Genomic DNA, 133,702 nt, shown 5'->3' on the forward strand with positions numbered 1-133,702 from the left:
TGTTCACATGCATCCACAAACCTCTCAGCACTCAAACACCCACAGACAGGAGGCCGGCTGGACCGAGGCTCGGCGGCGTCCTCAGACCCACGAGTCGGGGAGTCGGTGAACTTGTTGGTCCGGTTTGAAGGCCTCCATGTGGTCCAGTAGAAGTCCACGTAGTCGGTGTTGGCTTTGAACCGCAGCGACTGGCCGCCATCAGGTGGACCGGCTCATCCTCGTAGGGCTCCTCCTGTAGCCTTGAGGGGACCACAGGAACATTCAGTAGCTGTTGGAGTTCTTCCTGTCAGGCTCGTGGTAGAACGGCTCTGAAGAATCTTGTACTTGTCTTATCTGGAACATTCTAACAGCCTGAACTGTTAACAGCGGTGTAAAGAAGCAAACACTCAGGCATAGATTAGGACTCAAACTAGATTTATTTTAGAAAACAAATCAGCTTAGAGTCATTTGTTCACACATGTGGCTGAATAGGAGGCCGTCCAATCAGATTCGAGGTCTTCACTCTGTAGGTTGGTTGTTCAGTGAGACTCTTGGACCTCCATCAGCTGACGTGGATGTTTGATGGTCTTCTTCTCTAGTGCCAGATGATTCATCCATGAATTCAGCAGCTACAGACTGAAATGAAGTTCATGCTGCCGTTATTGAATTCCTGTTCCAGATCAAATGTTCAGAGCTCACCTTGAATGCAGCCGTCTGCTGTCTGATAGTTTTTCTCATTGTAGTCTTCAATAAAGTCTTTTTCCTCATGTCAGGATGTGGTGAGACTCTTTCTCAGTCTCTGCAGACGTCCCTCATTGTGCATCTCCAGAGAAGAAACAGAAAAACTGATCACTGCTTCAGCATCACAAACGCTCTCCAGCATTGAGAGTGTTTTAGGAATTCATTCATTGTGTTGTGAACTTTGAAGGAGCAGAAACTTTACAGCTGCCAAAGATATGAGCTCCAATTCTGGATGTTTTAGGAAATCAAGTTCATCAAATGAACACTTGATTATTGCTGATAACTCTCATTAAATTACTGAAGAAATCCAACATAAAAACCTGTAAACTCTCAGGCAGCTTTTGTTAAAGTTTGTCTATAATTCTATCATCATGTTCTGGAACCAGGACTCTACAGAAGTTCCTTCAATCAGATACTTGTGTGTTTCTATTTAAGGCCTCAGGTTTGAACGTATAGCAGAGGATTAGAAAGAAGTGATTTTAATATTTAAATCAGTCCAGTAAATGTTTGGTGTGAAAATTATTAAAATTTTGATTCAGATAGATTTGTGTCATAAACAATATTGTAGAGTCTCACTTAAATATATCCAAATGAATTCAATGTATTTACATTTTATAGAATATTTGATTTCTTAATCTCAATACTGTAGGGTCTGACCCTAAATATTATAATAATGATGTCAATTTAAATAATATTTTAGTGCAGAGTCATAAACTTTAATCAGCTAAACTTACATAATAAATATCACTGTACAATCTTAACCTGAACATTCATATTATTGAGGTAAATTTACATAAATCATGATATTCTAGAGTCTTAACTGGAATATTTCTAACATTAATCTTTTTGTATTGTGCTGATAAACAACAATAACCCGACTTTCAGATAATATTTGTTGTCTGTGATTGTGAGACTAAATTCCTCCACATTCTGGAACTGGACTGAATTTCCCAAAACAGAAACATGGACTGAATTTAACACTCATATATCCATGGCAACACTAAAGTTTCTGCTTCTTACCAAAGTTCACAACACAAGTAAAGATTTTAATGTAAAACTTCAGGGATGACTGCTAACCATAAGTATTCTGATCAATACTTCATGATCAATATCAGGACAGATGTTACAACTCCAGCTGTTGCATTAGACTGCAGTTATTCACAGAGAAATTAAAACATCACATTCCTCATAAAAACTAGATGGGACTTTTATTAAATAAAGTGTTGGTGAATAAACAGTGTAAAAAGTGCAAAGCAGCTCCATTAAATCAGGAGATGTGAGACTTCCACAGCATGGATCACCATCTGCTGTGTTGATTCATAGCTGAATGTCAGAATGAACTGAGCTAGAAAAGCTGCTTTGAGCTGCAACATTACGGTCTGACAATCCAACACCATCACAGTTTTCATCTGGTTGTTTTGCTCCAACATGCTGTGAAGTTCAGTTTTTACCTGAATCAATACAGAGATTCTATTTCCAACCAAGACTGGAATAAAAATTAGAATGTTATGAGGTTATTAATGCAACTAAACCATTTCATATGGAAGGATTTACTTCTAAGTTCTAATTCAAGTTTCAGTTGGAGCACATTGCATTCACAAAGAAAAACAGCGAAACCTTCATAGCAACATTTAATAAACCTAAAGCTTCCCTGTTGGCACATTGGTGGAGTTTGTTACTGAGCATCTGAACCTTAAATCCAGTGAGACGACCATCTTCAGTCGAGGCCAGTCAGAGAACTTCAAGACCTTCCATCAGCTGGACCAGATGTGGCATCATCTCCCTCTGAACATCTGGATGACAGGAGAAAAGACAGAAATCAAACACAGATCACAGAAATACAATTTATTCACTTTCATCACTTTATAAAAGTAGCATGAACTTCATAAAAACTTGACATCAGTAATGAAAGTAAATGTTTTTATCTTGTGTTGAAGCTAAATTTAAAGTCAATTTTAATGACAGTTTATCCTGAGAGGAGTGAGAATGGAGCTTTTCTTTCCTTTTTAGAATATTCCCTCAAAAATATTCTGTTTATTATTGGCTTTAGAAGCATTTTTCTTTATTTATTTTTAGATACCTCAGACTGACACACTTTGCTGGTTTGCAGATAATTTCATGTACAATGACAATAAAGATCTTCTATTATAACATATTTTGCTAAAACAAGAACTGCAAACCTTCTCAACCATCTCTCAGGCTGCAAAATTCCAACTGCGACCAAGAATTATCTGATGTAGTTATTATTATAATCTTTACTGAACCAGCCCTGGAATTAATAAAAATCTTTATATGGATATGATTTTCTCTGATGGGACCACTATGGAAGCCGTAGTAACAATTAACTATCCTTTGAAGGGAAAGATTAGGTCTTCTTCAGGTGGATAAAAAAAATGCTCCCCCTTAAAAAACAACAAAAAAAAGCATACAATAAAGTAAATCTCTTCTGCACTGCACACATACTACACTTTTGTATAACTCTGGATGTCAGAGTAAAGGCAGACAGATCCACCAATCAGCCACAACATTCTGACCACTGACAGCTGAAGAGAACAACATCCATCATCTTGTTCTAATGTAACGTTCTGCTGGGAAACCTTGACATTCATGTGGATGTTTGACATGTACCACCACCTAAACACTGCAGGACAAACAACCCCCTAGTCTCCATGGCAACAGCAGTCCTTGATGCCAGCTGCCTCCCTCAGCAGGACAAACTAAAACTGCTACTACAGGAGTGGTCCGAGGAACACGACAGAGCTAAGCTGTTCACCTGGGTTCCACACTCCCCACATCCAGATCTGATGGAGCATCTGTGGGATGGTCCAGGATCAGCCTGGTCTAGGTAGGACCCACCCTGCAACCCACAGGATCCACAGAATCCACAGGACATCCCCAGAGGTTCTGATGAACCACTGGGTCAGAGGAGTTTTAGCAGCATAAAGGGACCAACACAGTATTAGTCAGGTGGTCATAATGTTATACTGTTATATTGTCATGCTGATTATGTCATCAGTAAATGTTACCATCAATTATAACGTCCACATTGATCAGGAAAAAAAAAAACTATCAGTTCATTCAGAAACTGTGGGGTTAAACCTAAAAACACAGACCTCAACAGCAGTTTGTTTCAAAGCAGAACACCAGCTGGTTTTCACTAAAGAAGCTTTCAGAGCAACAATTAAATGACAGTTTTGTTCTCATTAACTTCAGAGTCAGCCAAAATAATGTACACACATCAGGAAAAGAAAAACTTTTATAAATATTTCATTTGTATCAGTACTTCTACACATATAGATACCTCTTTCTAAGTTTGATCAAATCACGATAACTCTGTGTCCTGTTGTACGATGTTTTCCCAACAGATGGCGCTACCCTCATGAATGGAGCATCAACATGTGACGTCTACAACACAACAGAAATGTCTGGAAGCCAGTGGCCACCACTTTGAGCACCTCTTGTAATTGTAGAGGCCAAAGATAACTTTTATTAATCTCGTGATGTCTGAATAAATTTGGTATTGAAATATTTATGCAAGTTTTTCTTTTCCTGATGTGTGTAAACATTATTTTGGCTGACTCTGTATAATGGGTTTCTGACAGGTCACCAGGCAACACCTTTTTATAATAATGACAAACATACCTGCATTCTACAGGAGTGATTTTCCTCATGTGCAGGTAAAGATGTGTGAGGAGCTTAGAGATGACAGGAGCAGGAGTCATCCTCACTAATTCAGCTTCCACCTAGAAACAGAAAGACCACAAACAAACACACTGATATATTCTCAAATGTTCAACCTCACAGCCTCAAAATATCTGTTTAGGAAGCGTTGTGTTTCTAAATTCTGCTGAAAGCATTGACAGACATTCTCTTACAAGGTTGTGTAAAAAGCAGCCTGTCCTCTGAGCTACTGAGAAATTTTCCTGAACAAAGTTTCTACGTGTAAATCAGCTCAACAATAACTAAAGCCTCATTCAGAGATAGCAGGTATCACAAATTATAAAGAACTTTCTTTGTTAACTCAGACTTTCTGCTTCAACCTCACATAAAAAGGGGAGTTTAACTCATCAGGTGACTGAAAATGAACGGCTTGTGCAGTTCTAGATCCAAAAGTAGGATGTTTCAACTCATGTTTTACTACAAATACATGCAATAATGAATAAATACAATGGCTGGTTGTTAGTTTATTCACTATTAATGTCATTTTATATACTGGATTGAACTTGAGCAGTGGAAGAGAGAAGGAATTTAATGAAATTATGGAGATTCAGAGAGGTAATGTTGCGCAATGTTAAGTTAACCGCCGTTTAATTCAAACCAGCTGAATGTTAAACTTCAGTGCAGCTGAACGGGTTTCAGTTAACCTTAAAGTAAAATAACTTTTTTAAAAGCTAAAATACACAGCAGAGAAATAGAGGTTGAGAGGTCAGTCTAATAATGACGGACAGCTGCTGCAGCAACTAACACAGGTGTTCAGAGGTAAGTTAGCCACCTGTGTTAATTAGCCCGCTAGCTAACTTAGCCGCTTAGCTAGCTAACGCGTCCGGACCAACTGCTCAAACACGACAAAACACAACTTTTCAGAAGTCGCTGACTTAACGTACAACAAAACAACGCTACAGGTTAAAAGTATTTATCTTCTTACCGTGTTTTACTCCAAACAGCAGCCAGAGATGCTACCAGACGTACCGACCATAGATATAAATAGACTAGATATGCTAGCGCACTGTCTTCTATATTATCTATGGTCTGACCAATCACTGCTCTCTGGCTCCGCCCTCTGAGAATCTTGTTGTCGTTTGGCTCCACACTTGCTGATGACCACTTCCGGTCTCAGAAAATGAAAAAAACTGACTTTTTTTCCGTTTCTGTCTCTTACTGATTTTATTTTTTTGTTATTCTAAATATAAAATGAAAATCAAAGCATTTTAAAAATTTCGTACATCCCTTTTTGATCATGAAAGGAAAAACGCCTTGTATTTCAATGTTAACTTTATTTTAAAACGAAGATCAAATAACCACTCGTTTTTTGTTTTTCAATACCCCTTTCAGAACGGAATATCCAATTGCCAGATAAATACACGGACCCATCTGGAGCACATCTGAACCAAAATATCTATTTTTCAACCTTATTTCAAAATCAAAACGATTTTTGGAAATACTTTTATTAAGGAGGTTTCAGTATTTCTAAATTACACTGAATAAATTAAATGATTTAGTAGAACATGAGAGACGTTTTTATAAATAGATAACCAAAATTTAGAGCAGTATATTATTACCAAATAAAACGCAGAAACACCAGCCAGAGAACTGTTCACAACCTGGCAACCCAAAACGTATTCTCTTTAGTGTGTTTTAAGCGATTACGGATTGATTCACTCACTTTTAACTCTGGACGGATTACATCTAGTCAGAGCGGACCGAAACGCGAGGGAGAGTGGTAAGAGAAAGGGTGGGGGCCTCGCGATGTATGTGAATGAGAGATGGTGTAATGCTGGACACATTAGCGTAAAAGAGCAGCTCTGCACTTAGGATGTAGAATTACTGGCGGTCAGTCTGCGTCCGTTCTATCTGCCCCGGGAGTATTCACATGTAATAGCCATTACTGTGTACATCCCTCCCTCGGCTGATGCGGCTGCAGCCTGTGAACTCATCCACAGTGTAGTGTCCCAGCTGCAAACATCTCACCCTCAGTCTCTTATCATCATCTCAGGAGACTTTAATCATACATCGCTCTCTGCCACTCTCCCCACGTTCACCCAGTATGTGAGCTGCCATACCAGAGACAGTAAAACCCTGGACTTCAGCAGGAGGACGACACCCCAGACTGCACCGTGAACATCCAGGGTTTGGACATTGAGATGGTGGACTCATACAAATACCTGGGTGTTCACCTCAATAATAAACTGGACTGGTCACACAATACAGAGGTTCTGTACAAGAAGGGACAACGTCGTCTCCACCTGCTGAGGAGACTGAGGTCCTTTGGAGTGTGCAGGACTCTGCCCCCGACATTTTATGTGGTAGCGTCTGCTATTTTCTATGCAGTGGTCTGCTGGGGAGCAGGGAGCACTGAAAGGGACAGAAAGAGACTAAACAGACTGGTCAGGAGGGCCGGTTCTGTCCTGGACTGTTCCCTGGACTCCATAGAGGAGGTGGGTGAGAGGAGGATGTTGGCAAAGCTCACATCCATCATGGACAATCCCTCTCACCCACTGCATGACACTGTGGAGTCTTTAAGCAGCTCCTTCAGCAGCAGACTGAGACATCCACCCTGCAAGAAGGAGCGCTATCGCAAGTCCTTCATTCCATCTGCTATAAGACTTTACAACATCAGCATCACTGGCTGATGTTAACATAAACGGCTCATAACATTACCACCCCAAACCTAAAATTTGCACAGACATTATTGCACTGCTACATCTTTGCACTCTTTAAACTTATTTTTTAAGCCACTTTATACTGCATTGTCTTACAGTGTGTCAGTACTGTACTATTTCATCCTCATTTCTCATCCCTGTACATATTGTAAATATTATTACTACTGTTCTATTATTATTTTATTTCTATTACTAGTCTATTGCTACATAAGCTGCTGTAACAATGTGAATTTCCCCTGGCGTGGGGAGAAATAAAGGACTATCTTATTTAAATTGACTGAATTATAGAGATTTTTTTATTGATCAGGTTGTATGATATGATATCAGCTTTCTTGACATGAATTTGGAAGAATTTGTATAGGAAAAAAAATAAAGCTGAGAGCTACGTAATTTAATTAAAATATAATTTCATATGTTTTATACTGTAAAAGTCACTACATTGTTAGTAACGTTGAGTATTTCCTTTGTTACCACCGCGCCGCCACTACAGCCCTCCGTCCAATCACCTACAAGCAGTAAGATTTTTTTTGGCACAATATCCAATCACCTACGAGGATTTACAAGGTTTGGTTTGCAGAATTTCCCTCACAGTCAATCAGCATACAGCGGGGGCGGGGCTATCGCGATGATACTGTTAACTCGTTGCCTTTGCGTTCAACAGCCACATTTCAAACTAGAATGGCGACCGCTGTCTGCGGTCTTCAGTCCACCGGCAGTAACAGTAAACCAGCCAAGACCCACCGAGAGAGCCGGAGGAAAGCCAGGGACTCCCGACGACGGCAGGCGGCTCTGCTGTTCCTCAACAACATCTCACTTGACGGACGACCACAGGGTCAACTCTGCGATGGAAATAGCGACCAAAACGCCGCCGAGGAGCTCCGACTCAGGGACAGCGACGGCGGCACAACGGTCGCGCCCCCGCCAGCGGATAGCCAAGGGCCGGTCGCCCAGGTGACAGACCCCGCTGCGGCTCTTGGAAGCGGCTCGTCCTTCAGTTTCCCTGGGGTGGTCAGTCCTGCCCGACCTTCTTTGGTAACGTCTCCGGGACCGGCCGGGGCAAGTGCTGTAGGAGCCAACGAGGTATTTTTGGAGAGTGGCAGTGCGGCCGAGACGCTAACCCCGGACACCCCTCTGTCTCCGATCCCCGCCGGACACCAGCCCTGCTCCCGTATCAGGTCAACGCCCGCCGCTCTCAGCCCGGTCCCGGCCGGGAATTCTCTGGATTCACGGCAGAGGTGAGCATGTTAGCGGCCGGTGTGTCACCATACAACACCAGGGGCCTTTAAACGAGCTGCTGACTTCCGTATGAAATGACAGCAGAAGGTATCAGCACAGGGATTCACTTTCATTTTAACGTGTTCTAGCATTTTCTGTTTAGTCTGACTCACAGCAGCTTAAGCATATGGGAAATCTAGAAAATCAAATATGTTTACAATAGTGTTATTTCACTGTAATCCCTTCTGTTGAGTGCTGTTTCTCTGTCTCCTGTATTTTTATTGTCTTGGATATAAATCACAGTCACTTGCCTGCTTTAACATAACACATAACTCTTGTATCAGCTGTCACATTTATGTTGTGAGGTGTTATTTGCTGAAAATACCTAATAAATCTTAAATAACAAGTTTGTATTTGATCCCTTGGGTTGGCTTTACCTCCAAACCTGTGAGTGGTTTACATGGTCACAGAGTATATTATGTGTTTAGTTGATAGTGTGAAAGTATTGCTAAAAGACTCTTTCTGATCAGATTAAGGAACGTCTCCGGTTCTCCGGGACCCAAGGTGCCAAAGAAAGTCCACTTCATCAAGAGTATGAGGCAGTATGATACCAGGGGATGTAGGTGAGTCTCCAGACGTTTACAAATATATTTACATACTGATCATTGTAGAGAAATGCTAAGAAACAAAGACTGCTTTGTTTTGGATTCTGAAATATGCCGTCACTAGCAGTGTTACTATCCTCCTGCTAGTGTTGTAATAAGCTGCTTAACTCTGGCACAGAGGCTAGAGAGGAATAACAGGGGTACAGCTGCCGAGTGGCGATTGCTACAGTGAATTTAATCACCCCTGGAAGCTTAGCAAAAGCCAAAAGAGGTGCAGTGTGGAAATTTAACACCCTGTTGCGCCAACTGTAAGGTAACCTCAAAGCAAGCCGGGACTGAAATACCATACCAGTGGTTGTTTGTTAAGCTGATTGATCACACCAGCGTGGTAAAGCATTTGTTACATAAGGATATTGTGTCTGTAGACTCTGATAGAAACACATTGCAAATTTTTTATATTCTTATTTGACTCTTCATTTTTCATTTCTCCTTCACTTCACCAACATCCACCATTCACTTCATATTCATTGCCACATGCATACATGTGTTTTCTGCTGGTGTGTGCAAACCAATGATGTAGAAACCCTAAATTGTCCCACAGATTTAGGTTTTCTGTTTCTGTTTGAAGCAGTCACACATTACATGTAACTTCCAGAGCTGAAGGAAGCTGTCTAGCTTATATAACTGATGGTAATTAACACTAGTAGGTGTCTGTGTTGCAATATTGTCCCACATAAGAGATTTGATATCTCTCCCTCAAGGTCCACCCGGGTGTTTACTGAGTGTCCACGGCAGAGACTGCTGACTGTATGTTATTGATGTTTCGTAAGAAGCTGAAGCCCCCAGTGTTTTTTTTGTATTCTGTGGTTGTGGTGATGGTGCACAGTGTGTGATCAGTCGGTTTATCCACATCTCCACAGTAGAGTTCTAGTGAATGTGTACAGTGGTTACAGTGGCTTGTCCCTGGTTTTAGTGAGTTCAGCTTTACTTGGTGCCTCTTGCGTGTTACCGATACATTTGAGTCACACAGAGTTTTCTAACAGTATATCAAAAAACACGGAATGTTGTTTTATGCATTGGTATTTTCTGAATCTTTAAAGACTCTTCTGACCATATGCATGATTTTGTCTTCTGCAGAGTGTCAACATTTAGTTAATTATTCAGTTGTCAATTGACAGAAGGTTAAGCAACAACTGTTGTAGTGTTTATAATGACAAACATTCAGAGGTTCAATTTTCTGCCTTCTGAAACCAAAAAGCTATTTGAAGACATCACTTCACTTGAGACCTTTTTTACAGTTGCATCTCTTCTTCCTAACACTATGAATAGAATAGAATAGCTTTATTGTCATCAGACATGGGGGCATGACAAAAATATAAGTAGCTGCCACTGGACATTGCTTTGCAGCAAGCTAAATTAGCGACAGTAAATAATAAAATTGAATGTTTATATAAAACAAAACTGTATTAAGAATTCCAACATATGCAAAAGAGGAAAGATATATACAGTACAGTGAGGACGTAAGGAGATCAAATAAAAACCAATAAAATAGAATAAATATGGGCAGGAGAGTGCATGTAAGCAGCAGTATTAAAAATTCAGAGGTCTGATGGACCATGGGTAAAACCTGTTTCTCAGCCTGTTTGTCCTGCATTTTAAGGATCTGTAAGATAGTAGCTGGATAGAACAGATCTCTTTTCTCTCAGTTTGTTACGTGTAAACTGTATATTTAGTAAAAGTCATATAAATTCATAGCGATGAGCCTTTACAATATTTTATATAGTCAACTTTGTTTGTGTTTTACAGAACAAATGTAGACGCAATTTCTGGTTACCCAGATCAGAAGATACAGTTGCAGCTTCAGGAAAATGCCTGTTATCATGCAGCAGTTAAATACTTTATCATCCAAACAGTTAAAAAATATTTATTGCACTTCTTAAGATGTGCATTTTGTCAAAAATATGTAATTGGCAGCCTTTGCAAGATTGAGATGCTTGTTTAACAAAATGTACCTACCTATGCTTGGAGGTATATTCATGATACTCCAGTAACCATGTAACCAAATATTCTGTCTGATGCACAATAATATCTGTGCCTTCCAATACTGGTAGACAGAAAAAGTGCATGTCCTTGCTCTTCTTGTAAAACACAAGATTAATGTTAACCTCCTCCACTCTTTACCTCTTTTAAAATGGCTGTATTTTCTGAACCACTCTGACATCATGCATGATAGAAGTCTTGCCAGGAAGAAAACCCCCCTCAAGCGTCGTCTGAAAATGTCAGAAAACCTGGAGGTGATACAGAAACAGGGCAGAAAGCCTTTGAAATCTGGAAAAGCTGTATATTATTGCCCAAATAAGATTTTAAAAAATGCTTTACAGTATAAATAATTTTTGTGCTGTTTGTAATCTTCTAACTTTTCCCTTAGAACAGTCACTGCAACCCTGGACACAGTGTGTGTTTAGACTGCTTTGTGTTCTGTAAAAAAATAGTATTCATATCAGCACTTATCAGATAATATATGCAGCATTTCCAATAAGATAAGATTGAACTTAATTAATCCTGAAGGAGATTCTTTTGCCAGATATGACTCAGTAAAAATTACAATAACATAAGAAGAAACCAAGAGTAGTAAATATATAGAGTGTATGAATGGAACAGCAATAAGTACAATATAATGAGTAGAAATAAAAATGAAACTAGGTTAGAAAAATAAGAAGGTCTCCTGACAATGATATGGGAATAATTAAGTAATATTTCACTTGATAATGAAAACCGCACAGGAAACTGAAACATCTGACAGGCCAGTATCGGCAGACGACATCAGCTAACCGATATATTCATGGGGCTCTAAAGACATGTAAGAAATGAAAGAAAATCATTGGTACTGTTTACAAAGACGAGGACCTTCAGAATCCTGTGATACCAAGTATATGCCTGTTTATTGCTGTTGTGTTTGTGGGCAAACAGACAGAGGAGAAGGACAGACAACCATGAGCGTCCTTAGAGAAATTAAGGGCTTGATGTGTTATTATGTATGAAAGTGTAAAATATTGGAAAGTGGCATCAATATATAACAACATAACTGAAGTAAAATTTTACATTTTGCATTACCACACAAATAGAGCAAGGAGATATGTCATTACCGCATGATGTAGCTGAAATATTTAATCTAGATGTTTGTAAGAATCTGTCTGGATTCTGCACATACCTTCCATTATTCTGCTGATGTTGCCTTCAGATGTCTGGTTTCATCCAGCCAACAAATAGTGACATTTTTAGAAGTTAATTAAGTGAATACCTATCACTGAAGACCAAGTCAGTCAGATAGTGTTCACATTGTTCACATGCCAGTGAATTTTTGGCGTCTTCAGTGATCCAGATCTTATTATTACCTCTGTGACTTGAATGTGGCGGTAATACGCTATAACTGGGGTTCGTCCAGCTCAGATTTCCCTCTTCCTGCGTTGAGCTCTAGATTGTTGTTAGCTGTACAGCTTTTGGTAGTGATCATATAGCTGTTGAGTAGCAGTGACTGTAGTTGTTGCCTGTAGACTGACACACCGTCTGTTTTGTCTGCCTGTACTTGCTGTGTCCTGCAGGATCATGCTGATTTGTGCCAAGCGGTCGCTATATGCTGCTTTCTCAGTGCTGCCCTATGGAGAGAGTGCTCATCTCAGGTACAAAGAAAGCACCATCCCAAGCAGAGAGCACCCACCCCTCGCTTTTATGTTTTCATCATCCTCCTGTGTGGTCCATATCATTCTCAGGAAAGAGCAGTATGTGTGCAGTGTGTGATGGAAATGACAGAAATGTGTCTCTGTGTGAACAGTGACCCTAAACTGGAGGCTCAGAGACAAAGACTGTCCTCTGTGGGGGCTGCTGACCTGCTTCCTTCCCTGGAAGGTGTGGAGCTGGGCGCCTTTGGCAAGGTAAATCAGTCTGACGTACGGAAATATCTATGAACCCAGAAGTCATGTCATTTCTGACTGTCTCATTCTGCCTCTTCAGACGGTGTCCTATGCTCAGTTCCTTTATCCGACCAATGCCTTGGTGAGGCAGAAGAGTGGCGGAGCTCCGGAGAACTGCACAGCTCAGATCCCTCTGTCACGTTTCCGTGGCAACGGGCAGAGGAACTTCACCCCTGCTCGTCTAAACAACAGCGTGGCGCAGGACCCATGTATGGCATCAGTCTAAAGCCTTGTACACACGAATACAGATGTTTTTCTAGACTGATATTTTTTAAAGTCTGACTACACGACTATCACTTTATAAAATATCTACTGTACATGACAACAGAATGACTGCTGAAACTCTAGTAGGCATGCCGAGTCAGTCTACAGTCCATTTTAGTGGACTCTGAAACAAATTTGCTGTGGACCAATTTTTTTGGGCACAAGATTCAGAGGCTTTAGTGTGCTGGTGAAGCTGGAGCAGCAAAGCGGAGTGAAATTGTAAACTTGTAACTGCTATTGCTACCGAGACATTAAGACACCAGCATATATCTGGTACATGCTCGTTACACAAAGCAATGGGCATGCACCAGATACGACCTGACGTTGTTTTCTCAATACTTAAGTCTTTTTTGTCCACATGGATACATATAAAGTAGTATGGTTGGATGGAAATTAGTCACAATCTAGCTGTGGCGAGGTTTAGTTGTGCACTGTCCCTGCAAAAATAAACAATAAAATGAAATAAAAAATTTTTAAAACGACTGTTTGCGTGTGGGTGATGAGGCCCAAACGACAAGAAAAATGTTTGTTCTACAAAATGTCTTTATTAATGTGGACATGGCTTAAGCAATTAATCACTCGACTGCGTCTTCATTGTTCAGCTGTGGATGTGATTATTACCCTGCTTGTGTATTTCAGATATAGAGGAGGTGGCAGAGTACGACCCCAACCTGCTCAGTGACCCTCAGTGGCCCTGTGGGAGACACAAGAGGGTTCTTATATTTGCTTCATACGTGGTGAGTAGAGCTATTCTATCGATGAGTTTGTCCATTATTTTTTAGATTATTAGTTTGAAATTAAAGATGTCCATTGCACTGTCCAAGATTGTTCAGTTCACTATCTCATAACTAGTAGGAATAGCTGCAGATGCTCCTAAATGAGTCAGTCGAAATAAGGGAAGGTTTGGCATTTTCACTTTCAGTTTATTTAAGTAATTGACTGAGTATTCGTATAGTGGGAGATTAGAGAAGGATGATTTACACAGGTAGATTTCACCTGGAAAATACTGACTCCTTTTTGTGTATGTTAGGGATGCACAATGACATGGGCATCATCGGTGTCGGACTAAAAGTTTGCAGATCTGTTTAAAAAGACAACTATAACAAGACCATGCCATTAAATGTATATTGAAGTAGTTTTTAAAAACTACTACTACAGCTATAAGCATGCAACCTTTTCACATAATATTTGGGCTTTTATTAATATTAATTAATAATGCTAAGTGCAAACTGTCACATACTAGCTAGTAGTTCTGGTTTGACTGTTGGATTTATTTTCTAATTAAACAAAGGGAGAAACAAAGTCGTGTGACCAGAAAGGAAAATTAGGACTCAGAGCTGCAGCAGCTAAAATCCAATATGAAGACTCTTGAGAGTGGATGAGTGAGCAGACAGCAGGTGTTCTGAGTTTAACAAGAAAGATGAAGGCCAAACAAGTTGCCCAGGACAGACTCATTTTTGTTTGTTCTCCATGACTCCATGCCTTTGTGTTTCATATACAAACAAACCGCTCCAGCTTTTAGCAAAGTAACTTGAAGCGCCATTTCAAAACTGCATAGTCTATTCAAAATTCGGTATTTACCTGGCAGTGAACTGCAAATATAACATAAGGAAAGTCAAACAAAGACACACTATTTCCTCTCATTCCAGTATTAGAGTATGAGAATTGTATGGACTGCATTACATATCATGTAACGCCAAATTTATAGACAGATACTTAATAAGGCTTTTGATGTTTTGTGAAAAAAGTGGGTCTCCTGTTGACTTTGACTGCCAGCAACCTCAGAGTGAAAATATCAAAAGGTATGTGTAAGACGAATAGTTTTAGTCAAGAACAAACAGGAAAAGGATTGCTATAATCATGACATACAAACAAAGAAAAACTGCTGCGCTGAAATGAAAAGAACTGCCAACAAACCATGTGGTTAGATGCCAGCAGACAAAGCCAATATAACACACAGAGGGCACGGAATCTGACTCTTTTGAAAACACCAAATTACTTCCTATATTAAATATCTCTTTGATAAGGATGTTCTTAGTGAACAGATCACTTGCAATAAGCTCTTCATGTTCCTCTTCACAGCTGTATTGAAGTTAAAGCTGCGTGTGAAGTTTATGTTATGCACATTTGTAAGTCTTCATACACAAATGGTGTTCTTGTTAACATAAATGGTGTTTTCTTGTTTTTATTATTATTATTATTATTATTATTATTATTATTATTATTATTATTATTATTATTATTATTATTATTATTATTATTATTATTATTATTATTATTATTATTATTATTATTAATAATAATAATAATAATAATAATACCACAAAATAAAACACTAGGGAGCCTACAGGTTTTAAGCATTTTGATTGTCACTGGATTTTAACCTTAAAAAAAAGCCAATTTCCTGGGATTTTTGGGTGCCAGAAATGATTGAATTCAGACACTTTTGCACCGTGATGGAAAAACTCCAGTCTGTTTGTTCCCTCATTACTACCAATACAAACACCAAAACAAAGTCATACTGATTCAAGATCGTCTGTCACTAAATGCTGTATAAACACACAGATTTACAGTAAACCAGGTTAATCCAGCAGATGTAAACTTTCCCCTGTGTGACTTTATATTTCTATTGGTTTATTTGAGCAGTTTGGTCTTTAGCTTCACATCAACTGTTATTTTATTTGGATAATGGTCATTTTGTCGTTAACTATCATAGGATAACGTTACTTCTTTTACACTGACAAATCAAAGTAAAGATGGCTTTACCTTAGCTGACATGTTTCAACTGGAGTCTTCTTCAGAGCGTCATCTGACGTGTGCTGACGTGTCCATTTCATCAGGTGACCGGTCTGACAGATCTGTCAGAATCTGTCACACTGGCCATGCCCCCCGCCGTCCGGTGGTCTCTGGAAGATGGAATCCCAGGTATTAGAGGGTGTAGGCCCCTGTTATTTGTTTCAGACATCAGGACCGGCCTGTTTGATTTGACTTGTAAATTGTGCTCATACAGGGAAGCTGTTCTTTACTTCTGAACCAACCTCCAGTCATGGTAGAGAGTCAAATACATCCATTGTGCCCCCGTCTACGTGATTGTATTACCGAGACGCTTTACAAAAGGAACAGTAAAGCTGTACTGTAGCTATAATTCATGCTGACGTGAGGCAGTACTGTATTGACATGCTGGTTTGTTTTTCCATCCCTGCAGACGACTGTTATTGAGTATGTGAAGCCGTCTGACCTGAAGAAGGACATGAATGAGACTTTCAAGGAGAAGTTTCCTCACATTAAGCTGACGTTGAGCAAGATAAGAAGGTGCTGATATCTTGTGTTACACTTTGATTTTCCTCTGAGCCCTTTGAAGGTTGAACCTACAAACACAATGCAGTCTTTCTGAGAAAACAGAGCGGTAACTGTGACTTTTCCCCCCGCTAGTCTGAAGAGGGAGATGAGGGCCGTGAGCGAGGAGTGCGGCCTCCAGCCGGTCACCATAGCGATGGCTTTTGTTTACTTCGAGAAGCTGGTGCTGCAGGGGCGTCTCAACAAGCAGAACAGGAAACTGGTGGCGGCAGCATGCGTGCTGCTGGCTGCAAAGATCAGCAGTGATCTGCGGAAGCCAGAAGTCAAACAGCTCATAGATGTGAGTAAAGTTTCCACATGCACAGATAAAGACAAAACGGAACAGGAACCCCTCGCCTTTCTCATGCTAATGAGAGACCGAAGTGGAAAAACCAGTCACACATGTACTAACTCTGTGTTATTTATCAAACATTGTCCTTTCAAAAGTTCATGCTCTCAAACACAAAACATGTTCTTTACAGTGTTATGCAAGTAAAGGCCCTGCAAATAATATCTACCTTATTTAAACCTCTTTGTTAACAGAAAGAAGTCTTCGTATTTGAGAGCAGCAGCTCATTTATTAACAGGAGATGAGTTAGAGAATATAGAGAGTAACAACTGTGCCGACCGTGGAGAAAGTTTTTCAATTAATTTTTAACCCTTCAGACATCAGTCCTGGTTTATTTGTTGGCAGCTGTGGTTACCGTGGTGACAGCAACTGCAGTTTATTACTGCAGAGTCACATTTCAGCACAGGGAGCAGCTGGTGTTTCTGTTTGTAGTGCAGTGAAACATGTTGTTTTAAAGTCCAGCTCAAATTAAATTGTTCTTTTTTGAACATTTCTGCACCATAAACCAGCTGTCCTGTGATCTCCGTAAAGAAAAAAGCAAAAAAACACAGCTTCTGTCTTCACATTTATTAGACAGACTACTGCTACTGCCGAACAGTTCTTTGCCTCCAGCAGTAATGCTGCTGCACAGGCTGACAGGCCGAACTGCAGACTCAAAACAACAAACGGCCTTAACGCTAAAATCTCATTCCTTTTATCTAACTTACAGACATGAACACACATTCTGTCCTGCGCCAGACGTTGCTGAAGTAGCAAACAAACAAATACTCACTGGGGAAAAGTGCACTCCTAAAGTTCAAAACAAACTGAAGATTTTTATGGAGCCTGTATTATGCTTTTTGGGGTTTTCCCATTTCTTTGTCTTTGGTAAAGTTTTTTTGTGCTTGTAAAAGGTCTACAAACTCACAAAGCCCAAACTTCAAGCCCAGTACAGCTACTCTCTCCCACAGATTCACTGCTCATTACCTGCCTAAAAAGAGCCTGTCTGCAGTCCAGGCTTTTCTTCCAGTAATTTTCTCCATCACCATGGCACCAGTGTGCAACTACAACTCTTTCAAACATTTTCATTGACTGCATGGTTAATATTTAGCAAGTCTCTGTGTGTGTCTGGGTAGCTTCAGAAAACAACTTGGTTCACGCACTTGCTCTCTAAAGTTTGATTCTCTGCATTCACATCAGTCCTGCTGCACTCCGCAGCGCCACAAGTAAATTCTCAACTTGATGGAAACACTGAGATATGACTGCCAACATGGCTGCATTTCATTTATTGCCATAATTGTGGGAAAATCTTGGCTAGTAATGGAGCTTTCGCTGTCGGGATTTTCGACATTCTGTATTATAATGTTTCAAAAGTGTAATTGACATAAAATGTAACCCCTAAAATATATTATTTGCAGTGGAAAAATTTAGATGCACCACTATAGTCTCGTAGTCTGGAGCCCTGTAACATACCTGCATAGCGCCACCTAGCAGCTAGTTTGGCACTCCCCAAAAACAAAGAATGAGCAGCTTCCTCACAGTACCATTATTTCCTCACAAGAGTGTCTTCTGCCCGGGCTACATCTCTCTGTCTGTACTCAGATATTGGGGGTTACACTACATAACCAGCGTTACCTCACTTTTGTCGGACCAGCTGACCAATCAGAGCAGGTTGGGCTTTTCAGGAGGAATACCTTAAAGAGACAGAACCAAAACAAAGTGTTTCAGACAGAGGGTGAGAAGAGGTGCTGCACTGTCACAAAAATTATGTGTATTTTGAGCATTAAAGAATGTAAAAATATTCTAGTAGACCCCAAAAATAAAATTAGTACTCTGGAAGTGTGGGTAATATGGGCTCTTTAAAATCACTGCAGTAACTCATGGAAACCAATGTAAGGACGTTAAAATATGCACAATGTGTTGTCTCCTGGTCAGCAACAGGCATCTGTATTCAGACTTCTGAATCAACTGTAATCAATAGTTTGAGTTATAATTTATGGGTGGACCAGATCATGAACCTGTGCTTTATGAGGCCACAAATTTACCATGTTAAACTCAGAAAAGTCTTGATTTGTTTAAAAAAATGGATGTCCATTTTGTTCACCCTATTTCCACTGGTCACATTGCATCATCAAACAGTAGACAGAAACACCCGGACACCTAACACACATATTTAAATGAATATTTTACCGTGTACTACGTCATCCCTTTACACCTCTCCTTGGTTTTTCTCCCCATGGACGAGCAGAAGCTGGAGGAGCGTTTCCGTATAAACAGACGGGAGCTGATTCCTCTGGAGTTCCCGGTGCTGGTTGCCTTGGAGATGGGACTTTACCTCCCCGAGAGCAAGGTCATGCCGCACTACCGCAGGCTGGTGCAACAGGGTTAGACTGGAGGTAGTGAGACCGGTGGTTGGACCAGTTTATAAGCTGTGGTGTTTGAAACAAATAATTCTGGTACTATTTATTTTCACTGTAAATGAGCTAGTTTACACTCGTTGGCAGACACGTTAGACTTGTTGGCATGTGTGCATCTGTCCGAATGTCTTTTTGTACGCGTGACGTTCTGATGTCGATTCAGTCATGAGCTCTATGTTAGAGACGTTCAATGAGCACGTTAATTGTGCTTTTACTTTTGCTCCTCATGACCCATTTTTTAGTACGTCGCAGTATTCTTAACTTCTATTTAAATGAAACGTAAACTGTGATGTATGTGTTTGTGAAAAAACTCCTCACCTGCACCTTACTATACATCCTGTATAGTATTTATAGTTACAAAGAACCATACTGTTCGTACTTTTAAACCCACTGTGACACTGAAGCATTTTAGCCTTTAGACTGATACTGTAGATTATGGGTGGAAATCATGTTTAGAGAAGGAAGTGGCCTTTAATTTGTTTATGTTCATTCAATATTTATATTGTTTGTCTCACAATAATACAGCCAAATCCGTATTTATCTTGAATAGTGAGAAAATATTCGACTCTCGTGGCAGCTCTGTGGTCTGGCGTTGTTGTTGGTTGTGCTAAAATACAACCACTGTGGTGTCACATGTAAAGAGCCAGCAAAGAAAAGGAGGAGATGGAGGTATATTATTTATAGTAAATGTGTTTTTTTTATGTTTCATGTCATTACCCAGGGACATGTTTTGTAAAAAGCACTGAAGTTTATTCCTTAATAGTCCAGCCCGTTGTCACATTTTTCAGTTCTCAGGAATTTTGCTTTTACATATCTTTAAGTAAGTCATTAAATGTAACCCAAAGAAGTTACTGTAGCTATCACCTGTGCTCCATCGTAAGTCAGCAGAAGATAACTGATTGTTGTGTTGTGCTTTGTGACTGTAAAATACATGATTGGATGTATGAGTTGCCTCTGCAACTGCCAGACAGTGGTAACTCTTCAGATTTGGATGCTAACAGGTGCACAAGTATAGAAAAAAGTGCCTAAAACCTCAGTGGCAAAGAAATGGTCATATCATAAGTAATATTTAACATTGACATTTCTTCGTCTCGCTGCAGTTGATCTTGAAATGTTGTTCTTGTCTAGGTAAGATAATCAGAAATGTCTTACAGTTGTGCACATGATGGTGGTTCAGTTTGTTGTGTGTATCTGATGTGGTGACAAATATTTTAAAAGTAAACGTCCAAATAAACGATCTGTGTAACAGCAGAAAATGTATGGTTGGTGTCAAAATGGGACTTTCAGACAGAACATGACAGTTGCACCGCTGCGCTCCGAAACCTATTATTTATGCAGTTTGTCAGCCACAGTTTAATGTCAACGTTCAAATGAATAGAACTTTGACTCCTGCCCGCTGAGGTGGATATAAGGGTGGATTCTAGCCTGGTACAGGAGGGACAACGAAGGAAAAGCTAATTATGTGTGTCTGAATTCCCTAAATTTAATGGCACAAGTTTGTATTAGGCATGTTAATTATCAGTTGGTAGTTATTAATTACCATTAATAATTTAACTGATTAAAAAGATATTAACCGACCATGCAGAAAACAAGCAACATGCATGTCAAAATGTATTGTTGACTTTCTGTAGTCCCTGGTTACACCACCAGGTGGAGCCTCTTACTGTTTGCTGGGATGGAGTTACAGGTGTGTTTGCTGACCTTCTGTACGGCCCATAAAACAAGCACACCTCCCTGCTGGCTAACTGCTAAAGTTGTGTTGATAAATTCTTGTGCATGAAGTTGTTGTCCTGTTTACCTCTTTAGCTAGCTAATGCTAAGCTAGGATTTTTGAATGCTAACAAACCAGGAGCTGGTTGTCAGTCAGCAGGGAGCAACTGAACTGTTACTACATGCTTCCATCAACATCAAATTTTATTGTTAAGTTTCTACGATTTAAAAACTGTCTAATCAACATAAGAAAAACACCCATTATGTGTTATTATTTTCATTGATTAATCAGTTATTGTTGTCAACATAGCTGGTGAGATGATGATAGGTAAAAAAACTGCATCCTCAGTCCTCTGAGACAACACTGTGTAGGAGTGCAGCCAATGTTGTGTCTGAAAGCCCCCAAATTAAAAGTATATATGTGTTGTGTATTCATACTGTACTGTACAATGAATGTTTTTGAAATATATTTTAAGACACTGAACAGTAAAGAGTTTGATTTTTTTTCATTGTTTTTGCAGATGTTTTCTCTTCATGGGTACTAAATAAAATCTGTAGCAAGAAAAGTGATCAAAAGAGAGCTGGAAGAAAAACACGAGTGTTTGTCATTTTACTGTTGCCTTTTTATTAGGCTAGGTTAGTAGGTGACATGCAGGTAGAACACATGTTCTTTCAATCAGGAGAGGTTAATTCAACACAGCACTATTAGTTAGTTTTTACTATATGAGGTGTGATCAAAAGGTTCTGTACCTTTAAAAGCAAGAACTGTACCCAATTTAACCCTTGTTAAATCGCGGGTCAAAATTTACCCGGTTTAAAGTTTGAAAATGTGAAAAAAATATATTTTCTCAGTGAAACTTCTGATGTCCACATTTTCAACATTTTTGGGAAATCTTTGAACATTTTTCAGTGAAAAAAATGTTTCTTAAGAACATTCACAAAAAAATCAACCAAAATCCAGCAAAATTCACTGGATTTTGGTTGATTTTTTTGTGAATGTTCTTAAGAAAATATTACAAGTTTTACCGATATATCTGTAATCACTTTAGATATTTTTAAGGTTTCTTTGGAAGATTTTTACTCATTTCTGGAAAATATTTACAAGAATTTTCTTGCCAAATTTGTGGGACTTTTTTTTTTTTTTTTTTTTTTTTAAAATAAAACTTTCAAGGGAAACTTTTAAGGAATTATTGGGATTTCCTTCCTGAAGGTTTTGCAAATTTTCTGAAATTTGGGGAATTTTTTTGCTGAATTTTTGGATTTTTTTCAGACAAAGAAACAATATTTTTTGGTGCCTGTGAATTAGGACAGCAGGAGGGTTAAATATGGCCACCGCCTCCTTTTGAGTTGTCTTGTGCAGTGATCCACTGCTCCACATGTTCCTGCCACATTTGGTACAAGCTTTTAAAGCATGTCTAGCATCAACCTCAGTGAGCACTGAATCTTTATCAAAACCGCAACCCTTCAACTTCAATTTCATTTTGGTGAAGAGGAGGAAGTCATAGGGAGCCAAATCTGGTGAGGAGGACAAGTCAGGAAAACCGATTGTGTTTTTGTGGCGAAAATACCTTAAGAACCCGAAGGCCACTATGCCATAGCTCAGGTTGTTTGTACCGAATCATCTGGATGTTACAGTCAAACTCTTTGTTGTCAGTCTAATCCTGGGGGACTAATTCATGGCACAAAACCCCGTGAATGGCTGCATAGTGGCTTGGTGGATAGCACTTTTGACTTGCAGCTAGAAGATCCATGGTTTGCATCCGTCCTGGGATCTTTCTGCATGGAGTTTGCATGTTCTCCCTGCGCATGCGTGGGTTTTTTCAAGGTCCTCCGGCTTCCTCCCACAGTACAAAAATATGCTGAGGTTAATTGATTACTCTAAATTGCCTGTAGGTGTGAATGTGAGAGTGATTGTTTGTCTCAATATGTAGCCCTGTGACAGACTGGCGACCTGTCCAGGGTGTCCCCTGCCTTCACCCCAAGTCAGCTGGGATAGGCTCCAGCACCACCGTGACCCTAATGAGGATTAGGCTGTGTATAGATGATGGATGGATGGAAAACCCAGTGAATGTCACAGAAAGCAACGTGTATTTTTAGTGTATTCCTGACCTGCTAGATGTGCTTCTGTCATCGAGGTTCTCTGATCGGTGGGTGGTAGCTGCAGACCCTCCTCTTGTCCCCAGTGATGATCCTCATCATTAAGGTTGGCTCGTCCTCGACTCTTGACTGGAGAAGAATGTGATGTCTGCTCCTCTTTGAGGTTCATAGTGAAACGGCAGTGATCACAAAAAACACTCGTAATACACAATGCCACTACGAATCTTGGCTCCTGTTGCATTGCACGGTCAGGTGAACAGTTTCAGAACTTTTTGATCGCACCTCATAGCCTATTAACCATAATCTTTATCCTTAATGTGTGATCGTAACAAAACAGAAGTAGCTAATAAATACATTAAATAATGGTAGTTTTCTTTGAAGAGCACTTAATCCAAACTCATATCTTCATCGTCGTCCTTCTTGTCTTTGGAGTCGCCGTCCTGGTCCGACTTTGTCTCCGTCTCCATGGCTTTTGCAAAAGCCTCCACATCTACGAAGAATGTGCAGAAATTAGGGCAACTAAAGAAGATATATATGTTGTGCAGTTTTCTGATCCTTAGCATCTATAAAATATCAGTAACATACAGTTAGGATAAAGCATAAAAAGTTGCCAGAATGCAAATATGTTGCGTTGCTTTATAAACAATCCAAAACCCAAATATATTTATTTTACAGTGACATAAAACAGAAAAGTAGAAAATTATTATTGAGACACTTGGAGCTATTTCTTTATGTGAGTGAATAGTCATAACTAAGGTATGTTCCAGAAAAAAAATCCAATGTGTTATCTCTTAAGACTGTTTCACTCTGGTTAAGTTAAACTACAGGCCTAAATGTCGGGCTGTCCTTCAGTCTTTCTAAATGCAGCAAAACATCTAACACACTTTTCACTTAAAAACTTAAATTTTAAATGATTAGGTGTTTGATTTGTGACCTGCTCTATGAATCTGTGGGAGACTTATTAAGTGAAAATGATCATAGTTTACTTATAAACCTGGGGAATTAGTACTGAGTGTGTAGAAGCATTATTCATAAGTACAAGTACCTCTGAATCGTAATTACTGAGAGTACTTAAGTTTGTCAGGTTCCACCACTGATAAAAAGTGAAATCACTGTTTCAGTTTTCACGCTGCATTATTATCTCATGACAATCAGAATGCAGCAGTAAAACCTACAGCAACAGAAGAACACTGACCTCCTTTGTTAGCCGCATCGACAGCCTCTGCAGGCAAACCGAACTGGTTCATTAGAGGACCTAACTGCCCCGATGCCAGAGCGCTGCTGAACATGCTCATAGCCTGCAGAGACACAGTAAATACCACAATAAGACACAAAATACCAACAGGACTGATCTGAATCCTGCTGAACAGCACAGTATCTCACTCTTCACATGATATTTCTGTACCCAGGACAATAAAATGTCAGGTTTAGAACCAAGATGGAAAGCAAATCAGATGTACAGTCTGAACTCATCACATTTTTACAAGTTCTGTTGCTTCATATTAAAAAGTATTTTAATGTAAATGAAATGTGCAAAAACACTTGTTGAAAGTAGGTCAGTGGGCAAAAAATAATAATCTCAGAAAGTACTTGGTATATGAGTTTTAAAGTTTTACAGATACCATTTTAAATGATACAAAGTTTATGGTACAGTAGTTTCAGATAAATCAGAGACGGTCAAGTAGAAGACCCCTGATGGAAAGACTGTGAGACGTAAATGTTTGAGTGGAATTTTCTGAATTTTTACACTTGGAGACCAAAAAGCATCTCTAAAAAATGAACACAAAGCAGGTTTTAAATGGCAAATAACTGAAACTCACTTTTCTACAACTCAGAAAGAAATCATCTCAATCAGCTCCCCTCTGTTTGTAAATGATACTGAATTGTGAACTACATAGAGAGCATCCAGCGGTGAACAACCTACCTGCTGAAACTGAGGCGAGCTGAGTGTGTTGTGAAGCTCCTCGGAGCTCTGAGGCAGAGATTCTCCGGACGGCAGATATGGCATCAACCTCTGCTGCACCTCAGGGTTGGCCAGGATGGGAGCCATGATCTCAGGCGTCAGGACGCTGGCCAGGTCCACTGCAGGGAACAAACACCACCACTGACTAAAAAAAAAGCATGTTCTCCACATTTTCTCACCTACCAGTTACAAAATCATTGATTTCCACAGTGTGTATGTTTGTGTGTCCATCTGTACCGAGGCTTAATGTGATCGTTAATTTACATAATTTATATGGTTTTGTCTGTTAACTGAACAAAAATGACGAAGCAGACGTTCAGTTCTAGCAGGAAACTCCAGTGCTAGTTTTAAAAATAATAGAGTTTTTTATTAGATGTTTAATTTATATGCTCTGTGTTAAGTCATTTTTACTCTGCCAAGGAACACAGCGGCGTTGTGGGACAATCAGCGTACGTTTGTCTGCCTGTTATTCCGTCTGTGTGCAACATTACTTAAAAACGGACAAACGGATTTGGATGAAATTTTCAGGAAAGGTCAGAAATGACACAATGAGCAAGTGATGAGATTTTGGCAGTGATGCGGCTTACAGTCTGGATCCACGGATTTGTTAAAGATTTCTGTATTATTGCGAGAGAGCGGCACAGTGTCACTGTAACTATGACTACAAGAGAGCGCTACATTCTGCCTGCTGAAGATCACATGATTGCGATCCTACTACAAATCCACCGCTGCGGACTTATCAGAAATGATACGAGGAACAATTGATTAAATTGTGGGGGTGTTTCTGAGTCCCATCAATTCCCGCTGCCCGCTATAGGTCACACAGTTCGGTATCCGTACATAACGTACACATGCATAACACATGCCTGTGCCCAGCGCAACGTCATTTTGTTTGTGGATACATCTATATTAAATGGCCACATTCTAGTGTGCCGTGATTTCTGATCATCAATAACTAATAAAAAAAATAATGCTGCATTTCTGAAAATGCCATATGGGGGAATGAACAGCCTTGGTGGAGTACTGTGCTCTGAGTGCTTTTCTTGTTTCTTTTGTGATTTCAGTTTTAGGTTTCTTTATTATCTAATTTCTTTCCCATTATCAACCAATCAATTATTGCTGAAGCACTTTGACCTGCATTAGCCTGTATAAAGAGTGCCGTCAACATAAAACTAGATTAACAATTAACTAGTTAGCTGGAGAAGTTCATGCATGTAACATAATAATGTTCAGCATTGACTGCTTTAAGGTTATATTCACACACAAACACATCAACAAACAAATCAAGGCTGCGACTAGCCATGATTTTTATGACTGACAAATCTGCTGATTGTTTTCTTTGATTCATCAAAGGCATTAAGTTTATTGTCATGTTTGAAAGAAATCAGCAAATCACCAGATTCCACTAGATATTGCTATAAAAGTGACAGCTACTAATCTACAACCAGCTCACTCAGTTTGCTGTCAGCTTTTTAAGAGAAACTGCTCTCAACTCCTAACCGATGTATACGTTTCAAAACCATACTTTTTCTGTCCTTTCAGCTCGATCAGACATCTACAGACCCTCCCAGCAGCCACATAGGCTTCATCCACACTAGTACGTTTTCCAGAGCTGCAGTCTTTAGATCATCTGGTTGGTTAATGTGCTCTCATCTGATCAAACTCTCACTGGTTGGAAAATCGCTGGTGTTACTTTGACAAAGAGAGAAGTGCCACAGCTTTCCAGGATTAATTCTTCAGTGACAAGACGTAGTCGCTGTGGCAGCATTTTGTTAAAACAGATGACCAAACAGCCGAGCATCGCCCTGTTTTAACCATCAGTGTCTCCCTGTTCCTCCAGCAGTCAGTAGTGTTGAGTCTGAATGCGTCAACACTGTTTGGGTGATAGAGTGACTGGAGCAGGACAGGGAGCTGTGCCTAATGCAGTGTGGCAGCATAAAATTAAGTCAAAACGCCACACACTGCAGTATTTTTAAGTGGGGTTCCTGCTTCTGCAACAAACTGAATTTATGATGTTATAATTGCACCATATTACAGACACTGCTGTGCTCACAATGCTAATTATTTGCTGCTTAATTAGTTGAAATTACACTAATTAGGCCTAATTATACATTTTCCCTTTGGTGGTTGTTTAAGTTTTGGTCTTATCTCAGTCTACTCCTCACCTCCCTGGCTGCTAGCAGGGACGTTCATGGTGGCCAGGATGCTCTGCAGGTCTCTCAGCTGGATGGGCTGCGTGGGGTTGGCTGCTCCCGCCGCCAGAGAGGACACGGCAGGGGTGGAAGGGGTGGTGGCCGTGGGGGAGGCGACCGAGGTGGCGGAGGGAGTGATGGGGGTGGTGGGCACCTGGGAGGAGCCGAGCCGGCTGGCAGCAGAGGTGGAGGTCGGGGTGATGGCTGTAGACGGACTGACAGGAGAGAAAAACACCATCGAAGCGTTAGTGATCACCTGACAGACAAACAAACCCTCAGTCTGAGACGCTGAAGTGCAGCTGCAACCTGTGGTGGTTGAAGTGGTTTTTGTAGCTGTAGTCCTTTTTCTACAAGAAGGTCAAATAATATACAAATGCACTCCTAGATTTAACTAAGCAAATAGGTAAGATTCTTCTATTGGATAATTACTGCAGTGATGAATGTGTTTCAGCTGCAACAACTTATTTAACCTTAGCTGATGCAGTGAGGAGCTTCTCATTTCTTAAACAACCATTTTGGAAGACATATCCTGTGGTCATGGAAAGGATGTTAATCTGTCTCAGAAGGGTCAAATTATTGGCCTGCATCAAGCAAAGAAAACAACTAAGGAGATTTCTGAAGCTACTAAAATCAGGTTAAGAATCGTCCAACGCATTATTAAAACTTGAAGGATAGTGATGAACATCTTAGAGGAACAAGTGTGGTCTGATGAGTCCAGATTTACCCTGTTCCAAAGTGATGGGGGCATCAGGGTAAGAAGAGAGATGGATGAAGTGATGCACTCATCATGGCTAGTACCTATAAGTCTGTGGAGGTTTGGGTTATGATCTGGGGTTGTTCAGGTTCAGCAACGTTATGTTCCCAAAGAATGAGGTCAGCTGACTACCTGAATATACTGAATGACCAGGTCTTTCCATCAATGAAATTTTTCTTCCCTGATGGCATGGACATGTTCCAAGATGATGATGCCAGGATTCATGGGGTTCACATCATGAATGAGTGGTTCAGGGGTCATGAGATGTCATTTTCACACATGGATTGGCCTCCAGAGTCCAGACCTCTGGTAGAAAACTGTCAAGTCGAATCACTGTTGCTCATACAGCACATTTAAAGCAGCCAGTCGTTCTCTAGTAAATATAATAAGACTGGCGTTATGAACTAACCCAACAAGTTAACCTGCAGTGGTATTATAATAATATTGTTACAAATATTAAAACCATACCACAACATTATCTGACTATAATAAACATTCGCACTAAGACTCTACAGTATTATTTTTAGAGGCTCAGATAAAAGCTGTCAGTCTAAAGCATAGCTAAAATTTCCAACTTTGACTTTGTGTTCTGTATCTTCTTATCAACCTGCTCTTTTTAAGGCTGTTTATCAACACTTATTCATAAAATCTCTCTGTGTCCTACTAAAACTTCAGCTGCATCTGTTGGCCCACTTTCTGCTTTCATGGCTGCGCCTCAAATATTTCTTGGCAACGTCTCATCTTCTATGTTTGACGGTTTTCCAGCAGTAATGAGAAAAATATGCCACCCCTAATATAATATTTTGCAAAGATTTTTTGGGGGGATTGTTATCAGGAATATACATGAGGCACCTTGTGGAGGAGTTGCTGGCGGCAGGAACGCTGCTGCTGCTGCTGCTGCCCAAAAGGTTGGCCAAGCCTGGACCGGCCAGAGCCCCGAGACCACCTGATGTTCAGAGAAACACACATTATTCCAGTCCAACAAGATATTTGGTTTAGATGATTTCACGTGGACGAAAGTTAAGAAGCTTCTTACCAATCCCCCCAAGGCCGGTTGGTCCAATGAGCTGCATGAGCTGGTTGTGGCTCATGTTACCCAGAAGACTCTGCAGACCGCCTTCACCTTCACATTAAAGCAGAGAGCAGATGACACCCAGCATGAGGATATTTCAGGTTATTCACAACAACAGCGTTAAAGTAAATATGAGTGTCTGTTACCTCCCAGTGCGGACAAATCGTGTCCTCCGCTGCCGCCGCTGCCGAGAGCTCCAGGCATCGGCGGGTTGTTCAGATACTCGTTCACTTTACGGCAGTACTCCTCATCCTTGTCAGTCTTTGGCTCCTGAGAGCAGAAAAAACAACATTTTCCTCATTATTTTTTAACTGTTCAACAACACTGAGAATTAATAATGTTATTGTACAAAATGACTTTCTGCAGCGATCACTTTTCTGTTGATCTGAAGTTCAATAAATTAGAAAGATGCCATTAGAGACAATGTTAAAAGGGTTAGGCTAAAAGTTCCTTTTAAAAAATTCCATTCAGTTTTGTTAGAAAAAGTATTGTGCTGCGAGCTAGGGATGGCCTGATCAGGTTTTGTTTTTTGCCCTCCATCTGACCCAAGCCATTCAGCATTTAGAATCTACTGATACCAGATACATTAACCTAAATAATATGCACTTAAATATCACAGATAAGCTGTAATATCCAGTGGCAGCACCCAGGTGGAGAGTGTTACTGTTTAACACTGTTGTGGTCAAAAAAGGTGGGCAAGTTCGTGCTGGCAAACAGTGAGCATTGTAGGGTTTTAGCTTGTAAAGAGGCACCATGACAAAGATTTTGATGATGCTTAATGACCTCCGGCCAGCGCACATGTGTTAAATTCTGCCAGGATTGACTAGATTAGGATTCAAACATCCCAGTGGCAGTTGTATCAACCGCCTTTGCAGCCTGTATCATGTGGCCGGGAGCTAAAACAGCCTTATATGCACAGGATCAATGAGCAGTGAGCTCAGTTTAGATTATAACGATCGGTTAAAAACTGCCTTGAATGGGATTTATTTTGAGCCTGAACTGACCCAAGATCTTGTACGGAGAAATTAAACTTCCAGTCTCACTGGGATACTAAAGATGTACATGTGTTTTAAATGGATAAAAAAGTCACTGAAGCTTAAATAAATATTTTGATACATAAATTTAAAAAAATGTAAGAAAAAATACATAATAAATTAAAGTATTGATTTTATCTTTATTACTTTATCTAGCTACATTATCATACATGGTATTGTTACAATGGTTATTTATGAGTGGGGAATTTTTGTATTTCCACATTTATTTGGTACCTCAAGCACACACAAGCCTGCTATATTATTTTTCTATTAACTACACAGAGTAGCTTCAAATGAGGTTTGGAACTCTGCCTTGTTAACATTCAGTCAGAAATACTGAAATACTTAAATGTAGAGATATAGAAATAGCTTAAATAACAGTTGAGAGGACATATAGATATGAATTCAAGACTTATCAATCAAATGATGCCCCTTTTACTTGCCAAAATTTATGTTTTAAATTTATTCATGTATTTAAGTATGTATTTCTCCACTTATTTATTCATATTTAGGCCAAGTGAGACTGGGGCCGCCCACCCAATAAACATCCGACAGAATTATGTGCAGAGCAATTTTTGCTCGCTCTGATTACTGTCAAAAAATTCCTATGAAATACCAAAGCTAATAATTTGAAAAACAAACAAAACAAAATGCCACTGCAGTTGTTGTTTAAATAAACGCTGTCTACAAACAGAAGTAAACAGTACACTTGTTGGAAATTCTTGTTTTCCTCCTCTTCTTTCTTTATTTGTTCTTTATTCAGTTTATCATGTAATGTCTGCTATAAAGCCAGCATGTCTGCCAGGATGTTAGCTGAATTATATAAAAATGTCTGAAAACAGCAAACAGTGTCACAGCTGCACTTCTTTCTAAATCCTACAAGTAATTGAAGGAAAATGAAAGATTTTGCTTAATTAACAGACACAGTGTGATTCAAAAGAACTGATTAGATGACAGCTGACCTCACAATAACATATTCCTCTGTTCATACCTGCATCCAGAAGAAGAGTCTTTTGGACCCGGCCTTGAACTTCAGCACATAAACTCTCCCAGTGGTGCACTGGTTCACCCGTTTGAACTCACAGTCATCAGGGAAGATGATCAGGTCCTGAGTCAGGAGATAAAAACAGTTACAGCGATGTTAAGAAGTCACACACGGGTGGGTCACACCCAGACGATGTCACCTACATCGTCCACATTCCCAGTTGTCCGATCCTTCCAGCAGAAGTGGATGAGGGAGTCGTCGGTCTGCTGGATGTAGACTTGACCTTTACGCTTGTCGGGGGTCACCGTGCTGCCCTTCATGGTCATCTTACCGGCTCGAAACTCCACCAGGTACTTGCTGGAGGAGCCGCGGGACCCAGACACCATGCTGGGGAATAAAGCTCCAGAAGCCATGATGAGGAGGACTGACTGCTGCTGCAGAGAGGAGGAGGAGGAGGAGGAGGAGGAAGGCCTCAGTCTGATACAGGAGGTTGTAAAGTCACAATATAACAATTAAATGACTAAACAGAACAGTGGTGTTTCAACAATTTCTTCTCTGTGCGCATAATGAGTGAATTAAAACTGAATTTACTCTCAGATGTTGGGAATCAGGTGACAAAATAATACACTAAAACATTTTCAGGGGCGTCCAGATAGCTCAGCTGGCTGGGCAGGCGACCCATGAGCAGGGACTATAGTCCCAGACGCAGCGGTCACGGGTTCGAATCCAGTTCATGGCCATTTACTGCATGTCATTCTCCGACTCTTCTACCCATGTTTCCTGTCTCTCTCTCTCACTGTCATTTCTAATAAAGGCAAAAAATGCCTAAAAAAATTAAAACATCTTCAGCACAGGGCTGACTGCTTGGATTCATTCAGGATTTATTCTATGAAATATCAGACTGTTGCTCATCTCGTCACCCTTTTAATCATCTCTTCTAAGTTAGTGCTGTTCCTTTCCTGTACATCAAGCAGATGTTTGGATGTTTACTTTCTCTTCTTTCTGAGTCTAATAAACAGATCAGGTTGTGAAGTCTTCACTCCAAGTTTTCACTCCGGCCACATAGCAGGTCTCAATTAAGTTTACTGACTTTAAACAAAACCTCACACTGATCCAAAACAACAGAAAGAACACAGCTCTGCTTTCTTTGTACACTAAATTTGGATCAATCAGTCCAGGCGCTTCAATCAGAAGTGAACGTAGCACCAAGACAGGAGAACCACGTAGAATTTTGGTGCATGATTTTACTGTCAGCTGTCACCATAAAAAAAAATTACCATGAACTTGGTTTGCTACATTTTACCTTCTGACGCTCTTATGTTTCCAAGTGTTGACATTATTTTATTTGAATGTTGAAAGAATGAGAATAACATTTAAACATAAAGCCAATTTAGGAAACCACATTGCTAGCTTCTCTAGTGGTTTGACTACACATAGCATATAGAGGAAATATCAAGTGTAACAGTGAAACCAAACTTTTTCTGCCTGTGACAAATTACAACCGAACATAGAAAAGATTTTGGTTGCCAGATGATTCCCACTGTAACTCCTCGTGCGAACATTTGTATGCTAGTAACCACTGAGGCAGAACATCCTGAGACACACCTAAAGTGGATGATACTGAAGAGTACAACAAGAGTGAGTAAATCCCTGTGCAATATCCCTTACATCAGGGATGTCAAACTCATTTTAGTTCAGGGGCTACATGCAAACCGATTTGATCTCCAGTGGGCCAGACCAGCAAAATTACAGCATAATAACCTATAATTAACCACTACTCCAAATGTTTCCTTTGTTTTAAGGCAAAAAAGTACATTTGGAAAATGTTCACATTCAAGGAATTATCTTTTTACAAAACATTATGAACAAACAGAAATTTGTTGAGAAAAATAAATTCTGTTTCAACAACATTATGCCTCAGTTCATCATTTACACATTATAACTTACAGATCACAGAGGGTCTACAAAGACACAAAACATTTAGTTACAGGTATCTGGAACTGAATAATATAGTATTTTACTTTAAAAAGACAAAAAACAACAAAAACAATAGAGAATATTACAAAAATGAGACACATAATGACAAAAGCAAGAAACAAAATGACAAAAAACAAGACAAATGACATGAAACAAAACAAAAAGAGACAAAAAATAGACAAAAAAGTTACAAAGCGACAAAAAAATGGACAAACAACAAAACAAGACAAAAATGACAAAAGTGTGAAACAAAACAAATAAAATGCTACACAAAACAATAAATAAAGCAAAACACAAAATGACAAAAATAAGACAAAACACAAGCGAGACAAAAAGGAAACAGAAAATGACAAAAACAAGAAACAACACGACAAATCGTGAGACAAATGACAAAAGTCAGACAAAAAAACAACAAAAACAAGACAAAATATTTCAAAAATAAGACATGAAATGACAAAAGAACAATGAGCAATCTATTATTTTACTTTAACGTCAAAACAACTTGTCATGGTCTTCTCTGTAATTTTTACACTTTGAGGGCCGGATTGGAACCTCTGGTGGGCCGCTTTTGGCCCGCGGGCTGCATGTTTGACACCCCTGCCTCACATGTCAAATGATTTCAACCTGTATCATCTCTCTATTATTTCCAGGTTGACATGTAAAGTATTTTTGCCTTATAAACAGTCAACAGCAAATACTTTAGAACGACTTTAGTGAAAATACAGGCACCAAAAGTAAAAACTCAGTGAAACAAAAGTAAAAACATCTGTGATCACTGAAGTAAAACTGATTACCGCTTCCAATTTTCATGAGCATGGATACAAACTGACCAGTGAGCACACAAATTTTATCTGTTTTCAACCCTTAAACTTTGCTGCAGAACATGAAAAGTAGCCCGATGAAGACTGGAAGTACATTCTTTATGGTCAAGATGACGTTATTTGGCTCAGATGGAGTCGAGCATGTTTGTTGTGAACCTGTTCAGGACTACCACAGTGGATGCATGGTCCTGACAGCGAAACCCGGCAGTGGGAGTGTGATGATATGGGGCTGCATGAGTGCAAAATGTGATGGGGAAATGACATTTAGATGGCACCATCTTTAAACTTGATTTCTTTTCTGCTTTAGAAAAGTTGTTATAGTAGCTTGCAACTGACAGAAATGTTCATGATTTATTAATTTGCCAGTTCTGCTTGTACTTGATCATGTAGTCTGTAAAATACTGGAAAACTCTATTAGACACTATTATATGTAATGTTTTGTCTGACCAGCAGCCCAAAATGCTAAAAATTCCCACATATATCCTTCAAATGTTTGCTTGAAATATTGAGCTACCAATGATTAGTAGAATAATTGTTAATTAAATTTGTTTTTGATTAGCTCTGCATTGAACAGTTTTCTGTCTCACATAATATACAGGCTCTGAATGAAACATCAGCTGACGATGATGGAGAATCAGAGGCACACTGATAATAAAGACATTACATTTGACTCACTACTTCTCCAGCAGACTAATTTGTCATAAGAAATATTCATTTTTTGTTTCCACATTAAATTGTATTTTAACCTGCTCGTCTATTGAATATATTTGTATTACAACCATTCAGGTATAACAAAGCTTTCCTAACATGACACGGAAATATAAAATCCAACAGAGCTAAGAATTTAGAGCTGGATTTGAAAGAGACGATATGACTGGAACAGGGCTTATCCCAGTGTTCCCATAATAAGACAGTAACTGGAGCAGACTCCAGCCACAGACGCACCACAGATGACTCTGCATCCTGCAGCCACAAGCCTGTTTTCAGCTCCGGGAGCTCACGACTGAGCCGCAGCTTCATAATTCACACACATGGAATAAATATGAAGACTAAGTCAAGGTAAATAACTGAGAACATATGAAAAATAAGAGGTTTATACTCACATTTGTCTCTGAATTATAGCTCAGCTGCAGGACGGTCGAATCCAGCGTCGTTTATTGCGATTGGCTGAACGGTGCCGGTGCTTCGCTGTGATTGGTCGAACTGTGTGCCAATAAGGCGGGCTTTAAATCTGTTGCGCATGTTCGGTAGAGACATCACAACAGCCTGGTTATGCATGACACCTGCATGTTCGGGGCTTTTTAAAGGATGACGATCAAGTCTAACTAACTGGAGTTAGAACTAATATAACAACATTTTAAAAAAAAAAAAATTTAACTGCAAAAAAAAAAAATAAATCTGTAAATAATGTCCACATCAAAAACGTGTATTTTTGTCATTGGTAGTTTTTTTAAAATTTAAATCAGCAAAAACAACAACTAATTTTATTTAATCATCTCATTATCATGCTGCGAGGAGAAAATTGGTTGCCGTGCTCAACTGAAACTAAGAGTTTTTTTTGTGAATTTTGCACCTGAGGACCGTTGTGTGTTTAGAATATGCACCACATTTACACAATTTAACATTTCAACACAGCAGGGCTCTCTTTTCTCAAGACAGACAAGTAAAACTGGGACATAAAGGACACACTATGAACATTTAGTCCAGGGATATTTAATAGTTTCAAATCACCGTGATCCTTCTAATCGATCCTGCCAGCAAATGTCAGCTCTGTAGCCTCTTATTCCTGTTACAAAGAGCTCCAAATTAGTTTAAAGCATCAGCAACCGACACACTTACACCTGTGTACCACCATTAAAGTGAACATTCAAATTTAAGTTATTTAAATCTAACCCATGTTACCAAAAATACTCAAACCAAATCTACACCTGAAAATAATTCAACAAATTTCCTTCAGTTTGAGTAAAGTTTCATAAAAACTAGATTCCAGCTGTTTAAGAAAATTACCTGCTCTTTAAAATGAATTATACATATATGTAATCTACATCTTCCAGTCCTTCCTAGTGTCTAGTGTAACTAAATCAGTGTGATATGAGGTGTGTGTCACTTGCATGTCATTGTCTTGATGGTTGGTGATGTTCTTTTGGAAAACTTAATTCTTAACAGTTCTTATGGTTGCTACAGAGACAAAGAGAATTTCCAAAAGAACAGTAAATGCAACCAAGTTTGCATTCTTATGGGTTTCATCAACTATAACATGCATGTACAATAAGTCCATCTGTATCCTTTAAATCTTGTATCGTGCTAGATAAACTTGTGCGCCTGGGTGCAAAATCACAATCAAAATTAGATTTAGTCAAAGTAATGTAAAAATCAAAAATGGCAGTTTAAGGTTAGTACTGTACGGACTCTGTATCTGTATAAACCAGTGGTCTGTCTATGTTTTTAGAGAGAAAAATCAAAGTAATATAAATCTAATAAATTACGTTTCACACAGAAAAGGCAGTTTTGGTTCCCTTTCCTTCTTTTACGTTTCTTGAGACCCTTCAGCTTAGTTTTATGACCAACAGATTGCAACTACAACAAACACTGGTGTCAGAGAGTACCGGTTTATTTCCAATTAATGTAGCTAATGTGGCTTTAATGCTAACTTTGTAACACAGACTGTGTAAGAAAGACAGTCTACGTTTAGACAGTCTATGCTCTGTAATCTCTGACTTTGTTGAGTCACACAAAACAGCATGAGTGCAGTTTTTTAAAGTAAGATGATTTTTTACATTAATCTTGTTAAATGTTTGTTTCTGATGTTAAATACAGACATCTGCCTGAAACAGACATTTTGCTTCCTGCATTATGGATCTCCATTCTGTGACATTTTCATCTGGTCTGTTTATATGAGTGAGGTTGACTTTCTTTGTGGTCATTCTGACACTTCTGAGGAAATTCAGCAGTTAAATACGACAGATCACCCCATGAGCTATTATGAGATCGGCTGCAGTTCATTTTAGTTTGTCGGCTGTAATTTTTGGAACAAGAGTCCACAGACGAGAAGCTACATCAAACAGAAGACAAGACATGGAGGCAGAAAGACAATGGAGCATTCTGAAAAACAACATACCTCTGGAAACTGGTGGTGTTCCTGCACTCAGAGTTCTTCTGCCGACTGTGGAGGAAAGCTTTTGCTGCCAAGAGTGGAAACCTGTTGATGAGACTTGAAGACTCTCTGAGTGAAGGTTATCCAAACTGTGGAACTACCACAATGACCAAGAAAGGCTGGACCAAACACTCAGATCTCCATTCACAAAGTAAAAATGAACACACTTAGCAAAATGGCTGTTCCAGGTGACTACTCTTTGAGTTTACTTTCGATACGAATGAAACTAAATTGAAAATGATTCATCTTAAAACCTGCAGGGAGCTCATGCTAGCTGTCAGACTCATGCTTCGAGCCACAATGACCCACAGTTGTCAATTCATCTAAAACGCCGGGAGAATAATCACATTTTTTGACACAGTGACAGAATTTTGTAGTCCATAATTTATTTCTTAAATATGCTTTGTATGCATATGGTTGTGTATGGATAACAGTATGAAGAGGAAACGACAAAGAGATCAACAAAGATACAATGTAAACATTTTCAAATCACAAAGAGACAAGGGGGAAAAGGGATGAGAAGAACCATCAGAATGAACCTGCATCTCTGAGCGGCTGCAGGCGTCACAAAGTGCTTTGATTTCAGAGTAAAGATAAGAGCAGTTGGGGAAGACATGATGAGGACTAGTTCACTGTACATATATGTGCATAGGACTGTGAGCGTTCAAATGTGCAGCTTTATGCAACGTTAGTGCTCAGAAACAAAAATAAACTATACTGTCCAACAACCGCCACTGTAGTGTTATATTATCAGCACACAACATTCATTAACTGCTGCATCTGTGGCGTCTTGAGCACCAACAGGCTACGAGCTAAAGAGGAACTGAGTGTTTTTTCACATTTCAGGAGGGCAGATTGGATGGATCAGTTTGCATAGGTTTATGATGCCTACGGCGTCCTGTCGGATTGGCTCTAACTGTGCACACACAGTTCTGACTAATGGAAAAATGAGTCTCAAACTGGAAGCTGTCAAATGACTTGAGTTACTGTGAGAAGACAAACATCTATCAGGAGTCAATATGACACAGCTTTCTCCTTGAAGCAGAGGCTTTCATACTGTGGGGCGCGCCTCCCCGGAGGAACAAGGGGTGTAAGCTGCAAGTTACGCCAATTTACATAAGCCTTCTCTCAGTCAAATGTGAACACAGATATATTTTTAGATTCAGTGTGGCTTACATAATCTCAGATGCTGTCATTAAACAACCAAGAATTTCCCTAGAAATCCTAGAACAGCAGCGCTCTTTATAATGGCAAAACTTGCCTGAGAATCATCATGTTTTATTATATTAGCATCAAATTATTCAGTGACAGCTGCAAGAAAGGAGCTAAAGGCTAATTCAGCAGACTTTTAATGGCACTAATTTACTGAAACACTAACGTTTGCTGAAGTTGAAGATCAAATATAACCAAGCTAACTGCATCAATGGCACAATTGCTGCTTTTCATTTACCTCAAAAGTCAGAGCAGAGAGACACTATGGTCCTATGAGGGCATTACAAGTACAAGTCAGAAAACCAACATGTTCAGAAGAATTTTTAGACATTGCTAGCAATGCCAGTTGACAACAATGCATTCCTAGGCTTACAGCAAATACAAACACCGTAGCAGCCTGTCCACAGCGGGAAGTTGGACAGTGCTGTGTGTACGACTCATTAATGAGACACAAAGAACACAGAAGTCCTAATTAATGGTAAATTACTTCAATTTTTGCTACTGTTGTTGAAGTGGGCAGCCATCTTAGATTCTCAGGTCAAGGATGGTGAAGTTCTTTCTGTGTTGGAAATCTGACTACAGGGGTTGTTCAGGTCGAATTTTTCAAATGGAAACTCAGACTACATTCAAACTCATAGTTTTTTCACTATTAGTATAAACTGCAGCTGCTTCTTAACAGTACGTACTGTTGCATGCAGTATGCACGGTGGAACTAGCACTTTATTGTAACATTGTGCCTCAAACTTCGACCACCTTGCTCATATATCTGCGGCAGTCCCTAGTGTGAAACGAGCTTCATCTGTCAGTGTTCTCCAAGTGGTTTCAGTTGGTTCATACTCGTACAAGACATCGTTGCGCATCTTATGCTGCCAGAAAAGCATGGTGTCTGCATACTGAAAAAGGCGACGGGCTATACTAAGACAGTGTCATGTTTTTAGCATGCTGCATTTGACATGCACTGAGACATAGCAAATCTTTCTCTGGCACGCTATGTAGTATGATCATATGGGTATAGGAACACACCCAGACATTCCAACTTCCTCATTTAAATGTTTAAAAACCAGGGACTCTTAAGCTGAAATACTACTAGAAATAAAGACAGATGTTTGATTATTATGAACATTTCCTCTCGTGTTCGGTATTTTTTTACTTTACAAAGGCTCAAAATGTCCCATCACGCTGACTCTTGCACTCCGAAAGCCCTGTCACTCTCCTCTGTGTGTTTATACACAGATATGTATTGTGTGTTGACAAAACAGTCAACAATTTCACAGTGCATGGTGTGAAAAGAGGCTGGGGAGGCGGCCACAGTGTCAGACTTCGAAACTCCTGCTGCAACCAATGCTGTCTATTTCCCTTTGCTTTAAAGTTACAAGTAAATGCATTTGTACTCAGTGTAGAAAAGGTTTTTATGGCTTTAACTTGCGTAAATAATCCTCTCGGTGACCATGCATGCACCAGTTATTATACACATTATCTATGTTACAGCGGACAACATTATAAAGTACCAACAAAATCTGTTTACTGTGGCAGTAAACATGGTTATAAGCAGCTTTCATTTCTACTGTAAGTCTCTATTCACAGAAACACTTGTGACATTTTAGTGCTAACTAAAATAGATTATCTAATATCCAACTAGGGTATATAAAAGTAGCAGATAACCCCTGATATTTGAATGCAACTTGACAGAAGTGTGTGTGGTACGTCTACAGGTAAGATAATGGTTGAGTGCCTGATCTAGAACTGAAAATATATATAGTCTGTGTCCTGCAGCAGCTGGTTCACCACTCCAGAGATCACACTGGTGGTTGGTTTAAAACCTTTGAATGGTGAGTAACATACATGCTTAGGGCATATAAAGATGAGGATGTTTGATGTCAACATTTACAGTAAGTAAACTCTAAAATTCTCCTTAATATTACACATCTCCTGCAGACAATGTTCACAGTCAGTTGCTGATAATCTGATAAACTGTTCGTTATCAGCTTTCATTGATTCTAACAAACACACAGTACCACCGAGCGTCTGGCTGTCACAATGTCACATATCTTAGATGCAGAGAAATAAAGTGAATCCTATCAGATAGAAGGTTGGCACACTGAGCAGCTCCTGTGTCAATAAATGTTAGGACAGTCAGTGTAATTCCTGTCAAAGTATCCACCTGTGTACAGCCAATCCTCTGCTCCTGTATGAGGGTTGGTTCCCAGGTGGAACCACCTGAAGACACAAAACATGCAAGACCTGCTTTTAATGACAGGGCTACAACAAGTATTGCATAACATGAGCAACAAAAGACTCGTGGAGCTTCTAGTTAAACTGTGACAACTTGGCAGAGGTGCAGTTGAACTGGGAGACGCTCAGAAGCCCTTTTCAGACATGAAATACACAACATTGATGGCTTCAAACCTAATCTATTTAAAATATGTTTGGTTTTTTGTCTTTCAGACATAAACCATATTCATGTTAATGTTCCTCGTAGCTTTTAACAGACATGAAAAAACTGCTACATGAAGAAAACTGTTGCCGGTGAAATGCAGAAGAGTTGTGATGTTATGATATGCAGGAAGTTTTTTTTCTCTTTCTCTCACAAACTCGACAACTTTTCAACGTGAAATTGGACAGAGGTAACAATGTTAGTTCAGTATATATTTTTTTATTTTCAAATTATTTTGTTTAGGGTTTAATTACTGACTGTTGTGAGGGCCTAAAGAGAATACCTGACTACATTTTCTTCAGGCTGTAGGCAACCAAAGAAAATCCATCACAGTGCACTCTACCTGCCAACCATGTTAGCCTAAATCAATTTTAAACATAAAAAGCAAGTGTTTTTGCAGAATATCAAATCATTTTAATATTGCATTTTATATCAAAATGAAACAGCAGACAAGGCATGGACCATATTCATATGGTTTTTGAAAATAAAATATTATCAGCTGGAAATCCCAGCACAAGAACTACTGAGGAATAAACCAGAAACAAGTTAGCTGCTGTTTTCAGATGATCTGCCATGTTGGATGTTGAGCTGTGATATACAGAGTGCTGTTTGAAAAGTTTGCACTTCACTTTCTGGCCATCCATTTTAACAAAATGCAGCCAAACCAAAGACTTTCTTGAAATGGTTAAATAAGTTAGACCTCCATTAGGTTGCCTGAGCTGCTGTGAAAAATATGTCCAGTCATTGAGAATATCGATCAACTGCAAATTCACATACTGTACATCAGGTCTTTGCTGAAATCTAAAGTATTGTGTGCTATGAGATTGTACCATATCTTTCTTTAAGTGTCCATGTTGTTTCCCCATACTGACATAAAAGCACGTGAACACACCAAAGTTAGAACACAAATGTTAAACTTGGGAAATGGTAAAAATCTGAGGAACATGAATGCATTACTAATGTGAGTTTTCTGTCTGAACGGACAAGCTGTAGAAAATAAAATTTGTAAATTGTCTCACCTGGTTGACCATTCCTCTTCATCCTTGGAGCGTTCTCTGCGTGCTGCTCTCTGCTTCTCTTCTAATCTCTCTTTTTCTGTACTTGCTGAATCTTTAAAAACACAAGAACATCAGTGAAGATGCGTTTAAGGAATCATATGATGGTAAAAAAACAGACGTGTGCAGTTTTAGCTTTTCTTAGTGTGCATTAAAGTCTTTCTCTCATGTTTTTGTGCAGCTGATGTTACCTATGTCTCCATTTTCCATGGCCCTGATGTCGGGCCTCAGCCGGCAGTCTGTTGGTGCCAGTAATCTCTCCATGCCAGGCTCCAGCTCGTTTAGCGTCATGGCAAAGCTGGTGAAGTTATACATCTACGAAAGGGACAAACAGAGGATACAGGGAAAATATACATATTTGATTTGTTATTTGTCAGGCTGTTATATCAGCTAATTTAGCTAATCTTCATGCATTTCACTACTTTTGAGACAAAACTTTGTCAAAATAATCTAAAAAAAAAAAGCAGGGTTGTTGTTTTTTTTTAAAGACATCTGTACACGTAAAAAACTCACGAGTACCTCAGCAGCTCAGATGACTACAATAAAAGAGGAAGATAACCACTCTCATTTTACAGTTTCACCCAAATACACAACAATAAATGTCAATAGATACTATACACCTCAGGTTTAATTTTCTTTTGAGATTTCCACCTCTCAAACAAAAAAACATATAGGTGGTGAACAGATTTTTGTTTGTGCTGCTCACAGAGCAGCACACATTAAAAAAAAATCAACAACTGCAGCAGCACCTTTAAGACACAGTAACCCTGACGCTTTACATTCATAATTTAATCATTTAAATCCATAGAACATGTCACCAGCAGTTATATTTCTTTGCAAAAAGCACATTTACAATGAAAACTGTACCAGGATTGAAGGTTTATATGTAATTTTTCAAGGCAATTAAAGTGACAAAATCTCACTCATCACTAAATTGGGGCTGAAGGCAGAAACCTCAGACAGATGATTAAATCAAACCATCCGCATGAGCAGTTATCACTAGCGCTGGATTATGAATTTATTTTACTGAAAGGTGAAACTGCAACGTTGTCAGAAAATGCTTGCATTTCATCTTGCAGCACTATTTAGCAAGTCATTAAATCCAGAAGATGACCAACATTTGCCTTTTTTGAAGATCAATTGCAAACTAAGTCGAGTAATGTTGCTGCATTGTGCCCTTATGGTTGAGTACTGCTTTTATTGTTCCATGAAAACAATAACGCTTCTATAAATAGGCAATTTTTAAATTATTTTTGGATCGCAACACTTACGTGCACCTCTATTTTACCCAGATCTAATGTGCAAGATGCTGACCTGTGCTGAGTGAGGGGGCCGCGGTGTTATCCTCCACAGTAAGGCACTTCCTGGTATCACAGTCACAGTCTCTTGAACCTCTGGCATCTCATCTGCCTCCTCACCTTCAAACCCATGTTCCTACACACAGAGACAGACACACATCCTGATAAATAACACATCAGAAGGAGGCTGACGAGCTTCAGCTAACAGCACAAACAGTTCATGTGCAAACAGGTGATTCACAGAAGTACGGTTGCCACAAATTCAACACGTTTCTCAAGCAACAATGCATGTCATTGCAAGACATTATGGATTAGTGCTGGCAATGATCTAATCATACACTACACTTTGAACATAACTGGAACTAGACAACAGCAGTAGCACACTACAGATATCAAATACACTTTACCTTACCTTCTACTAAAGCCACTGCATGTTATTGTGAAAGGAAAAGATACCATTTGAGAAAAGAATTTCAGAGTGATGAGTTACATAAAGTCACATATAAAACATGTCCAAGACAAACGTGACAGCAAACTCTAAGCGGCATTAAATCTCAGTAGACAATCAGATTTCAGACAAAGCAGAATCTCCCGTGGTTTTTTCACCTGTTTCAGCTTTTTTGAGTCGCTCCCGCTCTTCTTGTCTGACTTCTTGTATGTGTCGTAAACCTTGGGGTCCACACTGTACATGCACTCTGTCCACTTTCCATAAATCACTCGCCGCTTCTTCTTACTGGTTCAAAGACACCAATGTCAGTAAAACTAATCGCAACCACATTTCACTGACAGTGACTGTGGTGCTTTTGTTCTCACCTTTTGTCTTGAATGTGACCTTCTACTTTGTGCAGCTCTTTTCCAAACATCCCACATGGTTTGAAGTTCAGCACACACTTATCTCCCGTACTGAAAAATTATAAGCAAAAGAAATGTGTCATTAACAATGCAAAAATAACAAAATTTTCAGGAAAGTGTTTGTTATTTCACCTGTGGTTGACAATCTCCACAGTTCCATATTGTTCAATCCAAAGTTTTCCCAAGATGATGTTATGCACGCAGCACATTGGATTCGTCCACGTGTACGCTTCTTTATGTCTGCAACAAAACCCACAGCATCTTAATGGAAAAGTTACACCAATATATACATGAAAAGACTTAAACCACTCTCATGTCTGTGCTTAAAGTGGAGCCTGCAATTCTGGAGAAAGGCTGTTGATATTTAGCTAGTTAGCAGACTTGGATACTTAGCATCCAAGTAGGGATTTACCGTCCCTCATACTCCCACTGCTACTTTCCTCCTTCCCATCTCCCCTCCCCAATCCTGTGCTCGAGCACAAACATGCACAGGTCTCCATGGAATAGTGTTGCCAATCCAGACCGCTTTGTTTGTTTCCCATTCATAGAGCCAAGGCTGTGTATCAACCAGAGAAGCTAAAAGGCAGAGACTCGACAATTCAAAAAACTTCGATAGAAATCCTTGGCAGAATTTTGTAGGGCCGAAGACGGTGGTTGCATGACACGTGTCCTGCTGTTTACTCCAAAAGGTCAGTTGTCTTCTTTGTAACAGCTGGACTGGGAATAATCCAGCCAATCCTAGCGTTGCACTGACAGAAGTGCAGCGCTGTGAAACTGCATGCATGGACAGTAGAAGCAAAGTGTAAAAGGAGGGAAAACCATGTCTGTGTAGATTCTCCTAAGAGAGGGGTGTCAAACTCATCAGGGGCCACATGCAGCCCAACTTGATCTCCAGCAGGCCACACCAGTAAAATCACAACAAAATAGCAAATAAATTAAAACATTTAGTCTCAGATATCTGCAACTGAAAAATGTAGTATTTTACCACTTGTCAAGATATAAAAATTATTCTAAATTCCCATTCATTTCCACATCTGTGTAGTCATCCTGACACACCACACAAACTAAAGTGGGAACTATTAAGGAAGAATGTTAACCCTGTGAAACCCCACAGTTGCAGAAATACATCAGTTTTCTTTTTTATTCTCTCTCTCTCTCTCTCTCTATATCTATCTATCTATCTATCTATCTATCTATCTATCTATCTATATCTCTCTCTCTCTCTCTCTATATATATATATATATATATATATATATATATATATATACAGTCAAAAACAAGGTTTTGCAATGGGAGATCCACTATCTGCAATAATGAGTAATTTTTTCATGGAGGACCTAGAAACGAAAGCCATCCACACAGCACCCACACACTGCAGACACACACTCTGGAAACGATACGTTGATGACATCCTGGAAATAATTCAATCTGGACACACACAAGAACTTACAGATCATCTGAATAACATGGACGACACAGGAAATATACAATTCACGCACGAAGAAGAAATAAACCGGACCATTTCATTTTTGGACTTAAACATACACCACAGAGAAAATGGCAGCATTAAGATCACAGTTTACAGGAAACCTACACATACAGACCAGAACCTCCTCTGGACATCAGAACATCCCACAGTTTACAAACTATCAGTAGTTAGAACACTTTACGAACGGACAAGTATCATAACAGACGATAAAAACAAACAGGAGGAGGATAAACACATCAAGAACGCACTCATACACTGCCAATACCCAACATGGGCCATCAACAAAGGAAAACAACAAGCTAAAAACAAAGTAAAAAAACAAAAGGAAACACAAACAAAACGCACACAACCACCGGACAATAAAAACAAAGACACCTAATCACCATCCCATATATCCGTGGGATAACAGAACCCATACAGCGCATAATGAAAAAACACAACATTAACACAGCAGTAAAACCACATACAAAACTCCGGCAGCTATTAGTCCATCCCAAAGACAAAATAGAACCGGACAATAAATGCAACATCATATACGAGATTCCGTGCAAATCTTGCGAGAAAACATACATTGGAGAAACAGGAAGATCATTCAACACAAGACGAAGAGAACACCAGACAGAATGCGAAATGGAAACAACTGGACGACTCACAAGAAGACAAAAAGAAAAAGCCGAACAAGAAAACAAAAAATCAGCCATCAAGGATCACTGCAAAAGAAATAATCATATCATGGACTGGGACAGGGGGAGGATTGTAACATCGGAGACCAAAAAGCATAAACGATGGATCAAGGAGGCCATCGAGATCAGGAAGCGGGCGAGCTGCTCCATGAACCGGGACGAAGGGCCTACACCCTCTCACATACCTGGGACTCCATCCTCCAGAGAGCACCTGACGGTGGGGGGCGTGGCCTGTCTGACAGATTCTGACAGATCTGTCAGACCGGTCACATGATAAAAAAGGACACGTCAGCACACGTCAGATGACGCTCTGAAGAAGACTGCAGTTGCAGTCGAAACATGTCAGCTAGGGTAAAACCATCTTATCTTTGATTTGTCGGTATAAAAAAAAAAATAACGTTATCCTACATCAATGATAGGGTTCAGTCAAACTCTGTCATACTGAAGCTGCTGACTCACATTATATTGCACACTGTTCAGTGTCTTTAAATATTTTCACAGCAAGGATTCTCTTTCACCTTTGTAATTTTTACACTTTGAGGGCTGGATTGGACCATCTGGTGGGCCTTATGTTTGACACCCCTGTCCTAAGAGCTTCAGTTGACGTCGACAAAACTTGTTTTTCTGTTCCAGAAGATTTTTCAACTCTCATCCAAGAAGATTTCATATTTATTCTTACCCCCAAATCACATGGTCTTTTGAACTGGGACCGCTGGCTTTATCTTCACTGCTACATCTTTCTAGCAAATTCCACTCATAAGATTCTGTTTCTTCTAATGTGACAGTTTCTGGTTTGGACAGTTGTGTGTTAATTAGAGGGCCTACTAAGGAGGAATTTTGTTACCTATAAGCATGTCAGGCTGACAGTTTAAATAGCACAGTTGTACTAATCTAAGCTGATTATCTGCTGCTTGTAGTTTCATACTGAATGAATATGAGAGTGGTATAAAAGTCCACATGTAATGCTCAGCCAGATTGCAAATAAGCAGACTTCCCAAAATGTTCAACTATACAAGTTAGAGGCACAACAACAGAAAAGTAAGTGAGCTTACAGAAACAAATACTCACTTTAGTAACTCCAGTGTCATGGTGCCTTTAGGCTCAGCCTCCACACTTTTGCCCCAGAACTTAAGTTTTGGGTAAATGGAGCCATGAAATTCGAACTCTTGCTTCAGAGACTGGGCGTGGAAGGCACTGATAGGAGGGTGGTGGCTCACCTGCTCAGAGATCAATCTGTATCCCTCTTCCTCTCTTCAAAACAAAAAAAAATAAAAATTAAACACACAACTGGATCTAAAATCATTTTAACCTCCAGGCATAGCTTCTTACTCCCTCTAATACCTTGTGAGTTCATACGTCTCCCCAAGCAACGGATTAAATGGCTTTCCAGTCCTTTCCCATTGAGATGCTACAGCTGAGACAGCAAAGGCAGCAACAACCTGTCACACAGACGTAAACAGAATCAGAGCAGAGAAGCAGCCACTGACAGAAAATTAATTATAATTATTTTTAAAGAATATCTTTAGGAACAGAATATTTTTGGTTTTTGGGGTGCAAATAAAATGAGCAATGTGATGATGCCACTTTAGATTATCTTAAATTTTATGGGAAATATTCATCATTTTAAGGACAAAATAATTAGAATATTAATCCGTATTTAAAATAATGGTGGTTTGTAGCCCTAAACAACAGATGGAATTGATTTCTAATGGAAATAAAAAATGTCACATTCATGTATTATCTCTACCTGCATGCGGTCCATGGAGTCAGATAAACTGCAGGCTTGGTGGATGAGGTGAGTGTGTTCCATGTACTCCGACATTCTCTGGAGAAAGCTCAGTGGCTCATTAAATACAACTGGCATCGCTATTTTGGACAGCTCCTGTGACACAACAAAAGAATCAATTGAATTAAGCCAGAAACATATCAATAAAAGTGACAACCTTTGTACCAGATTCAAAGAAAGACAATGCAATGTGGAACACTCTCTAAATGTGCAATACTCTCTCGATGTGCAATAAGTATTTTAATGATTGTTGTGTTTTTTTTAATCTATTTATGTTAATATCTGTATTTGATTGTAATTTATTTAAATTTTAGTGTGATTTATTTCAGGGTTCTTGTTTTTTTTTAATTGTTGCTAAATTATTCTTATTTTGATTCGGAGTAACGTACAAGAATTCCAATGTACCCGTACTGCGATGTACCTGTGCAAATGGCAATAAATTTGATTCTATTCTAAACAAACTACAGTGCTTGAACAACTCATGTTACTTAATGTTATGACACTGTTCTGCAACATAAAAACAGGTGTATTTAATTTAGAAGCTTTTATTGTTTGGCAGTTTTCAAAAAGGTGAAGAAAAGAGGCAAAATGCAAAGAAAGAAGGGACTGCTAAATCAAAGGAAAATACAATTTAAAAGAGGACCAGCACAGCTGAACACATTAGCAGCAACACCACTACTATACCTAGCATATTTAAAAGTTCCAACTAGTAATGTAAGTAGATCTTGTATGTAACAAAAAACATTGCTGTTAACTGCCAGAACGACAAAAACATGATTTTTACATTCATTTTCCACTATTCAGATGTTCATTTAAGTCATTTTCCTTCTTTCAAAAAGCTACAAAAATGCACTCCCAAAGGCAAATGTAGAAAAGACGTCACTCATGACTAATCTTTGCAGCAGAGCGATGAAAGGAAGTGTAAGTTATTCAATTATTTAACAAGAGAAAACACACTTATAACCAGCCAAGAATCTGACTGCAGCTTGCTTGGAGCAAATTTGGTGTTACAAAATTAAAGAGCAGCTGCATACAACATCAGCTTTGCATAGTAGCCTTTTATTCTCACATTTTCACACGGAGACCTGTGGTACTCACCATGCCGATGCATTTCTTCAGTATACTCCACACACTGAAATTGTTTCTGGAAATCATCTCAGCAGGCAGGGTTTTCCTGGGAAACATGTTGACTAAATGAGATTACAAGAATCTTGAATAATCAAATTAAATTCCCGACAAAGCTGAAGCCAACAAATGCTCTGCAGAAGAGATATAAAAATGTTGGTTGCACTGGCTCCACAAGCTAACAGGAGAGCGCATCATCTGAATACCGATGTGATCATGTGGGAACATGCATGCACACATATGTACAGGCATACCACACCTGTACATGATTCCTCACCTGCGCTCCCACACCCCATTCTCCTGTGTGGCGCTGCCGTGAGACACCTGCTTGCTGTCAAACACCAGGGCATCTTTAAAACTGACCTCACAGGAATCATCTGACTCCAGCCCTGAAGGAGATACAGGAGAGGCGAAAGTAAAGGCGACTTCACTCATTCATGTGGGCCCTAGAAGCAAGTATATTTAACTACTCGATTCCTTTATCAGCCCCTCTCACCTGTCTCAGCGTCGTAAAACTCCTCCTCGCTGTTCATACTGAGCAGAGAAAGTAACTATGCGTTACTCAGAAGTCATGTTTCCAGCATCGGCCTGTCCCTGCAGCCCAGCCTCTCTCCAAGCATCACAGACAGCCAGACACACTACCTGCAACACGGACAGCTCGTCACACCAAGCACGGCAGCTGCCTGTGGTGGTTAATGCCACACATTACCCACTGCATGCTGTGCCTAAATCAATAGCAGCTCGTTAAGTCGCTGTCTGCTCCTCAAAGAGCCTCAGCTATCAGTTAGCTTTCTGGCTAGCTAGTTAGCCGTTAGCATCACTGCTGCAGTCAGTTAAACCGTCAGCTGGAGCAGACATTAGCTAACGACAACAACACAGACACCGACAAACCAACACAGACACTGACATGGACAATAAAATACAACGCAATTAAATGTACCCGCAAAATAAGGTCAAATTAAAGCGCTGGAAACATAAACAATCGAAGACTGGAGTCCCTCTAAAGCTGGGCGGAAGTGGGCGGCAAGGACACCGTGATTGGCAGGTGCGTCAGCGAATCAGATCGCAGCCAGCAGCGTTCTAGAAATAGAAGGTAAAGAGCAGATGTTGAGTCCAGCAGCTATTTTCAACACAACGTGAGTTCTGGACGTGACTCCTAAAGCACGGAGCTCATAAGTATTAATTAATTTTTATATTACGACACAGGCTGTTTACGAAGCAGAACTGCTAAAAATGGTATGTTCACCAACTTTTCCCCCTCAAAGTGCCTTTTCAAAAGTCTAAAGGTTTTGAAATGAATTACATAGACAGTATAATACATTTACATACATTTTTTTCCAGAAAAATAACATTTCATGTACTTTAATTTGTACATCGAAACCTTCATTTTGTAAATACAGGTGCTAAAACATCCCAAACACGAAGATAATCAATGCATTGACCTTATAGTAATATTTCATTATTTTTAAACGATTAAATGCATTTTAAGGTCGAGCTTGTCATCTTTAAAAGTGCCTTAATATTTTAATTAAGGTTTTAAATGAATTGCATAGATTGCATAATGGTTTATTACAAAAATATCATTACATATACTTGTGTGTACCTCAAAATACCTTCCTTTTTGTAAATACAGGTACGGGTGAAAATTCACCCCAAACATAAACAATAAATTTGATTTTCTGCCACATGTTATCATATTGTTTTACAGAATAAATACATGTGAAGGGTGTTGCATGTTCTCCCTTTTTTGCAATTACATCAGGATGCTAAGTTTCATTGACTGTGACAGCTTACAAATTTTAAATAGTAATTTTGGATGTAAAAGGATCAGAACCCTCTGAAAAGATAGCAAAAATAACCTGACTTATAGCTTAATTTGTACCATTAAAGTATTTAAATTTCTGAAGATGGCATATTTTTTGCCCTAAACATGCAAGAAATAACTGAATACATTTCTTGGACTTTAGAATATTAAGATTTTTAAATAGATTATACAAACTTCAGGACTAAATGGGTAAATTTACAGAAAAACATTGTGGACTGCTTTATGGTTTATTGTCAAAATAACATTACATGTACTTGAATTTATACCTTAAAAGTACTTACATTTTTAAATGTACTGTGTGTTCAATCCACTCCAAACATGGAAATAATGCATGGATTAATACATTTACCATTTTAAGAGGTAATTCTCTTGGAGGGTAAAAAAACAAACCTGACAAATAGGTTGTCTGTTATAGTTTATATTAGTATAATATTTAAGAAAACCTCCTAAGCTGTGCAAATATTAAATTAAAAAATCTGAAATAGTTTTTAATTGATCCAATAATTAGACCAATGTGGTAAAAATACCAATCATGGCTGCATCTATAGATTATTTTTAAAAGATACATTTTTTAAGGTAAAACATTAAGGGATTTGGTTTCATGGCGTCAGGTGTGTGACATACAACCTATACCTCCACAGGCTACTGATTTTATAATGAAGCACCCATTTACAACTGCTCTATATCCTGTAATATTCTTAATTAGATGATATTAGATTAAACTTTATTGTCTTTGCACAGAGTACAATTAGTTGAAATGCAGTTTAGAATCGAACCAGAAGTGCAAAAGAACCTGCAAACCAGCAGCGTAATACAAAATACCTGAGTGGAACAGCTTTAAAGGTAATGTGAATGTTCTGAGTTTTATACAGTATGAGCAATATTAACAGGATGGACACTGCATGTAATTACTTGTTTATTCATACGAATACCCAACGTGTATTAGTAATGTATATGTGTATATAAAGTAAGATACAGTATGATAAGTATATTACCACAATAAACTGTACGTAATATAAGTGTGCAGGATCAATAACAATATAGAGATGGATAAATGTATGTATGTATATAAAAACAGAGATAATGACAGTTTGAACAGTATAGACAAAATGAACATTAGATATGATGCTGCACTGATACTGTAGGTTTGTATTGTCTAATAAGTCTACTAGTGTGTATTAATGTAAAGTTATTATTCATGAAGGCTGCAGTTACATGATGATAAATCACTACTGAACATAAGAGCTACACATGGAAGATAAATTTGTCATGAGGGACCTTTCCCCTCCAGACAACTTGTGGTTCTCATAAAGCATTAGTGAATGATTTATAAAGCATTAAGTCTTTATTTACAACCCCATTAAGTATTATACACTAATAACTCTGTCAGTTTTAAAAGAGCTACTTAATTAGACAGTGTTGACATTGCACTTTATGGAAATCACAATTTTACAGAACAAACAAGACGATTTACCCATGACTCTTCCTTTCTGAAGTCAAACTGTTCCTGCAGACACCCTCGCCCTTCAGGTGTCTGTTCTTTACTTTTTTTCTATGCGTAATGTCTTGATGGACAGCACACTGAGCAATCACACTTCCTGTGCATCTCCACACGCCTACTGCAGTGTCCAATGAGCAGGCAGAGTGTTAGGAGTTGTAACGAATCAGACTGTGTGGGATGATGGCGGTGGAGTGAAGTGATTAACAGGCTCAAATTAAATAACCAAAGTCTGTGTCAGAAGCACATCACTCGATTTAGACATTAAGGGGCTGATGTGATGTTTCCTGTAAGTGACTGTGCAGAATCTGTTTCGTAATTTGACTTTATAGCTGCATGTTGGCTCATGAATGTTGCAGCTGTGTTTTTTTTTAATCAGAAAAAAAGCCTCTTACTCATCCAGACAGTCCATGAATCATCCACAAGGTGGCAGCTTTACACGTGATCAATTAACACGATTTATTTCTAAATAAGTCTCACCTTACAAATTACATAGAGTAGAAGGGAATATTTAATTAGCATCCTGGACTTTGGGCTGTTCTAATATTCATTCATTCATTCATTCATTCATTCATTCATTCATTCAACCCAGAGCACACTGACTTATGGAGGCCTCATTTACAATTCAACTGAGTAAGAAATAAAAGACCTAGACAAACAATTAAGAAATGTATAAACACAAACAATAAATATATTATTATGAATTGAAATAATACTACATTTAAGGCAAAGTTCTTAAAATAATTAAAAACAATTATTTATTGTCAGATTTAGAAACAAATGAATCAACTAAAACAAGAGGAGCTTGAAGTAAAATAAGCTGAAATTATACCTGAATTGCTGAATTAGGGATAAAAATGAGTGAAGCTTTACATTGTTCTGCAGGTTTTTTCAGGTGATTGATGCTCAACATATAAAGAGGATGAACATCAAGCAGCCTGTTAAATCACTTGTCACATTTCCAAAAGGAGAAAGTGAGCAGAAGCATCAAGTCAACTGTATCAATTGAACAGGACCAGAAACTCTGTGCTTAAAAATAAAAGCTTTTAAACTGAGAAGAGTGATTCAAAATGTACGAAGAGGACAGAAAAAACAACAGAATTGGATTATTGTTGTAAGGATAGATAAACTGTCATATTTTACTGTTTTATACATTGAATATCAACGTAATGTGTATACAAGAAGTAAGTTTATGTGGACACATTTAGAAGTGCAACATAAATGTTAGCTAACACTTACAGAAATGACAGAATTAGATTTTTGCCAATTAATCTTGAGTCTTGAGTCCTGGGACAAATGTTATAACTTTACTCACAATGTTGCTATGATTATTATTATTTTTGCTATTTAAATTCCTGACATAAAAATAATGCCAAGTCAGCAGCAATGTTTAATTTACAGTAGCTGATAATTCTAGCTAGCTAACTAGTGCAACAACAAGCTAATACAGCATAGCGTTATTAGCTTAGCGTAGTTTGTAGCTTAGCCTTTTAATCAGCAGCAATGTTTAGCTTACAGTAGCTAATAATTCTAGCTAGCTAACTAGTGTAACAACAAACTAATACAGCATAGCGTTATTAGCTTACTTTGTAGCTTTGCCTTTTAATGAGCAACAATGTTTGGCTTACAATAGCTAAATAAATAAAATTGAATTGAAAATTGAATTGAACTGAGAGCTCTCAGCAGTTTTCTACCCATTTAAGAACAGGACAAACCGAACAAGCTGTTGTATCGATTTGTCCACGATTTCCTCTCGTGTCCATTTTAAGGAGTTTGCAGTCAACCAAGGCCGACTCAGAATCACTCCCACCGGGAAGATCTGTGAAGGAAGGTCCACCCGGCTGGTCCAGAAGCTCCGGTCCAGCAGAGCAGCGTCAGGATGGAGACGTAACCGGCTGAGTTAACTAGAGAGGCGACACATTCACATAGAAAATCCAACAATTCCTTCTGTTTTTACAGTTTGTGACTCTGGTAAATGGTGTCATTTTTCAAAGCTGGTGGGTTTTGGGCTTCACAGATTGAACCTAAATGCTTTTCTGAAACAAACTGCTGAGCTGCTGCACAGTGAAATGTTTGAGTGGAGCTCAGGATGAAAGCATCAGAGCTGTTTTACATGTTTTTATGTTCAGCTAATATCATTTCCTTTGGACAATGTTTGTGGTGTTAGAAGTGGACGTTTGTAGGGAGTTTTCAGTTGTGATACTTTAATGCATAAATATTTGCAGTGGTGGTTTCACTGCAAGCATCTACTGATGTCACCAGGGAAGTAAAAGGAAAAAGATCTTTACGCTCTTTACGCTCTTTACGCTCTTTACGCTCGCTCTTTACGCTCTTTACGCTCTTTACGCTCGCTCTTTACGCTCGCTCTTTACGCTCTTTACGCTCGCTCTTTACGCTCTTTACGCTCTTTACGCTCTTTACGCTCTTTACGCTCTTTACGCTCGCTCTTTACGCTCTTTACGCTCTTTACGCTCGCTCTTTACGCTCTTTACGCTCGCTCTTTACGCTCTTTACGCTCTTTACGCTCTTTACGCTCTTTACGCTCGCTCTTTACGCTCTTTACGCTCTTTACGCTCTTTACGCTCGCTCTTTACGCTCTTTACGCTCTTTACGCTCTTTACGCTCTTTACGCTCTTTACGCTCTTTACGCTCTTTCCAGCAACTTCCTGGTTTTGCAGGAACCACCCTTCAACTCCAATCCACCCTTCAACTCCAATCCACCGACACGCCACACCACAGACCACAACCTTTCCACTCCACTATCATCCTCCGCAAGGTTCCCAGTGGGGATTCGAACCGTGACCCTCCACATGACAGACACACAACCTATGTGTGAGCTATCTTTCACACAAGGTCCTTGGTGGACTTTGTTGTAATGATGGTTGAAAGAGGTTGTCATACAGCCAAAGTATGTATATATTGTAAATAAAGCTGCTGTAACAATGTAAATTTCCCCTGGAGTGGGGAGAAATAAAGAACTTTATCTTATCTTATCTTATCTTAAAAAGTGTCAAAAGAGCCCTGGGCTGGATTCGAACCAAAAACCTCCTGGATGAGAGGCAGATGACTTACCACTGCGCTATTCTTCCTACTACGTGTAACTGTTAGTTTTCGTAAATGATGGTACACAAAACTATTAAGGAGGTGAAGATAATAAAGGTACTAAGGTGGATTTCAACCGGGCACCTTCAACATGCCAGGCAAAAAACTTACCTCTACACCACCTGTCCTACAAGATGTTACTCTAACTTTGCTTAAATGATGCTAGCAATTAGTACTTCAGAGCATCCAAAGGACACATAAAAAGTGTGAGTGGGGATTTGAACCATGGACCTTCAACATGTGAGGCACAGAACTTACCTCTGCACCACCTGTCCTACAAGATGCTGCTCTAACTTTGCTTAAATGATGCTAGCAATTAGTACTGGAGCATCCAAAGGACACATAAAAAGTGTGAGTGGGGATTTGAACCATGGACCTTCAACATGTGAGGCACAGAACTTACCTCTGCACCACATTTCCTACAAGGTGTTGTTGTAAATTGGCTTAAATGATGGCATCAATCAGTACTGGAGCAATCAAAGGACAAATAAAAGGTGTGAGTGGAGATTTGAATCATGTGAGGTACAGAACTTACATTGTAGGTTTGTTTCTGAGACTGAATACACCCAATCTCATCTGATTTGCAAAGCTAAGCAGGGTTGGGCCTGGTTAGTATTTGGATGGGAGACTACCTGGGAATACCAGCTGCTGTAAGCTTTTTACTTCTCCTCACAACCTGAACAAGACACTGCTGGTCATTCACTAGAGACAGCTATCAACTAAAACCTCTTGGTTTCTTTATTATACGCTCTATGAGGTGGATAAGCTGCAGCTCATGCTGATTTATTGCTGGTTCTGGTTGGAGCCAAAGAACAAAGGTGTCACCTGTTGGAGCAGCTGATGTCCTGCAGCCTCTTCACCACAGAAAGCCTCTGACAGCTTCAATTCTTTACACTCTGACTGCAAGACACCAATCACATAGGAACATATACATGTGTGGAACAAAGAGCTGAACTGACACTCAACATGTGTTTGACCATTTATTGATAAAGACATTCAAACATGTCTAGAGATAGAACACCAACGCACGGTGTAAGAAAGGTCAGAACAGACTTCACCTGCTCAGGAAACTGAGGTCCTTCGGGGTGCAGGGAGCAATTCTGAGGACCTTTTATGGTTGTGTGGTGGTATCAGCCATCCTGTATGGAGTGGTCTGCTGGAGCAGCAGCATCACGGCTGCAGACAGGAAGAGACTAAAGAAACTGGTTAAGAAAGCAAGCTCTGTCCTGGGCTGGTGTTAGACAGGAGGATGATGACAAAGCTGTTGTCTATCATGGAGGACATCTCCCACCCCCTGCAGGAAACAGGACCATCACCGGCAGCTCCTTCAGGGACAGACTGCTTCACCCACGATGTTTGAAGGAGGTCCTTCCTTCCTGCAGCAGTCAGACTGTGTTCAATCAAACCTGCTCCCAGTAGTTCAGATCACCTATGAAGTAACTGCAATAAAATGTAAATAAGTCAATATGTGCAATTTCACAAGGTTTTTTTTTTTACAAGCATTTCTATTTCTTCTCTAAGGAGAAAGCATCTATTTATATCTGTGCACTGAGTGCTGCTTTTCTTTTTACTTTTTTTCCTATCTGCTACTGCCACACTGAAAATTTCCCCACTGCAGAATCTACCTATCCATCCATCTATCTATGGTCCATCTACCTCCCTACCTATCTATCCATCCATCCATCCATCCATCCATCCATCTCTCTCACGGGTGTGGGGATTGATTCACCTGTTCTCAATCACCTTAATCCACGAAGGCCCGGTTCTTCATTCTTCCGCTCTCTGCCAGACCAGAGACTTTGAAACCAGAACCTTTCTCCTACAATTAGTCTGGTTTCCCCTTTTTGTTTTCACCTTGGTTTAGTTATCCTTTCTGTGTTGGTTTTAGTTTCATTCGTTAAATAAACTCCTTGTAATCTTTGACCTGTGTCTGCAGATGTCCTGTGACACCAATGATCCCATCTGATATTTAGCATGTTTTCAATTATTGGTCCCATTTCTTAAAAAAAAAAAAAAAAAAAAAAAAAAAAGCCCCCTGAAATCTGATCAGATAAATGAATGTGAAACTACTTTGGGTCTGCTGCAGCTGCCTCTCTCTGATCTTGTTCCTGCCCACAGCACAATCTGATCAGTGAAACACTGAAGGACAACTTCAGCATGTAAAACATAAATAAGCAAAGGCTGCAACTCGTGATTATTTTAATTTTAACTTAACTTTATGTGCTGTTCAAAAACTTTATTTTTTCTGCAAATGTGTAGTGATTCCAAATCTTGGTTATTGATCTCCTTGATTACAAAAAAAATCTGTATCGACCCGGAAAAAAAACAAACATGTCAGGCACCCTATGATGTTAACTGTTTGCCTGAATGTTTTTGTTTAAAATCCTCAGTAATAACCTTTGACTGGTTGCTCTTAACCCTGTAAAACTCACTGCTGCAAAAATACAACATCAGCTTATTTTTTAATTACTATTTTCTATTATATATATCCAGGGGTGAAAGTAGATTTTTTTTTTTGCTGGTACTATAAATAAATTGAAAAATCATGATATATATATATATATATATATATATATATATATATATATATATATATATATATATATATATATATATATATATATATATATTATAATTTTAATTCATCAAATACGTTTATTGATTTAAAAAGTCTAGTCAGTTATGTAAACAGGCTTTTATTTGTAGTGCAACAATGCAACAATGTAAACGTGTGTGAGCGAGACAGACGCCCACGGAGAATGAACGCTTTGTCATGGCTTATTATCCTACGGTTGCAAGCAAAAATAATCTCGTGTTTGAAATTTACGTAGGAAATAAAGTGCTTAATGTTTTAGGCTTCATGCTTTAGCATCACTTTTTTGTGTTCACGAGTACGATTCGCACGGGTCGCGGGATCCGCGGCCGGTTCACTGTTTGAGCTGGCAGCTCATCTCCCGTGATCTCCGTACCACGCCGTTCCGGGACCTAAACTCTTACCGGAACGCCGTTCCGGACCGTACCGGCTTACTTTCACCCCTGTATATATCTGAAATAAACCCTAATCTGGGGTCTGACAGCAGCGTGAGGTCAAAGAAGCTGCCATCAGCTGCTGCACTTCTGTCCGTCCAGCAGATGGAGCCATGGAGCTGCAGTGAAGTGAAGAGCAGCACAAGGCAACCACCACTTCCATCCACTGACGCATTCAATTTGACTGACGCTAATGTTTTATTGACTTCCAACCACTAAACCAATAAAAGCTGCAAGCAGCGTTGGACGGGTCCTCGCATCCGAGCGGCCCAACTGGCCCACGCATATCCACCAGGAGGCGCTGCAACTGAGAGAGTAAAGTTTCAGGCAGATTGGAGCATGTACAGGCTACTTACACAGCACTTCTGTTTCATGGCGAGAAATCCAAAATGGCCGCCAAGTGGTGCAAAGATGTGATTAGGGCTGGACTCTGATCATACATGTAAAATTTCAGGCAGATTGGAGCATGTACAGGCTGGTTACACAGCACTTCCTGTTTCATGGCGAGAAATCCAAAATGGCCGCCAAGTGGCACAAAGATGTGATTAGGGCTGGACTCTGATCATACATGTAAAATTTCAGACAAATTGGAGCATGTACAGGCTAGTAAGACAGCACTTCCTGTTTAATGGCGAGGAATCCAAAATGGCCACCAAGTGCCACAAAGATGTGATTAGGGCCGGACTCTGATCATACATGTAAAATTTCAGACAAATTGGAGCATGTACAGGCTAGTTAGACATGACTTCCTGTTTCATGGCGAGAAATTCAAAATGGCCGCCAGGTGGTGCTATGACAGTGAGTCTATATCGACCTATGGATGTGATTAGGGCTGGACTCTGATCACACATGTAAAGTTTGAGGCAGATTGATGCATGTCCAGGCTAGTTAGACAGCACTTCCTGTTTCATGGCGAGACATCCAAAATGGCCGCATTCTGCTGGTCACCATGGCCACACCGTCAGACTGTTGCAGAGTATTTTGATAACCTTTGATCAACCATGACTGGTGTCCATCCTGACCAAATTTGAGCTCTCTCGTGGTTACGGTGTTTGAGTTAATAGCTTTTTAAAATGTCCAAAAATGACAAAATGTCCAAAATATGAATCATATTTCAAAATGGCCGCATTCCGTGGCTCGCCATTTCCACGCTTTCAGACTTTTGCGGAGCGTTTTGATAGCTTTTGATCACCCGTGATTGGAGTACATCCTGGCCAAATTTCAGCTCTCTTGGAGTTACGCTGTTTGAGTTTATAGATTTTAAAAAATGTCCAAAAATGACACAAAATTGTCCAAAACATGACTCATAATTCAAAATGGCCGACTTCCTGTTGCATTATGGGTAATGATGCAAGAGGCTTTTTTGTGCGTCTTGATGAGTTACATATGTGTGCCGAATTTCAGAAGTCTAGGTCGAACGCTGTCCGGGGGCTGAATTTTCTAGGGGGCGCTATTGAGCCATTTTGGCACGCACGCGTGCCATTCCCCTAAAATATCAAATTTTTCGCCGGTCCTGATGTGTGTGGCGATTTTCATGCGTTTTCGTGTATGTTTAGGGCGTCAAAAATGCGTTTTCCCCGTCCGTAGAAAAAAGTATAATAATAATAATTCCTAGGGTTTCAATAGGTTCCTCGCACCACTTCGTGGTGCTCGGACCCTAATAATTCTAGCTAGCTAACTAGTGCAACAACAAGCTAATACAGCGTAGCGTTATTAGCTTAGCTAGTAGCTTAGCCTTTTAATGAGCAGCAATGTTTAGCTTACAGTAGCTAATAATTCTAGCTAGCTAACTAGTGAAACAACAAACTAATACAGCATAGCATTATTAGCTTAGCTTAGCTAGTAGCTTAGCCTTTTAAGACAGATAATGATACATTTTTGCTGTTGGTTAGCTTTTCTGTTACCATATTAGACGGTAGTGTACATATTTTAGCAGAAATTTAACATTATCCTGGTTCAAGTATTTAAAATCATTTGCCCCATATCAGGGGCTGTATCTTCCCTCAACAGCCCGTCTTCTATTTTCACATATTACATAGTATTTGTCATTTTTTGTTTGAATTAATGGATAACTTCACATATGATTCTCATGTTATCAGTACAAAACAGTTTGGAAATCATATCCTTCTAAAAACATCACAGAGGGTTTTTTTTGTACTGCTAAAACGTTACATCAATATACCTAAAAACATTTTTTTCATTTCCTCAAATCAGTAAAATGATTTTAATACTATTTAGAAATGAGTAAGACCACTATCCTCCAAGGACAGAGCTTAATGAAAACTGAATAAATCTAGTGGTCAGATTACATTAGATTAGAAGTAGAAGCAGAATGGTCTAACCCACAACCCAAATAGCGTTACAGTGGTGCATTGAATGTTAGACCATTCTTGAAAATACAAAACTTTGAACTCATTTTTCTCAAAAACTACAGAAAGCGGGTTAGACCACTCCGCTTACAAAACCCTTCATTTATTACTTGCTACTTGCTACAAAATTGTGTGCAAACACATAAAGACCTTATAAAATATAAAACTTTGTTGCCAATTACACCACAGTAATTACACTCTAAAAAATAACTCAACGAACCTACACAGCTACAAGATTAAAAAAATAAATCCATTTTTAAAAACTACTTTCCCAATTTAGATAAATCATTTAATCTTTATTGTGATTAGTTCAGTTGACATTCTGATGGTAATTGCATGAACTTAATATTGTGTGTACGTTAAACTCCAATTTCTGCATTATTTGATTTAAAACTCATCTTGAACCTGATGAAACTGGCTGGTAGCTGTGTTTTCTTCACTTTGATGTCAGAATTTCAAATCAACTTCCCCACATGTTAGACAGCAATGTTTTTTTTTTAATTTGCCAACTGAAAAAGCTTGTATTCATAATTATTGTAATTACATTCACTTGAAGTATCATAGAAATACTACTTGAAATTATGTAATGATGAGTAATGAACTTAACTTGTGTCTATGCTCAGCACTGAGAGGTACATTAGTTCAGTTTAGTGTAGTTTGATGGTTAAACATAATGTCATTAAAAGTTGTCATAACTTAAAAAGATTGATGAAAATTATGTCATTTTTTTCGGTTTAACCCAAACTTTATATTTTAGAGTGTAGTTTATACAGTTGGCAGACAATTAATTTGTCATTACTCTGACAAATAGAAGTTGTTTTCCTTGCAAATATGTTCCAAAAATACTCTCTTTTTATTGCAGCCTCTTTAATGCCCCCTTTCCTTTTGATTAATTCAATATGTGAGTAGGTTGTTCATAGATTTGAGGTGTAGCAAAGGATTATGATGTAAGTTGACATTGTCCAACCATTGTATTTATTAACACTATTTTTTCAGATTCACGGGCTATTAGTTATACAGAAAAATCTTTAAAGTTGACTAAAAGAACGAGTATTTTTGTCTGCGGTCACTGACAGGGTTTTATTGTGGACACAGGGACAGGATGTCAGTATTAAGCTGCGTTCAGTGACACTCCTCCTGATTTGTGCCTCTGAGCCGCTGTGCCAGACTTTTAGTCTGCAGGATGGAGAGCAGCTGCAAGGACCTGTCCACCCTGTGAGCTGTGGATATTTCACTATAACTGTGAAAATATTATGGTCATCTGGAATTTCAAAAGCTGCGTTTCTGTTTAGAATCTAAAGAGAAAGTAGGATTTTTAGAAACAAGTGGGCATGAATAGAGACGGAGAAAAGAGCGCAAAGACTGCGCTCCGTAGCCAGAAGCAATCCAGGACGCAGCAGCAGGTTTTGGTCCAGAAGAAGAAGAAAGAATCTTTAAAGGATGCTCAAAGTGGCTCTTATTCACAGGAGACACCGTCTGGTCAGTGCGACTCTGTGAAGGAGGTGAAAACAGCGGGTTTGCAGGGCAAGCGAACCGGGAAAGTGTCGTCGAGCGTGACCGTGGAGAGCCAGAGGAACCCCGGAGCGCAAAGAAAACTGTCTGACGCCAGCAACGCCTCGGAGGACCTGAGCAAAGACTCCGGCTGCCCGTCAGGGAAACTCTCCTCCTCGGACAGCAGCTCAGAAATATCCGACTGCCCCTCGGAGGGCAACAAGCAGGACTCTCCCATCAGCGACAACGAATTAAGCTGGATAGACGGCAGAGCTTACGTGAGCCCGGGGACAGGCGACGGCAAACCGTGCGTAAAGACAGCCAGAGACACCTGCGTCCTCCAGCCTGATGCTGCTGGAGGAGGCCTCAGCTTGTTCAACTCGTCGGGGTCGTTTATGGATCTCATGATGGGGGAGACAACCGAGGACCTCGTCAGGGAAGTGGACGACTTGAGATCAGAGAACGAGTATCTGAAAGTAAGTTTAATATGCTTTAACTCAAATGACTGAATTTAATTTGCAATTGAATTCTAATTGGCATGATACCACGATCGCTGTTGATCAATTGCCACACATTTCTGCGGTGGTTTTGCTTATTTGTGGGATCTGCAAGAGCTGAGAGTCACTGTTGGAAGCGTCAGACTCTCAACAGCAGAGCCGATTTTCTGGAAATGCTCAGGTCAAGTCAGTCTTCATTAGTGGCAGCAGGGCAAGTGAGGAGAAGCTCTCATGCAAGAATCAAAAGTCACGACTGACTTCAGTTATCTGTCATCATCAGAAGCAGTACTCCTAATACCAGGATTCATCAGAGGTGGTTAAAAAGATGGACGTTTATGGAACAAACCACCTTCCTACTCAGATTTTACTGATACGGAGCGACTCATGATTGTTTCATATATGATTAGATGACTAACTACTGACCACGCTGGCCTTTTCACTGGCACATTTCAAAATTAGGAAATTACTCTGTAAATGAAAGCAGTGACTTACACATTTATGTTTACAGGAATATGTGTGGAGATTGTCTGTGCCGTTTAGTGTTTTGTTTCTGCAGTAAGAAGAGAGAATGAGGAGTTTTAAAAGTCCAAACTAACCCCATCTGAAGAGCTAGTGATACAGTTTACTTCGTTTTTTGGCATTTAAAAGGATAATTTAGTGATTCAGTGTTGCAGTTTCATAAAGGTTGTGTGGCATTCAGATGCAGTTTTTAAAAAGTAGGGTCAAAATCGAAACAACAGAGGCATCCTGACTTTTAGTCCTGAATATGGGTCAAGCTAAAAAAAAAACCCTCTGTGCATTACATTTCCCAAAATGCAACTGCACATATCAGTATGTGCTGATGACATCATATGGGATGACTGCATGGATGTATGAATACAGCGTCTAAACACTGCATTGACATACGTACACCATATCAAATACATTTTGCTCTATTTACACTACGAGTCGAAAGTTTGGACACACCTTCTCATTGAATGGAATTATATAGTAAACAAAAAAGTGTGAAATATGTCAAAATATGTTTTATATTTTAGATTCTTCAAAATAGCCACCCTTTGATTCCTGCTTTGTACACTCTTGGCATTCTCTCGATGAGCTTCATGAGGTAGTCACCTGAAATGGTTTTCCAACAGTCTTAAAGGAGTTCCCTGAGATGCTGAGCACTTGTTGGCCCTTTTGCCTTCACTCTGCGGTCCATCTTATCCTAAACCCTCTGGACTGGGTTTAGATTAGGTGACTGTGGAGACCAGGTCATCTGACACAGCATTCCATCACTCTCCTTCTTGGTCAAATAGCTCTTACACAGTCTGTAGTCTGGAGGTGTGTTTGGGGTCATTGTCCTGTTGAAAAATAAATGATGGTCCAACTAAACGCAAACCAGATGGGATGGCATGTCGCTGCAAGATGCTGTGGTAGCCATGCTGGTTCAGTGTGCCTTTAATTTTGAATAAATCCCCAACAGTGTCACCAGCAAAGCACCCCCACACCATCATACCTCCTCCTCCATGCTTCACAGTGGGAACCATGCATGTAGAGACCATCCATTCACCTTTTCTGTGTCACACAAAGACATGGTGGTTGGAACCAAAGATGTCAACTGTGTGCCAACCTAACTTCTGAACAACACAACTGATGGTCCCAATCCCATTAAGAAGGCAAGAAATTCCACACATTAACCTTGACAAGGCACACCTGTGAAGTGAAAAACATTTCCAGTGCCTGCCTCATGAAGCTCATTGAGAGAAGGCCAAGGGTTTGCAAAACTGTCATCAAAGCAAAGGGTGGCTGCTTTGAGGAATATATAGTAAATAAAATGTAATATATTTAGAGTTATTTCACAGTTGTTTGTTTGCTACATAATTCCCTATATCTTGCTTCATAGTTTTGATGTCTTCAGTATGTATCTACAGTGTAGAAAGTAGTAAAAATAAAGAAAAAACTGTGAATGAGAAGGTGTGTCCAAACTTTTGACTGGTAGTTTATGTTGAATGACCATCTCTGGTTGTCATGACACATCCACATTTGCTTGGTTAGTGAGCATCAAGTCAGATAATTGGAGCTTTTAGGAAATGTTTTGTTGCAATCCTGACTTGGAAGATGATAAGAACACTGTTTACAAGTAGCCTATTAATGACAATATGACATGAATGCAGAGAGAAAATATTGCTTAATGGCAGCAAAGGGACATTTGGGCACTGCAGGTATAAATTTTATAATAACACATGGTGTCAAAAATTAAGAACAACTTATTACATGAATAAAATTGTGAGAGAAGCGGTAGAAATGTAATTAAATAAAAGAAAACCTGTTACAAACACAACAGGTTCTGACTGATTCATGATGCAGCTTGACACCAAGCCCAAACATTCAGCCTGAGTCATGAAGAACTAACTTCAGGGTAAAATGAATTTGTACATTTAAACATCATGACATTTACAAAGTCTTTCAATCAAATGGGGAGTTTTAGTTCCTCTCAAACGCCTTAAAATTGTTTTTGAAACTAAAATGTACAATTTAACATCTGTACAGTGCCTACCTAATACCAAAAGCTGCCCAACATCACAAACAGACCAATCCCACCATGAAGCATGGTGGTGGCAGCATTATGGTTTTTTAATGAAGTGACATTACTTTGTAGAAATGTGTTTTCACTTTGACATGAAAGAGTCTTTTTCTTAAATTCTTGTCAAAAAAGCTGAATTAATTTGACCATGATTCAATGCGGAAAACCAATAAAAGAGTAATCTTTAATAAACACAGTATGTTGTGTTTGAGATACACCAGGATTTCCATAACATCTACTGAAGATGGTTTTTATTAGTCAGTGGAAACAGCACTTAGATTGAAATTTTCCAGATGACATTTGGGACTTGGTTCTCAACAAGATGGTTTCCTCTTATGTGCACCACACACTGACACAGTTCAAAGTAACACACTTTTACCAGACAAAAAAAACCAAACCATCTGGATGTAACTCTGAGGTGGGTCATGTCTTTGACAGCAGTATCACTCTATTTCTTGGTTAAATGCTGGACATTAGTCCTCCTAACCATATCTATAATCTTTCACTGCCCCACTGACTATCAGAGTGTAACTCCAGTTTTTAGAACTTCTCCTCACAAAAAATGATTGTGTCCAAATTCTGACAGACAATGTGAGTCTTCATCTCTTAGCTCAAAGCGACTTAAATGGAGAAATGCCACCCCACTCTCAATCCCCTGGGATTAAAAAAAGAAGCGTCTCCATTAAAAAGTAATTTTATCTTTTTTTTTTCTCAAAAATGTGGGGCTCATCTCCATCCTTTACTTGAGATACCTCAGATCTCTTATTTTATTTATTTAAATGTCCTATATAGCAAGAATTCTATTACTTTGATAACTACTAGTAGGCTCAAGAGTTGAATTGCTTTTTACTCCTAGTATTACTGTGAGCTGGATGACGAAGAATCTACACAGACATTTTGACAACTCTCATATACACTGAATTGGGAAACAAGGAAAAATAACACAGGGCTCCAGTGAAATATAGCTGAATCAGGTGCTTCTCAGTTCAAGCACAGCAAATTTTCAGAGGACAAACGGAGACTGAGTACAGAAAATAGAGGAGTGATGACACAGTGGTGAAACATTAGTCTGTCTGTCCTCCAGTCCCCCTCTGTCCTCAGGGAAAAATACTTTGTATATTGATTTGTACTGTTCCACACTGACATCCAGTTATTCAACTCTGAAAAAGAAAGAACGCCCTCTAATTTTTAACTTGCAAGTAAATTATGTTTTCATTTGCCCTTTGTGCATATAAAACAATGTTTGTTGCGTATCAGTTTGAAACGCATTTCTAATCGAAGCATCACCATCCTTGGTTTTTATATTTGCACTTCTGTCTTCTCTCCCAGGACGAGGTGGAGGAGCTTCGTTGTGAGATACTGGAGATGCGTGACATGTTCCAGGAGGAGGAGGTTTACCGGCTGCAGGAGCTGCGGCTGCAGCTGGAACAGGCCAACAAGACGTGTCGCATCCTGCAGTATCGCCTCCGAAAGGCCGAGCGTCGCAGCATCCGAGTGGCTCAGACTGGACAGGTGGACGGGGAGCTGGTCCGGAGCATGGAGCACGACATCAAGGTCAGACGTCGGGTGGTCTTGTTAAAGCTCAAACAAGCAGTAAAAGCTGCTTCTCTGAAAAGTTTAGACTGAGTCATTGCTGTTCCACATCAAAGTCAACATTTGCTGGAATCCCACAAAGCTGCTGCCATTCCTGCGCATTAAATAGTGATGGTCTTATTCATACAGTGAGGAGGACTGTAATCAGTCGACAGCACCCTGAGTCACGGCTGTTTGCTGCCCTGTAAAGTGCTCCCTGCTGTTCGTCCTCGCCACAACATTTTCATTAGGCTGAAATTTCTTCACCGTGCATCCTGTTTATATTTTTGTCAAACTGCAGTGTAATTATGTGGTGAGCTGTTCCTTGTGAAAGTAGAGTGATCTTTATCAGAATCATGGCAGGTCAGTCCTTGTTGCTGAATGGTGGCAGCCACACTGTGTTGCTGTGAACCAGGCCGGGGTGTGTGTCTGTGTGGTGTAGGATTCCTGACAGCCTCACCCTCGCCCCCTCCAGCCGCTCATGTGGTGAATTCCTGTCACAAGAATTTCCTTGTAAAGTCTCTCGGCTTTATCCAAACCAACTGCTGCAGAGAAAACGTTCCACTCGAGAGAAGAAAGCGGCCAAATGATTTTATTCACAGCACTTTCTCCTGCAGCTCTTCTCCTGACTGCTTTTTGCTTTGCTCACAGGTCGCAAAGAGTGTGTCCCTCCGTCTGTTCAACGAGCTGGAAGTGGTGCAGAAGAAGAATTCCCAGTTGGAGTGGGAAAACGAGGTTCTGCGTGAGAAAACGCAGGAGCTGGAAGTGGCCAAGCAGGTTTTACAGACCGAGGTGGAGAAAACCAGAGAGGTGAACATTTTAAATGAAAGCCCCTCGTCAGCCGAACATTTAAGGATTGTTTCATCACATTCAAATTTTAGCTTCACGTCACAGAGTTTGATGATAGAAAGAACATTAATCAAGTTTAACACGGGAGGATTTTGTCACAGCTGGTTCAGAGACAGTCGTGGTTCAAAATGCGACAACAATACAAACAAAATATGGAAACCTGAAACCTGCAATTCACTGATACTTGACCTGCCATTTAAATACAAGACATCTCTTGATCAACCTGATTAAAATATTTGTGTGATTAGGGATCTTTCAGTGGGGGTGTTTACCCTCTGAACTCCAAGTTTCTGGGTGTTTTTTCCTCCTGTCACATTTTTACTCACTGTGGGCTCATTTTTCACTGCAATAGAAAGAAGTGAGTTCTCTAAAGAGAGCTTTAAAAATCTTTCATGCAGGACAGTTATAATGCTATTCATTATAAAGAAGGAAAAAAGAAGTGTTACATTTTTTTGATCATTTATTAAACTGTCATGCCATTTTCCCCTAGTGCCCACAGGTGTTACCAATACAGGAGAGTAACAGTGGATCTACAAACCAGCCCAGTGCTGAATTTTGCCACATGATTATTTATTGCAGCTAAGTCATTCCTAGCCTCATGGTTGCACTGAGAAGTGTGTACACATGATTAGTTAAAAGACTAATGGAAAAAGTGTAAATCGACAATTCTTTCTGTTTTTTTAAGGTTCTGCCTTTGACAGAGTGTAATTTGGTAGTCTAAAAACAAAATATGCTTTTCAAACTTACTGGACGGTTTTGGGATTCAGAGGGTTAAAGTTCCTCAAATTACAGTAAGACTTTTGAGACCCTTTTAATGCCATTTAAATTGCAAAGTACTAGTCAAAGTATAGTAACCTCGAATTAGTTTTCTTTTGAAGATAATTTTAATAAAGTTTTCACATTTTTAACAAAGATGCAACACTAACACAAGGACACCAAAAAAACCTTGCCTCGTTCCTTTAACATTAAGTTGCTGACGTCCTTTTCTGATTGGCCTATTTCTCTGATAAAGTCCGTGACTGTATTTATATAATTTTGAACCAAAGAGAAGAAGTTTAGAATCCAGTGAAATGACTTTGGAAAGATTGTCCAGGTTGTGATCTGTACATCTTTGCAGAACATCAGTTTCTGCTCTCCCAGAAACAGTTGAACAAAGTTCGTTTGCTTCATTACACAATGTAATTGCTCAATATATTTGGTTCCTCAGGTGTAAATGTTCACAGTGTTGCACTATCAGCCTTTATCCGGGCTGTTTTCCAGGTCTATAACTATTCATCATTATTTAATGATATAATTAACTAAATTAAAGTGACCTGGAGCTAAATAATCAGGATAGAATGGATGGGTGGATCGGCCAATTAAAAATGACAAATTCAATAAAATTTGCGTAATTTTTTGCTGCAATGTTCAAGTACCCAGTACGAGTTAAGGAGGAAACTGAGTTCAGTGCTTTTTAAGACTTCTCCAGAACTAGAAGCAGGGTGTTCTATACATCTTAAACCTATTTGGAGGCGATCTTTAATAAATCAGTGTCTCGACTCACAGTCTAAACCTTGACAGAAACATAAACCTCCATCCCTCTGATCAGGCGTCCTCCTCTCCTTTACCCTCCACAGCTGCACCCATCCAGCCAGCAGCTGTCCCCCTCATCCCTCAGTCGCCCTGATGTCAGGTGACACATGACCCTGGTGCAGATCAATGATATGAGAGTTGGGCTCGGCCGGCAGCTGCCTGGTGCCTTTACTGGGCGAAGCAGCCTGGTATGCTGAAGCATGAACTCCAGGCACAGCTGATAGAGGGCAGAAAAAAAGGGTGCGAGAGATTACAAAAATAGACTCTCCCTCGGTTTCTCTCTTTCTGCTTGTATTAAGCTAGGCTAAATCTGGATCAGCGTGTATTATGGCATTCAAAAAGGCTGGTGCTGCTGTGCCGACATACTGACCTACAACCATCACTAAACGCGCCTTTATCAAACGGAGGCCACTGCTCCCTGACACCGACTGGAGTACTGGTCCACCTTTTACTCTCACAGCTCCGCCTGCCTCCTATGATAACCGCCGTGCACTCCGGTGACACGTGTTCGGTTTAATCCCGGATTCGGTGCTTTGGCATGAGCTCAGTCTGGTCCACTCATCTGAGGCAGCTGCTAGTCCCTTTGATCCCAACAGGGAAATCCACTTAGATTACCTAATCTAGGAGCACAAAACACAGTGCAGATAGATGTGAAGGAGGATGAACATTTCAGAGACTAAACTGGACTGTCTGCAGAGTTAAATGGTAACTCAATACGTCGGGTCAGAGCAGAGCTGCAGACTTGTGACAAAAAAAACAAAAGCTTTAACGCAAATGATCGCACTCATTGAGTTGAAGAAATAGTTTCCATCTTTACTTATCAGTAATATCGCATTTCAGGTCACAGTATAGAGTTTCTATAGAACCTCCAGGCCCACTGACCTTGAATTATACTGCGCTGTAACCCTCCTTATGTTTGCGTCTTCCAGCCTGACTATAAGAAGACTATTATTAACACACTGACATTCTGTCTAGTGTTTAAGAGCGAGACAATGCTGCCAGACACTGCTTACATTCCTCTCATTCTCAGCCTCACAAACAAACTTACTCATGCAGAGAAGGGAAGAAAATGTGACAAACAGCACATTTTCGGGCATTTGTGAAAAAGCAGCATTTTGAATGATATTTACATGGATTAGTTAGAAATTTGGGGAAACACTGTTCTTAGCTTTCTTGCAGAGAGTTAGATGAGGACATCGGCACTGTTTTCATGCCTGTCTGATAAATACGAAGCTACAACCAGCAGCTGCTTCTCTTATCATAACATCAAGACTGAAAACTGGGTAAACAGATAAACGGATTCTGTCTAAGAGCACCTCTAAAGCTTATTAATTAGCATGTTATCTCTCATTTGTTTAATCCACAAAAAATCCAACATTGGAAAACAAGACTCCAGGAAGTCTCATGAGTCCAGCATATAACCCCATAAAATCACAAATTGAGGTTTTACATTTACACTATAGACATTTTTAAGTATAGAGATGGCTGTAGCTTCCTACTCAGATCATGGAAATGTGGCGTAAATCTAATAATTTAACATTCAGCAAGAAATGTTGAACTATTCCTTTTCCTTTATTCGCATTTATACATTGAAATGTTGCACTGATCTTTGCACAAGATTTCAGTGAGATTCACTTTTGAAAGTAATTAAAAATATCCTGAGGGCTACAGGATGTCTTGTATGAAATCTAACATGGTCAGACCATTCTCTAGTGCTGACACAGAGACGTCTAGAATGATCTGGCTGCACTTCATTATCATTCTGCTATAGGGGGAAGAAGAAAAGCTCATGTTTGCATTTCTTTAAACTAATCACAGTTATCCTGGGCGTTGATAAGCCCAGGATGCAGTGATGATGTCCCCTCGAAATAGTGGCCGGGCAGTTTTTTGTGGATTATTTGCATGCGGGGATTTGAGCACTTTGATTAAAATGGCTAATTCACCATTCACCTGCCTTATTACAAGACCCAACTTCAGCAAAACTTTCAGTGTGATAGGGTGCTGCCTAGAGGCTATTGTTGTTCTTTCCTGTAGTAAAGAGAAGGAGAAAGCAGGTTCATACCCGCAGTCTATGTATGGTCAGTCCAACTACCTTGAATTTTACGGAAAAATAAAAAACTAAGGCAGCTAAAAGTTGCAGAGCTTTTAAGATAGTGCTTTTCATTGACTCAGCACTGTATGTAACACAAGCTTTATAAAATTCTTGTTTGTATTCCTCAGAGCTCTTCAAAGAGGAAAAGCATCCGATCAGGTAGTAAAGCTGAGAAGAGGCTCTCTCAACAGATTGAGGTTTGATATATTTGTAATTCATGTGTGATTTCTGAATGTGACAGCAACCGTGAGTTATTTCACGTGATTGTGACAATGGTCATTGTTGTTTGTTTTCCAAAAGGATGACAGCGCCGATCTCAAGTGCCAGCTTCACTTTGCCAAAGAGGAATTAGCTCTAATGTGCAAGAAGCTCACCAAGTTGGTATCAGAGAGTGAGGCAATGCGTGAGGAGCTGGCAAAGTACCGCTCAGCTTACGGCGATGTAGATGCCACCCAGTCACCAGAAGGCAAACAAACCTCTGCTCGAGCCAGAGAGGCGGAGGTGAAAGTCCATCTGAAACTGGTGGAGGAGGAGGCCACGCTTCTGAGCCGGCGCATCGTCGAACTAGAGGTGGAGAACCGTGGACTGAGAGCAGAAATGAGCGACATCAGAGAGAAATTCGGAGGAGGAGGAGGAGGAGGAGGGGAAGAGGAAGACGAAGAGAATCGGGATGTTTTGGAGGAAAGTCTTTCAGTGACTTCGTTGGTGAAAGACAAAGAAGGAAGGGAGAAAAGTTTGAACATAGGACCTATGATGTGCGAACAGGGTCAGGACGAGGAATCGCAAAAAGGAAAAGGTGATATTGAGACATCTTTACTTGGCAACCAGCCAGAGACTGCTTGCCACATTACTCGAGAAGGTCCAGTAGGTGGCGAGTGGGACCCTTCAGACAGTCATGATATTGATGACAACAAAAAACACGAGAGAGTACTTAAAGGGTTGAATGTGAAAGACTTTGAAACTCTTCTTGCTCTCAAAGATCATTCGTGCATTTTGATTTCAGCCATGCAGCTCCTGATAACACCACCCAAAAACGGCTACAAATCATCTCCATCGTGTGCTTTCGCCTCTCTGACAGACGTGGACTTGAATGGTAAAGCACCGAAGACGCTCACACCAGGATCTCTAAATGAGGCTTTGGAGCTTCTACAGGCCATGCTGCTGGCTTTCATCAGGCGGGTGGAGACGCTTCTAACAGCTGAAGATGTTGGAAAAAACAAAGAAGGACGTGTTCGGGACACTTACTCTTTTCTCTGTGCCAATCTTGACGTGGATGGTCACAATATGAAGGACTCACAGGACAATCAGGGGTGTGCAGAAGACCTCCGCACCAAAGAGGTGAGGGAAAGAGAAAAACAAGACAGACAAGCACCTTCCCTCGAGCGGGACTTCGTTGACAGCTGCAGGGACCCAAAGATGCGACTTTCATTGCAGATTCTGTGGATCCTTCATCAGTGGTGTCAAGTTAAAGGACTGGACCAGGAGAGAAAAGAGGTACTGATAAATAGTTGTGAATAAGCTGTAGAGTCTGCAGATTGCTGTAGAATATCAGTGCATATCTGGGATACGTAAACATATTTGTATTTTTTTTTTTTTTTTATTCAGGGTAAAGACAAAACCCTAACTGTGCTGCAAGATTTATTGCAAGACCTCGGTGCAGAACTTCGGGAAAAGCAAATAGAATTTGACAGTGAAGCCGAAGGCACAGCAGCTGAGGTAAGGATGGTGTTTACCCTTTAGGCATGTGTTCCCCGCTGTGTGGGAGGCTGTGCGATACAGCGGGAAGCCCTGCTGATGATCCATCTCCTTGGCCGCGTGTCCTCCTGACACTCAGTTCAACAGGCATCATGAAAAGACTCATGCCAGAGTATTGAGGCTAATCTCTTGTAGAGGCTGCAGCCAAACAGGACAGACACGTTGAGATCTGCTGCATGAAAACACTCCGCTGATTCACTGCATTGTCCAGGCCTAGTTCTTCACAATTACTCCTTCTAAATTATTGTTTCCCCCTGGTTGATCAAATGCAAATAGAAAGATGGATTTTAATGCACAGCATGACTCATGATCCGCTTGGAAAGGCTGGATTTATTTATTTACTGGATGTTATTGCGTCTTACTCCACTGACTAGACTGTAATCCCTCTTTTCCTCAGAGGAACATTTAGTTTGCCATGATAAAGAAGAGTGCCAACAGCTTTATGAGGTTGTACTTGAGCTGGAAATTCAGCTTCGTCATAACATGCGGGTGTTGCAGTCATGTTATTTCAGGTTTTTGCTATTAGGAGTTTCCAACGTTCCATCCTAATTATGACTCACAAATTTTCATGCTTTTGAAAACCTGGATATTGGCACTTTAATAACACAAAAATGCCAGGAAAATAAACAAACTTCTGGGGTTTCTTACATTACAAACCAAATTTTGCAGGGTTGGGCTTTCTGCATCATTATTCTTCTTCAGAATCGATTTCTAGTTTTAACACGTATAGCTAAATTAGTCCAAAATTACAACTTGCCATTATGTAGCACAGAGTAGTTTTACAGTGTCTGAGCAAGAGTGTAGAGTTATATATAAACCATTTCAAAGTAGGAAAGGATTATTTTCATACAAAAAATTCTAAATATGCAACTTTGATGCACAGAGGTGAACTGTACTTTAAAAGATTAGCTTGCAAAAATATGCTAACTAATAGAAAACCTCTGCTACACCTGAGGCTGAAGTAAAACTCTTTAGCACCCATTTTGATCATTAATAAAGCACTGAACATGGTGGCAATAGAGACAAAGTCAAGGGATGTCAAAATACATAAGGATTCATCCTCTGGAGATGATGAATATATGTACAAGACTTCATTGCAAATAACCCAGTAGATGTTGAGTTATTTCAGTCTGAAGTAATGGATGTACAGGCTGACAATAAAGTAACGTTCAGTTCTTAATATGTTTTTTCTTTCTTGTCTCAGCGTTCCACCAGCGATGTTTTCCTTGATGAACGACACTGCGAAGCCAACAGGTTAGTGTTTTCTATAGACATTCACACTTTACTCGTGAGTTTACTGACTTTGAAGCTCATTTGTCTCCTGATGTTTTCACAGAATCTGCAGCTCAAATGGAAAAAGATTCAGGCGGCAGTTTTCTCCACATGACTCTAAGAAGAAGAACTGGTGCTACGTGAGCCAGGAGGCTGCCCAGCTGGACCGAGAAGACCCCGTTAAGACGTGGGACCATCTAATCATGCCGCTTAGCTTCCCTGGTCTGGACTTTGAGCAGATGTCCATGGAGAGGAGCCACACTGCCCCGGAGAAGTCGACCTTTCGCATCTATTACAGCCCCCCGTCGGCCCGCAGAGTCCAGCTGGCTCAGCTGAAGCAAAGTCCAATCATAGCCAGAGAATCCGTGGACACCACCTCCCCCTGGTGCACACCACCAACCTCCTTCTCTCCACTCTGTCTGGGCTCATCATCTAACCTGAGTGACGACATGAAGGAAATGACGGCAGGTTGGAGGCAGACGGTTCAGGAGAAGAGAGGGAGATTAGAGCGCCGCTGGGTGGACGTGGCCTGTTCAGGTACTCAGACCCACATGAAGCCACAGATGGTGAGTGTTGGTCAGCAGACAGATGGGACTCAGGGGTCCATCACTGTGAGAAACAGTCCTTCCAGAGTCCTGAACTCCTCCCTGGTCTCTGCTCGCTCTCACCACATCTCCACCTCACTGGAGGGTGTAGCAGGTCGAACCGAAAGGAACAGACCCTGCACCTCTTCGCCTAAACTCTACCGGAGACACTCTGCATCTAGTCCATCCTCTCTGGCCTCATCTGCCAACATGAGCTCCTCCTCCTCTGCATCCACCTCCAGAGATCGGGCGCTGTGGAACCTGTCACACCAAAGCCCGTCTGGTCTCACCTGGACCCAACAGAACAGTCCCAGAGCAGGAGCAGGACATAACCACGGCTCCCTGAGTGGCACCAAGCCTCCGAGCAAGTCTGCCGGTGCCAACAGGTATGGCCTGGTGACAGAGTTCCTGCGCAGGGTGAGCGGCCGAGCAGACAAACCGGTGCCGGGGTCCGGCCAGAAGACGAAGAGCGGCCTGAAGAACCTGGAACGTGTTCCGACGAGGCCTCCAGCTGCTCCGCTGCACAGGACCGACAGCGTGACCAGGATCGTCAACCAGAGGTTCATGAAGCAGAGAGAGGAGGCCAATCGGACCCCGAGAGAAGAGAAGCGGAGCAGCCTGAACCAGAACGTCAGGCAGAACCAGAGTCCAGGCACAGCAGAGGCGAGTGAACAGCATCCCACTGCATCACATGGTTGACTGATATGTGTGATTATTACATAGAACCTGGAGGATTTACAGAAGTTGACGAAACAGACATAAAGACAGGCAGGCATCCAGCCCACATACTGTGACAATAGCAGATAATTCTCCATGCATACACATATGTAGAGCATCTACAGGTCAACGGTTGCTATGCTACATTGTCACAGTTTCAGGGTGCACAATTTAAAAGGCATTCTCGACAAAAGCCTCCTGAGTTTCTTATGGCATTTATTGGGAGGTTTGAGAACAACCCAAAACAGCAACAACAAGGTTTGGCTACGGTATACCAACTGTAATCAACATCGTTAAATAGCTACATTACTTTTACTTTTTTTGAGAGTCTGCTTTAAATCCCAAAGGCAGCTGTAAAGATTAAGTCATCAGGTCGGATGAAAGTGCGTGCGAGCTTTAACTGACTGAGGTCACGACTACTTCTGATGCCGCTGTCCTGCATTTCTCTTCTTTTAATTTTATGTAATATGTATAAATGTGTAATTTGGGGTTGTGATTTGCTACAGAGGGGGCTATATGTGTGCAGCACTTGAAGTGGATACATGGAGGTGAGATTTAAAACTGAATGCAAGCTGTAGTGCTGCAGCAAATAGCTGATTAATAAATCCATTAATTAGTAAATCAAGAGAACAGAATTTAAAACAGAATGCCTACCATTTGCCGGTTATGTAAATGTAAATGTAAGAACTAGTTGCTTGTTTTTGTTTGGGGTTTTGGACACCATCAAACTGACTGATTTATTGATTATTTTCTGATAATTTATAGACTAAATGATTACTTATAAAAGAATAGCTAGATTGCTTAACCATAAAAAGAGTAGCAGAATTGTAACAAACTGCTGTTTTTAATATTAACATATTTATTTATATTAAATCATTCAGAGAGTCTGAACAGATTCCCACAACCAATCTGACCGATCAGAGTCACTACTCGTGGTGGTGAATGAGGGTAGAGTGATGGGAAATTAACCTGTGATTAAGAAGAAAAAACTCATAAGGGGGAAATGCAAACAGCGGGATGATTGACGCATTTTTAAAAAGAAATAATAATGACACAGATACTGGCACCATATTGCAGCGAATAAGTAGATAATTCCAGTTTTTCTCCAGCACCATATTGCAACTTACTGAGCATCACTGTATCATGACAGTATCATACAGTGAGTAACTGATACCCCTTAACCCTCATGTTGTCCTCATTTACGGGAACCAAAAAATATTGTTTCCTTGTCTGAAAAAAAATCCAAAAATTCAGCAAAAAAATTCCCCAAATTTATGAACATTTGCAAAACCTTCAGGAAGAGAATTCCAATAATTCCTTAAAAGTTTCCCTTAAAAGTTTCATTGAAAAAAATCCCCCAAATTTAGCAAGAAAATTCTTGTAAATATTTTCAAAAAATGAATAAAAATCTTCCAAAAAAAATCCTAGAAATATCAAAAGTGATTACATATATATCAGTAAAACTTCTAATATTTTCTTTAAGAACATTCACATAAAAATCAACCAAAATCCTGCGAAATTCGCTGGATTTTGGTTGATTTTTTTGTGAATGTTCTTAAGAAACATTTTTAACATTTCTTTTTTTTCCACCAAAAAATGTTCAAAGATTTCCCCAAAATGTTGAAAATGTGGACATCAGAAGTTTCACTGTGAAAATATTATTTTTTTCCCCACATTTTCAAACTTTAAATTGGGTCAATTTTGACCCGCAGGACAACATGAGGGTTAATCAATATGCCTGACAGTAAATAGGTTTAATAATTCATTAACTAAAAAGTCAGAAAATAATTTTAAAAATGAAAAAATTTATCTCATTAACACATGCTACACATGCCTTGACTTTCTGACCAGCAGTGAAAAACCCAAAAATGATGAGTTTGTCGTTATAGAAAATTGAGAGAACTGGCAGATATTAATACATATACTTACAGAATCTGCTGCACTGTTTTTTTTTATCATTAATGATTCCAGCTTTACCTGCTGGCTGGTTCTCAGGTGCTAATAGGGTAATAATGACACTGCCATGTACAGTGAGGGTCAATAGGGACTGTAAAACTGTTTGAGGCAGATCTGTGAGCTGAATAAATAAATAAAGCGTTCCCTCATTTCATCCACCTCTTTGTAAATTAGTCTCTTCTCTTTGACTCACCAGGATGGAAACTACGACTGCAGCTCCAGCAGCACGTTGGCTTTCTGCTTCGCTCGTCCGTCTCGCACCACCCAGAGACAAACGTCAAACCAGAACAAACTCCACCGGCACAGATTCTCTCCTCCAGTGAGCGTCGACTCCAACTAAAGCTGAACAGGAGGACAAACGGCAGTTTTTGCTTTGGTACCACAGTCGGAGGCAAATCTAACTTGTGATGTGTATAAATGTCAGCTTTACGTGCGATGTTTAGGAGAGCTGTGAGTAAACTGATGAATAGGTTTCTTTTGGTGCAATTAAAAACACTCATCTCCTTTTACAGATGGGCTTAATCCTTATTTCAGTTACTTCCAATTAATTTTATACTATCTGTACTGTATTTTGTAGAGAACAACCTCATGTTTTATTCAATAAACGTCTAACATGCCTGCACTTTTTTGGTCATATCTTTATCTAGCATGTTTCTTTGCTTCACAGTCACGCAACCTGGTTTTATTTAAGCTTCAGAAACGTGTTTACCCTGCACTGATCAGCTGCTTCAGGTCAGTGTTACGTCACAAGCTCAGAAAAGAAAAAGTAACAGCTAAGTAGTTAATGAGATTTCCTCACCTGGTTGGAGGATGATCCATCTCCCTTCCCCCTCATTTAGGTGTTTACCTCTTGGCCTCCACTGTGATGTAAAAACTACAACCAGTTCATCATGTGTAACTCTGTAATATACATACAAATGGATATAAAAATGTTGATTTGGCATAAATTTTCTTAAATTTTACTACTTATAAGCACAAACAACTCAGCTTTGCCTCAGCGGTTACATACAGGCCTTATTTAAAGGTTGTTTTCTTAGATTCAGCATCACTAAATCAATCAGTAATAAACAATGAGGTCAACAATGGGAGTAAGAATGTTTTATCTTTTAAAGCAAGGAACAGTCAAAGGAATAGTTCTTTGCTCATATCAACACACCAAGATAAGGTTAGCTTAGCTTAGCATAAAGTATGTAAACAGAAGGAAATATCCAAAATGGCAAGCAAAATCTACCAACTGTCACCACTAAAGTATATTAATCAAATGTTCTACTTTTTACTAAGTCCTGACAAAAACTGAAGGTAAAAACATCACTTGATGAAGTCACTGTCCCAGAAGAGGGGCAGGAGGCTAGCAGCGAAGGCTAGCAGCGGCCTGTCTTTATGCTAAGCTAAGCTAACTAGCTTCTGGCTCCACCAACATATAAAGTATACGGGGGTAAAACAGTTAGGCTGGCTCTGTCCAAAGGAAACAGACAAACAAACTCCCCAGTTTAAATGAGGCAGTAAATGTTGAGGGACTTATCCTTAAAGATTTGAAATAAATATATAACCAAGCAGAGAGTCTGTTTTCTATGGAGGACTAAAAGTGCCAAAATTAAATAAATAAATACATCATTAAATAATTAATTAAATATGTCATTAATTAATTAAAATTGGAATTAAATATTTCATTAATTAATTAAAATTGGAATTAAATATGTCATTAATTAATTAAAATTGGAATTAAATACTTAAATGTGTTATTAAATAAATATATCATTAAATAATTAAATATGTCATTAATTAGTTAAAATTGGAATTAAATATGTCATTAATTAATTAAAATTGGAATTAAATACATAAATGTGTTATTAAATATGTCATTAATTTATTAAAATAACAATTATTTTAAGTAAAAAACATATTTCATTATTTCACGATTTAATTAATTATTTCATGGTCCTTGTGTTGCAGTGGATCATGAATTAATTTTATCTGTCAACCTCGCCCGTCAAAGTCCGTGGGCGGGACTAACGTGAATCTAGTCTAATCCACTGCTTTTGTCTGCCTTGAAACCGGAAGTAGAAGTCTTTCTAAACATGGAGGCTGTGTTGAGGGAGAGTCGCTGTGAACTTTCTAGAGAGTTCGTGAGAGATATTTTAGACCTTGCAGAGTATGTGGAAGCAGGACCTGCTGACCGCGAGCATGTAGCGTGTAAAGCAGAGGAATTTATTGAAGTTGTTGAAGTTATTTCCGCACTTTCCGACCAAGATGTTGACCGTAGAGTGACTGCAAATTTAGAGGAAGTACTCCGCCGGTTTTCTGGTACCAGGGTGCAACAGGAGCACACACAGGGACCAGGGCGTTTGGCATACCGAGGGAAGTTCTGGAACATCACGTTCTTTGTGGATTACCAGCCTGTCAAATTGCAGCGATGCTCGGAGTGTCGAGCGCTTTTCCTTTAGGACCTACTCGGCGCGGCACGGCTCCGCTCGTCTTTGTTTAGCCGCGATTCCACAAGCATCTACTCGGCACGGTACGGCTCGTCTCATCTTTGCGAGCGTTTCCATACGGACTAATTTTCAGCACTTTCTCGGCTGAGGTTCCCAGCGAGCTGAGATGAGCCGATAATGTGGCGTTTACATAGTGCAGGCCACTGATTGGACAGGGAGTGACGACACAGAGCAACTTCAGCACGAAAACAAAATCCTGCATTAAAAAATGACTGTAAACAGCGACGGTGTGCATTGCTCTTCACGAAACTCTCTGTTCTTCATAATTTTAATGTGACAGCCAGACCTGTACCGTGGGTGAATGAAGAGGTCGAGACTTTGTCTTTGGTGGCGGACCAAAGAATACAGAGAGAGCTGGACGGAGAAAGTTTATCAGGAGGTCTCTGAGCGGATGGCCGCTCACATATACAGTAGACTGTATATAAAGAGGACAGAAGCAGTGTAGGGAGAAGCTGAAAAAGCTCAAAAGTGACTATCGGTCCACCCAGGACCACAACGGCCGGCGTGGGTCAACCAGGAGGTGTTGGAAGAGGTTTAATGGAAGCTATTTACTGGCACCGCACCGGCGAGCAACAGGAGGGAGACTCAGCCGCTGCATGTTGGAGACGTTCGAGGACGGTGAGTGTTTTGTGACTTCAAGAAACTTATACATCATTTATTCCATTGGTGGCAAGCTTCTTTTAAGCAAACAAGTATTTTTAGAAAGTGACGTCGTTGTCTCCTGTAGCAGACAATAAGATAGCTAGTTAGCCATCAGCGCTAGCTAGTTAGCCATCAGCGCTAACTCCGTGCTCTGCTTGTATTTCGTGCTGCTATTTCTAACGTTTCGCTCTCAGAAGCTAATACTTCAGTCAGCATACCGTGTTTTTCTTGTACTTAGAGTGAGTGTTTATTTCTGTTCAAGAATCCCTTTCCACATGCGAAGCCTACTCCACCTCCGTCGCGGAGCCCCCAGCTCCCCTGCCTCCTCTCCACCACCAGCAGCAGCTCCTCTCCAGCACCAGCTTCGACACCGACCCTGTCAACATCAACCTCCAGCACGTCACAGCAACTTCTTATCACCGGTAAGACACGGTAAACAGAGACCATGGCTGATTTTCGCATTATTATTATTGCAGGTGTAAATGCCTGCAAGCATGATCAGAACAGTGAGACCAACGACCAAGAATTGAGGCAGGTGTAAATGCAAACTGTGCAGCAGCCAGCTCAGGAACGCCTGATGAAAGCTACATGTAGCTGCAGTGACACATAAACAGAACACATGCAGCTGCATTTATTTTCCATTGACTTAACAAGTAAGTCACTCTAATTAATTTACGTTCTGGTGCAGTGTAGTATTGCAACCATTCTTCTTATAGTCACTAGGTAGCTGTGAAACTGAATGAAAATATACATAAAAATGAGAAAACACAGCTGTTCTTACCAACTCCAAAATGTGCACAAGACAAAATGAAGTTCACACCACGTCGTTTTTGTTTGTGGTGGAGGAGTTACTGCTTGTGCTTTGGTTAAAGCGAAGAGTGCCAGAAGTTTATTAAAGTATCAAAGACATGATCATGATTGAAAATGGATGGACGGGTGGCTAAACACATCACATCATAGCTGTGGAGTCCTTCCAGCTCCTGGGGACTACAATCTCTCAGGACCTCCTGAAAAAGGCTCAGCAGAGGATGTATTTCCTACAACAGCTGAGGAGACATGGCCTGCCACAGGAGCTGTTGATCCAGTTCTACACTGCAGTCATCCGATCTGTCCTGTGCACCTCTGGATCAACCACACAGCAGGACAGAAACAGACTACAGCCTATAGTACGGACTGCAGAAAACATCATCAGAGACCCCACTCACCCTGGACATTTGGACTACAGAGCCCTGTACACAAAAATCACCACTACTGTGTTTATAGCAATTACCATTTTGCTAATGTGTTCATACATTCCAGTCTAGCTGTACATTTCTGTTTATATTGTGTTCTATTTTACTATTTCTTTTTCCTCCCTGTTCCTCTTTCTATTGTTTATTTTTTATTATTCTCTTCCATATTCCTAGGATGACACCAACAGCCGAAACCAAATTCCGTGTATATTGTGTACTTACTTGGCCATTAAAGCTGACTCTGATCACTTTTCTGTCTTTGGTCTAGGCAAGAGGAAAGGGGGCCACAGAAAATTGGACCTTCCTAGCGTACTTGTGGAGATGCAGGCTGAGGAGGAGTGGAGTCATGCCCAGCATGATGAGAACATCTGGTTGCTCCTCAGCGAGGCAAGAGAGAATGAAGCGGCCTTGCAGCGGGAGGAGATGGCCCAGAATACTGCCTTCAACCAGTCATTCCTGGGTGTGCTGGGGTAGCTGGGTAGGCAGTGGGCAGCCGGCGAGTGTGAGCGAGTCCACCTCCAAAAGACTTGAGATTTACAGGTGCTGGTCATATAATTAGAATATCATGAAGAAGCTCATCTTTTGGACAACTGTCAGGTCAGCAGTCTTCCCCATGATTGTGTAGCCTACAGAACTAGGCTGAGAGACCATATAAAGGCCTTTGCAGGAGTTTTGAGTTAATTAGCTGATTAGAGGTGTCTTCAATATTGAACCTTTCTACAATATTCTAATTTTCAGAGATACCAAATTTGAGATTTTTGTTAGTATTCAGGTATAATCATCAAAGTTAAGAGAAATAAACATTTGAAATATATCAGTCTGTGTAATGAATGAGTATAATATACAAGTTTCACTTTTTGAATGGAATTACTGAAATAATGAACAACTTTTTTCATGATATTCTAATTATATGACCAGCACCTGTAGTTGTATATAGTTTTACTTTTAGTCCTCCACTGTAGGAGAGGCCCACCACAGTTTGTACTTTGCACATTGTAAATAGTTTTGATTTTGCTGCTGACTAATAAACTATTTTGTGACTTATGTGATTGCATCATAACTTCTCATTTTGTCTGTTAAGACACTGGTAGAAAAAGAGTCAACAGTCTGAACCAAACAATTCTATATTCCCTAATAATGTATTTGTGTTTAATGGGATTTAACATGTTTTAACACAAACTCCTTTATGGTTCATAATTCTGGTGACTGAATTACACCAAAGCAATACTGATTTATCAAACTGGAATTTTCTTAAAACAGCTGTTTTAATGTTTTGGCGTTTAATTTTTTATTTAATCTTGCTAACCTTCACAAACAAACAATAGTATAGACACATCTACAAAAGTTTATTGTCAGAATTGCATTAAAGAAAACAATAGCGGTCCGGGGACCGAAAAACAGAAGTATAACAAGAAGAATAACTTTGCATGACACGTAGTGCATCAGTGCATCCTGTACATCTCTGTCCTCCTCCTCTACACCTTGTGCCACTGCAGGCTCATGTGCTGCTGCTTCAGGTAAATCCCATGAAGTCTCATCAGAGAGCATCTGAAACACATACACAGCATACATATTTTAATATCTAATAGCGACAAACTGCAGCCATTACAGGGTCGTTCACAGGACTGATACACGATAGCTAGCGAACTAGCATTAGCTTACCCTCATATGTCGTCTCGTTCATATCCTCTTGTCTTCGGCTTGATACTGCTTTATCGCCTCCCAAACTCTCCTGTGTGTCTCCTCAGTGTTTCGACTCGTCGCTCTCAGCTTTCTCCGACTCTTCTATTACTCTGAATCTGACAGAAAGCCACAGACCGAGCAGCAGGTGTACTATCGCCTCCATGTACATTGTTGCATTGCGTTTGTGTCGCACAGAAATGACGGTAAGGGACTTTCGGACCGCCGTGCTATGACGACTCCACCCACGATGAGGTGGTTCTCAATGTAATGGAAAAACAACTAAACCGAGACGAGCCGTGGCGCGCCGAGTAGATGCTAAAGGAAATGCTAAAGGAAAATTTGTCTTGCACCGCATGTATCAACATTTGGGAAAGAGGACCGAGTCTTTAGCGGTTGCTAATAAAGTTTTGTTTTATTGAGTATCCAAACCAACGTAGAGGTGAATAGCGCCACCCAGTGTATCGGAATGTGTTCACAAGCTCTGCGTCAATCCATTATCTGGAATCGATTTGCCTTGACTTGATGTGCAGGGTAACCAATCAGGTGTTAGGATCCGCCCACCGACTTTGACGGGCGAGGTTGACAGATAAAATTAATTCATGATCCACTGCAACACAAGGACCATGAAATAATTAATTAAATCGTGAAATAATGAAATATGTTTTTTACTTAAAATAATTGTTATTTTAATAAATTAATGACATATTTAATAACACATTTATGTATTTAATTCCAATTTTAATTAATTAATGACATATTTAATTCCAATTTTAACTAATTAATGACATATTTAATTATTTAATGATATATTTATTTAATAACACATTTAAGTATTTAATTCCAATTTTAATTAATTAATGACATATTTAATTCCAATTTTAATTAATTAATGAAATATTTAATTCCAATTTTAATTAATTAATGACATATTTAATTAATTATTTAATGATGTATTTATTTATTTAATTTTGGCACTTTTAGTCCTCCATAGTTTTCATACCGTGGTTTTATTAGAGTAAAAGGTGAATTTCTCCGTCCGTGGGTAGCTGTAATACTATATGTGACCTACGGGGGCGCTGAAGCGGAGGCTCTGCTGTTTGTCTCCGCTGAGGACCTTCTTTGTTTTAACTTGTTGATGCCAAACACAAACAAAGCCGGAAGTTCTGCTGTTTCAGAGCAGTTGAGGATGAAAAATCTGAGTTGATATGGAGCCTGTCTTTTCGCGGTTTGACTCTTATAACTTCGAGGCTGATCAGCGGTTTGTGGACGGTCTGAAATCTTTAAACAAGTCCGAAGAAACCGACCTGCAGGACCTCAAACTGTTCTTCTACAACAGGTAGAGACTTACATACTTACATTATTTACATACATACAACTTCACATGTATATCCGGATCTAAATGTAAATGAACTTGGACACATATTTGTATACTGCTAAATGTTTCCCCCTTTATTCCAATGCTATTGTGTATTTCTTCTCTTTCATTTTATGTTTTGTTACCTAAAACAAACTTGAAAATCAATAAGTAATATTGAACAAGCTTTTGAGATTGACTCCAGTGTTTCCATTTTCTGCTTTACTGCAATTCATAACAAACTGTCAGATCGAACACGACTATATACAGAGAGGTCATATCTGGTGTAGATTATTGAGAGTCTTGATCTGCAAAACTTCAGGTCTGTGAGAAGCGAGATTTCATTGCTTTGGCCTGAAGACCACATTCAACCAGGTTCAAAACAAAAAAAAAGCATTGTATATAAACTGCACTAAATTGTCCCAGAGAGGTACAAGAACACAGACTGTGGTTTATGACATTTTTATTCTCTCTGTAAAATGAGAAAAAGGGATTTTACTGCTTTGTTGTCATCCATGTTTGACCCCAGTCAGATCTAATGCTACTGCATATAGACTCTGTAATAAAGATTATCAGGACGTGTTGTTCTGATTACTGTGAGCATGTAAATAGACTGTTAACAGATAAAACAAAAATGCTCCTGGAATGACTTTAATTACAGTAGTTGAATCAGTGCAGTTCTATTTGCAATCTAGTACTTCCATCTACATTATAGTATGGACCATAGCAGCACCAGGATCTGTCACTTTTTTCACCAGCGATTGTATAGAAGCACATTTGAAGGTAATTTATAAGATGTATGTATTTCAATTCTTAAATAATAGGAAACTAACTCTTGTTTGCTATTCAGTTTTTTAATCTTTTGTCTCCTGTCTGTCACCTCCAGGTTCATTGAGCCCATAGACCGAACCAGCTACAAACAGTGGAGCTCTTCATCTCCTCGTGTCTCCTCATCCTCAGGCTTCGCTGTTGATCAGCTGGACCAGAAGACGCCTCCACATTCAGACTTTGATGTCAGTAAAAACCAAACAGAAGCATCTGCGCATGCAGAGACACAGCAGCTTTCCTTTGCGGAGGTGATGCGACTCATTCAGGAGGGAAAGGAAGTGCCTGGAGTGAAAAAACTGGACATACAGCCAAGCAACCAGAGTCCTACACCTTCTCAGATGGTGCGGATACTGAAACCTTGGGAAACAGCATCGTCTTCCAAGTGACTTTTCACTCTTTACAGCACCGTGCAGATAAAAGTGTGTAAATAAAGAACATGATGAAGTTTAACCAAATGTCGCTTTAGATTGTTTCTCTTTGTTTAGATGGACATGCCAGCTTTGTGAAAATGGTGGTGTCATGTTGATGGAGAACGGTGACCTTGGACAGCCAGAAAATATTTAGCATTCGACTTGGAAATAGCTACTAAGCACAATCTCTCTGTTATGCCTACAGTACATTTGTATTTTCTGTTTAAAGCATTTCATTTGAACCTTAGGAGAATATGTGTCAGCTGGACAGAAGAATCAAACTCAAGCAACAAGCTGTGTTTTGCTGTGACATACAGTATACAACAGAGGTGAGTACACACCCTGCAATATCACCTTACTGTAACTGCATTACTTCTAAGATTACCAGTCGGGTATTTGTCCCTTTTCAAAAGTAAAAACTAAAAGTTCAAATTTACTATATTAAAAATACAGGTCCCACATTAGAAATTCAATGCAACAAAAGTCAGTACATCTGTCATTGCTAAGATTCATCCATCCATCCATTATCTATACACCGCTTAATCCTCACTAGGGTCGCGGGGGGGGCTGGAGTCTATCCCAGCTGACTCGGGCGAAGGCAGGGGACACCCTAGACAGGTCGCCAGTCTGTCGCAGGGCTACATATATAGACAAACAATCACTCTCACATTCACACCTACGGGCAATTTAGAATAATCAATTAACCTCAGCATATTTTTGGACTGTGGGAGGAAGCCGGAGTACCCGGAGAAAACCCACGCATGCACAGGGAGAACATGCAAACTCCATGCAGAAAGATCCCGGGAAAGCCGGGACGCGAACCAGGGATCTTCTTGCTGCAAGGCGAAAGTGCTAACCACTACGCCACTGTGCAGCCCTGCTAAGATTCAAATCTTTATTTTTTTTTTTTTTTATGATGGACTCAGCCATCCTCAGCATGGAGGTTATCAGAGTTGCAAAAATTTCTGGAGAGATTAATTTGTTCTAATCTGAAAGGGCTGTGCTGCTCTAATGTTTTCTCTAAAATACTCCAAGGTGGTCACCCAACGGGTTAAGTGGGTGACCCATGTACAGGGGCTGGTCCCCGACGCAGCGGCCTGGGTTTGATTCCCGCTCATGGCCCTTTACTGCATGTCTTCCCCCCACTCTTCTCCCTCCTTTCCTGTCTGTCTATACTGTACCTATCCAATAAAGGCAAAAAAGGCCAAAAAAATAAAATATAAAATACTCAAGGTTGTTTTATTGGATTCAAGTCCGGCTACATACTTTGTCTTGTCATAGTTTTTATATTTTCACCTTTAGATACTCTTGCGGTGAGGCTGCTCTGTCATCGGAGGTTTCCAAAGCTATCCCAACCATCCCACCCTCCCAGAGACGGATCTACAGCATAAAATGTTTTACATCAGCACCTCTGACCTTCAGTTTTCTGTAGCACAATTTCCCAGTTATCACTAACAAGTATGCAGACAAATGGGTGCTCGAACCACTCTGCCCTGATGTCTGTAATTAGTCATGTGTAAGCAGTAAAGTTGATGAAATGGTCTTTTTTCAGTTAATTTTCAGGAATTTAATCCAGACCTAATGGACATTAAAAAACAGCACACAAAAAAGAAATAATTAGCCCTTTCAACAGCCAGAGCACAAATCTCACACATACTTTAATTCATTGTGTCTCAACATTTGTTGTTCTCACCAAGATACTTGACTGTCACACTAACATTGCTCTACATTACTTTGTCATATGATAAAAACACACAGTTGAACAATCAACACACTGCAAAACAAAAACCTACAAGAAAAGTTCACTTTCAGCTGGTTCCAGTTAAAATCACAGGTAACATGTAATGTAAAAAGACTAAAAAAAACTATACATGCAAAGTTAGCCCGGTACGGCAGCACCATCAAAGCAACAGTGAGGTAAAAGTGTCACATTAGAACATTTTGCTGTAGGCCTGTTGACAACGTACAGTGAAATGTTTATGCATGATCAAGCAAAGGACACTCATAGCTAAGGCAGCTCTGATATCTTAACTTTCAGTAAACATGATTAACCTGAACAAAAATAACACAAGCGTACATAAAATCACAACCTAGGGACGCCTGAACAGTACTGTTGATGTTAGAGTACAGAAGTTGTCTTTTTTTTTTTTTTTTTTTTAAATCGCACCATTTCTAGTCTCATTGAGCTTTAAAGGACTGCATCAGTGGTTGTGTCAGTACAAACAGTAAATCTAGACAATTCATCTGCCCATTTTTTCATAATTGACGTTTATCTGGCCAGTAAAATGATTAAAAACACAACTTCTTGGACCACAGATGTCTTGTTTTATCTCACCAACAGTCAATCAAGATCTAAAAATACTATATATGTCAAAAGGAATTGCGATATTATTCTAGCCTCAAAATTACAGAACAATAAAAAAATGTAAATATTCTGATATTCAGAAAACATAAGCAGCAAACCCTGTCATTTCAGAAGCTTTAAACTAAGAATACGTCACCTACTTTGATTATTCAGCTATAGCTTCCAGCCAGGAAAAGTTGTATGAAAACCAACAAACCAGAGAAAAGTAATCCAACACAGAACGTGTTTCAGGTCAGAATTTGGTGTTGTCGGGACTTTTCATCACAATATTTTCATGTCAGTCAAAACAAGCCGCTGTTTCGCTTTTGTCTGACTGTTCAGGCAACATTTATATCTCATAGTTCTGTATAAAAATGTAATTGTAAAATCATATGGAGTCTGGAGAAAATACACACAATAATAAAAATAGCAGGAAACAAATAAAGGTGACTTGTTAGAAGAATGAAATAAAATGTAAGGGGCTTTAAAAGTTTTTTTTTTTTTTTTTTAATTTCATGGTTATATTCAATATTTGGTCTAATGTTGCTATCATGAGTTTATATAGTTCTTCACATTTTTGTTTGCCTTCAAGTGCTTCAAACATAAAACAAAGCCGTGTTCGGGTACAAACATGCTTCAGTCTCTTGTTCTTATTGTCTTTACCTGCGTGTTGTTGTTTGCCCCTGAGAAAGATACATGTTGCTCTTGTTTTTTGTAAAAGGGATCAATGACATTAAAGGCTTTTCAGCTTCTGTGCTTTCACAAAACCTTATTCAGTACAGAAATATAGTTGACTTTTTTGTTTTAAAGCAAACGCATGCAAAACCACTGTCACAGTCCTCAAAGGTACATGACTCCCACTTCAGAAGACGCTGCATATAATGTTTTTAAAGTGAGACCTCAGCAGTGTATTAGAGCACTCCAGTTAAATATTGTTAACAGCCACAGTTTTAAAAGTCCTCAGAGAGTAGATTCAAAATATTTTTGGTCTTGTATAAATAACAGTCCTTAAAATACATAAAATGTGAGCACCGACGCAAAACCAGTGAGGTGATTTTGGACAAAATCACTGGCGCACCACAGTGGAATCAATAGAATTTGGTTAAAAATGTAATAAAATACAGATGAAAAAATAACCAGTCAGTTGAATCAGTTATCAGGTAAAAGTAAAAGAAACAAAATTCATCACATTTGATGATCTAATCAGGAAGAGCATGATCAGATCAGACTTAAAAGTCCCTGGTTACAATGTACAGTAGGACGATATAAAATACAGGACGTAGAAAGAAAGCAAAGTTCACAAGTTTCAAAGTGATAAATTAACAAAGATCAAAAAAGTGTAACTGCAGATTTTAAACAAATCAGTGTTGAGGTAGAGAGCTGGGGCCTGTATCACGAAGTGGCTCTTTGGGTTACCTGGCACCAAACCAAACAGGAACATTTTGGAGCATTTTTTCCTATGATGTGAGAAGGTACATTTAAGAACAGTTGAGGTAAAACTGAAGAATAAATATCTGTAAACACAAGACTGACATATTTATGTAAGCTATTTACACATCCAGCAGTGATGGAGCAACATCAGCATCAATCAGAGATTCGTTCTAGCCACCTGATGACTTGAGACCAGTAGTCACTGTGCTTAATCTGTGCTGTTGGCCTCCTGGTCCTGAGGTCTGGCTTCTAAATGCTTCACTAAACTCATGAACTCACTGCTGTCATCAGCTGTTTGGTGCTGCTGCTGCTAAAAACACTGGTGTGAGATGTTAACACTCAACCAGAACAGTAAACTAAAATCAAAACAAAAGTAAATAGTAAAAACATTATTAATTGTAACCATGTTAAGGTCTATCTGACACCTGAGAGTGTGGTAAAGGCTCTGTTTTAATCTCAGGCTAGACACACAGTCGTGCAAGTGTTTCCTATCGCTCCAATGTAGTCATCAGAGTGTACAGAGTGACTGATCCATAAAAGTGTCTCTGTTGCACTTCACTATAAATGCTGATAACTCCCTTTCTCACTACACTTGGGTGATGGAGGTGTTGGCTGTTTATGATCCAATCCTCTGAAGTGAACCTGCTCCCATTACCATGGTGATCTACTACGTTAAAGGTGAGCCACCTTTGTGATACAGAAAAATGTGAGTAACCGTCTCATCTCACTTCGTGACACAGGCCCGTAGGCTGAGTAACTTTACTGTTTGAGCACCATTGTTTCAAAGTAAACCTGTAAATAAACCAAAGTGAACAGTGTCTGTGCCTGCTGGTGATACAAGATCATTGATGACTGATAATTCACAGGATTAAAAGGGGCTCATGAGAAAATCATTTCTAAATGTTAAAATAGTGAAAACTAAATTAGGCCTTTCAGAGAAAGACTGGAGAGTTTGAGCAACCCGGTAACACAGGGCAGGATAAGGCATTGGGTTTACCGCTGCTGCTCTTATGTGAAGATTCACGTCACCGTTGTTATTGACATTCAAAGTAATCCTTCAGTGGGGCGAAGAGGTGACGAATTACAGGGACACTCCAGGAGCGACCCAGGACTTTCTGCCTTTGCATCCGGCCCATGTTGTTCACATCTGTGTAATGCTTGGGGAAGCCGAAGATCCTAAAAAGACGACCACATGGGGAAAGTTGGAGTTACTAAAAAACTACCTAACTTAATATGTGTCTGTAATGAAATATCACTCACACACTGGGCCAAACTGTTTGTGAAATAAGGCGTCATAATGTTGGACTTACCTAATTTGAAGCCGAGACATTTTATCTTCACGGACTGTTTTTTTTGTGAGTAGAGTTTTCTATAACAACAAACCCTCATGCAACCATGAGAACGTTTTTGTCATTTTCCTTGTTGGGCTTTTTCATCATTTTGTCTGTGTTAATGCATTTAGTATTACATCTGGTGAAGGTATGTATTTAGAAATTTTAACCTCAGCTTCCATAATGCATCAGTAACACACTGAGAAGTTACACTGAGGATCCTAAAGACAAAAATGGTCCCACTGAAACCCATTAAAACTGTATTTTAAAAAAACCAAACAAAAACAACTATTACTACCACTACTACTATTATTAGTCCTGCTTTAATTACAGTAGTTAACAGTGTTGCCTCACAGCAAGAAGGCTTTAGGTACAAACCACAAGACATGCTCTTCATGTGCCTGTATGATTTTTGTTTTGGGTGTTCTCCTCACAATCCCAAAGAAAATTTATAGAACAGAATATTGTCTGTAGCAGCAGCAAGTCACTATATAAATGCAATAAAATCCCTCTGAAACAGTGAACTAATTTACATGCCGATCTGCCACAACATTATGACCACTGACAGGTGAAGTGAATAACATCGATCATCTTGTTATAATGCAACGTTCTGCTGGGAAACCTTGAGTCCTGACATTCATGTGGATGTTTGACATGTACCACCCACCTAAACATTGCAGGTCAAACAACCCCCCATAGCAACAGCAGTCCTTGATGCCAGTTTCCACCCTCAGCAGGACAATGCATCTCAACACACCACAAAAACTGCTCAGGAGTGGCCTAGGGAACACGACAGAGCTAAGCTGTTCACCCGGGTTCCTCACTCCCCAGATCCAAATCTTATTGACCATCTGCAGGATGTGTCAAGATAATCCTGATCTAGGTAGGTCCCACCCTGCAACTCACAGGACCCACAGAATTCCATCCCACAGGACATCCCCAGAGGTCCTGAGTCCATGCCCCACTGGGTCAGAGGAGTTTTAGCAGCATAAAGGGGACCAACACAATATTAAGCAGGTGGTCATAATGTTATGCCTGATCGGTGTATGTTGCACTTACTGTTCCAATTCAGTGCACCACAGGTAGTCCTCCTCGCCATTCATGGTGACAGGTAGTGACCCGGTTTTCCCCTGCCTTATGGAGTTGGACTTTGTTGTGATAGTGCGGACTTTGTCAAACTGCAGGAAGAGTTGACAAATTTGAACACAATACAACAGAGTTATGTCAAGTCTCCTGATTACACAGTTGCTTCTCAGAAAACCAGCATTAATCAAGCTCTGATATTTTAGATCACCATTATGTTGCAAACTAAATATTTTATGAAAACATGAACAAAATATACTATAATAATGCTTCTACCTTTGCCTGACGTCCATTTTCCAAACAATCCTGAAGAGACACTTTGTCATCTTGAGATGCAGCGAGAGCTCTAAAAGAAAACACAGACAGGAATGTAAACTGAAGTCAGCTTTCCAAAGATAAAATTATTTTCTTTTAGAACGATAACATGCATTAGGGAAGGAATATGAATGTATTAGTATGTACCTGTTCATGCCAGGTAGGTTTCCCCAAAAGTAACGTGCTCTGTGAGCAGGACTGACTTTCACTGCATCAATAAGAATCGGATTACACTGGAAAAAAATGTCAGGAAACAAATATTTACACTTAATTCCGTCTGTTCTTTGACAACGTTCTTTCAGTGATGATCAAATATGATTACCTCAAGGAATCTGCAAATATCTGATTTGTCATGGGCACTCATGAAAACCACGTTCTCAAACAACCAGAAAAACGGACGGTTGTCATCTTCCTTTGGCTTCAGCAAGGTCAGTATGCGGTAAAACTCAAAAAAGAGCCTCCCAGTGCCCTCTGCAGGACAAACACAGAGTGGCAAAAAGAAATAAAGGTTCTGTAAACAAGAGTTTGTGTTAAGGACACTGAAATGTATAGTGGCATTATTTTCACCTGTTATTATTCAGTATCTAAAGATTAAAAAAATGCCTTTAACAGAAGTTAAGAAGCTGCATACCAAATAATCCTTTTCGAAGAGGGTTGACCATGGACAGGTCGTTACATGGACTGCCTCCAATCAGAAGATCAAATGGACCCCATTCAGCCAGCTTCAACGCACAAATAGAGCTTCACTTTAGTTCATGTTTTGCAGAGTTCATATTACAGGTTCATCATTATATTTTGGAGGTCTGCTAGAATATGTTTACATGCTTTAATGTTACTTTTGCAACACTATACATTTCATTACTATACACCTCGTCTTCCTCTGTCTGAAATGTTCTGTTTGAACTTCTGTCTCTTTAAGGTTCCCTCTTGAAAAGCATAGTCTGATGAGTCATTTCAGGTAGATTAGGTGCAGTCATTTCTGTGGGAGAGATCAACTTCCTTTGCTATATAAGACAGTGAAGGGAAGACTCCCACAAGTATAGTAAGGGCTGTTTAATATTGTTTTTAGGCCTTTTAGTGTAATAAAATTACCCTAAACACAGATGTATTTTCAGACTGTCAGAGTAGTGCTTCTCCAGTGTACTCACATGTTTTCTTGTAATGGTGCGAACATCGTTGACATACTCAATCTTGCCCTCATGTTTGACCATCCCCACAGCAATCGAATCGTCACAAATCTCTGCAGCAATGTAGCGCTCGATCTTGAAGCCCAGGTCTTTGAGCACCAGGTATCCTGTTAATAATGAAAATTCATACATTTAATGTTAACTCCATTACTGTCTCTCACTACATCTGTATTTTTGATTCAGGTAACTCCCCAACTCCACCTTCCAAAGCGCTTTATTAGTGTTTATGTAGAAACAGAATATCATAGACGCCCCGCTGACTTTGTATTAAAAACATATTAGAGTTTGCATGACTGTCAGATAATGTGTTAAACTCACCTGTTGCAATGCCATCAAAAAGTGAGAGCACCTTGATTGGTCTGCGTTGATCAGCAGGGATAGAGGGGTAAACTCTGTGAGGCTCCTGTGATTAAAAAAAAAAAAAAAAAAAATCTAAATAAAATCCAAGTAAACATTTAGGATGAGAAATAGATAAAATCTTTGTTTTTTTTTTCCTTAAATTGCTGTAGAAATAAACATTGGTCCCCTGCAAGAGTTTTTGGTACAAACTGTGAGTGGTTTCAGCCTCAGACAGCAGATGATCCAGGCCATTACCATCGTAAGAAAACTTCTCTTATTAAAATCTGAATATTATGACTCTGTAATTCAATGGTAATGGAGCCGCATTCTTCAGGTTATTAGAAACCCTTAAAGCACAAGTCCTCCAAACTGCTCCCAGCAGTAATTAAAGGTGAAAGTACACTCGTTATTAATAAAAAATTACACAGCTGAAGCTTTTACTAATCACCTCATTTCATTTCTGACATGTTTGATAACCTGCTGGTAAACACAGCCCAAGGCAACTGTCCAACATCAAAAAACTGCTCCTCTTCCAGCCCTCACATCATACACACAGTAATAGCACAGTTTCACTCAGACCTGTCACACACTCAGAGGTATGCATATAAGAAAGTCTCTAGGTGAGGATAATTTTGACCCCTGGATCCTAACCAGTTATTCTCGAATCACTTGTAGAAATGTAGAACTTAACTTTAGCTTCAGGTAAAATCCCCCAAGGTGGTGAAAATTCTAATCCAACCTAAAAATCCCACAATCACTGGTCAAATCTGACCTATGTGGCATCCAAGTGAATAATAATGTCCTTCAGCCAGATCAGTTAGCTTTTAACTCAAGCTTAAGTAACTAAATATAAAGCATATATACTGTATATGCACATCACTTAGTTACTTTGAATTCAAGGGAACTGTGATTGACATTTTATAGGGTTTCTCTATCATTAATGAATAAAATTATTTTTAGCTGCAGCCCTAATAATTTTTCCTTGCCTAATCGGGGAGAATCTTAAAGGCCACCTCTACTGAAAATCAAGTTTTCAACCTTGTCTAGATGTTGTTTTCTATATGCGAAAAACACATCATGAGAGAGTTAGTCAACGGCATGCTGAGCATTTCAATCTTGAGCAGTGTGCCAGTGACAGATTCAGAAACACAGATTCAGACTTCTAGGTTTTCATACGTAACAAACATAAGGAAGGGAGGGGTGGTCATTTTACAGTCGTGGGTGGGCTGGTGTGCTCCAGCTTCAGGGGGCGGGAAGGGGTGGGTGGAAAAGAGGCTGGGGCTTCACAGATCTTCACATATGAGATTAAGCATTTAAGATTGGATTTAAGCCATATTTATGTCCCAGGGGATTATTTTACTGAAAAAAAAAAACATTTAATATATAGCATTGATACACAGAGATTAATTTTTAGGGGATAAATCAATGACCAGAGAGGGACCTTCATTTAAATCTTCTAACATCTGTCATAACCAGACAGGATAAATTCACTAATCGAACATTGCATTACTTAAAAACATACATTTCATTTAAAACAAAGATGGGGATTAGTTTGTATCTCTATTCACCTACATGCTCAACTAAAACCGTAAGTGAGTATATAACAAGGCAAAACAGGCAGTTTACATCAATGAACAGCTCTTCTCTCATCATCTGAACAAATGAATGTTACACATTTTGAAATAAGTGTGGTACATACAAACTCCATGGCGCTGTTGTTGGCAAAGAAGTCTTGAACTCTAACGCTCCAGTCTGGTCTTAGTTTGAGGTTTCCATCACATTGTGACGGTTTGCACATGTAGCAGCTCCATGGATCAACAACTTTAAGCTTGTCAAAAGTTCCCGACCCGACCAGGATGTCCAGACAGTCCTTACAGAAACATCTAGGAAAGACACGAGAACAAACCTGAGTGATTAGCTGCCATCGACCGTCTCTGCTGTTTATGATTTCTCCATATTTTGTCATTTAGAAAGCTGAAATCCAGGCTGAGCTGATGGGGTGTCTGGAGGATGTGACATGAGGCAAAGATAAGTGTGTGACTGAATGGGACTTCAGTTAGTAACTGGAGTTTGAAAAACATTACATTTTTTAGCCTTTATTATATAGGAGAGTGGAGAGACAGACAGTAAACGTGGGGAGAAGAGTCGGGGAGCAGTAAGACCTGGAGCAAATGGCCGTGGGCTGGATTCGAACCCATGACCACCACATCAGGGACTATAGCCCCTGTTTATGGGTCGCCTGCTCAACCAACTGAGCTACCAGGGTGCTGAAAAATGTTCATTTGAGGCGGTCAGAGTCAAGAATTGGTGTAACAGCAATGACTGACATGAATGTTCTGTAGCTATTGTGGTTGATGGACATGTTTGAACACATTCAGATTACAGATCATAGACCGCATACAATATATCAATAGCCTATTGTATATTAACATTGGAGTGATTTAATTCTTGAAGTATTTAATAACATCAAAACTTCTGGTAAGTGTGGTGAGAGAATTTTCAAAATAAGATCTCTACAGATATTTCAGCCCTGACAGTCTAAATATCTGACAGATGAGCAATGAAAACTGTTGTTTTATTTCTTTCTACTGTATTTGTCTGTACTGTTTTCTTAACCTTTTCAATTTATTTATGAAGTCTGAGAGAAACACATCTGCGTAGCTAGTTTATATACAGCAGCAATGTGAACATGACAATTCATGCAAAATGGGGGCTGAATCATCGCCTGTACAGCATTCTTTGCAAATCACTGATCTCGCTGATGACCATCACATAGCTGATATGAATTGGTAGCTGAATTTGATGAATCATGTATCAAAATAAAAGACCTAAGCAGAGTTTACCTGCAGCAGCTGGCATTGCCACACAGGATGACCTCCAAACCTGCACAGCACACAGTGCAATACGACTGGTAGCCGTCATCATCGTAGCGATACAGTGTCTCTGAGAAGTTCTCCTGCAAACAGTGACAGGGTGGTTTTGCAGCATTTTGGATGTTAATGGCAGCTGTGTTTCAGATGGAGGTTAAACATTTAGACAGTTGACTGGGATGGAGGAAAGCAGACCACACAAAGCAGACAGAGATAGATCAATGTTTCATTAGATTACCTTGCATTTTAGACAGAGACCACCTTCAAATAACGGATGCTGCACTGCAATCTCAGATGATCCACAAGACAAACAGAAATCTGAAATAAAACATTACCTTAAAATGAAGAATTCTGTTTTAATTAGATATTTCAAGTCACAAATTTATTCCATATACTCACAATTAACTTACCTTCAATTGTGTTGCCTTTCACTTTGAGCTTTCCTATTACTGATTCTGTAAAGAAAAGCCACAAATCACAAATAGGAAGAAAAATGCCAAGTCTATACCCACACCAGGGAGTTCATCCAATGTTTATATTTACAAGTCTGGATTCCATGAAATAAAAAATACATACCTCTGATATCGATGATGCCGGGTGCATTTGATTTATGTTTAATAAGAGATTTTCGTTTTGCTGGGGGCTGGTAGTCAGACAGGGCCGAGTCAGATGAATCAATGTGCGCAGAAGAATCTTGAAGAGCAGGAAAATATAGAAATTTTGAAGATTTTGCAAGACAAAACATGACAAAAAACATTTTATTTCTAAAACCTTAACACATTTAGCAGAACTGTCTGAACCACTCTACTTTGTGAGGCTCTTGACAAGCCAAACCATGAACAAATCTGCCATAATGTTCTGTACGTGTTTATAAACCTGCCCTCCCCAATGACGGAACACAGTAAAAAGGGATTTTGGAGAGGTGAAGCTATTTTTGAAGGACTTGTAAATGTGTACATACCAGCAGGTAAAAATCCCTCAGGCCCTGTAGGCAGAAATCCCTCAAACGCCCAGTCCAGCATCAGCTTCAGCTCTTTTTCTTTATCACCTTTTGCCTCGACAAAAGACTTTCTACACCGCTCACCTGCCAACTGCAGATTACAGAAGTGATCAAAATCTAAAGCCATGGTACATGTGTGTGAAACATATTGTGGTACAGATTCGCTGAGTGACTCTGAGTGACCTCTATGATACAAAAACCTCTTGGCCTAATAACCTTTTGCTGACAGATGAGCAGAATTATTATCATTTTTATTTTTGAAATTAACCCTCTAACACTCACTGACCCAAATACAAATTCTGCAGTGGTATTTTTATTGACATCCCAATCACATTTAACTATCTATACATCACTTGACAGCACAAAAACTCACTATGCAAACAGTGTAAACCATTTTATACTAACATCAGCAGCAGCAACAGTTCCTTACTTTGTTATGATAACAGATACAACATTATGGTTTACTTTATCTGCCATCTATGAGGGCACAAACTTCGTGAATCATTGTGCTACATGCTGTTTTCACTGTAACAGTCCAACAAACAACATACTTTAGTGCTTTTAATCTTTATTTGTAAAAAGGGAAAATGGTGAATGTTAAAAACAAACATTAAATATTAGCAATGAAATAGATTTGCTATAGCGGCTTAACTGTTTGCTGACAGTGATAAAGCCCCATCAGTTTTTAAATACTGCATTTAGAAATGTGGGACTACACTGCAGCATAATGGTGTTACACTGGTGGGCAAAGAAAATGTTGCTAAGAGGAAGATTAAGGGAAATTTCAGATCAACCATAGCAGACATGGAAATCAGGATGTAAATCTTTTACTTTACATGTTGGTTGTCAATGCACAAAACAAGGGTGTGGTACAAAATGTTCTGATTACCTCAATGATTTGGTAGATGGCTTCCTTGTAGGTAGGCAAGCTGGCAAAGGAGTTTTTGCAGAAGCACTTAGTAAAGGCACTAAATGGCAGAAGACCCTCAGTATAGGCCTGCAATAGACACCAACAATAATGTAAGAATCTGTGAATGTCTCTTTATCCCAAACTAATGAACATCAAAACTGCCAGCAAAGCACTGTTCTTCTAACCTCTGAGAACATCCCATCTCCAAACCATTCCACCCTTCGCATACCCGGAGGAGCACACTTGGTTTTCCAAGGCATCACCATCCCAGGCCACCATGAAAACCCCTGCACTTTACCCCATACCAGCTCTCCTGCCAGAAATCCTTTACCATCCTGCAGAAAACGAGAAGAAAAGGAGATTATCCACATTTATGTCTGTGTCAGACATGGAAAAATCTGAAACAGATTTTTTTTGACACAATGTTTGCTTTGCAGACTCTGAGAGAAACTCTACTATGGATTTTTTCCAGCAGCAAGAGCTAATGACCTGGTAGGCAGGCTTCCGTCGTCCTCTGGTCGGTGTGGGTTTACTTGATGGTGACGTTTCATCCAACTAAAAATCAACGACATTTAGAACAAATATTTTAAGAAGTGAAAAGATATTGCCAAAGTTATAAAAAATATGTTTATTTCTTATAGAACATTCATTAATATAATTATAGTTTGTGGTGCATTTGGGAAAATGTGCTGTTGAATTTACCAGTAATCACTCGGGGTTAATCATTGTTGTTGATATTAAATTTCAGCTGACATGGTAGAGAGAATTTGATATCAACAAAAAGCAGGGGAGTTTGTCACAGTGTGAAGATTCATGCATTAGTTTTACTACATAGAATAATATACTGTGGTATGACTAAATTGGAAATTAAAAATATTAGGCTGATTTGATTGCTTTTGTAGTCTGCCCCACTTACTGAAGGGCACTCTCCACAGGCGTCTACTGGAATCACACACTACTGATATGATGTGAACATACTAATGGTGTACATAAGTTCCGCCACCATTTTTACTGTAAAATTTCTCATGTCACCACAGGCATGTTTCAACTGCAACCCACTGACAATAAAGCTTTGTGAGTTCACTTTGTCCAGTAAAGTTTTTAAACAGTAAAAATGAAAAAGTTAGATTTCTGGGTGAGTTATTTGTATTACTTGGTATTTAGTCAGTTTAAAAAAAAAAAGCAATAACCAAGAATCTCAGATGGTGCAGGGTTTTTTGCTGTAGTTGCATTTCATGGACCACTGGTATTCTGGTAGTATACTTGAGTATACCTACCACCTCATCTTGGGACTCCCGATCATTTATGCGGTCCTTATCTACGGGTTTGCACCGGTTGCTATCGCCAGCCTGAAACACTGTACGGGCCTGTGGCTTCTGGCGCAAGCTGTTCTCCCAGCCATAACCTCCCCTAATGGTCCCCTGAGAGACAGCACACTCTCATTACACACTCAAATATCATGCACACGAGTGTAAATCAAAACGCACAGAGATTCATACAGTAAAACTGCACCTCATCACACCAGTAAACATGATGGCCCCAAAGATGAGAAGAGTCAGGAAAGGAAACAAGCTGTTAGTATATTAGAAGTGCTGAAGAATGAAAGACTAGTGCCACCAATGTAAAAAAACATTTTTTTCTGTGTTGATCGGGTTTCAGCTGTCATGTGTAGTAAAACGGACTTAACAGTCAGCACAATCCCCATTCTGTGTCATTGAAAATCTAATTTCTTTTCAATGTAGATATAATGGATTGAAAAAAGATGAAGAGACAGAAAATTTGTTACCTCCTTCCACAACGCCCCATTCTCTCCAGGAATACCATCATCTCCATTTGTTGGTTCTTTGGAAACAGAAAATGCACAGTAATTCTTTATTCTCTGGGGTCAGAGACATTATAACTGCATTTTGATGTGTTCAAACTAGGTGGAGGATGATAGTGTCCTGAAAATACTGCTAATTACAAAGCATATCAAAAAGGCTAATTTTAATTAAAAAAAAAACAAAAAAACAACAACACTAAGATGTACGTCATCTTACAAAATAAATGCTTTATTCAACAATAACATGTCTAATATATTCTTTAAATAGTGTACATTGTGCTTATCAGTAGGGCTGGACCCGAATATCCGAATATTCGGTCGCGACGGTGATATCCGAACATTGACAAATTTACAAACATTTACAACAAATATTTGAAGAAGTGAAAAGATACTGATCAATTTATAAAAAAAAAAATCTGTTTTATTTCTTATAGAATATACATTAATATAATTATAGTTTGTGGTGCAACCCCCCCTACCCCCCGTCGGATGTTACGAAGCAAACCGAATATTCGGATACTCGTCATTAATCGGGGCCGCATATCCAGAGCCCAGAAACTGCTATTTGGGTCAGCCCTACTTATCAGTTGTAAAAATGTTTCTCTTACGATTTATCTTTTTAAGACGAACTTCACACTGTTTCACTGTCAAACTGGGGCCATTCTGATCTAGAAAATAAGAGAAAAAGGCTAATAAAACAGGAGATTGATTGCAATCACTTCTGCTTAACCCCTTTGATATGTCTTATGATGAACTGTCTTACTACGTAGCATGGTATCATTATCATGTAAACGCTACGTTTCCCAGGTGAAAAAAATTTATTTAAAAATTTAAATAAATACAATACACACTGGAATAAGAAAAGTGACAAATGTATAAGCAAATACAAGAAAACAAACAAGCAACAACTGTACACAGAGCACATGGCATAATACAGAGCAGCTAAACAAATTACCAAACTTAAACTGACTTAAATGTCTAGTGAATGCATGCAAATATAAATAAATTAAATGTTTAAGTTTCAAAGTAAGGTAAAGAAAGAGTCGTAGACACTGTTCCTCATACTCATTAATGCACCCTACAATGGTGGATTATCACAGAACTTCTGAAGGTATCACATTTTGGAGTTGAAGCTGAAGTCGGTGATGTAGGGTGGCCTGGTATTGTCGACCACCACAGCTGCATGAACTTTGGAATGTTTGTGGGGTCTGTAATCCAGGCTAACAGTTCGTAGTTTACCTGCATGGGTGACAGCTTCTCCATAAGCAAGACGGGCTGGTTGGTGTTGACCGCGCTGGAGAAGTCAAAGGTGGCTCTCACTGTGCTTCCTAGCCTCTCCATGTGTAAGTAAACATTGTGCAGGTGGTGAATGAAGACATTGTTCACAATGATTTGGGATTTATACACGAACTACAGAGGATCCAGGGAGTTACTCATCCGGTGTTAAGGTGCTAGAGAACCAGTATCTTGAAGGTCTTCATGAGATGTCACTATCAATGGTCCGTAGTCGTTGAGAGGTCTGGGACAGCCTTTTTTTGTGCACTGGAACAATGCAGTGAGTCTTCCACAGCTGCAGCACCTTCTTCAGCCACAACGAGAGGTTGGATACAAAGATGAAGTCAGCGGTTCTAATCGATACACTTTTTTTTTTTTTTTTTTTACCAGATTCAGTGACTATATCATCGCAGTCCACTAGCTGTCTGTTCTATGAGCGCTAAAAAGATCCAGTGTTCGTTCACCATCCTCTCTGGCTCTGGCTGTTCCACACAAAATTATTCCAGCAGGTGCTGTGCATGTTCGTGGTTCCCTCTGTATAGTCGTCATCACTCTCCTCCTTCTGACAAAGAATTCACTTTTGAGCTGTTTTGACGTCCTCAGGGCAAAATACAGACTCCCAGCTTGGTTCCAGGCTCCCCTACTGCTTTCCCTGTCACTTTCAGTCTGTTCTGAGGGTTCAGCAGCTGAGTGTTTCTCTTTAGCACCCAGTCATTTAAAAGAAGCTCCTCTGCAATGCAACCTCTGAGTGCAATCTTGAATGACAACAGCTCGTCGTTTAACAGTGGCAGTGGCTCTGCAGGTACCTTTTCAAGAAGTCTTCCACAACACTCCCACTGAAACTGAGGCAAGCACTTGATAGGTTGATAGGTGGAGATTCTTCTCCTTAATGATAAGGTGTAGGTGCAGAGCAGGCTATTGGCTTCTTCAAGGATGAGCAGCATATCAACTTGAAAAGCTGTCTGTGTTTATCATTGAAAACTACAAAGAGCTAAAGTGTAATAGTTCTGCCCATAAATTCCAGGATTTTTGTGAACAACAGGCAAAATCTAAGGCATCTGATCTTGAGGTAAAATGATATGCTATCCTGATACCTGAGTCAAAAAATGCTTTGAGGCCGACTTTCAAACAGGAGGAGTACTGTGCGTGGAGGTCTACCATGAACTCTTGAGCCTGATTGGAAAGCTCCTGAACCTGAGCATGAAAACCTCTATCCGTGATGAATGACCTCCCTGAGCTGCCAACAGATCTGCTCAAAGCCTGCACCATTACCAGTGAAATAAACAGCAATCACAATATTTTTTTCAAGGTCTCCGCCATTGCAGCTGCCTCAGTACATGTCAGTGCCTCAGCAACAAGCCTTTTTTCTTGAGTTTGTAGCAGTTATCCAGATCGTAGTCTTATCTTAAACCCTGTTATATTCATGCTCTCATCTGTGTCGGATACAAATTTAGATCTCGCGACAAAGAAAGACAAAAAATATTTCTGCACAAGTGCTGTAAATGTGATGAGCAAAACACATCACATTAATCAAAGAAAGAAAATGTTAAATTACACTCACCTGACTGAGGAGCTTTCACAATGGGGGTAATATCATGGCTGTTCCGAGCTTTCACTGGGTCATATTCGGTACTTTTCACATTTTCTGTGTAGAAACACTTGAACCACTTCAGGACCTCAAAGCTGCTTTTAAAATCCCCTTTTATGAGCTCCTCAACTGGTAAGGTCTGCAGTGAAAGAAGATATGACAACATTTATAAATTCTATACCGTACAATAAAATAACATTTTGCTACAGAAATGGATATCGAAGCTACAGCTGAATGCACTTGTTCAGTCATAGCAAAGCACATCTGATTTACTTTTATGTATGTTAGAGTGATAATAGAGGATTTATGCAAGTCATGTTTGAACACTAAATACAAAGATAAAGACAGAAAGTTGGCACTTAGCTTAGCATGAGTGCTACAAACAGGAGGATAACATAACTGTTTACTAAGGAACAAAAATTTGCATTCCAGCATCTCCAAAGCTAACAAATCAAAGCTTTCCACCCTGGAAAATCCAATCTGTACTGGGACACGGTCATATTGGTACTAAAATGCAACCCTATGCCATTTTAAGACAGTCGTTGAGGTCAGAAATGACTCAGGCACCACCTCATTATATTTTGACAGTGATGCGGCTTAAAGTCTCGATCCACGGATTTGTTAAAAGATTTCTGTATCATTGCGAGATAGCGGCACGGCATCATTGTAACTATGACAACAAGTGATCGCTATGCTGGCTGCCTGCATCAATTCACGCCACCTGCTACATACTTCGGTCATGGAATTCGGCGTCCGTACATAACGTACGCATGCATAACACGCCTGGGCTCACCGCAAGGTCATTTTTAGGGTCCTAGTACTGAATGGTGCAAAGACCCTATTGTACTGCAAGGAATTGTTATCCTTTTTTTTAGGACATTTCAACAGCCTTTTTGAGGGCTTAAATGTGCTCAAAAACTCATGAAAATTTGCTACTGATGACGACTGGAGTGTTTATATTTCAGCTGCACATGATCCAATCTGGCCCAAACTTCACATGCTGGACACCAGCATCCTGTGGCAACACATCGCTGCTGTGACAAACAAAGTAGTTTTTGACAGGTTAGAAATGCTCAAAACCACACCAAAATTACCATACGTCAGTCGGCTCATAGGTATATAGAGGCATATAGAGCACATCAGGACGCACAAAAAAGCCTCATGGAGGTATTCCCTAAACCCAATATGAAGTCTGCCATTCTGAATTAAGTGTGGGATTTTTGGTGATTTTTGTCATTTTCAAGAGCCATAAACTCTTACAGGATAACTCCAAGAGACCTCAAATTTGACCAGTATATACTACAGGACGTAGTGATGAAAAGTTATCAAAATGTTCCACCAAAGTCTGGGGGCGTGGCCATGGCAGCCCCTGGCAATTTGACCCTCAGCTTTAAAACAGTAAATACTTTTTGATATATTAGGAATGGTTGGAAATTCACCAAAATTACCACACACATCACATTTGGCTAAAGGAAGGACACTGTATGCATCTCGGCACTACATGTGTTATAGTGCCTCCTGCAGCATTTTTAACAAATAGCCCCTGCAGCACATTTCACCTACATCCACGATATTTGGTGGGCATTTGTAGCACATTAGGGTGAACAAAAAAGCCTGTGGAGCCCAAAACCTAAACCCAGCAGGAAGTCTGCCATATTGGATTATTGGTGAAATGTTTGGTAATTTTGGTCATTTTCAGTGGTTAATTAGTCATAGGGGATAACTCCAATAGACCTCTAATTTGGACAGTATATAAAACAGGCCTAAATGAGGACAACTTCTCAATATCATCTGCATCAGTCAAAGGGCGTGGTCCTGGCACTGTCCAGAATTTTGATGCTTTGCCATGAAGCATGAACTGCTGTCTCCCTTGTTTGTTTGTTTTATGCTTTGCCATAGAACATGAACAGCTGTCTCCCTTGTTTGTTTTACACTTTGATGTACTATTGTTATTCGGTTGCCCATATTCATGTCCATTATTCTTTCATCCTCTTTACACTGGCTTCCAGTTATTTCTGCCTCTTTATATTGACTCCTAGTGTGTTTCAACCTTGACAGACTGGTTCCTGGTGTGTTTGATCCTCTTTCTACTGGCTAGCAGTATGTTTCAGCCTATTTAAACTGACTCCCATTATGTTTTAGTCTCGTTACATTGGCTCCCAGTAAGTTTGAGTCTTCTTATTTTGGCTCCCAGTATGTTTCAGCCTCTTTACACTGGCTTCCATATATTCTGTTCTCTTTTTAAAACACTAGTTTGAGCCTTAGTATTTTTCTAAAACTTGTCTGTGTTGTTTTGCCTCCTTATGAAGCACATTGTACCTCTGACAAATAGTCTGTGTTCACACGTACTGTGTATAGAAATTTTGTGATATAACCCTTGAAATTGGTCAGCTACATCTCCACACCTTCACTTACACCCCAACATACGCCACATGTCAAACGTGCGCGACGTCCTGGTGTGTGTGACTGTGCGAGGACCTGTTCAACACTGCTTGCAGCATTAATTAATTTATTTAGTTTGTGGGTAGATCTATATCAAATGGCCAGATTCTATGTTGCCATGATTTCTGAATACACAAATTTGAGGAATGAACAGCCTTGGCGAAGTAATGCGGTCTTTGACTGCTTCTCTTGTTATATCAGTGTTGATGATTTATTGTTGTAAGACTGGTATTAACGCTCTAATTTACAGTTTTGAATAGACAAAAATGAAAATTGTAAGTTTTACTGGAGTTTTCATATCTCCCTCCTGGTAATGGGGTCACAAGGACTAAGAGATTTCAAAATTCTCTTAAGTGTCTCTCATCTGTTGTTGTTCATTTTGGCCTTACAGTGCTGTCGTTGTTGCTGATTGAATATGGGGATGCAAAGCATTGATTTGATCATGGTAAATATGTTTTTTGCAACAGAAATAAAAAAATCATGATGTCACTGTCCTTGGACAGCTTTACATACCTTTGTAATACCATTACTGCTGAAGGCGTCATGGAGGAGACTGAAGTTGTGCCTATACTCGTCCTCACTTTGTGCATCAAACTTTACCTTGGTCATGTCAACAGATCCAGGAACAACACAGTCCATGATCTGACAGTGACACGCACCTGTCAGATTATACACAAATAAAGACATTCAGGAAGTACTATCTATGCAAATGAAAAGAAGAACTATCGTTTAGTAGGAAAACAGAATGCAAAGTAGCACACTATGCAAAAATTATCTGAATGTTGTGTAGACCAACTTTATTTGAGGAACTGCCATACTATCAGTTCTGCTATCACAGTAGCACATGTACTTTTCTCCCTAAAAATGTTTCACAGTTACAGATCATGATGGTTTAGCTGTGGAGAACTTTTTAATGTGAAAAGGAACATGAACAGTAACTCAGCACAGAATAAATATTGAAGTGATGTGACTATATACCAATCAAATAACAGTGAGGTAAAACTGTTACCTGAAAATACAGATATATTGAGCCAACCAGTGTAACACAAGAGGTTTTAAGAGGAGAGACTGTCACAAGTAACTGCAAGGCTACAATAGCTCAAGTTGGCATGGTTATACACAGTCACAGTTAAATGTATTTACAGCTTGTTGCATTGTTAAGTGATTTAAGTGAGCTAAACCAAGTTTAAGGAAAAACCACATGAGGACTGCTCATACATACCTGAACCCATCTGCCGTACATTTTTGAACTTTGTCTTAAGGAGGTTGTTGGTCCAGCTCACCAAAAAAAAACGGCTGGATTTGTCATTGGAGGGGTCTGGAGTCACGATCTCTGTATTTGCCATCTTGAAGGTCTTAGAAATAAAACAACAATTGGATTAGTATAAATTCAGTATGAGGGTATCAAGAATAAATAGTTAGATCATACAAACCCTTATCATTATCACCCCTTATTTGTGTCTATTTTTCCTAAACTCCTTTAAGACACACTGTTAAGGATGTCGGCTTCATGTTTGAAATGACCGTCCTCGTCACTTTTCGAGACAGCAATCTTAGGGAGTCGGACCTAGTAACATTTCTGTATCACTTTCAACATGTCACAAGTTTGAACTGCATGTCGCATTAATGGATAGACAATGTACTTTGAGTTGTGTGAGGTGATTTGGGAAAGGCCTTTTCCATGTTGGTGCAAAAACATCACAGATAGCAAAAGACAGAGTTTGTGTAACAAAATCAAACAAGAAAAGCACTCAGAGAGCACAGTACTCCATCAAGGCTTCTCAGTCATTGTATGATTTCTGACGGATAAGTCCTGATAAGTCGGCAGCAGTGGATTTGTAATAGGATCGCAATCATGTGATCGTCAGCAGGCAGTTGATGTAGTGTTCACTTGTTGTCATAGTTGCAGTGATGCTGTGACACTATCTCACAATGATACAGAAATCTTTAACAAATCTGTGGATCCAGACTATAAGGTGCATCACTGCCAAAATCTAATCACTTGGTCCTTTTGTCATTTCTGACCTTCCCTGAAAATTTCATCCAAATCTGGTGGTCCGTTTTTGAGTACTGCTGCTCACAGACAAACGGAACAAACAGAAGGACAAATGTATGCCAATCGTCACACAACTCTGCCGTGTTCCTTGGAAGAGTAAAAATACTCTCCTCATTCATTTTGCTCTACAGTTTCACAGCTACTACAAACTGAAATGTCCACAAAGATGAAACTTGACTGTGATAAAGACTGAACAGGTTGGATTATTGAGACTCCCAAATAATTACCGTATATTAACATACAATAATAATGTTAACAGGAGCTGAAATTTAGATTGTTGCTTCCAGCTGTTTGTAGGATTATTAAATACTTGCAAAATTAAACATCAGGCAGGACCGATATGAGCTTCAGTTAACTGGATAGTTTGATAAGCTTGCTGTTACTAAAAGTTTTGTCTTTTGTCTATTAGTGTCGTACTATGCATTATACATCACTTGATTTATTGTCCAATCTTGCATGTATGACAAATATCGCATGGGTACCACTGTGGTGGGTATGTCTGACTGAAGTTGTGAGGAACATTAATGTTAGCGTGGTAGATGTCCTAATGAAAGAAAGCCAGTACTTTAACAAACTGATGAAGCCATCACTATTGCATATCCCTTTAGACATTTCCATTTGTATCAAAAATGAAATCACATAATTTTGTGTACTTTGACTGTTGGTTGCTTGTTGCTATGGGGGTGGAGCAGATGTAAACTAATCACGGTGCTGGTTATTCGGTCCCTGGCTCTTTGTTTTTATCTGTTGAAGTCACTTATTACAAGACAGTGAACCATTAATTGCTCAGAGGAGATTTTATAGCAGCATCCCTCAATAGCAATTTCTATTATCTAAATGCAATACCATCTGTAATTCACAAATCTCCATGCTAGGTTTTACCTTACACTCCCTGAATTTCTGCCACTGCTAAACACCCAGTTATAAGTACTTCTTCCAGGCCTGTCAGTCCCCTTACCATCCAAACCAGTGCAGAACAAAGTGACAGCTTTGAGTTTTAATTCATTGCTTTGTATTGCATTTATGAAAAAAAAACTTCCTGATGTATACATTGCTGACATATATTACTGAAAGTTTCAAATTGCTACTGTTTAACAAAAAACAGCTGTCAGTGTTTACCCCATGACTGAATTCTAGAAGGGGGGGTTGGTGGATGAGACTAGGCCTGTGAGTGGGTTCACTAATCCCCTATTGTCTGATGAGACTGTCAAGAATTAAAAAAAAAGTGAGGCTTCTCTGACATTTGAAAATCTTCACATTTCCGTCCTTTGATTATCTTGTCGTGTGTACATTCAGATACCGAGCTATACTGTAGCTTCGTGCTCTGGGACACTTTAGCCACGCTGCTCTCTCCCCTCCCCTTTTCCTCAATGTATAGAAAACTCAGTGAAATCTCGCGTTATTCTTTTTTTGCCGCGAACTCCCCCATTGCACCAAACTTTTACTGACAAGGAAACTTAAGCTTTAACAGGAGATCCTGTCACTTTACTTGCAGGCGAACAAAACAAATACGGTGCACCAGAAGTGGCACGGTGGCTACAACACCGAATTTATGTAGTCTGGATTTGTCTTCAACACTTCAGAGTGCATGAATGGTTCAGCACCTACAGCCTAATTTCACACGAGGGAAGTGATCTGTGTGTTTTAATGTAGCAAGAGGCTACAAGTGATATGTTACAATCCGACAGCCGTTTAGGAAAAGGTAATTACAGCTGACTATCAGCGCATATGCATGTTATTTCAGCAACGCACAATAAGAAACAAACAAAAGTCAATTGCTGCTACTAGGAAGTCAAAACATCCACGGCTCTCGTCTGCTATTATCGCTGTGGGTTTGTAGGAGCCGGTCTTTGTGTTGTTGAGCCTGCAGACGGCTGGATTTGCAACAACCAGGACAATAAAAACTGTAACAACACGAGCCCGTGTGCACCATCCGTAAACTGGTTGTATTCGAAGAGGTCTGAAGAGAATAAAAGCGGCTTGTTTTGCAGATTTATACTAGTTATATCATGTCTCACTTACCTCGGTGGCTCCGCTATTACTACAGATGGTCCTCCTGGCTCTCAGCTCCGTCCTAATGCACATTTTCCGATAGGCAGACCGGCCCTTGTGACGTTAGAGTTATCCGGGACCGATCTATTGGACGGCCGGTGCAGGAGGCTGTCCCGTAGCAGCGCTGTTAGCGAAGAAAGTGGCCCCCACCCCTCTAATAATGAGTCCAGTGTAAGCAAGAATTTATGCCGTATAGAGTTGATGTTCTCCCGCATTGCAAACAGAACGAACCTCGCCAATTTCTCGCTGGCTAACAAACATGTCTCTGCTAAATTAGCCAATTAAATTCTAACCGTAGGTCTTTAAAAAAAACGAACGTTGTGTAACTACTCTGTTGACTAACACAACAAACAAATATCACCATTAAAAATTTGCAGAAATATGGCTGGTTTATTGTTAGTCGCTATCATCGGCATTAAACGGTTTTCTGTTGGCCGACAATTATAGCTGCGAGCGTAGTTAGCATTAGCTACACCAGCCTAGCGTACTTGACACTTCCCTTAGTAGAGCGAACCGCCGGAGCTAAAATAATATGTAACTTAGCTATATTAAAGTGATAAAGGGTAACATAAAAACGTCCACGAAAAGCCAAAATTTTAAGAGTCATTTGAGTAGAGGCGTTTTCGTAAAGGTAGAACACCTGTCTGTTTCTGCTGTACTAGGAAGCTGGCTAATACACGTTGTCGTCATGCTAGCTGTTAATCTATCCAAAGCAAAAGTCACTAAGTGGCTAGCCCCGTTTCACCGCAGTTTTCATTAACATATCGTAATGGCTAGTGTGTTGTATCTAGCAGATGTAATACTTGGCTTATCAGCTCTGCTTCTCACGGCCTGTGTTGTACTGTTTAATGGCGCTTCAGCAGGTCAACAGGTGGAAGGACGGCGAAGACAACAACCAGTAAGCCACATCATGGCGGAGCTTCCCACGACGGAGACTCACCACACCGTGTAGCTGCCTCAAGAAAAAAGAACAACTGATGTAAGTATCAGTCAGCATGACTCCTACGAAGTTGGTTTTTGGCATGGCTTTTGGCTTCTAAAGGAACAAAAGCATAGGTGAGGCTTAAGGGGCTAATTTCCATGAAGTGTTATTGGTCCTTTGTAAACGTTATTAGTATCAGGCCAAAATGTCCGCCATGAAAAACTCCACTGTGGCCATTTATGGGATAGTGAGACTACAAGTGAATCATCCACACAAGAAGAGACATACCACAAATTTATGTATAAAAAGCATCATCAACAAAACAAACAGATTCAACAAAATCTCAGCTTGAGCATCATATTGATATATCACAGTATGATGCTCAAGATGACATGGTTACATATCTTTTTTTTTTGTCCGCGATCCAAAGATATTAAATTTACTGTCATGATGCGGGGGGATTACTCAAACCAATTAATCGATTATCAAAATAGTTGATTAATTTAATAGTAAAAAAAAAACTAATCAATTGATCGTTGCATCTCTACTAAAAATCAAAGTAGTTAGTAACAAAGAAGCAGAAATATGGAGAAATCTGCAACTAGCATATGTTTATGCTAGTTTATGCTTATGTTTATGTCTTCTATTCTTGGATTTATTCATGGTATGACCAGATGTATAGAAACTTGGTTGGTCATGTCTTTTGCTACATCTTATTAATTTGAGTGCTAACAGAAACTGGACAATGTATTTCCTGTAGCATAGCCAGGATAAAGTACCTTATCCAGGTTTCTAAAACCGGGAAAAGATGTCCAACGCATACCAGATTATTCTACTACTATCAAAAGAATATATGTTGGTGGAATAGAAAATTTTCATAGAAATAATTTCTAGAAATTAGCATGAATTTATACCTTTACATGTGGGTGAATAGGCTAGACTGTCTTGTTTGTTTTCCCCTTGAAGCAGACCTTATGCCACTAATCCATAAAAAGCCTCTATATGTATTGGTTAGATTGACTATGACCGTGCAGATTTCTTACATTTAAAGGGCTGAATGGCCATTGCTTGATTACATATTAAACACAGCAAACTCCACCAGTACAAAACTATAATCTTAAAAAATGAAAGAGTTGCACACCACTTGCTGACATATTGCCACTCCTTCTTCTCTGCCATTATGTTATATTAACATTTACAACTGCAAGCATACTACTGCATTTTTTTTAGTTACAGACATAGCTGTTAATATACAGTATACAAAGCCTAATATATTACAACAGTAGTTTGTACGTTTTGTAATGTAATGTCAGCTTAGAAGTTGTCATTTTGTGCATTATTGTGCAGAGTCTATATAAAACAAGAAAAGCACTCGGAGAGTGCAGTACTCCACCAAAGCTGCTCAATTGTTGTATCATTTCCGACAGCTTAAATCTTGAAAAAATTTGTGACAGGAATCACAGCACTATAGAATCCATCCATCCATCATCTATACCCCGCTTGATCCTCATTTGCAGTTGCTGTTCTAATTCATTTTCATAGTACAGCAAATTTAGGACAATTCTAATATTTTTTTTGAATACATTTTTTATGCATCTCCTACTTAGCCCAGTGCTCTATTTGTAAAATACCTACATTTATTACAAAATAAAGATAAATAAAGATTTTTTTCCCTTTGCTTCTCACTCTATTTAAACACCTCTGTTTACACAAGTATGAAAGTGGAAATTCCTTCCTTTGCCATGAAATGGACATCTGAGCATTTGACGAAATTGACAAAATGTGGAACTTACCATGAAGCATTGTAGATGTTTCACCAAATAAGGAAACATTGCATGCCTTCAGTTGTACAGAAATTAAATGGACAATTATATGTCTTTGTTTCCCAAAAAGTCACTTACAGGCACAGAAATATACATTCACAGTGTTACCCACAGCATGATCCACGTTCAAGGTCCATTAGCTCCCTCTTATGTGCAAACTATTCATAACTGTTATTTGACATAAATGAACAAACAAATGCTCAATTATCAATAAAGTACAGACTTATATTTAATCACAGCAGGATTCTCTAAGATCCCAAACTGAAGTTTCATTTATTTGAAATGTGTCATCAGCTCAGAATCATGTTTTTATGCCATTCCGATTGAATTTGGAAATGGCATGTAATAAGAATATTCTCATGGCTTTTAGTGTTTACAGCATAAACACTGAGAAGAGCTGCTGTCATGTAAAAGTAGGTGAAGCCTTTTTTCTGTCTGGTGAAGTGAGATGTTCCCTTTTAAATGAGTGACAACATACAGTATAATTAACCTTTTCCACCTTGGAGGGTTAAAGCATTGCCACTCACCATCGTTTTTCAAAGGTTGTTGACGTGCTGCACATTCAGTGAAGCAGCCACTCAGTGCCACTATGGTTAAAATGGATGATGTGCTTCATTTCAGTTGCGTCAAATGTGGTAGAGCTGCAGTTGAGAATTTTTGGAACAGATTCAGTAACATCAGTGTCACAGACTCATTTTTGTAAGGCTGTTATTTATGCCCTAATTTACAGATTTGATTAGGAAGAGGTAAAAATGTCCATTTTGGTTTTTTCAAATCTCACTCTGACCTGGAGACAAGATAAGAAGACTTATTGTGGTTCAAAATTCTCCAAAGTGTTTCTTATTCAGAGAGTCCAAAGTTGTTCTCTCTGGCCTTATAATTATGGAGTTGCCACTGACTGAATTTGAGGATGTTTCTTTTTCAGGTAGAAATTTTAAAAAAATAGAAAAGAGCTTAATAGCTTCGGTAAAATATAATGTTGTATCACTATCAATGGTCAGAGTAGCATTTCTGTGGTTTGGACTGAAATGATTTAGTGCATTTCTCGTGCTATAAATGTAATTGTACTGAGAGTAGGTCCAGGGGTTAATGTGTGTGTGTGAATTTATGTTGGAATAAATGTACATGAAAGGTTAGAGACGGCCGCTAACACTGATGGCACTGACTCCTCGGGGCACAGTGTTTATGGACTGATACTGAGTTCAGCACTTCATGTGAAAATGCTCTTACAATGTGAAATACTGTTTTAATACCGAAAACTACAAATTGTACCTGGAGGTCTTCTTATGGAGACGCCTTCAGGCCTTCGTGACGCCATCCACAGTGAGTGGTGGCTCACAGTGGGGTCACAGAAGTCGGGGGTGGCTTTGTTTGTCCGGTCACCTCTTCAGCAGCCCATCCTCCCAAAGGCAAGGGTCATCACAGTGGAGGGAAAGACGGCATTAGATTTCACTTTTCTTCGTGAGGCTAATGTCTCAGTGATGTTTTACTAGTTGACGATGTGTGAAAATACTGTATGTATGTGTTCATATAAGAGTTAAAACATTGATCATGTAGAGATTTCTTTATAGTGTCATCATGTGTTGGGTTAAGAGGTCAGACAAAGGAATGCAGGAGTCTCTAGAATAGTTGTGCTCACAAAAGGAGAGAAAAGCACCATAAATTGCTCTGGTTGACAGCACAAATGACTCGTCTAACAAAGTCTAGAAACCCCTTGTTCACATGCGATCAATGACCGGAGTGTATATTTGGGCTAATTGGTTTATACAAATACGTTTTCTGTGTATAATTTCATCATCAGCAATTGAAGCTCATCTGAATGTTACTGTAGGACTGCGGGTTGTTGGGGTCCGGTGATTAGATTACTCAGTCACAGTTTAGATTGATGATTAACTCTGGTTGGAAAACATTTCAGCACCACTTTCATTTGTAGTTATTTTGGCCCTCAGTGTGAGAGATGTTACTGCTGCACCTGGTGAAAATGGATGAAAGATACAGCACAGTTTCATTAATCACATAATCATGTATTTTATAAAATATTGTCAAGTTTTAACCTTGTTATTTAAATTAGTCAGATAAAATTGTCACATTTATCTTATATTTGCATTACAAAAACACTGGGCATTGTGTCTTCTTTTGTTATGTAGGTAATTGTGACTTGATGTGAGATCAAAGTGTGAGGACAAATTGTTTGTGAGTCTCGTGATGTCTGCAGAGAAGGAAGAATAGCATGTGATCTGAGAACCAGGTAGATAAACAAGGAACAAAACCGCTAAAGCTCTGAACCTTAGAAATGAAGATCACATGAAGAAGTTTGGCTGTTAGAGGTGTTGAGGTGGCCTTTCAGATGAAGCCGTAGGTGCTGCATATACAGTCTGTGGTCAGCAGCAGTTTTAATGATTGTCAGTGTGTTTTCACTTTCAACTGTAGTTTTTGATATAGTTCTCATATATATTTTGATTGACCGCATATAATAGATAACATGGTGTATGTCCTGTTTTGCTACATGTAAACAGAAGGCTGATGGTATTAATAGATTTTGTTATCCAATCACAGAAAAAGATCAAGTCCGGCACTGAATTTATTCTTCCCTGAGTTGCTCAATCAAGACCATATTTATTGCTCCTTTGGGTGACACCTCCGGTTCTAACCAGAAATAACTTTTGGGAAGGTTCTGGCTCCAACTGGAAAAGATGACGTCCAACATGAAGCCATTCTCTAGGCTTCAATTAGGCTCCAATGCAAACCCTACTTCTTGTCCTCATCTCCAGACCAGAGTGAGATTTGGCATTTTTGCTTCCACCTAATCAAAACTGTAGCTTAGAGATTGAATGTAGTCTTTTAAGAATATGCCAGTGGCACTGATGTTATTAAGCCTGTACTGGTGAACATAGTGGAGTGTCTTGCAGCTACACAGCTTGATATTTTTCTCAGGAGTTGGTAGAAAGCAAAAGAGATGAAAATGAGAGTGAATAGTGGTGTTGCATTTGCCAGCTGGACAGAAACATGACTCCAACAGAAGGATTTATGTGCTGAATATGAAAATAAACAACAGTTTGCTGACAAAGTCCTCTAACTCATTGTCAGCTTCTAAACTTTAAGTCACTATTCTGTCCACAACTTGTTTCTGCTGACCTCAAGTGGCTGAAAAATCAGTTACTGTGTTTACATAAGGCAGTTACATGGGAGTAAAAGGTGTTTTTTTCTAGCCCAGTCTCTTCCCTGAAAAGACTCAAACACTTGTGTGCAGACTTAGAGGCTGTGAGGGGCCCAGAGGAAACCTGCGACCGCTACACAAAGGCAGATTGTGTGCGCGACCCCAGTGACCTTAACCACTGCTCATAACTAAAGCTTTATCTTTGACACAACATCTGCTTACTAAACCGACAGGCGCAAACGATTTAAGTGGCTTCAGAGTCTGCGAGTTGAGTCATAAACAAGCACAAGTTGTCAGAAAGCCAACCGAAGCGTAACTCCTACCTGATGTGAACATTCACAAGTCTGTACGTAGCTAATGGTGTTGGTCGCTCTCACATGTGTCAGTCTGTGTTTGTGGCCTCTCGTGCCAATACTGCTCAGCCTCGACAGTTGTGATGGGATCTCTGTGAAGGGACACAAACACTGCCTGCTGTCCAAACACTCCACAGCTCTTATTGGACCCTCCTGATCGGCTGTGACATGCTTATAGTGGCCCCCTACAACTGCAAATCCACTTTGCCGCGACCGTGTGACACATCTGATTGGATCTGTCAGGTTCTGTCCTCTAAGCTTCATCCCTTAAATGCTTCCGCTGACCTTTGTCTCTGTTTTCTTCCCCTCTTCAGACTTTTCTTCTTCTTCGCTGACCACCGATTCCTCCTCCATTTCAGCTCAACTCTTTCTAACATTGATTAAGTTAAGATATTTCTAGCCTCACACCCCACAAATGTTTTGATATCAACCTGTTATTATTGCAGCAACTGCTGATTGCATGAAATAGTTCATTCTCTCTGTCAGTATTGCTGTTTTAGTCACAAAACAGCAGGAGTCTGAGCAAATCTTCACAGCATGACTGCTGAAATTCCTTCATCTGTGTTGTTTTTGTCATTTAAATCAAACTGTTTAACTATCTGTCAGTGTACAATTAAAAAGACAGGGCAGGTGTTTTTTGCTTAACATCAACAAATCCCATTAACCCTTTTCACCCTGAGGCTCACTGTAACAGGCTTTATTTAATAAAGCATACAGTCTTTGAAGATTGAAAATTGTGACAAGTCCAGTGAAAATGCTGATAGTGAAGGAAAACATATTCATATCCTTTACTTAAGTACCAACACAGCAATGTAAAAATACTCAAAGTAAGTAGAAGTCTGGCATGAAAAATCCTATTTGAGTTAAAGTAAATGAATATTAGCAACAAAATGTAGTTCAGATGTTTAAGATAGCGTACCAATACATTGTTATATGCCTAGCTAAATTATAAATACTGAATCATCAGTGTGCCAGCAGCATGCTGCTGTTGTAGTGGCTGCAGGCTGGAACTACTTTACATACAATTTTACATACAGGAACACGAGAAAATTCCCATTAGATGATTTATATGAAAGGAAAGAAGAAAAAGCAAAGTTTAGATATACAAATCTGTTTTTACGTTTTCAGACTTTTCCTCTAATCTTTGATTTTTGGTGAGATATTGTAATGTGAGAAATTATTGTGGATTTTTTCCACTGTTTTCTGATGTTTTACTGATCAGTTGAATAAACAATAAATAATCATTAGTTGGAGGTCTAATTTTTTGTATGACTCATAAATTCCAAGACAAACCTTCAACTAAATAACAAGAAAAGCACTCAGAAAGCGCAGTCCTCCACCAAGACTGCTCAGTCCTTGTATCATTTCTGACCTTCCCTGAAAATTTCATCCAAATCCGTTTTTGAATAATGTTGTGCACAGGAAGACAAACAGACAAACGTTTGTCGATCGTCACATAACTAACCCAACCGAGTAGTGAACAGCTTCTTGACGGAACCAGAGAGCTTTCTGCAGAACCATTTCGGTACCATTGTTGCTCTGAGAGCATGAGAGAAGTTTAGAGGGAAAAATCCCTATTTGGTGGAGCTGTTAAGAGCTCACAGACATCTGAAATGTGAACCTGAATCACCAGTCAACCTCCGTGTGTCTTTGAACTGTGGGAGGAAGCCAGAGCACCAGGTGAAAACCCACACAGGCACAGGGGGAACATACGAACTCCACACAGAAAGACCCCAGGCTGGGCATTGAACCCAGGACCTTCGGCTGTGAGGCTTGAAGGTCCTCCGCCACCTTTATTATCCATTATGAAAAATCTTCATCTTGAAAGTAGCTTAAGCTTGAAAATAAATGTAATCTAGTAGAAAGCACAATGTTTCCTAGTACATGTAGTTGGGTAAATGTAGTTACTTTCCACCACTGGAGGCCTCCTGGATGTGCTTCAGTTCCTTTGCATCGGATTTGGTAGAAATGCAGATGAGATTTTTTTGAGTCTGCCTGTCAGATGCTGACAGCAGTGTATTACAGAGATTTCTAGCTGAGAGCCGGTGCTTGCCGGAACAGAAAATGACACTATGCCTGCAGTGAAAGAAGCCTAAGGACAAGTCGTTTTATGGTCGATACCGTGTTTTGTGGTTGTAGCCACGATTTTCCAAATAACTGACATGTGATGGAGGAGGAGGAGCACTTATACTTGAAACCTGACTGCAGCACATAGAGCACAGAGCAAAGTGTCATACACATTCTGCTTTACTCTAACGTTTTGTATAAAAATACATTAAAATTAAAAATCATTCAAAAATAAAGCTGGATATAAACCTCTTGAGGGTAGTTATTACAACTAATCAAAGTATGATCCACAGTTACAGTTAATTACAGCTTTAAACTGGTGACTCAGGACAAATGCACTGCTTACTACACCGACAAATGACTACAAAATAGCAGTTATTATATCACAACTGAATCAAAAGAACTTGCACACTCAGATGAATGGGAAATTGATAAAACTGTTAGTAATAATAAAGAAATTAAGATTTAAGAGAAGTTAATCAACTAAAACCAGACCAGCTGGAAATGAGATGAGATGAAATTTAAAAACTGGATTGCCCAAATAATAAAAATAATTGAAACTCTTTTTTGTTCGTGCATGTTACTCCAGGTTACAACACTCATAGCTAAATAAGAAAGATTCTGAATATTATAAACAATACATCTTTATATAATATTTATCAGGAGTTAAGACTGAAGATGATGGTAAGTCCTGGATGTGCATGTTAAAACAACATGCATCCCACTCTGACAAATTTTTAGTCTTTCCTGTTGGGTCCCGTCACTCATCTAAGAGGCTGGATACAATAACACAAGTTGTCAGAGCCTTTAAAGGAACAATTTGATATTTTTCCCCTTATTTTGGCTCTGTTCAATATGTAACGAAATCAGTTAACCATAAAATGCAAAGGTCACTAGTTAACATGTTCAATCTCATTTATTTAATGTGGACAAAACCAAAGTGAGAAAGTAGCTTGATGTGGTTTTAAAGGATGTTCTGTGCAGGGAGAGTCGACTGTATGACCTCTTAGCAGTTCTGCACACTGAGGTGGAAAACAAGATTTAAGGTAATTTATTTGATTATTTTTGTTTCATCTTCCTTGATACTTTGAACTCCACTTTGTGCTTTAATAGATTTAATGACTTGCTACTTTCCATGTTAAGATTTTACATTTTAAAACGTGACAAGCTTACACACAACACATTTTTAAGATTATAACAGTAGCTCCCAGCCTTTATTGGCTTGAAATCCCCCCAAAAAACTCTGGCTGCTGCCTCTTTAGTCATATTTCAATATCAAAGAAACATGTCTTCTATCAAAATTTCAGACAGTTTAATTTGTGTGATGTGAACAACCAAATGTTGGTCAAAAGTGTTGTTGTGTTTTTTTTCCTCTTCTTCCCCCTGAACTCATCTCCTGAGCATAGGTTTTCTTCGGGTTCTCTGATTTCCTCCCATAGTCCGAAAGCATGCTGATGTTAATTGGTAATTCTAAATTGTTTGTAGGTGTGAATCTGAATGTGATTGTTTGTCTCTGTGTATAGACTGGTGACCTGTCCAGGGTGTCCCCTGCCTTCACCCTAAATCAGCTGGGATAGACTCCAGCCCTCCCGCGACACTAATAAGGATTAAGCAGTATGTAGATAATGGATGGATGGATAATATTTCATTCACAGGGGACCTTTTACTGCAGAAGATTATTTTTCCTTTAGATACTTGAGGCATAACACTTTCACTTTTGAATGCAGGGATTTTAAGAGAGTATTTACATTGTGTTAGTGCATCTTCCACCACTGGCATCAGGTAACATTTGCAAATTATGAAACCAGATTACAAGAGTTTATCATTGGAAGCATTTCTCTAAGGAGCAGAGGGTCTATTACTCATGCTTCACACTTCAGGAAGCTCTACATCCTGGATGTAGACCGTAGCTTTGTCTCTGTGATGAGGTGAGGACAGGCCTAGTCTTCAGGGCCGCGGACACATCAACATCACAACATTACAGAGTGGGAAGTACGTACTGTTGCTAAACACACTTTAGTGGTATTCAACTTGAGTATTTACTTTTTCTGCTGGTCTGTACTTCTCTTCCACCATAATCTAGAGACAAATGTCTAATATTTCATTATTTGACCATTTTAGGTAGTTGCTTTGCAGCTTCATGTTAATAATTAAAAATATTATCAATGAAATTTTTGTGATGTATTACAATTTAATGATTCCCATGACCCACAAGGATTCTTTTCCATTTTTAAACTTTTCCAGTGTTTCTTGGTTTACTGTGACTAAAATGACAACAATAACATTTTAATATGTGCTTATGTTTGCTTTTTTGATTGCGGATGTGGATCAGTCAGACCAGAAACTGCTGTCGCAAAATGGGAACTCAAGTAAGTACACAACAAATATTCCCAGATTCCCAGCACTATAATTAAAATTAGCTTCACTCTATTAAACTGCAACTGTAAAGTTACACAAATACATCAATACATAATTCTGAAGAGTGCTATTTGGCATAATAAGTACTTTTACCGTTAGCATTTTAGCAATACATTGATGGCTATATTGAAAGTACATTTCAAATGCTGGACTTTTAGTTTGTAACAGAGTACGTCTGTTTGATCAGTGCACTTCTTCAGCTACTGAACTATCCATCCACACACAAGTTTGCTTTTTTTTATACTATAATTGTATTGTAAGGATGCTCGCTGTTGGTAGGTAACCTTAGTTAAGTATTTCCTAGAAAAGAAAAGGTCCTAGTGTAAGCTGTTTTATGGGTGAACTCTGACCAACAAAGACAATTTGCAGTTGTCAAGGCAAAAAAAATGACAATGTTACAGCAGCAAAGATAGTGCAGACATTTAAGGAAGGAAATATTAAAAATGAAAATAAACCAAATATATAACATTATTACATATTGCACAGATTATTTGATGAATAAAAATACCGATAGAGTACTATTATTTCACAGATTATCTATACTGCACAGATTGTACATAAGTAGAAAATATTGCCCACTTTCAGTGCATGAAATAAAAATATTTTTTTACCAACTGTGTTTCGTTGGAATTGGTTGAATCAAGGAGCCACAACATTTGTATTTATTGATCAGCAGCAACGTTAAAACCACTAATATTGTCCAGGTTTCCCTAATTCCACCCAAAACAGCTCTGACCTATTGGGGACTAGACATTAGACCTCCTGGGGTGTCCTGTGGTGTTGGATGCTGGCAGTAGATCGTTTTGGGTTCTTTGGGTCGCAGGTTGTGACTTTTGCAAATCGAGCTTGTTGTGATGCATCTCATTGAAAGTCAATACGATCGGGATCTTTGACGTTTGGAAGCAGGGTCAACTCCTTGAGCTCTTTGTCGTGTTGTTTGTGGTGTTTTTAAGCAGTTTTTAAGGTGTGGCAGGGTGCGTTGTCCTGCTGGGGGAGGCCACTGCCGTCGGGGAGTGCCATTGTAATGGGGAGTGGGGATATTCAGTCTGCATTTACACTAAACGGATATGTGTCATAGTGACATTCACAAGAATGCCAGGACCAAAGCTTTCCATTGCATTGTAACAAGATTTTTTAGTCAATAAAATGAATATTATTGTATATTCAATCTACCATTCTATGTACATACATGAGTCTTAAATGTCTTAATATTACAAATCCACTTGTCTAAAAATAAGACCAAGCAATTCAAGAAAGAAAACAACCCAAACAAATTTTTTAAAAAACTAAGCAAAAAAAAGCCCTGGCAGTAAAGTACAGCACCCAAAACATCTACCTCTGTACCACTACTATTACATCTTATCTTGACCTTCTCCCGTTGTTTTAGTTTCAATATTATAGGAAATAATCCCAGACTTGTTCACACTTTTCTTTTGTGTTGTTCGTCGTAGCTATAAATTATTCAAAGGAAGCAGTTTCCCTCATCATTTAATCTATTCACTGAGTTCAGGCGTCCTTGTGTTCTTTCTTTTTTCGAAAATAAGTCCTGCTACAATATTCAAGCCTGTAGATATAAATCTAAGCCATGCTTGGTGACACTTTGTGGTAAAAGATGTTTGTCTCCAGACAATCTGGTAGGGGTTTTATCCACTATCCAAGTTTCACCAACACCTCCTTCCAAAAGGGTAAAACCACAGAGCACATCCATATGGCATGTAGAAATGTGCCATTTGTCTCCTTGTATTTCTAACACTTTTTTAGAATCGTGCATCAGGCCCATTTTAAATCATTTCAGAGGAGCATAGTATCTACACTATTAAAAAAATCCTGTCAATAAACAGTGAACATCTGGTAGCAAGAATGCCAAAAAAAAATGTTAAAAAGGGTGGAATAGTATATTCAAAAACTGGAAAAATAGTGACAAAAGCGGCAAATACACATAATGATTTTTTTTTTAGCACAAGTTACTACTCTAAAAGAAATCTATAAATTAACACATGAATAATTATTTGCCATATTTCAGTCCTTAATGTACATATTATTTTTCTTTCAAACATCAGAAAATATCTGTAAACAATGCTGTTTTTTTGCTAAATAAATAGTCAAAACTGTATACTTTTATGAAACAGATTTTTTTATATTTACAAATTTGACCACATTTTTTTTTACAGTTAACATGTAAATTAATGTCTTGTGTGATTCTGCTAGCCGCTACCTGTAATTTAACAAAGCTGATAAAATCTGTAAAATAACAGTTCAATTATTTACCATTTTTAATCTTGAATATAATGTTCTTTTAATTCATATAAAAGCAAATAAATGCAAAATAATTATATTTGTTGCTGACTTAAATACGGTCAAAACTTTAGTATAATGCTGTAAAACAACAAATTACCATTTGGAAAAAATACAATGATGTGGACAATATTTTATGGTTTTGGCCTCTTTTTTTTCTTCATGTATATTAATAGGCTTTTTTTGTTTAGTTTTTTTTACTAGTTCCTATCTGCAATTTAACAAAACATGGAAAATCTATGAAATACAACTAAACTGTTAAAAGAAATTACAGTTAAAAGTTTTTTACATTTTTTTTAAAAGCAATTATTTTATTTTTTGCAGTCGTGTTTATATTGTGCTGATGAATTTAAGTTCTGTCGGCATATTCTCTCCTTTTTGGCTCCATTTTTGCTCTCTACCAACTCCAACAGTTAAATGCAGTATATGTTACAGATATAGCAGGTTATAGAATTTACTTTTTACTGCTTTTTTTTTGTTGTTCTTGAAACAGCTGCGCGAAAATGATGCTATAAGAGGTCAAAGTGAACCAAAGGAGTAAAGTTGAGGGGTGGACAGTTAAACAATGACCTGAGACTTGCAACCTCTTTCTCACTGTCATTTAATTCACTGTTATTATAGCCTAAAAATAGCGATTATAGCCACTTTAATATCAACACACACACACACACACACACGCACACACAAGCTGAGTTTAATGGCTGCAGCTCGCCTCGTTTCCCCTCTCCCTGTAGCTCGTCCACACCCCCTCATGGATTTACAAAGAAAATTATGGAGACTGGAGGGGGGAGGCCGCCTCTCCAGCTCGCATGGGAGCTCACAGTTTGGAGGAGAGGGCCGAGGGGTGAGCCAGACCTGCGGCCCTCGTCTCCCCCGTCATTGTTCCCCTCATCCTCCCCCCACGATGAACCAGACTCATCGGCCTCCATGGTCCACCGTTTCCTGTTACTTAGTTACCGGTTGCCATGCTCTGCCTGGGCCGCTTGTGTTTCCATGGCGACTGTGCCCGTTCTGTCGTCTCCTGGCTGCCTCTCGGCTGCGCTGTCCCGATGGCCTGCAGCCACCCCGGGCCCTGACCCACAGCTCCCCGCCTCCCCACCTCATGGTCCCATAGTGCTGTCAGTGTGTGTTCGCGTCGCGCCGCAGCCTCCCCTCCATTGGCAGGACTGGTAACACAACTTCTGGCTGCTCCGTGTGGTGGCTGACTGAACAGACAAAGAGGGAGTTGATATAATAGATGCTGAATATGCAGCCAGCATGTTCCCTCTCAGCTTCACACAGCTTCATCTCATCACACAGCAAACGCCACAGCAGTGTATGAGGAGAAAGAGTTCATCCAAAAGCCAGAAAAAGAGCAAAAAAAACCCAGCATATTTGCCTGACCACAGTGTTGTAGGAGTTTCCAGTATTGATCTGTAATATCTAAAAATTCTCTAATAAACATGCTTCCATGCATCACCATTCAACAGTGTGGTAAATCTAAGATCAAAACACCATGATGTTTTTAATTCACGCTATTTATAGACTAACTGCACAAATAGGCCGGTATATATTTACACAGCCTAGATACATTAAAAAGTATGTAACAGTAGATTGAAATTTCTCAAAAAAATACTTAAAGGGCTCCATGTATAATAATAAGTCTTAGAAAATATTCTTCCACAGCTAATGCCCTGCTCCCCATGAAGCTTATGTTTGATTTGGCCAGTTAATTTAAATCTTAATGTGCTCATTCATGCCTCATCGCCATCACAGAATAAGAGACTCTGCTCAAAGATACAGTTGAATGATTAGTGCAATTTAATGGTCACAATGAAATTAGCTATTTTTTTCTTCCCAAATTTAAATCTAGAGAGATTAATTCCTCCGTAAATGATTGTATTTAGAAAGAAAAAAATCAGGTTTGTATCATATTATTGTAATTTGTACTGTATATGTTCTAGCGTGTATATGAGCCTCAGAGACAACTTGGGAAATGTCTTACATGGGACACTTACTACCATTGTCTCAAGACAGAAATATGGACCATATAGCAACTAATAACAAATTACATGAGTTTTTTTTTCTTAAACCTTTTAGTTTTATCAGTTTTATTATTACAGCTTCATCATTTTTCCTGTGCATTTGTCTCAGATTCTTTTATTTGGGTTTATTATTGGCTTGTCACGCATCTACAAGGCACTTTGAATTACATTTAGATGCTATACAAATAACATTTAACTGGATGTGAGTAGAAAACAATGAACATTTTTAAAACGTAGCGTCTCTTTAACTCTGATAATCCCATAGACAGATTCCTATTAAAAATGGATGAGATTTGTGGATAAAGATATTTTGGTTGCGCCATTAAAATGCCATTTTCAGCACTAAAAGAACCAAAAATGACAAAAAAAAAAATCTACTCTCTTTCATTGTACACAGTTAGCAGAACTGACTATTTAATCTGAATAGAATCATTCATACGTGTGAGGCTGTGTCAGTACAGGATAGAGGTGTTATCTGTTCATTATTGATCATGTGGACTTGTGCAGGACATTTCCACTTCAGGATGGGTAACACAAAGGAGCTGCACTTTCCAGCTCCTCCATCAGGCGGCAGTAGTCGTCAAATTGTCACTCAGACTTAATCAGGCTGGCAGATCAACACCGGGCAGAGCAAGGTAAACTTGTCACCCTAACTGAGGCTGATTCACCATCACTCCCCCTCAGTGCGTCTGCCTCTCATCCTCTTATTCAGTGTAACACTCACAGCTCTGCGCCGCTGTCTGTCTCCCTGCCTCTGTTTACTGCCAGGCCTCCCCCCTGTATGTCCTCCCTTAAGCTCTGTTTAGGTTGTTGCGCCCTCATCGAAGACAGATTTTGTTTGTTTACGCTACATGAAAATTCCTGTTAGCAGTGTAAACAGCCCTGAGGAGAAAACCTTGAGTGTAGCACTCAGAGATACAACCAGCGGAGGAAGTACATTTACTCACATATAGTATTGAAGGACAGCTTTGATCTACTTAACCTGAGTATTTATATCAATATTTATATGGCAGAGAAGTCTGAGGCCTCTACACACACAACCTCAGTGGAACTTCTTGTCCTTTTTAATACAGCCATTGTCACATCTGGGCAAATACCTGCAGCTGATCATCTGTAAAGACATGTTTATGATGTTTTAACCTACTTTTTTTCACTAAAAACACTAAAACCAGGGAAGTTTTCTGTTTGTTGAGCTCTTACTGTAAAACACATTAGAATTATCTGTAACAGTGTAATGTCATGCATTTCTGTTCCTAAATTCACTTATCATACAGTTACTTATCAGTTACAGTTGTTTTTATTTTGTGGTAATACTTCACTAAAGAGCATAAAAGACAGATATTATGTATGTGCTCCAATAGATATTTGCGCTGATAAGTGGGCATATCCATGGTATAACGTGTATTGTTAAATTACAATTACATGCCAGTGCATCTGAGGTGATGTTGTGGAATAATGCAAAGTAATGTAAAAAAAACTGTGTGAAAAATACTTCCTAAATACCTAAAGTAATGCAGTATTTTTAAAGATATCCTATTTTTTGAGTATGACCCCAACACTGGAGACAACAGACAAGATAATCATACTACAAGGTAAAGAACTGTTGTTGCTGAAGTACTGATATCTTAAATAGTTTACATCGTTTTTAGCATTTTGGTTCTTTCAGAGGTTTTGAAGTTTTCCAAGAATGGAACGATGCTGTTTAAAAAACGGAGAAAGAAATTGTACTCTTATTTGCGCTGCTAAGTGTTAACCCTCTGATGTGTAACATTGGTCAAAAGTGACCCAAATCCAATAGAAAATGGGTATCTCCTGACCCACACTGTGCATCAAAGGGTTGCAGGAGCAATATGTAACTCTTTTGCTGAGCAGCAACAGCAGCCTCCGTGCCTCTGATTGGAATGCATTAAACTCTCATTAATTCCAGCCTCTTTAGATGGCCACTTGCATCATCCAATAGGAAAACCCACAAATACTGCTGCCATTTATAGATCCATAGCGAAATATGTTAGGTACAATCAATGAAAAAAATCAAGAAAAAGCGATGTTCAACGGCGTCACTGTACCAGCTAAAAATGAAGAATACACAGTACACACTGAACCCCAAGCTGCTCCAGGTGAGCACCTTGCAGCTCTGTGAGTGGATGCATTAATGAGAAACACTTTGCAAAGTATCTTGTGGAACCTAGCTAAAGTTAAAAGGCACTGTATAAGTGTGCAGTAAGTGTACTGGTAAATAGTGAGCACTATTTCCTATTTCAGTATGAATCAGCCACATATTACAATGCTCACACATCCTGAATCTGAATTTGGCAGGGCGAGTGTTATGCTTTGCACCAGAGGCTGTAATATGAAGCAGGTTAGTATACTCAGTTTATCTTTTCATTATCTGGCTTCACTAAACCTAACAACTGCAGTCTAAGAGGTCAGACCTGATGACCAATCACAGACATGACCAGGGTTAAAACTGCATTTTTCTCAGAAGAACAAACTATAATCCTACAACAGTGTGAGAGCTTCAAATGTGATACGTGTTAAAAAGTTAAAGCTGGCAAATTTGGCTTTCAAATCAAAAAATAGACTTATCGAAACTTAAAAGGACAACAAGTAGGCTATAAAGCTCTAATCAGTTTATTTTCACTCTGCAAAGGCATATAGAACAGTGAAATGGTTCTTTTGCTTTCAGCTCAATAAAACCTCTGACTTTCTGCACCTTGAGCTCTGGGAGATCTTCACGAGTGGCGGCATTTTGTTCCGAGAGAACTGAGTGATTGATCAGTAGGCCAAGTTTTAATATGCATTAATCTCTTATCTTGAAATTATCTTGAGCTTTGGAGCAAATTAGATATTTAGCAGAAGTTACAATGGTATTGGACCCAGTAAGAGGTGAACCGCCATTGTAGTCCTCAACCAAAGGACCCACCAAACTGCCACTTTAACGCAGAAGCCAGTGTCAGAAATTGTATTACCATCTGAGTAAAGCAAATGTCTTTTTCAAATAAGCTGTCTTACTAAACTTCTGTCAAAATGGGCTAATGTGGTTTTTGCTCCAAAACACTGTGGGAAACTCAGGACCCAACATCTTTTAGCTGTTTCTGTTTCCTTTCTGCTCATCTTTTGTCTGTCATTCCATTATGATGGACAGCACTAAATACTACAATACCCACAAGCCTCTGTTGCCATGGAGAAGCCCGCCAGAGGTACGAACCAGATTAGCAACATATTCAAGAATCCAGGATGTAGCAGCCGTTGCAATTCATTCAAAATCAACCCAGATTTATTTGTGTGTGTTTCTTGTAGAAATGCATCCTGGGAGTTGTAGTCAATGTTACAGTTTGATGTTTTTCAGCACTTTTAACTTTGTTTCAAAGATTTAGTTGTTAATATGTTGGCTGGATGATTCAACTGGGAGAGTGTCACGATTCAATTGTGAGTGTTTTTTTAATAGGAAAATTAAACAGCAGTTTTATTTTATGAAGCAGAGGCCCCTAAATCAGCTTCTCCTACCTCACAGCTCCTTCAGCTATTCAGAAATCTACCTCCAGAGCCAATTTATATCACTATTCTGACAAGCTGAGTTGTAGATTCATGTATAAAATGAGTAGAGTTTCCATTTAAGTGAAGGATCTGAAACTCTGGTTCAGACTAGAACATAGTCAAGGCATTTGCAATTAGGCTAATTTAATAGAGATGACACCGTGTGCGGACAGAGAGGTCGATAAAATGATCCAGTTGTTCCAGCTGCTATTGAGGTTCACGTCAGGGAGTAAACTGATGGGAGTGGAAATGCTGTCATCCTCCTTGTGTGTTCAAGAGAGGGGCTTTATCTTCCAATGTGGGGTATCTCATTGCGAGACAGCCCTTGCTGTGGCCCTCCAGGACAGGAGTAGTCCACCTCATGGTGAACGGAAAGCACTCAGTGGGGGATTGTGAGCGTAATTACAGCAGTTTTGCCTCATTAGGAGTGAGGAGGCGTGACCCTGCCCACAGGTCCGACAGCTGAAGTGCATGGATGGTGACGCTGAGAGATGATCTCTGCTCAGAGGAGGCTGCGAGGGCAATCTGAGCCCTGCATCCTGTTAAATGTGTGTGATTTTTGCAGCGCTCGAAGACATATTTGCGTCCTTTAGTATCAGTCACAAACTGGTACACGTATACATTCAAAATGTTCCATTTAAGTACACAAAGACTGCCAGTAAGATGTACTTAAACCATCAGAGGTACTCATTAGTACTCAGATGGACCCAGTGAGTATTTATTATTATTATTATTATTATTATTATTATTATTACAGATGCATTTATGTGTGAGCAAAATTGAAATGTGCAGCTCAGTGGTTCCTGCAAATGGTCTCAAGATAAATCTAAGAGGTCATTAGAAAAAGATCGATTGCAATTGTTTATTTCTTGTTTATCTCCAGTGTGTGTTTATATTTCGCCTCCTCAGCCTGAAGAAGCCCTGACGTGTAAAATACTGAACACTTTCAACCCTTCGGGCCTCTAAACGTCCTTTAGATGAGACAAAGCCAACATGGTGAAATCACAGGGTTAATAATTAACCCGGTTTGGGTCTTTACAGCACTGATGCAGCACTGGTTAACTTTAACAGCTCAGGTTTGACTTTAAAGATGAAGTCTGCAATTCTGGAGAATGATTGTTGATATTTAGATGGTTAGTATGAGCCAGCCTTACTGTCCCCCTCACTCTGTCTCCCCCCATTCCTCCCATCTCCCCTCCCCCTCCCTTTCTCCCAGTCCTGCACACGAGCATAAACATGGACAAGTCTGGAATAGTGTTGTATGAATCAGTCTGAGCCACTTTGTTTCCCATTTACAGAGCCAGGGCTGTGCACGGACGCCAGATTTTTTTTTCAGTGCACAAAACAGACAGATTGTGAGGCGATATTGACGGAATTTTACAAAAAGTATACTGAATTAGAATCACTGACCTTACTTTTAAAACAGGCACATTTACACATGTCATTAGTTGTACAAATTGAAGAGCATAACATTCAGAACTGCAGATACACATATCAACAGTCATTTAAACTGAGCTACACTGGAAAGAAAAAAAATTCTGTTAAAAAAAAGGGTGAAAATGTGGCAACAAAAATATGTGGAAAAAATATTAGAATACTATAATGTTCCAAAACTCTAAAAGACTGTGAAAACATCGACAAACATCTGTAATGATATTTTCAGTGGATTTAAATACAGCAAAACTGTTAATTTTACAGTCAGTGGACATTGTTTACAATTTTAGCCACATTTTTTATAGTCAACATATAAATTGATACTTTTTTTCTGTGATTTAACAAAACAGGGGAAATATGTAAAATAAGAACTTACTTTTTTTTAATCCCTAGCATACATAATTTTCCCATCAAATAATGGTAAATATCTGCAAAATAAATTATAGTTTTTGCAGATTTAAATACAGGAAAAATCATGTAATTTTACAGTCAAGTGCTGATAAAAAAACAAATGACTATGTAAAAACACTAATTTCTGATGCAGATGCTATTTACAGCTTTGGCCTGTTTTTAAAGGTTAACATTTACTAACAACATGCAGCATTATTTCAAAGCCGCAGCTTGTCTTGGGCAGGTTTTCTATGAACGCTACACAAGTAAAGGTAACTTAGCACTGTGTTGTTGTATTGATCCAAAGTGGGTCAGGTTTGACCCAGTGAATTTTAAAGAAAATAAACATAGTTTCATTTCGATGGGTCACATGGCAATAAGGTTGTGAACCATCGTTGTGGTTGAGATGCAGCAGATTCTCACTATTTTATTTTTCTTTTGAAATGCATCATATCATCAACAAAACAATCACTGAGAATCAAGTATTTGCTTAGATTTTTTTAAACAAAATGTTCGGTTTGATTCTGGCACCCCAAATGTCAGAAACAGATTTTTTTCTGTTTCTTGCATGACAGAAAACTGAATATCTTTGGGTTCTGGATTATTAGTTGATCCACAAAAAAAAAAAAAGATACTGAAAAATTTTACCCTGGAGACACTGAAACAAGCATTTTTTACTTTCTGATATTTTATTGACAAACGATTAATCAAGAAAATCAGTGGCACATACACTGACTATTTAACCCTACAAGATGATATAAAATGATAGTAACTAACCCTTTCCACCATTGGTGTCCCAGTACCAGGACCAGGCCCATCACCATTATCATCCCTTTAAGAGCTATAGGTTGGTACCTTCAGAAAACAGGCAGCCTTGTATTAAAAATATCAAATAATTGTGCTTGATTTAGCAACAGTTTTCATTGTTACATTAGCAATTCTTTAGAACACGATCAATAATATCAGTGCTTATTACAACCTAATATTTCGTCTGATATTGGCCAATCGTAGATGTTTCCATATCTACGTATACGTTTTCTGGTATAAAAAACTTTATTAATTACAGAACAAAACACAGCAGAAGATTCTTGGTGTGATTTAAAGACAGTGTCATCACATAGTTTCTTCAGTAGAGCAGCTCTAATGCCATTGGTTTACAAATCTCTCGGCTCTGTCTCTGCAGCACATGTAGCAGAGTATGTGCCACAGCTGAGCAGATGGTGGCGCGGAGTCATGCCGTGTCTCAAGGTAAGGTGTTAACTAGCTTGTGAAATACATTACTGGAGAGTCAATACACGACAATCCTGTCATGTTCGTTTTCAGTATACCCCTAATATGTACACTACTGTTCAAAAGTTTGGTGTCACTTAGAAATGTCCTTAGTTTTGAAAGAAAAGTAGTTCTTAAAAATGAAGATAACATTAAATTAATCAGAAATTCAGTCTAGACATTGTTAAAGGGGTAAATGAATATTCTAGCTGGAAATGGATGATTTTTAATGGAATATCTCCATAGGGGTACAGAGGAACATTTCCAGCAACCATCACTACTGTGTTCTAATGCTACATTGTGTTAGCTAATGGTGTTGAAAGGCTAACTGATGATTAGAAAACCCTTGTGCAATTATGTTAACACATGAATAAAAGTGTGAGTTTCTTTCATGGAAAATATGAAATTGTCTGGGTGACTCTAAACTTTTAAACGGTAGTATATACATTGTATATCCACATGAGAATATCGGCTGATGTATTGATATCTGAAGGTTTTATTTCCTATTGGGGCCTATTGCCATCAATCCCAAAAGTCTAGCATAGGTTAGGTTCTTCTGTTTACTGATTCATTGTTGTAAAGATGTTCTTTATGCAGTGTATTTGATTAGGTGGCAGGAAAAAATGTCTTTATTTACTCTTTATACCTCACTCTGGTCTGATGATAGGGACACGTTGACTTTCAAAATTCTCCCAAATGTATCATCCATTGAGCCCAGTGTTGTTCTTTTTGGCCGTACAGCTGTAGAAATGCTACTAACTGAATCTGGGGATGTTTTTTTAGATGGGAGCTTTAAAAACTTTACTTTAAAATTCCTCAACTTTATGACACGACTTTACTTCCGCCACTGGTTTAATCAAGTAATCTGAGCACAAGCAGAGTCATCTGCTCCTTGCATGCATGTGAAAGAAGTTTTCAGTGACAACAAACTGGATATTTGTGCCTAGAACCAAAACTCTCCAAATAAAAGCGTGCATTGGGATGCTGCCTCCACCCTTGAGGGACTGACTGGGAGCCCTGGAGCTCATCCTGCATGCAGGCCGGTCCTGGAAGAAGACACAACACGCGACCAAATGATGGAATGAAATGAAACAGCCTGCAAAGACCTCGGCCAGTCAGCACACTATACGTTCACACACACACACACACACACACACACACACACACACACACACACACACACACACACACACACACACACACACACACACACACACGGAGGGCTCACGCAGTTTTTCTATCTCTGACGATCTGTTGACGGAGCGCTGAGCTGTTCGTCATCCGGTCGAGGTGGGGCTCTTCGGCCCGGCGCACCGTCGACTGAGTCAGGATGGAGGGATGAGGACGGGGCATCCCACTCACCCTCTGCACGGCCGGAGACACTGCTGCGCTGCTGTCATGGCAACAGCAGCAGTCACCACCGCCAGCATGGGCCTGAAATGCACAGGCCAGGAGGAGTCACACACACGCACACACACACACACACAACCAGAGCACGACACACACGGGTAGAAACTACACAGAGGAGACAAATACTGAGTGTAAATGTGCTGGTTCCTCCTCAAACATCTGTAGGCATCAGACCCTGGAGACTGGTACAACTCTGTGCACCGTTTAAGCCTTGTAAGGATAAGAAAAGTGGCACTGTTCTTT

At 39.4% G+C, this 133,702-nt stretch overlaps 6 protein-coding genes and 2 long non-coding RNA genes across 13 annotated transcripts; 4 read left to right on the forward strand and 4 right to left on the reverse strand.

The window, feature by feature from the left end:
- Positions 1–7,743: 7,743 nt before the first annotated feature.
- On the forward strand, positions 7,744–21,450 carry LOC111572137 (CDK5 and ABL1 enzyme substrate 2-like). 2 transcript variants are annotated; one of them, XM_023275672.3, is made up of 9 exons: positions 7,745–8,335; positions 8,846–8,938; positions 12,523–12,600; positions 12,753–12,852; positions 12,932–13,100; positions 13,795–13,892; positions 16,361–16,467; positions 16,588–16,792; positions 19,068–21,450. In XM_023275672.3, exons 1-9 carry the CDS (start codon positions 7,779–7,781, stop codon positions 19,206–19,208), a joined length of 1,548 nt encoding a protein of 515 aa, XP_023131440.1. In that variant the 5' UTR covers positions 7,745–7,778; the 3' UTR covers positions 19,209–21,450. The 2 variants fall into 2 exon arrangements, with proteins under 2 accessions (XP_023131441.2, XP_023131440.1); XM_023275673.3 differs by lacking the exon at positions 12,523–12,600 and having other exon boundaries at positions 7,744–8,335.
- Positions 21,451–21,547: 97 nt separating this feature from the next.
- On the reverse strand, positions 21,548–37,214 carry LOC111572130 (proteasomal ubiquitin receptor ADRM1-like). Of its 3 annotated transcripts, none has more exons than XM_023275665.3 (10): positions 34,945–37,214; positions 31,247–31,474; positions 31,050–31,166; positions 29,171–29,294; positions 28,989–29,075; positions 28,805–28,898; positions 27,172–27,413; positions 24,968–25,125; positions 24,239–24,341; positions 21,548–23,533 (listed from the first exon to the last, which is right to left on the reverse strand). In XM_023275665.3, exons 2-10 carry the CDS (start codon positions 31,454–31,456, stop codon positions 23,430–23,432), a joined length of 1,239 nt encoding a protein of 412 aa, XP_023131433.2. In that variant the 5' UTR covers positions 31,457–31,474; positions 34,945–37,214; the 3' UTR covers positions 21,548–23,429. The 3 variants fall into 3 exon arrangements, with proteins under 3 accessions (XP_023131433.2, XP_023131432.2, XP_035806555.2); XM_023275664.3 differs by having other exon boundaries at positions 31,247–31,477; XM_035950662.2 differs by having other exon boundaries at positions 31,247–31,520.
- A 145-nt stretch (positions 37,215–37,359) lies between these two features.
- osbpl2a (oxysterol binding protein-like 2a) lies at positions 37,360–50,010 on the reverse strand. Its single transcript, XM_023275660.3, has 14 exons — positions 49,871–50,010; positions 49,427–49,572; positions 49,208–49,319; positions 48,904–48,979; positions 47,767–47,901; positions 47,361–47,458; positions 47,088–47,270; positions 43,979–44,086; positions 43,808–43,897; positions 43,601–43,727; positions 43,011–43,130; positions 41,888–42,011; positions 41,661–41,751; positions 37,360–40,424 (listed from the first exon to the last, which is right to left on the reverse strand). Exons 2-14 carry the CDS (start codon positions 49,461–49,463, stop codon positions 40,322–40,324), a joined length of 1,404 nt encoding a protein of 467 aa, XP_023131428.1. The 5' UTR covers positions 49,464–49,572; positions 49,871–50,010; the 3' UTR covers positions 37,360–40,321.
- Positions 50,011–61,921: 11,911 nt separating this feature from the next.
- On the forward strand, positions 61,922–78,296 carry si:ch211-197l9.2 (uncharacterized). The gene is made up of 9 exons (XM_023275617.3): positions 61,922–62,718; positions 66,635–66,859; positions 67,529–67,687; positions 71,519–71,587; positions 71,691–72,884; positions 72,996–73,106; positions 74,350–74,399; positions 74,482–75,664; positions 77,871–78,296. Exons 1-9 carry the CDS (start codon positions 62,083–62,085, stop codon positions 78,012–78,014), a joined length of 3,771 nt encoding a protein of 1,256 aa, XP_023131385.2. The 5' UTR covers positions 61,922–62,082; the 3' UTR covers positions 78,015–78,296.
- A 5,071-nt stretch (positions 78,297–83,367) lies between these two features.
- On the reverse strand, positions 83,368–84,493 carry LOC129349432 (uncharacterized). Its single transcript, XR_008602433.1, has 2 exons — positions 83,703–84,493; positions 83,368–83,588 (listed from the first exon to the last, which is right to left on the reverse strand). It is a non-coding gene; the product is annotated as an uncharacterized LOC129349432 (long non-coding RNA).
- A 378-nt stretch (positions 84,494–84,871) lies between these two features.
- LOC111572138 (uncharacterized) lies at positions 84,872–87,547 on the forward strand. 2 transcript variants are annotated; one of them, XM_035950689.2, is made up of 3 exons: positions 84,872–85,059; positions 85,964–86,324; positions 86,564–87,547. In XM_035950689.2, exons 1-2 carry the CDS (start codon positions 84,929–84,931, stop codon positions 86,289–86,291), a joined length of 459 nt encoding a protein of 152 aa, XP_035806582.1. In that variant the 5' UTR covers positions 84,872–84,928; the 3' UTR covers positions 86,292–86,324; positions 86,564–87,547. The 2 variants fall into 2 exon arrangements, with proteins under 2 accessions (XP_035806582.1, XP_023131443.1); XM_023275675.3 differs by lacking the exon at positions 86,564–87,547 and having other exon boundaries at positions 84,873–85,059; positions 85,964–86,360.
- Positions 87,548–87,954: 407 nt separating this feature from the next.
- Positions 87,955–110,560, reverse strand: LOC111572105 (DNA (cytosine-5)-methyltransferase 3C-like). The gene is made up of 24 exons (XM_023275631.3): positions 110,331–110,560; positions 107,475–107,607; positions 106,766–106,911; positions 103,784–103,949; positions 101,556–101,615; positions 100,912–100,967; positions 100,403–100,546; positions 99,615–99,680; positions 99,311–99,460; positions 99,105–99,212; positions 98,177–98,306; positions 97,792–97,908; positions 97,626–97,670; positions 97,454–97,533; positions 97,189–97,301; positions 96,045–96,228; positions 94,325–94,409; positions 93,968–94,113; positions 93,451–93,541; positions 93,142–93,290; positions 92,967–93,052; positions 92,781–92,850; positions 92,481–92,599; positions 87,955–91,266 (listed from the first exon to the last, which is right to left on the reverse strand). The coding sequence occupies exons 1-24, from the start codon at positions 110,391–110,393 to the stop codon at positions 91,125–91,127; spliced, it is 2,649 nt and encodes an 882-aa protein (XP_023131399.1). The 5' UTR covers positions 110,394–110,560; the 3' UTR covers positions 87,955–91,124.
- LOC111572107 (uncharacterized) lies at positions 109,717–124,832 on the forward strand. Of its 2 annotated transcripts, none has more exons than XR_008602514.1 (4): positions 109,717–110,010; positions 111,221–111,339; positions 121,015–121,051; positions 124,130–124,832. It is a non-coding gene; the product is annotated as an uncharacterized LOC111572107 (long non-coding RNA). The 2 variants fall into 2 exon arrangements; XR_008602513.1 differs by having other exon boundaries at positions 121,019–121,051.
- Positions 124,833–133,702: the final 8,870 nt, after the last annotated feature.

Source organism: Amphiprion ocellaris, chromosome 8 (assembly GCF_022539595.1).
Source record: "Amphiprion ocellaris isolate individual 3 ecotype Okinawa chromosome 8, ASM2253959v1, whole genome shotgun sequence".
NCBI lineage: Eukaryota > Metazoa > Chordata > Actinopteri > Pomacentridae > Amphiprion > Amphiprion ocellaris.

Bases quoted from the DNA above. Each gene is read 5' to 3' on its own strand.
- LOC111572137 (XM_023275672.3), top strand. From the start codon at position 7,779: ATGGCGACCGCTGTCTGCGGTCTTCAGTCCACCGGCAGTAACAGTAAA. The intron at 12,601-12,752 runs GTACAAAGAAAG...CTGTGTGAACAG, and splicing joins GGAGAGAGTGCTCATCTCAG to TGACCCTAAACTGGAGGCTC. The intron at 13,101-13,794 runs GTATGGCATCAG...TGTGTATTTCAG, and splicing joins CAGCGTGGCGCAGGACCCAT to ATATAGAGGAGGTGGCAGAG.
- LOC111572130 (XM_023275665.3), bottom strand. From the start codon at position 31,456: ATGGCTTCTGGAGCTTTATTCCCCAGCATGGTGTCTGGGTCCCGCGGC. The intron at 31,167-31,246 runs GTAGGTGACATC...CTCCTGACTCAG, and splicing joins CAACTGGGAATGTGGACGAT to GACCTGATCATCTTCCCTGA. The intron at 29,076-29,170 runs GTAACAGACACT...TTTAATGTGAAG, and splicing joins CGATTTGTCCGCACTGGGAG to GTGAAGGCGGTCTGCAGAGT.
- osbpl2a (XM_023275660.3), bottom strand. From the start codon at position 49,463: ATGAACAGCGAGGAGGAGTTTTACGACGCTGAGACAG. The intron at 48,980-49,207 runs GTGAGGAATCAT...CATGTTTCCCAG, and splicing joins AATGGGGTGTGGGAGCGCAG to GAAAACCCTGCCTGCTGAGA. The intron at 42,012-43,010 runs GTCAGCATCTTG...TCCCTTTCGTAG, and splicing joins GGCCCCCTCACTCAGCACAG to ATGTATAACTTCACCAGCTT.
- si:ch211-197l9.2 (XM_023275617.3), top strand. From the start codon at position 62,083: ATGAATAGAGACGGAGAAAAGAGCGCAAAGACTGCGCTCCGTAGCCAG. The intron at 62,719-66,634 runs GTAAGTTTAATA...CTTCTCTCCCAG, and splicing joins CAGAGAACGAGTATCTGAAA to GACGAGGTGGAGGAGCTTCG. The intron at 71,588-71,690 runs GTTTGATATATT...GTTTTCCAAAAG, and splicing joins GGCTCTCTCAACAGATTGAG to GATGACAGCGCCGATCTCAA.
- LOC111572138 (XM_035950689.2), top strand. From the start codon at position 84,929: ATGGAGCCTGTCTTTTCGCGGTTTGACTCTTATAACTTCGAGGCTGAT. The intron at 85,060-85,963 runs GTAGAGACTTAC...TGTCACCTCCAG, and splicing joins AAACTGTTCTTCTACAACAG to GTTCATTGAGCCCATAGACC.
- LOC111572105 (XM_023275631.3), bottom strand. From the start codon at position 110,393: ATGTGCATTAGGACGGAGCTGAGAGCCAGGAGGACCATCTGTAGTAAT. The intron at 106,912-107,474 runs GTATGTATGAGC...ATAATCTGACAG, and splicing joins TGTACGGCAGATGGGTTCAG to GTGCGTGTCACTGTCAGATC. The intron at 97,671-97,791 runs GTATGTATTTTT...TTTTCTTTACAG, and splicing joins CGGCATCATCGATATCAGAG to AATCAGTAATAGGAAAGCTC.